At 36.1% G+C, this 128,387-nt stretch overlaps 37 protein-coding genes, 4 long non-coding RNA genes and 1 other non-coding gene across 47 annotated transcripts in view; 25 read left to right on the forward strand and 17 right to left on the reverse strand.

The window, feature by feature from the left end:
- LOC17878608 (translation initiation factor IF3-4, chloroplastic) overlaps positions 1–1,811 on the reverse strand; it is a 1,937-nt gene extending 126 nt beyond the window's left edge. The window contains exons 1-9 of the mRNA XM_006284194.2: positions 1,407–1,811; positions 1,288–1,327; positions 1,138–1,197; positions 989–1,041; positions 841–890; positions 697–730; positions 531–603; positions 337–429; positions 1–249 (exon numbers count right to left, since the gene is read on the reverse strand). The exon at positions 1–249 is cut by the window's left edge and continues 126 nt beyond it. Of these exons, the coding sequence (XP_006284256.1) occupies positions 82–249; positions 337–429; positions 531–603; positions 697–730; positions 841–890; positions 989–1,041; positions 1,138–1,197; positions 1,288–1,327; positions 1,407–1,696 (861 nt within the window). The 5' untranslated portion in view covers positions 1,697–1,811 and the 3' untranslated portion in view covers positions 1–81. The remainder of the gene's footprint in view (positions 250–336; positions 430–530; positions 604–696; positions 731–840; positions 891–988; positions 1,042–1,137; positions 1,198–1,287; positions 1,328–1,406) is intronic.
- A 309-nt stretch (positions 1,812–2,120) lies between these two features.
- On the forward strand, positions 2,121–6,256 carry LOC17879329 (eukaryotic translation initiation factor). Its single transcript, XM_023778785.1, has 10 exons — positions 2,121–2,218; positions 2,421–2,609; positions 3,058–3,129; positions 3,328–3,423; positions 3,566–3,709; positions 3,806–3,903; positions 4,001–4,088; positions 4,167–4,517; positions 4,605–4,847; positions 4,936–6,256. Exons 2-10 carry the CDS (start codon positions 2,472–2,474, stop codon positions 5,947–5,949), a joined length of 2,244 nt encoding a protein of 747 aa, XP_023634553.1. The 5' UTR covers positions 2,121–2,218; positions 2,421–2,471; the 3' UTR covers positions 5,950–6,256.
- On the forward strand, positions 2,841–2,947 carry LOC111829776. Its single transcript, XR_002833133.1, has one exon. It is a non-coding gene; the product is annotated as a small nucleolar RNA snoR103 (small nucleolar RNA).
- Positions 6,257–6,541: 285 nt separating the features above from the next.
- LOC17880654 lies at positions 6,542–7,098 on the forward strand. The gene has a single exon (XM_006284738.2). It carries the CDS (start codon positions 6,596–6,598, stop codon positions 6,890–6,892), a length of 297 nt encoding a protein of 98 aa, XP_006284800.2. The 5' UTR covers positions 6,542–6,595; the 3' UTR covers positions 6,893–7,098.
- Positions 7,099–7,997: 899 nt separating this feature from the next.
- Positions 7,998–8,374, forward strand: LOC17878605. The gene has a single exon (XM_006285821.2). The coding sequence runs from the start codon at positions 7,998–8,000 to the stop codon at positions 8,328–8,330; it is 333 nt and encodes a 110-aa protein (XP_006285883.1). The 3' UTR covers positions 8,331–8,374.
- Positions 8,375–8,918: 544 nt separating this feature from the next.
- Positions 8,919–9,551, reverse strand: LOC17878491 (eukaryotic translation initiation factor 3 subunit G-B). The gene is given in 3 exon segments (XM_006285294.2): positions 8,919–9,007; positions 9,010–9,396; positions 9,545–9,551. Coding segments are annotated over 3 exon segments (483 nt in total).
- A 1,985-nt stretch (positions 9,552–11,536) lies between these two features.
- Positions 11,537–12,274, reverse strand: LOC17878274 (UPF0057 membrane protein At4g30660). The gene is made up of 2 exons (XM_006282706.2): positions 12,105–12,274; positions 11,537–11,844 (listed from the first exon to the last, which is right to left on the reverse strand). Exons 1-2 carry the CDS (start codon positions 12,192–12,194, stop codon positions 11,710–11,712), a joined length of 225 nt encoding a protein of 74 aa, XP_006282768.1. The 5' UTR covers positions 12,195–12,274; the 3' UTR covers positions 11,537–11,709.
- A 503-nt stretch (positions 12,275–12,777) lies between these two features.
- Positions 12,778–13,390, reverse strand: LOC17880063 (UPF0057 membrane protein At4g30650). Its single transcript, XM_006282707.2, has 2 exons — positions 13,211–13,390; positions 12,778–13,112 (listed from the first exon to the last, which is right to left on the reverse strand). Exons 1-2 carry the CDS (start codon positions 13,298–13,300, stop codon positions 12,981–12,983), a joined length of 222 nt encoding a protein of 73 aa, XP_006282769.1. The 5' UTR covers positions 13,301–13,390; the 3' UTR covers positions 12,778–12,980.
- Positions 13,391–13,840: 450 nt separating this feature from the next.
- On the reverse strand, positions 13,841–15,348 carry LOC17880064 (putative F-box/LRR-repeat protein 19). The gene is made up of 2 exons (XM_006285945.2): positions 14,838–15,348; positions 13,841–14,618 (listed from the first exon to the last, which is right to left on the reverse strand). The coding sequence occupies exons 1-2, from the start codon at positions 15,200–15,202 to the stop codon at positions 14,078–14,080; spliced, it is 906 nt and encodes a 301-aa protein (XP_006286007.1). The 5' UTR covers positions 15,203–15,348; the 3' UTR covers positions 13,841–14,077.
- Positions 15,349–15,544: 196 nt separating this feature from the next.
- Positions 15,545–17,197, reverse strand: LOC17878051. The gene is made up of 4 exons (XM_006285658.2): positions 16,740–17,197; positions 16,493–16,563; positions 16,045–16,390; positions 15,545–15,938 (listed from the first exon to the last, which is right to left on the reverse strand). The coding sequence occupies exons 1-4, from the start codon at positions 16,794–16,796 to the stop codon at positions 15,744–15,746; spliced, it is 669 nt and encodes a 222-aa protein (XP_006285720.1). The 5' UTR covers positions 16,797–17,197; the 3' UTR covers positions 15,545–15,743.
- Positions 17,198–18,063: 866 nt separating this feature from the next.
- On the forward strand, positions 18,064–21,194 carry LOC17878868 (aspartate--tRNA ligase 2, cytoplasmic). The gene is made up of 10 exons (XM_023778723.1): positions 18,064–19,029; positions 19,109–19,219; positions 19,335–19,454; positions 19,568–19,858; positions 19,940–20,050; positions 20,142–20,195; positions 20,276–20,355; positions 20,462–20,577; positions 20,675–20,789; positions 20,891–21,194. The coding sequence occupies exons 1-10, from the start codon at positions 18,331–18,333 to the stop codon at positions 21,015–21,017; spliced, it is 1,824 nt and encodes a 607-aa protein (XP_023634491.1). The 5' UTR covers positions 18,064–18,330; the 3' UTR covers positions 21,018–21,194.
- Positions 21,195–21,258: 64 nt separating this feature from the next.
- Positions 21,259–22,972, forward strand: LOC17880703 (nucleoid-associated protein At4g30620, chloroplastic). Its single transcript, XM_006284528.2, has 7 exons — positions 21,259–21,382; positions 21,684–21,817; positions 21,953–22,053; positions 22,164–22,203; positions 22,440–22,511; positions 22,604–22,660; positions 22,755–22,972. The coding sequence occupies exons 1-7, from the start codon at positions 21,322–21,324 to the stop codon at positions 22,824–22,826; spliced, it is 537 nt and encodes a 178-aa protein (XP_006284590.2). The 5' UTR covers positions 21,259–21,321; the 3' UTR covers positions 22,827–22,972.
- Positions 22,911–27,142, reverse strand: LOC17878797 (serine carboxypeptidase 24). Its single transcript, XM_006285732.2, has 9 exons — positions 26,779–27,142; positions 25,000–25,107; positions 24,822–24,917; positions 24,628–24,720; positions 24,450–24,535; positions 23,946–24,358; positions 23,749–23,844; positions 23,393–23,498; positions 22,911–23,306 (listed from the first exon to the last, which is right to left on the reverse strand). Exons 1-9 carry the CDS (start codon positions 27,035–27,037, stop codon positions 23,160–23,162), a joined length of 1,404 nt encoding a protein of 467 aa, XP_006285794.1. The 5' UTR covers positions 27,038–27,142; the 3' UTR covers positions 22,911–23,159.
- On the forward strand, positions 23,191–23,783 carry LOC111829526. The gene is made up of 3 exons (XR_002832916.1): positions 23,191–23,282; positions 23,373–23,528; positions 23,694–23,783. It is a non-coding gene; the product is annotated as an uncharacterized LOC111829526 (long non-coding RNA).
- A 3,819-nt stretch (positions 27,143–30,961) lies between the features above and the next one.
- On the forward strand, positions 30,962–34,087 carry LOC17878373 (signal recognition particle receptor subunit alpha). 2 transcript variants are annotated; one of them, XM_006283268.2, is made up of 8 exons: positions 30,962–31,058; positions 31,403–32,414; positions 32,497–32,581; positions 32,664–32,759; positions 32,858–33,118; positions 33,224–33,469; positions 33,551–33,634; positions 33,729–33,854. In XM_006283268.2, the coding sequence occupies exons 2-8, from the start codon at positions 31,426–31,428 to the stop codon at positions 33,852–33,854; spliced, it is 1,887 nt and encodes a 628-aa protein (XP_006283330.1). In that variant the 5' UTR covers positions 30,962–31,058; positions 31,403–31,425. The 2 variants fall into 2 exon arrangements, with proteins under 2 accessions (XP_006283330.1, XP_023634146.1); XM_023778378.1 differs by lacking the exon at positions 30,962–31,058 and having other exon boundaries at positions 31,426–32,414; positions 33,729–34,087.
- A 1,058-nt stretch (positions 34,088–35,145) lies between these two features.
- LOC17878095 (early nodulin-like protein 3) lies at positions 35,146–36,414 on the forward strand. Its single transcript, XM_006285369.2, has 2 exons — positions 35,146–35,430; positions 35,767–36,414. Exons 1-2 carry the CDS (start codon positions 35,244–35,246, stop codon positions 36,141–36,143), a joined length of 564 nt encoding a protein of 187 aa, XP_006285431.1. The 5' UTR covers positions 35,146–35,243; the 3' UTR covers positions 36,144–36,414.
- An 837-nt stretch (positions 36,415–37,251) lies between these two features.
- LOC17877974 (1-acyl-sn-glycerol-3-phosphate acyltransferase 1, chloroplastic) lies at positions 37,252–39,512 on the forward strand. The gene is made up of 7 exons (XM_006283934.2): positions 37,252–37,377; positions 37,468–37,511; positions 37,801–37,873; positions 38,121–38,318; positions 38,432–38,838; positions 38,922–39,023; positions 39,116–39,512. Exons 1-7 carry the CDS (start codon positions 37,335–37,337, stop codon positions 39,329–39,331), a joined length of 1,083 nt encoding a protein of 360 aa, XP_006283996.1. The 5' UTR covers positions 37,252–37,334; the 3' UTR covers positions 39,332–39,512.
- An 83-nt stretch (positions 39,513–39,595) lies between these two features.
- Positions 39,596–41,248, forward strand: LOC17878862 (probable mannose-1-phosphate guanylyltransferase 3). The gene is made up of 5 exons (XM_006284022.2): positions 39,596–39,678; positions 39,807–39,918; positions 40,015–40,080; positions 40,167–40,406; positions 40,477–41,248. The coding sequence occupies exons 2-5, from the start codon at positions 39,808–39,810 to the stop codon at positions 41,116–41,118; spliced, it is 1,059 nt and encodes a 352-aa protein (XP_006284084.2). The 5' UTR covers positions 39,596–39,678; position 39,807; the 3' UTR covers positions 41,119–41,248.
- A 77-nt stretch (positions 41,249–41,325) lies between these two features.
- Positions 41,326–45,029, forward strand: LOC17877419 (putative cyclic nucleotide-gated ion channel 9). Of its 2 annotated transcripts, XM_006286114.2 has the most exons (7): positions 41,326–41,654; positions 42,100–42,195; positions 42,374–42,959; positions 43,062–43,274; positions 43,365–43,681; positions 43,780–44,128; positions 44,213–45,029. In XM_006286114.2, exons 2-7 carry the CDS (start codon positions 42,137–42,139, stop codon positions 44,888–44,890), a joined length of 2,202 nt encoding a protein of 733 aa, XP_006286176.1. In that variant the 5' UTR covers positions 41,326–41,654; positions 42,100–42,136; the 3' UTR covers positions 44,891–45,029. The 2 variants fall into 2 exon arrangements, with proteins under 2 accessions (XP_006286176.1, XP_023633926.1); XM_023778158.1 differs by lacking the exon at positions 41,326–41,654 and having other exon boundaries at positions 42,117–42,195; positions 42,355–42,959.
- LOC17878489 (gamma-glutamyl peptidase 3) lies at positions 44,992–46,571 on the reverse strand. Its single transcript, XM_006284351.2, has 3 exons — positions 46,107–46,571; positions 45,376–45,705; positions 44,992–45,234 (listed from the first exon to the last, which is right to left on the reverse strand). The coding sequence occupies exons 1-3, from the start codon at positions 46,428–46,430 to the stop codon at positions 45,139–45,141; spliced, it is 750 nt and encodes a 249-aa protein (XP_006284413.1). The 5' UTR covers positions 46,431–46,571; the 3' UTR covers positions 44,992–45,138.
- Positions 46,572–47,009: 438 nt separating this feature from the next.
- Positions 47,010–48,743, reverse strand: LOC17880012 (gamma-glutamyl peptidase 2). Its single transcript, XM_006284342.2, has 3 exons — positions 48,359–48,743; positions 47,381–47,710; positions 47,010–47,284 (listed from the first exon to the last, which is right to left on the reverse strand). Exons 1-3 carry the CDS (start codon positions 48,671–48,673, stop codon positions 47,174–47,176), a joined length of 756 nt encoding a protein of 251 aa, XP_006284404.1. The 5' UTR covers positions 48,674–48,743; the 3' UTR covers positions 47,010–47,173.
- Positions 48,744–50,698: 1,955 nt separating this feature from the next.
- Positions 50,699–52,473, reverse strand: LOC17878381 (gamma-glutamyl peptidase 1). Its single transcript, XM_006284356.2, has 3 exons — positions 52,079–52,473; positions 51,092–51,421; positions 50,699–51,000 (listed from the first exon to the last, which is right to left on the reverse strand). Exons 1-3 carry the CDS (start codon positions 52,388–52,390, stop codon positions 50,893–50,895), a joined length of 750 nt encoding a protein of 249 aa, XP_006284418.1. The 5' UTR covers positions 52,391–52,473; the 3' UTR covers positions 50,699–50,892.
- Positions 52,474–55,728: 3,255 nt separating this feature from the next.
- On the forward strand, positions 55,729–56,347 carry LOC111829645. Its single transcript, XR_002833024.1, has 2 exons — positions 55,729–55,916; positions 56,012–56,347. It is a non-coding gene; the product is annotated as an uncharacterized LOC111829645 (long non-coding RNA).
- A 2,870-nt stretch (positions 56,348–59,217) lies between these two features.
- LOC17879831 (probable LRR receptor-like serine/threonine-protein kinase At4g30520) lies at positions 59,218–62,876 on the forward strand. The gene is made up of 11 exons (XM_006282392.2): positions 59,218–59,857; positions 59,978–60,110; positions 60,234–60,305; positions 60,403–60,546; positions 60,655–60,726; positions 60,813–60,872; positions 60,958–61,058; positions 61,151–61,282; positions 61,360–61,704; positions 61,780–62,159; positions 62,252–62,876. The coding sequence occupies exons 1-11, from the start codon at positions 59,734–59,736 to the stop codon at positions 62,645–62,647; spliced, it is 1,959 nt and encodes a 652-aa protein (XP_006282454.1). The 5' UTR covers positions 59,218–59,733; the 3' UTR covers positions 62,648–62,876.
- A 421-nt stretch (positions 62,877–63,297) lies between these two features.
- LOC17877744 (autophagy-related protein 18b) lies at positions 63,298–65,837 on the forward strand. Its single transcript, XM_006283915.2, has 11 exons — positions 63,298–63,383; positions 63,516–63,589; positions 63,972–64,045; positions 64,120–64,229; positions 64,322–64,413; positions 64,495–64,607; positions 64,725–64,844; positions 64,918–65,063; positions 65,138–65,251; positions 65,346–65,414; positions 65,525–65,837. Exons 1-11 carry the CDS (start codon positions 63,325–63,327, stop codon positions 65,649–65,651), a joined length of 1,098 nt encoding a protein of 365 aa, XP_006283977.1. The 5' UTR covers positions 63,298–63,324; the 3' UTR covers positions 65,652–65,837.
- A 73-nt stretch (positions 65,838–65,910) lies between these two features.
- On the reverse strand, positions 65,911–66,745 carry LOC111829572. Its single transcript, XR_002832938.1, has 2 exons — positions 66,365–66,745; positions 65,911–66,259 (listed from the first exon to the last, which is right to left on the reverse strand). It is a non-coding gene; the product is annotated as an uncharacterized LOC111829572 (long non-coding RNA).
- A 1,201-nt stretch (positions 66,746–67,946) lies between these two features.
- On the forward strand, positions 67,947–71,301 carry LOC17878627 (AFG1-like ATPase). 4 transcript variants are annotated; one of them, XM_023778958.1, is made up of 15 exons: positions 67,954–68,243; positions 68,414–68,730; positions 68,818–68,897; positions 69,009–69,109; positions 69,206–69,328; positions 69,407–69,476; positions 69,577–69,663; positions 69,766–69,831; positions 69,914–70,006; positions 70,094–70,150; positions 70,241–70,372; positions 70,463–70,553; positions 70,637–70,725; positions 70,822–71,015; positions 71,107–71,301. In XM_023778958.1, exons 2-15 carry the CDS (start codon positions 68,478–68,480, stop codon positions 71,165–71,167), a joined length of 1,497 nt encoding a protein of 498 aa, XP_023634726.1. In that variant the 5' UTR covers positions 67,954–68,243; positions 68,414–68,477; the 3' UTR covers positions 71,168–71,301. The 4 variants fall into 4 exon arrangements, with proteins under 4 accessions (XP_023634727.1, XP_023634726.1, XP_023634724.1 ...); XM_023778956.1 differs by having other exon boundaries at positions 68,453–68,730; XM_023778957.1 differs by having other exon boundaries at positions 68,456–68,730.
- Positions 71,272–73,023, reverse strand: LOC17880226 (tetratricopeptide repeat protein 1). The gene is made up of 5 exons (XM_006284225.2): positions 72,642–73,023; positions 72,234–72,416; positions 72,002–72,128; positions 71,686–71,799; positions 71,272–71,563 (listed from the first exon to the last, which is right to left on the reverse strand). Exons 1-5 carry the CDS (start codon positions 72,933–72,935, stop codon positions 71,448–71,450), a joined length of 834 nt encoding a protein of 277 aa, XP_006284287.1. The 5' UTR covers positions 72,936–73,023; the 3' UTR covers positions 71,272–71,447.
- Positions 73,024–73,877: 854 nt separating this feature from the next.
- On the reverse strand, positions 73,878–76,355 carry LOC17880351 (cinnamoyl-CoA reductase-like SNL6). The gene is made up of 6 exons (XM_006282618.2): positions 76,132–76,355; positions 75,827–75,984; positions 75,522–75,710; positions 74,539–74,692; positions 74,259–74,451; positions 73,878–74,150 (listed from the first exon to the last, which is right to left on the reverse strand). The coding sequence occupies exons 1-6, from the start codon at positions 76,265–76,267 to the stop codon at positions 74,057–74,059; spliced, it is 924 nt and encodes a 307-aa protein (XP_006282680.1). The 5' UTR covers positions 76,268–76,355; the 3' UTR covers positions 73,878–74,056.
- A 4,361-nt stretch (positions 76,356–80,716) lies between these two features.
- Positions 80,717–81,544, forward strand: LOC17880661 (putative glycine-rich cell wall structural protein 1). Its single transcript, XM_006284597.2, has one exon. It carries the CDS (start codon positions 80,781–80,783, stop codon positions 81,264–81,266), a length of 486 nt encoding a protein of 161 aa, XP_006284659.1. The 5' UTR covers positions 80,717–80,780; the 3' UTR covers positions 81,267–81,544.
- A 1,652-nt stretch (positions 81,545–83,196) lies between these two features.
- On the forward strand, positions 83,197–83,731 carry LOC111829610 (counting factor 45-1). Its single transcript, XM_023779185.1, has one exon. It carries the CDS (start codon positions 83,266–83,268, stop codon positions 83,587–83,589), a length of 324 nt encoding a protein of 107 aa, XP_023634953.1. The 5' UTR covers positions 83,197–83,265; the 3' UTR covers positions 83,590–83,731.
- Positions 83,732–85,025: 1,294 nt separating this feature from the next.
- Positions 85,026–86,547, forward strand: LOC111829585. The gene is made up of 2 exons (XR_002832953.1): positions 85,026–85,735; positions 86,001–86,547. It is a non-coding gene; the product is annotated as an uncharacterized LOC111829585 (long non-coding RNA).
- Positions 86,548–88,543: 1,996 nt separating this feature from the next.
- Positions 88,544–90,071, forward strand: LOC17880135 (UDP-glucuronate 4-epimerase 1). The gene has a single exon (XM_006282554.2). The coding sequence runs from the start codon at positions 88,726–88,728 to the stop codon at positions 90,013–90,015; it is 1,290 nt and encodes a 429-aa protein (XP_006282616.1). The 5' UTR covers positions 88,544–88,725; the 3' UTR covers positions 90,016–90,071.
- Positions 90,072–91,989: 1,918 nt separating this feature from the next.
- LOC17879285 (tetraspanin-9) lies at positions 91,990–93,256 on the forward strand. The gene is made up of 2 exons (XM_006284962.2): positions 91,990–92,565; positions 92,840–93,256. The coding sequence occupies exons 1-2, from the start codon at positions 92,068–92,070 to the stop codon at positions 93,152–93,154; spliced, it is 813 nt and encodes a 270-aa protein (XP_006285024.1). The 5' UTR covers positions 91,990–92,067; the 3' UTR covers positions 93,155–93,256.
- A 38-nt stretch (positions 93,257–93,294) lies between these two features.
- LOC17880106 (WAT1-related protein At4g30420) lies at positions 93,295–95,136 on the reverse strand. Its single transcript, XM_006285107.2, has 7 exons — positions 94,911–95,136; positions 94,658–94,732; positions 94,452–94,568; positions 94,124–94,367; positions 93,864–94,022; positions 93,637–93,788; positions 93,295–93,547 (listed from the first exon to the last, which is right to left on the reverse strand). Exons 1-7 carry the CDS (start codon positions 95,087–95,089, stop codon positions 93,316–93,318), a joined length of 1,158 nt encoding a protein of 385 aa, XP_006285169.2. The 5' UTR covers positions 95,090–95,136; the 3' UTR covers positions 93,295–93,315.
- A 4,358-nt stretch (positions 95,137–99,494) lies between these two features.
- On the forward strand, positions 99,495–100,535 carry LOC17877888 (transcription factor IBH1-like 1). Its single transcript, XM_006284559.2, has 2 exons — positions 99,495–99,589; positions 99,801–100,535. The coding sequence occupies exon 2, from the start codon at positions 99,812–99,814 to the stop codon at positions 100,352–100,354; it is 543 nt and encodes a 180-aa protein (XP_006284621.1). The 5' UTR covers positions 99,495–99,589; positions 99,801–99,811; the 3' UTR covers positions 100,355–100,535.
- Positions 100,536–102,594: 2,059 nt separating this feature from the next.
- LOC17879844 (RING-H2 finger protein ATL13) lies at positions 102,595–104,421 on the reverse strand. Its single transcript, XM_006285418.2, has one exon. The coding sequence runs from the start codon at positions 104,161–104,163 to the stop codon at positions 102,736–102,738; it is 1,428 nt and encodes a 475-aa protein (XP_006285480.1). The 5' UTR covers positions 104,164–104,421; the 3' UTR covers positions 102,595–102,735.
- An 8,202-nt stretch (positions 104,422–112,623) lies between these two features.
- On the forward strand, positions 112,624–113,865 carry LOC17879090. Its single transcript, XM_006282418.2, has 3 exons — positions 112,624–112,932; positions 113,286–113,415; positions 113,500–113,865. Exons 1-3 carry the CDS (start codon positions 112,816–112,818, stop codon positions 113,538–113,540), a joined length of 288 nt encoding a protein of 95 aa, XP_006282480.1. The 5' UTR covers positions 112,624–112,815; the 3' UTR covers positions 113,541–113,865.
- Positions 113,866–113,984: 119 nt separating this feature from the next.
- On the reverse strand, positions 113,985–114,761 carry LOC17878611 (putative EG45-like domain containing protein 1). Its single transcript, XM_006284909.2, has 3 exons — positions 114,660–114,761; positions 114,232–114,505; positions 113,985–114,126 (listed from the first exon to the last, which is right to left on the reverse strand). The coding sequence occupies exons 1-3, from the start codon at positions 114,757–114,759 to the stop codon at positions 114,120–114,122; spliced, it is 381 nt and encodes a 126-aa protein (XP_006284971.2). The 5' UTR covers positions 114,760–114,761; the 3' UTR covers positions 113,985–114,119.
- A 1,359-nt stretch (positions 114,762–116,120) lies between these two features.
- LOC17877927 (RING-H2 finger protein ATL14) lies at positions 116,121–117,057 on the forward strand. Its single transcript, XM_006284564.2, has one exon. The coding sequence runs from the start codon at positions 116,276–116,278 to the stop codon at positions 116,813–116,815; it is 540 nt and encodes a 179-aa protein (XP_006284626.1). The 5' UTR covers positions 116,121–116,275; the 3' UTR covers positions 116,816–117,057.
- A 500-nt stretch (positions 117,058–117,557) lies between these two features.
- Positions 117,558–121,051, forward strand: LOC17879590 (cyclic nucleotide-gated ion channel 17). Its single transcript, XM_006286141.2, has 6 exons — positions 117,558–117,812; positions 118,122–118,893; positions 118,985–119,283; positions 119,397–119,508; positions 119,594–119,830; positions 120,088–121,051. The coding sequence occupies exons 1-6, from the start codon at positions 117,784–117,786 to the stop codon at positions 120,811–120,813; spliced, it is 2,175 nt and encodes a 724-aa protein (XP_006286203.1). The 5' UTR covers positions 117,558–117,783; the 3' UTR covers positions 120,814–121,051.
- Positions 121,052–124,566: 3,515 nt separating this feature from the next.
- On the reverse strand, positions 124,567–127,861 carry LOC17878962 (protein SMAX1-LIKE 2). The gene is made up of 3 exons (XM_006282489.2): positions 126,491–127,861; positions 126,154–126,403; positions 124,567–126,071 (listed from the first exon to the last, which is right to left on the reverse strand). Exons 1-3 carry the CDS (start codon positions 127,672–127,674, stop codon positions 124,737–124,739), a joined length of 2,769 nt encoding a protein of 922 aa, XP_006282551.1. The 5' UTR covers positions 127,675–127,861; the 3' UTR covers positions 124,567–124,736.
- Positions 127,862–128,387: the final 526 nt, after the last annotated feature.

Below are 128,387 nucleotides of genomic sequence, written 5' to 3' on the forward strand. Positions count from 1 at the left end.
TAACAGATATCATATCTCAGACATTTATTATGTCTAGCTCTCCAATCCTTGGTGATTAATTTGATATCAGACAATTGTGCATCATATATCTTGCGTTGTGGTTATACCTGCCGCTGAAACTTCATCATCCGCTGGCCTTTTCTTCTTTTTTGGGGGTGGTTCTTGCACTTTCCGAATAAGTTCCTTGTTTGGCACCAAGGTGATAAACAAATTTCTGTCCCGGAAGTTTTTGCTCTCCTCAGTTGCAAGCTGCAGGATGTTGACAAACACGATCCATAAGGTGTGAAATTCAATACCAAACTTCTATAAGAAAAGATTGTAGTGGACAATACAGACCTCTCCTATTTCAGTCTGAAATCGTCTAAGGAGCTCAATAGCAATATTTCTAAACTCGTTTTCCCGGCCTTTCATGTTCACAATCACTTTAACCTGAATGTTTTACAAGTCACAGCAGTAAAATGTAATCAGAATTGACAGAAATCGCCCATATATGTTCGGGTAGTAACACTGAAAAAGTAAATAGGAACAACCTTGTCACCATCTTGCAAGAATTTTCGAGCTGCTCTCATGCGTACAGAATAGTCATGCTGATCGATGTTATATCTACCGGAGAAACAAAAATCAGAAACCTTTTGAGAAGAAACAGGTCTAAACAAGTAATCACAACGACACAAACCAAAGAGAGACTCATCTTACCCCATTTTAAGCTCCTTCAAGTCCATGCGAGTAGCTGACATAAGAACAAGCTTCGGTTACAATCCATTCATGTAAATACCACACAGTAAGTAAGCTTATAGTTTTAACATTATCTCCAGTTAAGCAGAGAAGGGTGATCAATACTTTTTTTTTGCTGTTCCTTTTTCCTCTTTTGCTGTTCGTATCTGTATTTACTGATAATGAAACAAAAGGAAAAGAATCATTCTCCTTGAAAATTTCCTATACACAATCCATGAAAATGATACAGATAATCATTCTAAAGACAATTTACCTGTAATCCATCATTTTGACAACCGGAGGATCTGCATCCGGCGAAAGAATCACCTGAAAACCCAAATTCAGACAACGAGATACTCAGTAATAAAGCTCAAACAGATAAAGAAATATATAAGGTTTGAAAATATCAAAGGAAACACAAACCAGATCAAGCTCAGCTTCTTCAGCTCTTCGAACCGCTTCATCTTTTGAAACTACACCAATCTACATCATAACAAAGAAACATTTTTTTTCATTGATTCTGTTTTTGCTGAAATCAAAAGCTAACACTAAGAGGCACTTCAATTCAATTACCATGTTCTGCTGATCATCAATAAGCCTTACAGTGGCTGACCTACTCAATTGAGAATTATCAAACTCCATCAAAAACAATCACAACTTCAAACTCCATCAATCAAAGTTTCCAAAGTTACCTGATAGCTGAGATATCAAGCGCATCATCATCCTCTGATTGTTTTTGCCTACCTCTCCTATCTCCCGGAAATCTAGCACCTCCGCTGCCGCCACCACCGCCTCCGTAACGGCAGGTGATGACGGGGCAACGACGATGATAAGGGGAGTGAGAAACAATTGACAGTTCGGCTAGATAGAGTCTGACACCAAAGAGCTTAGACTTAACAGAGGACGGCCGATGATGCGTAGCCGTTTTGGTGACTCCGGCGAGAATGGCGTTGAGTCCGACGGTGCTGGTGATCCCAGTCATGGCGGCGCTTTCAGAGTCAGAGCCTCTCTACCAATCGGAGAGATCAGATTTAAAAAAGAAAAGAACAGAAGGAAAATAAATAAATAAATCATCTTATCCAGAATAACACCCCAGACTGTGAATTAGTTTATTGTTGATGGAGATTACCAAAAAAAAAAAGCTTATTGTTGATAGAGACATATGGACATGGTTCTGCTTCGGGTAAGCATAAAAATTAAAGTTTTTCGAGAATGTGAATGATAGTATTAGCAAAAACATAGTTTTATGCAAGTGAAAGTGCTACTAATAAAAGATGCACTAACCAAAGTTACATTACAACAACTTAATAATACAATTGTAATCAGTATTTTAATTAAAGAACAAAGGTTTAATGTTATTAAATCATGTTTTCCAAAATGGTTTAGCTTTATGGCCCAAACCCTAAAAAAATGGTTGGGGCATGCTAAAAAGAACAATAAAACAGCTTCAAAGCCTCTGCGCCGCGCTCTCTCTCTTTTCTCTCTTTCTCTCAAACTCTCTCAGGTAAGACTTCTTCTTCAATTTCCCTCCCAGATCAATACTTCTTCGCATTTCTTGACGTCATTGTTCTTTCTTTGTCCAGAGCTCTGTTTGCGTATTTGTTGCAACTTTACCATTTAGATTAGTTGTTATTCAATCTGTAATACTTGTTGCGTCGAGTTGATTGCTGTGACAGTGATTTAAGTAGGTCTTTTTGCTGTTTCAGAACCCACTCTGTTTCTATCCTTACTTATACCGTGAACGAAAGATTCGAGTGATGCAGCAAGGTGACTCGGTGTTGAGCTTGAGGCCTGGAGGTGGTCGTGGAGGAAACAGACTCTTTGCCCCACGCTCCACTTTATCTTCTTCCTCTGATCTTACCAATGGCGGAGACGCTCCTTCTTTTGCCGTTAAGGTATCAAAATCCTCTGTTTTTCTTTTGCTGTTGTTGTGTGTGTTGGTTTTTATTCTGTTATCACGTACTTATGAGTTAGCTGAGCTTGTAAATTTTGAGGGTCGGATTCGTTCTTGTGGTATTGAATTGGCTTTTCGATAAAGTTTGGATCTTTTAGTTGATTCTTATAGGTTAGAGTTGATATTTTTATGTCTAACATTATGCACTGTGTCCTAATTCTTGGTGGGGCGCTTAAGCAATGTGACCTTGCTGTAAATATGGACAAAAATCAATACTTGTAGGATTTTAGGTGGGCATTCTATTAGTTCTTGATGCTCACAAAGGACCTACATACATAAATGATACGTTTTACTGATTTGAGCTCACGCCTATAAAATCTCAACTTGTTTTTCAGCTGTCTCTTTGAATTTTGAGGTTGAAGTTTAATGACTTGTACTGTGTTTTGTAGAGAGGAGACTCGCGATTTGAGGGTCGTGAGCTTTTGAGGTTCACCCGAGAACAGCTGCTTCAGCTAAGAGAGGTAATTAATTACCTTTTCTGCATAGACTAGTCATGTTACGTTGGTTTCTATATTTTTTCTCAATGATAATAATTATGTGGTATGCATTGAATAAAATGTCTCACACTGGTTAGCATCCTTGAGGTCCAAGATGATATCTGATGTAGGTCAATGGTTATATACCCTTGAACTTAGTCATTTATCATGTTTATTGTGCAGGCGATCCAAGTCTCTGATGAAATCCTGAAACTCAGTCAGGAGATTTCATCTGATCTTTTTGGCGAAGAGGAGAGCTGGAGCCGTTCAGAAAGTAAGGTGAGTGGTTTCCTCTCCCCCCCCTGTTCCTCTGCTTTGCATTTTATTGTCTACCTTTGCCGAGAAACCAAGGACACTTGACTAAGTTATCATGTTACTAGCATCAGATTTTTATACCCCCCTTCTTGTTTGTTGTTTTCAGCCTGCAAATCCACTCCAGAATCGTTTCACGGAGCCTGACAACCGCGATTGGCACAGTCGTGCACCAGTTGCTTCCCCAAGTAAAGAAAGGTCAAGGGATGACCAACGTGAACCTAGAGATGCACATATTGGATCAAGTCAAGGAGTGAGTGTTGACTATTTTGATACTTTATTGCGACAATACTTAGTTTGCGTTTGTGTTGTTACGGCTTGTAACTAACGTAATAACTTACTGAAACAGTCTGGCCCTCCTCCTGCCCTGGTGAAGGCAGAAGTCCCATGGTCAGCTAGAAGAGGAACCTTATCAGAGAAGGACCAAGTCCTCAAGACCGTGAAAGGGTATTGTATTCTTCATGACTAATGAATGTTTGTCTTTTTGTTTGGGGTTATTTGCTTTACATAGTTGACTGATTCTTCTAATTCTACTCCTCTCTAGTATTCTGAACAAGCTGACTCCTGAGAAGTACGATCTCCTCAAAGGTCAATTAATTGACTCTGGAATCACTTCGGCAGATATTCTGAAGGTATTCCAAGTTCCGTGGGTATTCACTTGTTTGTAACTCTCTTTTCAGGGCCTTATTTTATCTTTTCTCTAAACTCAGGGAGTGATACAACTGATTTTTGAGAAGGCTGTACTGGAGCCCACATTTTGTCAAATGTACGCTCTTTTGTGTTGCGATATCAATGGAAAGCTTCCTTCGTTTCCATCGGAGGAAGCCGGAGGGAAAGAAATAACATTCAAAAGAGTGCTTCTGAATAATTGCCAAGAAGCATTTGAAGGTGCTGACATATTGAAGGAAGAAGTCAGACTGATGACTGATCCAGAGCAAGAAATGGAACGAAGGGACAAGGAAAGAATGGCAAAGCTGCGAACATTAGGAAATATCCGTTTAATTGGTGAACTTCTGAAGCAAAAGATGGTGCCCGAGAAGATAGTTCATCACATCGTTCAAGTATTATGACTTGCTCTTTACTTTGGTACCTTTAGTTTATTGCATGTAATACTGTAGAGCTCATGGAAAATTTGTTCCTGGTTACAGGAGCTTTTAGGACAAGACAAAAAAGCTTGCCCAGGGGAGGAAGATGTAGAAGCTCTCTGTCAATTTTTCATCACCATCGGGAAACAACTAGATGAGAGTACAAAATCACGGGGTATAAATGACATGTACTTCTCTCGTTTGAAGGAATTAGCAATGCATCCGATGCTTGCACCACGCATGAGATTTATGGTCCGTAATGTTATTGATCTGCGAGCTAACGAATGGGTACCAAGGCGTGAGGAGGTAGGAAGTTATCGTACCTGTTCTTTGTAATTACTTACAGAGTTACTTATCTGTGCTTACGTTTTGTTCTTGCTGTGTAAAATGGCAGATGAAAGCCAAGAAAATCACTGAGATTCACTCCGAGGCGGAAAAGAATCTTGGGTTGCGCCCCGGTGCCATGGCGAATATGAGATATAATAACAATCGTGGTGGTGCCGATGCTGGTGGAGCTGACATTCTTGGTTCTGGAAACCTCCTTGGACGTTCAGGTACTGGAGGAATGATGCCCGGCATGCCAGGCGCTAGGAAGATGCCGGGGATGCCTGTAACAGATGATGATGGTTGGGAGATGGCACGGTCCCGTTCCATGCCCAGAGGCAATAGGCAGAACCCACATCCCGCTGGGCGTGTTAAGTCTCCTGTTATCATTGACAAGTCACTGTCGTTTAATTCAAAGCTGCTACCTCAAGGTATTGGAGGTCTTATGAACGGTAGACCAAGTGCCCTTTTGCAAGGTAATGGCGCTGAATCGCCTAAACCTGTTCCTTCCCCAACCAGACCAACTGTGGAGAAGCCACAACCACAGCCACAGCCACAGGAGGTGGTTCCTCCTACGGCTACTAGCTTGAACACAGGAGAGCTCAGTAGAAAGACCAACTCGCTTTTGGAGGAATATTTCAATGTCCGTCTATTGGATGAGGCACTACAATGCGTAGAGGAACTGAAAACCCCGTCTTACCATCCTGAGCTAGTCAAGGAAGCTATCTCCCTCGGCTTGGAAAAGAACCCGCCGTGCGTGGAACCAGTGGCGAAACTCTTGGAACATCTGGTCTCTAAGAGTGTTCTAACTCCTAAAGACATAGGGAACGGTTGTCTGCTTTATGGGTGTATGCTTGATGACATTGGGATCGATCTGCCAAAAGCGCCAAACAACTTTGGGGAGATCCTTGGTGGTTTGGTTAATGCCAAAGCATCAGATTTTGAGTTGGTGAAAGAGATTCTAATGAAAATGGAAGACGAGTTGTTCAAGAAAGCAGTCTTGGAAGCTGTGTTAAGGAGTGTTAGCGAGTCTCTGCTGGCTGCACAGGCGGCAAAGGTTGAGGCTTGCCGTAGTTTGGTGTAGTTTGTGTGGTTTCTTTCATCTCGATAGATCAGCTTAAGACCCACGCTCCCAGGGAAAAACAGAAAAAAGCTACAGGTGAGATCTTTCTTAAAATCATTTATTGAAAAATGTTTAAGTATATCATACTTGTAATCGAGATTAGTTTCAATCTTGTTACTCTGTTTTGTTTTTTATTTGTGTTTAAAATTTTGGTGCGTTAGTTCATTTTTGATTTGGAATAGTTGAAGATGAGGGAACAGAAGGGAATATGTCAAATTGTACTCATTATATTGGCAATGAAAAGTTTAATTATCAAAGTATTTGTACTCATTATATTGGCAATGAAAAGTTCCTATTTCTTTTGTTTATGTTGAAAATCGAACAAAAGACGTGAGTTTGTGAGTTATATGATCATGGATCGTGGCGAAATGTCACTTGTGATAGTTAGGAGATTTTCACAAAAAAAGGAAAAAGAAAAGCACTCGTGAGCTGTCATCATCTCATCAATGCCTAGTGGTTGGATGATCTCGTGTTTTTTGGTTGTGTGCACGAAGTAGAGAGTGTAACACACTTTCCCAATGATTCTACAAATACACACACATAAGTCCAAGTTCAAAACACAAAATAAGTATTTCTTTTTTTGTTTCAACTGAGGCAGAAGAAAGGGATGAGGACTTGTTCTCTTCTTGGTTGGTTCTTGATCATCTCCCTATTGTTACTCTCTCAATCCCTCATAATCTCATGCGAAACTCATGGAAGCAAGATCACTCCTTTGAGTCGGAAACTAGTTGGACATGGAGAGAACGCGGAAGAGTCTCACGGTCTTCGAGTTTTTGTGAGGAAAAGCAAAAGCAAGAAGAAGAAGAAGGACAAATCATCAGCCACTCGAACTCTTCTCTCTAACCCATTTACCTATGTTTCTACTGCTGTGAGTTCCTTTGTTTTGGTGCTCGCCGCATTCTAATCTATTTCCAAGAATAGCTTGCGACTTGTATTTATTTTTCTACGTCAAATCAAATGGCTTGCGTGTTTGTTTGATCGACTTTGTGTGTTTGTTTGATCGACTTTGTGTTTGCAACTGATCGTTTTAAACTATTTGTATTCTTTTCCGGCAAAGCTTGAGTTTGTAACTCTCTTGAATGGCCAGTTGTCTAATATTTTGGTTCTGCACTTGTCTTTTTTATTTGTTTAATGAATAGTAACTTACTATCTTCAAGAATCGTGATTAACTAGGAGAAAGACAGTAGCAATTGCCAATGTTAAAAAAAAAATGATAATCTTTCTTTAAATTTATAGTTTTCAGTATCTGTTAATCACAAGCTAATGAGAACGAACATTTGTTAAAATTATTTGACACAAATATCATTCCTTTTCGGTTCCACCTTGCGAGTTTGATGTTGTTGATGTCCTCCTTGGCCTTGTAATGTTTAAGTTGTGAGCATCAACTTAAAAATTGTGGAAGTTTTATAAACTAGGTGTGTTTTTCTTTTTTTTTAAATTAGATTAGATACTGATGCGAGATGAATAGAAAAAAAAAAAAACAATTTACTTTGATATGAAAGCTTTATTTTAATAGAAAGCTAAATTAACCTTGTGAGAGAATACTCTTAAGAAATTGACACAATGATAAATTGATAATGGTCTAAGACAATGTTATTCGTTTGGCACACAAATTACATGCATGAGAGATGTTCCATTAACATAAATTCAGGTTACAATTGATACTAACATTTGGGTATGTATTATGTTACGGCATTAGGCTTACATGATTCAAAGCCTTAGTATAATATAGAAAAATACCCCATTGTTTTATTAGATTTTGGACTCTCGGAAACTTTCCTTTGCTGCTGGCAAAAACAATTTAAAAAAAAAAAAAAACGAGATGAACTGTTCTTTGCTATTGAAGTATATATTATAGTTAAATACAATATATTAAAGACACGACTCAAAGAAGAAGTCACTCGTTTTGAAGCGATATAAAGTACTAATTCTTCTTTTGAACACATATATCTGATTTTATTTTTTTTCTCCAATTTGTTTGGATCAAATACATATAAATATATACACAAATGAGAACTTCAATGGCTTTTACTTCTTCATTCATTATATTGCTATTGTTACTCTCTCAGCCTTTGCTAATTTCATCTGAAAATCAAGAAAGCATACCCCAAGTACTGACCTCTTGGGGACGAAGGCTTGCACAACACGCTGACTCTATTCGAGTTTTCAATAGGAAAGTTCGTGTTGGTGGTGGTGGTCGTCGTACTCACCGTCGTGTCCCTAGTGGTGGTCATGGTGTCGGTGGATCGTCGTCGGATACTAGTCGACCTTCTCTCTCGATCGCATTGCGATTTGGTTCCACGGTCTTGAGCTCTATTCTGTTGATATTATTCGCCTCCTAGTTTCTACATTCTTCTATTGTGTCTTTCTATTCTTTAATGTGTATCTTGCGATTGCGAACCTCTTTTTTCTTGTGTGTATTAATTTGATCATATTGGTGTTGTTAATTCTAGTGATCGTGTGACATGATTTGAATGAGAACATATATTAATCTGTGTGAATAATGTAGATTTTGTTATTGTAATCGAATGCTAATAAATCATTTGAGATTTCTCCAATAAATTGTTGATAGCGTGATAATTTAAGAAAACCTTTGTTCATCACATGCATGATTTTGACATTGTAATCTTTAGGTATAGTTGGAATCAGCTTGTAAGCTAATTCTTCATATATTAAAAGTTTAGTATATTCTTTTACGGTGGTAATTATATATGCCACGGGAAGAAATAAATAAAATTTTAAAATCAAATTTTCAACCTATATATCACCAATTCACCACCATGTTATTGATTGTTATCTTACCAAAATAAAATAAAATCACATCATGTTATTTGTGATATAGAGAGGTATCAAATAAAGATGAGTCAAGCTTTTTACCCAAAAAAACTGATTAGGGATAAATATATATAGCTAGGGAACTAACTGCATATCTAGTTTGTGGGTCTAGGAGTAGCCCATTCGACACTAAGTATGAGATTATCATAACCATAACCATTCAATGTATTGATTGCTCTCTGGCATCTTCTCTGCTCACAAAGTTGACAAAACCAAAGCCTCTGCTTGTTCCAGTCTTCTTGTCCAAGGCCACATGGACTCGACTCACATCACCAAATGAACGGAACAAATCCATCAAATCAGGTTCACGAGTGTCTTCAGACAGGTTGTTCACACGTACAGAGTTCTCGTCGTTCCTTCTCCTCATGCTTGGTGGGACATAAGTAGCAACCGTGTCTGTGCCAGCTGGTGCGGCCCACTTAGATGCTTCTGCTTGATCTGTTGAGAAATGAGTGTTCCCAGGGCATCTCGCTGTCCAGTGCACACCTTTCTTGCCGCATCTCCTACAGATCATCAGCATCGCACCGGGTTTACCTATCTCTTGCGATGCCTTCGTTTCTTCAGGTCTGGTACCTAAAATATCAAACCAAAATAAATTAATGAGTATGTAAAACTTCAAAATAGAGAGGTTACTTACAAAAAAAAAAAAAAAAAAAAAAAACTAATCCATGATTTTGAACTAATTTTTGGTTTTTGGTTTTGCAAAAACTAGTTAGTTAACCATTCATGATTTTAATAAAAGTAGATTTACGTGGGATTTTTGTTAAAATCATTTTAAGCCCAAGCAAAAACTAAAAATTAAAATTATAAATACCTTAAAAACGTTTTTTTGATAAATAATTATATTTAAAATCCAAAAACTAAATAAACTACCATTCAAGATTTTGTAAAAACTAAAATCTATAACTAAAATTAAAAACTAAAAAAATCAAAAACCAAAAGCTAAAAATCAAAAACCAAAAACTAAAACCCATTTAGAAACTGCAAAATGGCCTTAATCATACAAATTCATTACAAGATCTAATTTTTAATTACACCATTTCAACATTTTTCTCTTTACGAGATTTTCTCTCCGTTCTCTTTTGTTTGTCTTAAACATAAGGCACAACTAATTCTGTCCTATAGTCCACGAGAAGCAAAAAGAATAACATGTAGACGAGATTTTACTTTTAACTTCTAAATTTCTAATGGAACACAAGTGAATGATTGAGTTTTCCAGAACAAATGAGATATAGTATATTGCTCAACGTACATGTTCCTCCCCTTTCGAAACCAAAACAGAATCAATTCTTTTCCATGCTTGGAGTGGAAGAAGAATCAAAGAAACATTTTGTTATTATCATCTCCATTGATTGGAGAAGATATGAAAAGTGAAAGAAACATGTCATGTGTGGGAATCAAATCTTACCCGACAATGGCTGTTTTTGCTACCTTTATTCCCATCAGGTTCTTCAATTTTTGTTCTGTTTCTGAGTTGTAATCTTCTACCTTGGTTCTTTCTCTCTGTCTTTTGTGCAATCCCGCACAAGCAAAAAAAAAAAAGCTCTTTCTGAGAGAGACAGTCCTATATATTCAGATACTCAGTGGCTAACTTACTGATCATTTCCATACAATATCGAAATAATCAATATTCTCCAGCATAAGCTTCCGTAATCATCTGCCATGAAGAGATACAATCGCGTATTGTTGCTCATTATTAGCATCTGCTTCATTACCTTTGCTTTTGCTGAAGAACTTCAATGCTGTTCAGACAAAACAGTCTACGCGGTCCAAAAAGGCAATTAGCTGGTTCAATGTTTGTTAAACAACTTGAAAAGCTATGCCATACATATAAACTCTTCTTTTGTTTTGGTTGCAGAGAGACCTGTCGTCAGAGTAACTGATACCAAGAGAGCTCAGGAAATTTCGCAGACAAGCAGGGCAAGAGGTGTTTATGGAGGTGATATGATCAGACCTAAAGGAAAGAAGAACAGTTCCGTGGCCTCCATGACCAAATCTACTTTACTTGCACTATTTCATGTTACAACTGCAACTCTGGTCCATCTTTTCTTGTACTAATATTTAACATCCTAAATGTAAGATCTGAATGTCTATTAGATATAAATGTTTTCGATTCCAAAATGCAGAGATTGGAACTTAAAGACAACTTGGATTTGTTCTATTCAAATCTAACTTCTAAGTAATAAAAGGTGAATAGTAGGAACAGAACATGTTTAGAGAGGAATCAGAAACAGCTCACTAAAATTACATTACCTAGTAAGTAGTAAAATTCCTTCTTGCTGAATCAGTCGGTAACTCGATTATAATTCCGCTGTCTGAAACCGATCTATTCATATAAAACCCTGTCATTTTAAAGGAAAGATAAGACCCGGGAGATTAAACTCTGGCATCTTGATCTCTTCCACAAACATAAACCTCAAGGTACAAAGCAAATTTCGATGTTTCATGAGGTAGAAGGATATTTTAGTATGATCGTTTTAGGAGACCTTGCAAAGTAATCCAAAGCTATAGTTTCTAACAAAACCCCAATCGACGATACTTTAAAGACAAACATACAAAAGTCACTTCGAGTATAAGACTAGAGAAGCAGAGAGGGACTCATTGAGTCAATGATTCTTAGAGATAACATATTGTATTATCAACACAGCTACAAGCATTCAACATTTCAAGTTAGGGTTACTATTTTCCTAACTTGATAACAGAAGCCAACAAGTATATATAATGTTTACCTTCAATCTTGCATTACCCCAAAAGGATCACCAATTTTTTTGTTATATAATATAACACAAGACAAAAGTTATAAAATCTTTCAATACATGAGTAAACTGCAAAAGCAACTTATTGGTACAACAACACTCAAAGCAACAGTTTCAAGAAACATCAAGCTCAAGCAGAGTAGAGAGGGCGTCTGTATTCATCAAAGTACTCTTCACGGTTCTGAAACACAATCACGTAAATCGCGTAAATTATCCCCGGGAGGTATCCTAAGATAGTCAGCACCAAGCAAATCAAGAACTCCACCTGCAACAAATCACACATTTTTAAAAACAAATCAAAATTTCTTCAATCCCTTAGCGTGTATATAAAATAACATTTTCAGTAAACCACCATATCAAATAGAAATTGATCCAATAATATTTTTCAGTAAACCACCATATCAAATAGAAATTGATCCAATCATTACTCAAGTTATAATCCAAGTTTATAGGAAAATCACCAAATTCTAACAAGATTCACTTATCACTAATTCACTATACAAATGGAGGAGTTAGAGAACTTACAGTGCAGCAGCCCTTCCTGAGGCAAACTCCGAGAGGCGGAAGAAGGACGGCGATTAAGATCTCGCACAGAATCTCACAGTTGCTCGGCATTTTTTTCAGAGATGAGAGAGAGATGAAGAAGAAGCTTTGAAGATGAGTTTCTGATTTTTGTAATGGAGAAGAAGAAGACTTAACACAAGAGACGAAACACTGAGACTTGCTGTCACATAGTACCAAGTGAGATAAAGCCACGTTTTTTTTTTTTTCTTACCGCTACGAAGTCAACTACGAAATCTGCACCGTTCACAAATTTTCGGTAATTAAATCGTACGGTCTCAAATTACATATCGTGAATCACTTTCTTCGAACACGCACGTTATGGTGCAACTCAACACACCAGATTATTTTTAGATATTTTTATTAGTCTCTGACTCGTCCATGTGACTAAATTGGGCCTAGTAAGGCCTGTCTATTCAATTAACGCGGGACCGTAAGCTTAATTATCAAACGATGCCGTATGTATATTATGTCACAACCACTTATTACCCAATTATTTTCTCCACCATAATATATATGTTAAAATCATCATACAAAATGAGACTAATAACTACAGTATATGAATTCAACCTAAGAATGAACACCTCAAAATGCTTCCTCATTTCAGAAAGTTAAAACTCCGGCAATACAACAAATCTTGGCAAAGAATCTGATACATTAGCACTTAGCTCACGAGCAGAGTTAGTAACCTGGTTATCAGAGAATAGATAGCCAAATGTGTCAACAAAACATAATATTCTCAAAGTCTTCCATACAGAAAATTGCAAAGCAACTTATTGGGGTACATGATAAGTAAAAAGTTACAACAACATATTGATACAAGTAATGAACCAAAAGAGATCAAGGTGAGTTGAGTGGAGCTCCGAGTTCATGATTGCCTTCACGGTTTTGAAACACGATTACGTAAATTGCATAAATGATCCCTGGGATGTATCCTAAGATAGTCAGCACCAAGCAAATCAAGAACTCCAACTGCAAAACAAAGAATCATAAGTCAAAACTGTTCAAAAGTAAAGTTCAAGATTCAAGATTCCAAGAAGTTAGATTGAGGATCTTGGAAGAGAACTTACAGTGCAACAGCCACGCTTGAGGCAAACACCAAGAGGTGGAAGAAGGACCGCTATTAAGATCTCGCAGAAAACTTCCATGTTGCTCGCCATTTTTTCGGAGAGATGAGAAGAAGAAGAAACTCGAATGTGATATTGAAATGAAGTAGTGGAGAAGAGCGAACACTACAAGTACTGTCGGTACAGAGATCCAATTAAGAGCAATCCACGGCTTTTATTTTTGGCGCTATGAAGTCAACTACGAGATCTTCACCGTTCATATATCGGTAATTAAATCGTACGGCTTACGTTACATGCCGACATCATGTATTAAAATTAATATTACTTTACCTTGCCCCCACTTCCTTAGATATTTTCTTCTCAACTTAACACACCAGATCACTTTTGGAGGACTCTTGACTCGCCCCCTATTAAGGTTAAAGGACCACTTGACTATACGTGGGCTTATGAAAGGCCTGTCTTCAGTTGAATCTGGGACCGGACTGGGTTTAGAACATCGTCGTACCAATATTAAGACACTGAAATTAGTCGGTGCTGGTGTTGCTTAGATGGCAAGCTATAAAGCTCCCGAATATGCAAACAGAAGTTAGTATTCTTCTGCGAATAAGTATATTTTGCTTCATGTGGCTTCAATTGACACTAAAATTCAGACTTTAGGCAAAGAGGAACATAAATGTTATGTAATACAAATGTAATTTAACACTGTACATAGAAAAGAGGAAGGGGTTTCACACTGTAGATAAATAAGAGGAAGGGGCTTCACACTGTTTTGATAATTCAAACATAGATAGATATGAACAAAGTGAATATGTCACAGAGGAAGTGGAGCTTTAGCTTTTTAAATGCGTGTCTGATAAACCCATCACCAATTCATTGATCTCTCGGATTTCCGGGTATTGACATGCGTAGAATAGCCATAGGGAAGTTGAAATGAGGCTTATTGATCTCCCTCAAACGAATCAAGCTCGAGGTGCACGCGGTTATCTGTTCGCTTCCCAAGGATATACACCCGTATAAGTCCATGTACTCTAGATCCTGGCAACTTTCACAAACCGAGGCAAGACCTTGAGCAGTCAACGTGGAGTATCGAATCTCCAGGTGCTTGAGCTGAGGCATGTGTCTCGCAATGATCTCCGCCTCCGCATTCCCGTATCTAGGAAATCTAGCCAGATAGTCGAGTGGCGCGATAACTGTAGGCATGTGGGGATTAAGCCTCGGATATTGATTCCGTTTAAGAGTCTTTAGATTCTGGCAGTTCCTCCCCAACATCGTCAGAGACTCGTGAGATATACCATACGAGTAGCTTATATCAAGTTCTTTAAGGTTTCGACAGTTGGAGGCTATATTCATCATTGATGCATCTGTAACATTTGGGCAGCTCTTTATCCAAAGCACCTCAAGTTTAGGGCATCTTCAAATGAAAAACCAATGATAAGTACAAGAATAATGAGCTAAGAGAACACTTTGATTGAGTAATAACATCATCATTTAAAACGTAATTTGACAAAAAAAAAAAAAATATATCTCAAATGTTAATTTTATTCTATAATCTATGACCTCCATTTCATTCATTCCATCAAACTCCTGGGATCAACTTCCAAGGAATCAAGCAAAGCAAGTTGATGCGTACCTCTCAGCGGCGTAGGATAGAGAGCGATCAGTACAGTGCCTGACCCGAATCTCTGTGAGACCACCTTCGCTCCGATCAACAACAGTTTGCAAAAAGGAATCAACTTTATCCTCGAATTCGGGAGTCCACCAGTTGATTGACTCAGGGTACGACAGAAACCGATCTTCGAGATCGAAGGTCGTGTTGAGTGACGGATCATAGCATGCGCTCATCCAGCTCTTGCTGACTAGCATCGGTCCGATCCATCTTTGTTCCTGGCTCAGCCGTGAGAAGATGTCGAGAAGACATTCCCGAGTCATCTCAGACCAGTCAGGGAAGAGTCCTGAACCCATCTCCACCTTTCCTTTCCTATCGTTGACTTCCATTTGATCGAAGAATGTTTCGTCGTTTGAGTGTGTGGAGTGAATAGACTTCAAAATATTTAGACTTTATGAGTCAATGGAAACAAAAATGTCGAGACTTTTTTTAACTCCTACAAAACAGAGCTTTTCTTTTTCTTTTATCAAAGAAAGAAAACAGAGATTTTCAATCTTAGCTTTTGTTTTCTTTAATCGTCATCAGTAACCTTTCCAGTTTTTGATATCCGATCGAATCAATGAGCTTTCAAGTTTATATGGCTCCGTCGGTTAGGTGTTTCAGCCGAATGTTTCCGCTCTCCTTTCTTCGATGAAAAGAAATAAGTATAAGCAGACAAAAAACACATGGGATTCTGTAATCATCAAACTGGGATTGAAGGATAATGTTGTCACTTATGACAAGAGTTATGCAAATGTTTTCCTCTGGAAGTAGTGACTTTCTAAGTCATCAAATCAAACCTTCTATCTATATATACTTGTAAAGCAGCATATGTGCATATTGGGTCATACCATTATCTCAAATCTCAATCCTACATACATACTAAGAACCTTAAACACTTAAAGCCACTGGATCTTGCCATGACACCTTCCTCTTCACACCTCTATTTAACTTTTTCTCCACATCTCCGCAGATCGGTAACTGTCTCTTGTCATGTAGATCACTGATTCTGTTACCAAGCATTGCATTCTTCATTGCTCCCGCAACCATATGTTGACCATTAGCTTCCGGCTCCTCTTCTTCTCTCTACAACCAAAATGCAAAGCCCACAAATAACACTCGTTAAGTTGTCAAGACTCTTAACAAACGAAAGACCCTAAAATAACAAGAGTTGTTTGGCCAATGGCTATACCGAGATCTGGTTTAGGTCGAAGCCTGGGACTTTGTTGGGCACAGAAGTGTTTCCCTCTCCGTTAAGGTCAGGAAGTGCAACGGAATTTGTCAAAATATCGTTGTCTCTGCTCCTTTTAAGCTTCTTTTCCAAGTCACAACTTGCATTATTACCAAATGCTTCCTTCTCATTGCAAATTAGACTGTTCTGTTTCACAGACGCTCTCACACCAGAGTGTTTCTTCTTTCTTTGGCCACTTGGTTTACTAGGGACCTCTGAACCCCCTGGTTCTGACAATCTCAAAACCTCCGAAGATGTTTCAAGAGTTTGGTCTGGCTTCAAGTGTTCATATCTACGTCTCAAGAACCTATAGTTTCATCAAAACATTCAATAAGCCAAAGAAGAAGCTTGAATCATGTTAATTATGCAGTAAAGACGTAAATTCACATGAAGATGAGAGAGATCATACCTAACTTCTGCTTTGAGAGTCGATCGTTTTTGTTTCAACATCTCCAATTTCCTTCTTTTAACTTCCAAGTCCTGAGAGAACAACAACAACAACCAGGAGAAGCAAATTTCAAAACTTTAAAATCAAACCAAACAATTCCCAAACGCAAATTCATGACAAAACATCAGATCACCCAAATCAGCAGACCAAAACATAAAATAAAACCCAGAAATTTTAATTTGAAAACCCTAGGGAAAAAATCAATTACCTTTTTCAATCTGATCATGGGATCGGAAGCAGAGGAGACGAAATTATCCTCTTTCATGGTGAAAATTTGAGAATCGCAGATTCAAAAGGTCACACCACGAGAAAGAGGAAAGAGAGAGAGAAGAGAAGAAGGAAGAGAAGAAGGCAAAGGGATTAGGTTTAATGGTGGGAGTCTTAAGTCCTTGTATGAAACTCTCTCTGACCAAAGACTTAAAAAACCCCAAAGAAGCCACCACATAATTGATTGATTTTGGGTAATGCCCATTACAACCAAATTGATGATATTGAAAAACCTTTTTAAATTTTGGATTTTCCTCTTTTCTTTTCTTTTCTTTTGGTGTAAGAAGTCTATGAGACAGACCAGACAAGCAACAGAAGAGTGGTGATCAAGATGGAAAAGAGAAGAAAGATATGAGGAAAAAAAATCATATTTTTATTTCTTCTTTTTTACTTTTCTTTCTATATGTGCCCCCCTTTTGGTAGTTGCAGAAGGGCAAATGAAATGCTGACCAAATTTAAACAAAATAAAGGTTCTTCCTTTTTTTTTTCTTATGTATTGTGTTTATGATTAGGTTCATGTCTTTTGTGAGGGTGGGTTTGATAATTGGTAGAGATTTGAATTAAAAAAAAGCCACAAATGGGTTACAGAAGAGATAAAAGAGTTAATAATATGGTTGGATATGTTTGTATGTGAAAATTTTATCTAAAGAGAAAGCAAATAAAAAGGAGTTGGGTTTTTAAAGACAACCAGTGAAACAGGAGAAGAAGAAAACTATGGAGATTTATATGAGAGATGATGATTGGTCTGGTGGTGTCTATAAAAAAATGTGTGTATATATATATATTTATTTTTTATATTATAATGTATATGTGTGTATTTTTGTGTGATGCAGATAGATTTTCACACGCTTGTCTCATCTCTATTTTTTGAATGACCATTATAGCCTTCTATTCAACTAAACTCAACCCTCTACACCAAACTAGGGCGTCTGAAAAAGCTAACCGATTTTGAAGAAATTTTTTAATCATATATATATATATATTTTTTAATTATGTTGTTCACTTTATTAAAAATGTATTTTCTGGTTTGATTCAAGCTTATCTTCAATTGAACTGATTCGATTTCGTTTGTAATTTTATACGTTTACTAGATAAAATTAAAACTTATTGATTAATTACAAGTTTTACATGTTTTATGAAAGTAGTACCAGTTGTTTGTTAAAATTATTTATTTGTGTACAATTATTTCCTTAAGCTTTTTCTAGTAACAAATCCTAAATTTTAAAAAGGGATTTATAAGTTTTAAACGATAGGAGTAACCTAAATTTAGTAGCAAATTTCCATATTTAATTTAACTGAATGATAAATAGGAAAATAAACTTGAATAATGGAAATTTAGGAAAGGGAACCTTAAAAAGTTACACGTCACCAACCTAACCGAATACAAGTTTAAAAGGGTTTGAAGCTCTGTTTCGCTCCAACTTCCCCCACAAATTCTAATCTTTGCTCATTGACAACGATCTTGATTCTAATCTTTGCACCGCAAAACCCTAAAGCTAAAAGAAAACCATTGGCGAGTACGTATCTCTGAGATGGAGGAGGAGAGACCCTCGATGTTGCCGTTTAGCACAAGTTTTGATCCCTCGAATCCATTAGAGAGTCTGGAGAAACTCGTTGAATTTATTGGGAAAAATAGTAATTTTCTGATCAAAAACAAGGCGGAGAAGGACATCACCACCGCTGTTACAGCCGCCATCGCCAAGGAGAGGCTGAGGAGAACAGAGAAGGAGAGTGTCATCATGACTTCGAAGTCAGAAACTCAGCCTGAGGAATCTAAAGAGAAGATCAGCAAGAAAGCAGCAAAGAAAGAAGCCGCCAAGCTAGAGAAGTTGCGCCGCCGGCAGGAAAAAGAAGAAGAAACCCGTAAGACAGCTTCAATGTCTGTCGAAGATGAAGATGACGAGTACTCCAGTAACTACGGCAACGTGAATCTTAGCGAGTTACCTGATCCGAAAGCCAGAAAGTGGAGAGAGGCTGTTGAAGGAAAGGAGTGGACTGATGTTAGTGATTTAGTGGGAGAGATGGTTGGATCAGAGGTTCTAATCAGAGGCCGAGTGCACACGAGTCGCTTATTCTTTGTGTACTTGAGGCAAAGTGGATCCACGGTGCAGTGCGTGGCCAAACAAAAAAACATGATTAGATTTCTCAAGCAGCTGAGTAATGAATCAATTGTTGATGTTATTGGTGTTGTCTCTCTCCCCAAGGATCCTGTGACCGTAGCCACACAGCAGGTTAATTGCTTTCTTTTTTCTTCTCCTCACAATTCCTGTGTCATAAAAAGACATTAACTAAGTGTTGTTGTTGTTGCAGGTTGAAATTCATGTGAGAAAAGTGTACTGCCTCAGCAGATCCTTGCCACAATTACCACTTATTGTGGAGGATGCTGCCAGAAGTGAAACGGATATGCATTACTTTAAAAAGGTAGAATCATGTTTTAAGATTTGTTGGAATATGTACTACAACATAGGGTATGCATTGCTAATGTTTCTATGGTCTGTTCATAAGAGTTACGTTGTTGTTTCCATGATTATTACAGGATGGCACACCAGCTGTACGTGCTCGTATCCTTCAAGACACACGTTTGAATAATAGGGTGCTTGACCTCCGAACACCAGCTAATCAAGCCATCTTCTCCTTAACGTGCCGATTCAAATATGTAAGCTCTTGATCACTGCTAAAGAATTTGCCATGTTACTAAGATATATATATATATACATCATACAAATCTCCTATGCTGCTTTGCTGAACAAACTAATAATTGTATTGTAGACGTTCGCGGAGCTCCTAGTATCCGAGGATTTTATAGATATCAACACACCGAGACTTATAGGTGGTACAAGTGAAGGAGGTTGTGCTGTATTTAGCTTTGATTACAAAGGCCAGCCTGCTTGTCTGGCTCAGTCTCCTCAGCTACATAAGCAGATGGCAGTATGTGGTGATTTTCAACGCGTCTTTGTGATAGGTCCTGTTTTCAGGGCAGAAGATTCGTTCAGTCATAGACACCTGTGTGAATTCACTGGTGTTGATGTAGAGATGGTGATTCGAAAAGACTATACTGAGGCAAGTTTGTGCTGTTACAAATATAATTTCCTCTCAAGTACCTTATATGCTAATATATATGTGTTTTCTTTGTTTATGCAGTTAATGGACCTGGTGGAGCGCTTATTTCTGCCTACATTCACTAAGATAAACGACATGTTCTCAAAGGAACTGGAAGCTATCAATAAGCAATATCCATTTGAACCTTTGAAGGTAACAATGCAGTATATGAGCAAAGGAAGAATATAAACTGAGTTTTGTTTTCATATCTTATTGATTCCTGATAATTGGCACTAAATTGCAGTTTCTACCGAAAACACTTTTGCTAACCTATGAAGAAGGGATTCAAATGCTTAAGGTATGACTCGACTTTATGATGCTTAAGGAGTTATTCGAATGGACTATCAATAAAATTTGGGACTCCTAATGTGTTGACAGGAAGCTGGTAAGGAGGTTGATCCTTTTGGAGATTTAAACGCAGACTCTGAGAGAAAACTTGGCCAGCTCATTCGGGAAAAGTAATCCACAACTTATTCATATATATATTCCCTAGTTCACAAGATGTGATGCTTAAAGTTGTAATTTGAAATTGCATGCAAACATTCAATATTGTCAAAACTGCAGATATAACACAGACTTTTACATACTGCACCGCTTTCCTCTAGCAGTTAGGCCATTCTACACCATGCCATGTGAAGACGATCCTCGTTACAGCAAATCCTTTGATGTCTTTTTGAGAGGTAACTGAGTTTGAGTTTTATGATTTCTTTTGTAATTTATGTTTCTTCCCACCAATTATGCTTACTAACACTCTTTGATACTGAGTTTGTCATATAGGCGAGGAGATCATATCAGGAGGCCAACGTATCCATGACCCAGAATTGTTGGAGAAACGTGCAAGAGAATGTGGCATTGATGTCAAGACACTATCCACATACATCGATTCATTCAGGTAAAATACAAACCTGACCAGTTTTTTGGATCCTAGAAATTGGTCATCATATCTAAGCAACATGCATGGCTACAATAATAAAATAATGTTTTCACATGCAGGTACGGTGCACCTCCACATGGTGGATTCGGAATGGGGCTGGAGCGAGTGGTCATGCTCTTCTGTGGACTGGACAACATCCGTAAAACATCCCTCTTCCCTCGTGACCCTCATAGGCTTGCACCTTAATTATAAGAGTTTTTATTCATTCTGTAGGATTTGTTATTCATAAATAGAAAAACCAAAGTTAGGGATTTTTGTGGATATCTCTTGAACCTCTCCATTGTAATTGGTTCAACCATTGTTCTACATCTCCTTTGGGTTTTTTCACATAAGCAAATAAAATTCAAAGCCCACTTAAATAAACTCATCAATCAAAGGTTCTTTAAGCAATATTGACGTGGCCTTATTGGTTATAAAACAAAATAATCTCGTTCTTTTTTCTTTTTTTTTTTGTCTTGTCGAGACTAGTCCTTTCTCTCTCAGCAGAACAATGGCTTCGACGGCTACGACTACTGATTTTTTCAAACCTCTCCCCTCTCCTTTCTCCAATGGTTAGTTTCTCTGTGCATCACTCTCTGACTCTCTCTCTCTCTGGGGTAATTTCCATAGGGTATGCGACTGAGTTTGTGTGAATTTAAGTGTATACTTTTTGGTTTATGCCTTGTTACTCTCTCTTGGGTTTCATCTGGGTTTGAAAAGCTTTCGAATTCAGATTTCAATTTATGAATTTTGGAGAAGAACAAGTGTGATTACCTTAGGATCTTGTCTCAGTTACATATATCTTAGATTCGTATAGTTTTTGATCATCTTCGTCTCTGAGTTTATTTTTATTTCCCGGGATTGCAAATTCAGGTAACGCGGCTCAAACAAGTAGTAGACATAGCGTGGTATGGTTAAATCGGAAGAACACTGGTTACAGGTCTCTTCGTGTTAATGGATTGTTCGGAGGTGGGAAGAAGGACAATAAAGAGGATGGCCAATCAAAGGTACATCATGTTTCTATTTTTCATGTTCATTTACTCTGTTAGATTCTGTCTTGTTTTTTTGTCTCCGCAACATTATTAAGTTTTACCTTAGAGTTTGATGAGGTTTCTTATTGCTTTATTGTATTTTTGTCTTAGGCAGGAATTCTTGGTAATATGCAAAATCTGTATGAGACTGTGAAGAAAGCTCAGATGGTCGTTCAAGTAGAAGCTGTTCGAGTGCAGAAGGAGCTAGCTGTGTATGTCCTCGCATTACCCTAACCATTTTTCATTACTAAACTTTTTAGTTTCTTCTTCTGTCTTTCTGAGTTTCATGCCTGCTTTTATCCTCTCATTTTTAATTCTCCAGTGCTGAATTTGATGGTTACTGTAAAGGCGAGCTTGTTAAGGTATTACAGACTCTGTTTTCTGTCCTAATTTACTAATAGATCAACTACACACTATGTCAGCTATTCCTCTCTTATCAAATCAAATCAATGAGTCTCTCGTTCATTATATGATGGAATGTGGATCTCTGCTGTCTGATTCCTTACATTAATGGATAATTACACAAGGATGCTAACTTTTAGTTTGTTCTTCGATCTCCTATGTGTTTAAGTGACCAAAAATTTTGAAATTGTATCAGGTGACATTATCAGGTAACCAGCAACCAATTCGCACTGATATCACTGATGCAGCAATGGAATTAGGTTCCGAAGTGAGTAACCTTCATTCACTTAAATTTTTGTTTCACTTGCTCCTACGTAGGAATGATCTCAGCTTCTCATGTTTCATGTTTTCCTTTGGCAGAAATTATCACTACTGGTCACGGAAGCATTCAAGGACGCACATGCAAAGAGTGTATTGGTAAAGACTTCACATACCATATTTTTACAATACAAATATAAGTAATCCATTCACTTTCATCTCTTGACTATATAGAACCTTTTGGATTTCACAGGCTATGAAAGAGAGAATGAGTGATCTTGCGCAGAGTTTAGGGATGCCACCGGGCCTTGATGGATTAAAGTAACAAAACTTGAATCTTTTTGTGATTTCACTCAACTTCCAGGTATGAGAAGTCCAGTTTTGGTTTTGTATATCAGGCACACAAAAAAAAAAAAGCTCTGTTCTGATAAATTAAAGAGAGATATTTGAACCTTTGTACTTCTTTGAATATCAACAATTACTCAAATGCTCTCAAATCGTTTTGTTGTTTCCAAATTTTGGAAATGAATCGAGCTTTTAACGGAAAAATAGGAAATAGAAGAAATCCGAGTTTACTCGGAATAGGTTCCTAATCTGGTTGCCAAATTGTGCCTCTGGGGACATTTTCTCTTACTCTATGTTTAGGTTACTGAAGTAACTAATAAGATTTTGGAAGCTCTTTTCCGGCCAAGAATGATCTAAAAAGAACAAGGGCACGCTTCGGTTCGAATAGTGGCACCTCGTGGCCCGCCCCTCTTACTGTTGCAAAGGTCAATCCCTGGTAAACCTCTGTCCATCCTCCCACCTATCACCACCGATAAACATCACCACCTTATATATAATACATATCCATGTGCATATATAAATGCAGTATGTGTATGTATATCAAACCTGGTTATCAGAGTACCAAGGATACCAACGAGTTTTCACCGGGAGATTGAGATGGCTCAGGGAAAACCGGGTGGCGGTCACTGGAACCACCGAATCTGTATCACCGCTGCATATGACAGTACAATCCACAAATTTGGTTAGTAGCCAAAATACCGAGTCTGAGTTTTGCTAGGTTCATTACAACTAGACCTTAGATGAATTGGCCCATTTTAAGCTAGACCCTGATTTATTAGTACATATCTGTTAGATTACATCCTGATGTGGCCCTATGGTATATATGTTGATCCACGGTTAAAACCAGGTTATAGGGGATCCGCTGATGTGACTATACCAAGCTGCATTGAACCATAGTTTACCTGAAAATCCAGATCCTCATACCAGACGCTGCAAGTTCCTTGTATATGGGCAACATTGTCTTGTCAGAATCTTTCCATTTCTTGATCAGAATATCACTGCACCAACCCAAACAAGAAACCATTTGCTTTCAGGATCAGTCTTTTGTGGCAAATCATCATTACACAGTCGTGGTTAAGTGGTGAAGCGAGCTGTTTACCTGCAAGCTGTCCATTTATAGCGAATTCCAGTGACATTAGCGTGCATAGCTCTCTGAACATCGCGACGGTTGAAATACTTCTCTGCGTAACTCTCAGTACAAGGATCGTACCCAGACACTAACCGTCTACGCAAGAGTGTGTTCTTCATCCGTACAAAGAAACCAGTATTGTTCTTCTTTTGTAATGCAGCCACGCACATTGGGGTGTAAATGCTGTACTGATCAATGTCACCAAACTCGTGGTTCATGGCATAGTTAACCGCGGTGTCGCAATCGTCGGAAACTTTCTCCACCGTGAAGTTGCAGTATTTGAGAATTGACTTGTAGGTTTTGTCGGAGATGATTGCGTGAGTCCACCAGTAGGTTACAGTTCCGATGCTGTCGTACTGATTGTCCGTAACCGCGTTTCCCACCTAGAGATAATAAAGGATGGTACTCATTTGCTAATTACGAAAGGGGACATATAGTTTTGATTAGAGCTAGGCTGACCCTATTTGTTCTTACCATGAATCCTTTGAGATTGATGATAGGTTTGGAGAAAGCTTTGTTGTAGTCATGGATCTTTTTGGCTAGCTGAGGAACATAATGCCCTGTCGACAATATATATTAACAAATATTAATCATTGAGTTGATTCTTAAAACTGCAAACTTAAACCCAATCATTTTGCTAAAGTTAACGTACCAGCGTAGCTTTCACCAGCGATGTAAAAGTCTCTGTATTTGTATTGGGGGAATTTCGATAACCATTTGATAAGAAATATCAAGTTGTCTTGAGCTGTGATTAGGAATATAATCAGAACCATGAATCAATTTTCTCAAGAGAACATAAAGTGTATATAAGCTCATGATGCGGTGAATAACTAGTTATATAAGAACCTGTTCGTTCATCGCCTGAATCATTAAGATCAGAGCTTGTGTTTGTGTAGGAATATCCAACTCCGGCCGGTGATTCCAAAAACAGAAGGTTTGCGTCTGTGTTATTTGTCCACGTTTAAGTTTAATCAAATCGATATCAGAACGTTATATTTTGTAAAACGTGTGATTATTTGGTTACCTCTGTTCCAAGCGAACTTGTTAAGGTAGAGATTAGAACCGGTTTTGTTGATACGGAACGGTCCAATCTCCTCTGAAGCTCCATAAGCAATCGACGAACATCCCGGTCCTGTTAATTACAATTTTCTTAATCAAATTTTGATCCAAACAATTAACATTGGAGTTTTTATTTGGTCCAATATGAATGTAACCCGAATTATGATGACATCTTTTGCACATGCCCCGACTTTCTCACTAGGAATGATTAAATTGAATAAAAATAGCTAAAGACCAAGATACAAAGAATATTTGATGATGTTTTTTTATATATATTTCTGGACCAGAAAAAGTGATTAATAGCAACAACAACAAAAAAAAAGTGTGAAAAATATCACGCGCGGGCGTGTGTGTGTATAACTAACTAGAATCATCATTTTTATCCATCAACTTGTGACATCCATGAATACGCATGCCTCCATTGATCTATAATAGTATACCACAATAACAATTTGGCCATTTTCTTATGTTTTTTCTTTTCCGATAAGCAACAAGGTCAACTTTCAAATACATACTCCAAAAGAATACTCAATTAATTAGAAAAAAGTAGTAAGCTTTTTGGTGATGTATTTGTATGTTTTGTTTTTGGATCCAACCCAATTATTAAAGGCAGCATAAAAGGTTATGTCACCTTTTTGTCATGCTTTGTTACAGAAGCTAATGAAGAGACAGAAGAACAAAGAACAAGTTGACACCATCAAAAGTGACCTGAGAACTCTCAGTATTTAATCATTTCACACAAGAAAATAAATCTGGATCATTTTAATAGCACCAAACAAAAAATAGAGACTAACCTTTCTCAGGCTAATCATGCTTTTTGAAAATATGATTCATAAGTATATATATCCATTATAAGTCTATTAGCCTAACCATAATAGTAATAAACAGAAGGCTGGGGCTTCGCGAGGTCCCATCACTCCCATGTATGAGTTACATTTAATGTCTGATGGCTACAATAGTATGTATGTTATTCCTAGTCGCCATGGATGTTTAGGTCCAAGACGACATATGATACTAAAAGCTTTTTGTGGCACTGGCATGGATGGATCAAGGCCAGGGGCATCACACATTGCCTTTATGGTGAGGCTAACTATATGATATATTCCAATGGGAGATAAGGGCATTTACTACAATGCGCTCAAGTACTAGTATTGGGTAGAAGTAGTAGATTGCACAGAGTACAAAATCCCAAGCTCGTGGAGGACTTATATATAGTAACTTAATGGTGTTGCATAGTAAAAGACAATTAATATAAAACTGCAAGAGTTTTTTTTTTTTTTTTTTAAAGGTGAGTGCATGTTCCATTAATGAGGAGCAGATGGGGTGGTTGATATGCTATTTTGGTTTGATATTGATTTGTTTTTATCCAAAATAACGATTTTTTACCAATACATAATTACATATGCACAAATTAGTAGTTGCTAATAGTTTATCTTATTGCATTGTTTAGGGACTAAGTTTTTGTTTGTTTCATCCCTCTCTCTCTCTCTCTTTGACCCTTTTAACTGTCTTCTTGTCCAAAAGAAATTGGACTGAACTTATCATATACTATTTAACATATGGGTCATTTGTTTGGTTTCGGCTATTTTTCTTTCAGCTTTAGAAAATGGTTAATCTACCTTGTCTTTTAGTTTAGTTTGGTTTTAGTTGTGGTATGATTGCAATTTATGTATAGATTAACTCATATAACTACTCATAGCCAGAAATAAACTAGAGACCTACACTCACAAAGAAGAAAACTGACCTCCATTGAGCCAAAGAAGAAGGGGTTTGGTGTGGGGAGAAAGAGAAGATGACTCAGTCAGCCAGTAGAAGAGAGCACGACCGTGAGACTCGTTAACATTGACATACCCTGAGTATTGCGAGAATGCGACTTTTGGCTGCCCTGGAAGTGCTTTGATTCTATCCTTCTCTTGCTCTCTTGAACTTGAAGAAGTAGATGATGAAAATGTAGTCGATACAAGAGCTACAAGAAGAAGGAAAATGATATGTGTTCTTGCCATTTCGTGTGCTCTCACACTTTCTCTAACCTTTTTTCTGCAATGGGTTTATTTTTTCTTGGTTTTTCTGTGTGTGTTAGCTCATAGAGTATGTGGAGATGTACGTTTGTATTTATGTATGTATATATATATGGGTGTGTGAATGTAGAGAGATGTATGGATTGATGGATGGGGTTTTGGAGGTTCTTATTTAATGTGTGTTTGCTGTGTTACTACATAATGTGCAGGTTGGCCAGCTGTGAGTGGACCTTTCTCATTCTCTCTCTATGGTAATGCGTATTTATTGGCATATATATGTATGTAATGTATGTTGAAGTATATTCACGAGCTTCTAATTTACACAGCCAATATAGCTAGCTAGGGACTATTCACGAGTTTGTCTACAACACCTCACATTTACTAATTTTGGATGAAAACTCAATGCCATATCATATATATATGTAGATGATTGAGCTTATACTATTTGTTTGTTGTATTTGCTTCTCTCACATAGAAATGGTGTCACCACAAATGCAATGAAAGTGAAAAGGTCACTATTTCGGCTCCGAAAACACACAAGAATTTCTGTAATGGGTTTGAATCAGTTTACAAATTAGTATAACAAAAAGTAAGTAATTATATTTTGTCAACTTATTAATCACGTAATACTCTAATCGCCTATTATATTAAACCATCTTTTATGCATAGTTTGCATTAACCACACTATTTACTCTACAAAGATTGTTCAGATTTATATTAACCACACACTATTTACTCTGCAAAGATTGTTCAGATTTATAAAGTGTTACAAAAAGATTTTGGTGTAATGTGTGCTACATTGCCAAACTTTGAAGGCAAATTTGGATCTTGAATCAGAAGGAGATGTGATTTTAGAATCGGAAGCAAATTAAAGCCATAGATGTAGCATATTCTATTGTCTTAATTATATCATCCTCTCGTACGTGCATGATAATGTTATGTTTCTTATAATATTAACATGGTAATGTGATTAGGCGTAATCGGTACGTAATCATTTCTATCCATAGTCACACATTTCTCTCAGTATTATTAACTTTTAGGTGATATTTTTGGAATCATTTGACTGTCTTGATATCTCCATAAATGCTGATTGGTGATCAACTAGGTGACATTAAGTCAAAAACTCTGTAGCACGTTTGTTCGTGAGTGACTGAATGATACATCAAACCAAAAGAAAAAACAAAACCAAATTAAATAAACTGCGTATATAAAAATTATATTGTAAGGACAAAGAAAAGATAGAAAGAAAGATGTACTTACCACAAGATAAACCAAAGAAACAAACAAACGAAAATGGGACACGATGTGGAATAATCATAATGACTTTTGTATTATGTTGTAAGAACGAAGAAGAAGACACTTCACCAGTTCACCGTTGTAAAACCTTCATAGCTTTTGTCATTTTCATAATTTTGAGAGTTTTCTTCGACTTTTGGTAAACACAAGTTGTCAAAGATCACTTGTCCACCCGACCAGTTAAACTTGATTATTAAAATAATCAAATCTTCTTAGAAACATATAAAAGTAGCAAAACGTATTTATGGTTCACCATCTACTACATTAACACTAGGAAGAGACTATTAATAACAGTACTACCATTGCAAAGACTTTCAAACAATCAAATCTTCTTAGAAACATATAAAAGTAGCAAAACGTATTTATGTTTCACCATCTACTATATTAACACTAGGAAGAGACTATTAGTAACAGTACTACCATTGCAAAGACTTTCAATTGCGTAGCGTCGTAAGAAATGATAGGTCCAAATCGGTGCCCAAAAAGCTGGTACACCATGTCGGATAGATATATATAAATATATTTTTCAGAAGCATGATAACACTTTTGGTATTTTTTTTTGCTTATGCTTGAGGATATTTGCATTCGATTGATGATATATATAACTTTAGATTGCCATTGTTTGCAAATGCTTTTTAAAAAGTGAAATTTTGATGTTAGTGAATTGAAGGTAAATCTAAAAAAGAATCAGATAAATTATTATGCAAAACGAATGTGAATATTTTTGCTTTAGTAACGGGAAAATTGTTTATATAATGTTATCAACTATTTAATATTTATGTATATATAATGTCTCTTTGTGATTTGGTCGGTTTCGAACGAATCCGTAATTTTTTTACATCGAGTTAAAAGAATATATATAATGAACGTTATAGAGGAAGATTATGTTAAAACATACTATAGCTTTATGGGGATCATAGTAGGTTTGTAGTCTTGTTTCTCTCTAAACGAGGTTCAAACTCGGAGACGATAACTTCTTTGATATGCATTTACAATTATCGATGAACATATAAGTTTGATAATGTTACAAGTCACACCGCATATGGGGATTGAGACCTCAATGTATTCCTAACAACAAGTAGACCTTTTAACCATCGAAGTCAAACACAATAACACAGAGAATTGGCGTAATGGTCGGCAGATCCGAAGGAATTGCGATCATAAATGGTTGAATTTTAATGCAACATGCACGATCTATTCGTTTGGGGATTTGATGCTTATTCATGTTAGAAAACACATTGGGTTTATACTTAATTTATAGCAACAGTGGATTTAAAGAAAGCATGTAATGTAATAGGCATGGCTTAAATAGGGTTATACATACTAGATCAAGATCATACGGGTAGATTGTGCAAGTAATTATATTGCAACTATATGGACCCAAGCAGCTTCGATGCTTAAGTTGCTACATCCTCATATATAAAGTAGTAACCCCATGCCAAGTTGATATGTATCCTCTGACTGATCCTCATGATACTGAGTAAATAAACTAATAACCATCGCCATGATTATATATTTATATTTGCATTTTGTCTCTATGCATCAACCCATTCTGACTATAGTATTTATACAAAAAAAAAAAGAAAAAAAAAATCAGAAGCTTATATTTCCCTTTTTTTTTTTTTAAGTCCAATGGTCGATATAAAATTACGGAAACATTCGTAGTTAGGTTTTGACAAAATATTAGTCGGATAAGGCCTATTGGGCTTTTAGAAGAATTGTTTTTACAGATAAGCTATACAAAGAGGAAACATTAAAACGCAGCGTTTGTTTAAGCTGCCGCGTTGGAATATCTATAGCGTGTCGTTGGTCAATGGGACATCAATAAATCATACTATTCACCGACCATGGCGCCACCACCACCAGCCACCAGCTTCCTCGAAACCACTTTCGTTTATTAATTTCTTTTTTTTTCACAACGTTTATTATTATTTCTTTTCAATTTTACATGCAATAAACTTCTATAAATTAATAAATTTTGCTGGTTTAAAATCTGACTGATGTACAATTAACAAAATTTGATTAAAAAATAAAATAATTTCTTTTTGATTTCCATATAAAATATAGTCATAATAGTATCATAAATTTTATATATAGTTGTAAATTTTTCTAAAACACTAAAGTAAAAATTAAAATAATTAAATTTTTTTGTAAACTTTTCAATTCATATTTTAAAAAACTTTTTAAAAATTAAAATAACACTATGAATTAATAATTTTTAAAATAATAAATAGTAATATATAAATAAATTTAATAAACTATAAATTATTAAAATACTATGATTCCAACATTATTAATTTACACAAATTTTATTGTATACCAAAAATTTAAATTGTTTTTTCTTTGTCATGCTATATTCAGATTTGCCTATTTTTTACACACAAATAAATAAATAAATAATATTTGAAAAGGAAACAAATCTCAAATAGAAATAGGAGAAATAAAATATCTACGGACCCTTGACCAATTATAATTTTATTTTCTTTTTAATTTGAGGAAGTATAAGATAATTTATTCCTAATCCTTATAGGAGATTCATAGAGAATCATAATTTTCACTCTTTTTTTGGTGTTTTTTTGTTTTTTTCCCCTCTCTCTCTCTCTATATATATATATATTATATAATCTATCTCGCCGGTGTAAAGTTTTAGTTTTTTTATTTCTTATTGTTCAATCGAGAAATTGTATCGAGAAACGACAGGAACCAAGAGGTCTGAATCCCTCTCCTCCTCCTTGAACTCTACGATTTATATCTTCTCCGTGTTATTGTTGTCGGCTTTTGAATTGTCGGATTGAAACTCAAGATCCGTGTTCTGTTTTGTTTCCTTTCTGCTTCAATACGATTTATGTCTTATTTGGTTGCTTTCTCTCTAGGATTTGTTATCTGCGTTTCCTGATCTGTCAAATTTGATTGCTTCGTTAGCTAATTCTGCCACGATTTCTCTCAATCTCTTATGCTCATAGGTGGATTTAGATTTTGATTGGACGAATTGTGTGTTGATTCAAGGGTTATCTTTAGGAATTGATTTTGAAAGATCTTATTTTTGAATTTCAGGGTTGCGAAATTGAAGATCGAAGATGTTAGAGCAGCTTTTGATCTTTACCCGAGGAGGATTAATCCTTTGGACATGCAAAGAGCTTGGCAATGCTTTGAAAGGTTCACCCATCGACACTTTGATCCGATCCTGTCTCCTTGAGGAACGATCTGGTGACGTTTCATTTAATCATGAGGCCTACACCCTCAAGTGGACGTTTCACAATGACCTTGGGCTTGTCTTCGTCGCTGTTTATCAGCGGATTCTCCACTTGCTTTATGTGGATGATTTGCTTTCTATGGTCAAGCAAAGCTTCTCTGAGATCTATGATCCTAAGCGGATGGCTTATGATGACTTCGATGAGACTTTTAGGCAGCTTAGGAAGGAAGCTGAAGCTCGGGCTGAGGAATTGAGGAAGACTAAGCAAGTGGGGAAGCCTGTGACCAGTGTTAAGAAGCAAGGGCAGGTCTTGAAAGCTGGGCTTGAAGGAGGGAACAAAAGGATTGGTGAAGCTGCTTCCAAGAAAGACGATGGAGATGGTAATAAAGCCAAAGTCAGTAACTTGACTAATGGTCATTCCAAGGAGAATCAGCAATTGGAAAATGATTCTCAGGAGACTGATCTTGCTAACGGGAAAGAAAACACGAGTTCTAATGTTGCTGTTGATTTAAGCAAACTTCAGAAACTAAGAAGTAAAGGAGTAAGAGGTAGAGGTGTAAGGAAAGCTGACAGTATAGGTAATAAGAGTTCCAAGCTTGCTGCTGCGGAACCAGCCAAAAAGGCGACAAAGAAAAACAGGGTTTGGGATGATGCGGCTCCCAAACAATCGAGACTGGACTTCACAGATTCAGTCGATGAAAATGGGAACAACGATCATGTCGATGTTGTGGCTGCTGACCAAGGAGAAAGTATGATGGACAAGGAAGAGGTTTTCAGCAGTGATAGTGAAAGTGATGATGATGAGGAACCAGGAAGTGATGAGAAGCCTGCTGAGGCAAAGAAAAAAGGATGGTTTTCTTCCGTTTTTCAGAGGTTAGCATTTCTCTTTTTGAATGTGTTGCTGAGTTATATATAATCCAATCTTATTAACATATGTATTGTGATTTGTGTTTAGTATTACTGGGAAGGCGAATCTTGAAAAGACAGACCTTGGACCGGCGTTGAAAGCATTGAAGGAACGTCTCATGACCAAGAATGTGGTATGTGTCTAAACAGTGCTTTTTTTGTTTGGTTGTTGGAATTCTTATGTGTCTTACTTGATATTGGGCATTTTATTTGCAGGCTGAAGAGATTGCTGAGAAGCTTTGTGAATCAGTGGAAGCTAGTCTTGAAGGAAAGAAGTTGTCATCGTTCACTAGGATCTCTTCAACTGTTCAGGTTTTGTGTTTTGTCCTTGTAGCTCTTAACTGAATCTAGGAAACATTTCACTCTGCAATTTGAAGATGGCTTAATTGTGGTGAAACATATGGTTGCAGGCAGCGATGGAGGATGCTCTGGTTCGTATATTGACTCCAAGACGTTCCATTGACATATTGAGAGATGTCAATGCTGCCAAAGAACAGAGGAGACCTTATGTGGTTGTGTTTGTTGGAGTCAATGGTGTTGGGAAATCCACCAATCTGGCCAAAGTGGCGTATTGGCTTCAGCAGCATAAGGTCAGTGTAATGATGGCTGCTTGTGACACATTCCGTGCTGGAGCTGTTGAGCAGTTAAGGACTCATGCTCGCAGGTTACAGGTAATTAATTATATTTATCTGTGTGTTTAATGCCCAAATAATTGTGTGATTAAAATGGTATTGCTAACTCTGGATTTCAATTGGTGGTGGAATTTTTGGCAACAGATACCGATATATGAAAAGGGCTATGCAAAGGATCCAGCAGCAGTTGCTAAAGAAGCCATAAAGGTAGCAACTGACAATGGATCCGATGTTGTTCTTGTTGACACAGCTGGTCGGATGCAGGATAATGAACCTTTGATGAGAGCACTCTCAAATCTCATTAACGGTAATCAGCCAGACTTGGTCTTGTTTGTTGGTGAAGCCCTTGTTGGAAACGATGCAGTAGACCAGCTCTCAAAGTTTAATCAGGTTTGGTTTCTTACCCGCATTAGACTCCTGTTAGGTGTTTCATTGAGCCTTATTGACGATGCTTTTTTTCTTAAATTTCAGAAACTTTCGGATCTCTCCACTTCTGGGAATCCAAGACTGATAGATGGAATCTTACTGACGAAGTTCGATACCATTGATGACAAGGTACAGTGAAAAAAGATTGATACATGTATTTTGTGTTTGGTTGTATCATATAAAAATAAAAGTAAACAGGGGTGTTTTGGGATTTGATGTGTAGGTTGGAGCAGCTTTATCGATGGTTTACATATCAGGATCACCGGTTATGTTCGTGGGTTGTGGCCAGTCTTACACTGACCTGAAGAAGCTTAATGTCAAAGCCATAGTGAAGACACTTCTCAAGTGATCTCCTCTTCATCATCATCATCACCACCATCATTCACTATCATTATCATCATTACCATAATGAATCAATGTCTTAATCCATCATACTGTTGTTTTTTGGTTTTTGATTTGAAAACGGTTTCTCTTTGGATATGAATGTTGTTGTCTTTCTTAAAACACTCGCAAGACTTTATTTTCGTTGGAGTCGCAAAAATTCCCATCCCATGACTTTTTTATATGAACTATGTTGCAACTTTTGTTTTGAACTCAAAAGACTAATAATCATGTCAAATCGTGCATCTTGTTTCTAATTCTCTCTGAGAAATTGAATCTAACACTAATAAATGAAAGAAGACGTTTAATTTTCTCTTGTTTGGTGTCTTTCAAAATATAACTCTCAAACAAGATTATTAAAGTTATTGCTTTTAGCAAAAGAAAAATGTAACTGGTACTCGTTGGTACGTTATGACACATAGAAACAAAACAAAAAAAAAAACACTTGCGTTTGCGTATTTAAAATGAAACGTATGTTAGTGGGTAAATCTTGCCATCTTAATTACCAACTTTTATTACGGACCAGCTGAAATAGCCATTAAAAATGTTTTGTTCTCCAGTTCCACCACAACGGCTCGTGACCCATCAAATCATATATCCCGAACATTTTTCATACCTAGGCGTGTGCATCGTTTTTGCTTGACATAAATAAATTACTCTAGTAACATAGGTGAGAGGGAAACGTACGCTTTTAAGATTATGTAAATTAGATTCGACACAATTTCAAATTTTATAAATTCGTCAATAAATCTAATTTCATAATGAAGTTTTACTTTTGTTTCTTTTAGAAAAATTAAAGAAAAGAAAACCTATAACAGAAACACTTGTAATAAATCTACTAAATTAATCTACTAAAAAAAAAAAATCTACTAAATTAATAAACTACCAAAAAAAAGTTAGAATATCTTATAACAATCTATGTATAGTTCTGTGATAAATTTATTTAGATTTAAACAATTATATTTTTTCTTAACAAAATCTATATTTGGTCTAGACAACTCATCGAAATTTATTACGAAGTCAAACAAAATATTTGTTCTCGTTTCTAAATTCATTAAAGTATCTTCTGGAACATTTTGTTTTGTAATAAAAATAAAATAAAAAGTGAGTGAAAACGGACATTCATTTATTTAGCAAATCAGAGAGAGATTACTACACACTAGCTATGATACTCGGTTCGGATATGCCAAACCTAGCTCCAAACCACACATATGAAGGCTATATAAACAGCATCCACCATCTCCTATTCTCTTCACCTATTAGTGAAAAACAAGATACAAAACGAGTGACAAACTCAAACCAAACAAAAGAAGGAGATTTTTGCAGTTTGTAGTAAGCCAAAAAAGAAAACAAAACAATGGGAATCATAGTTCCAGTTCTGACCCTTGTTTTCCTCTTGTTTGCTAAAGTGAGCCATGGTGCAACCAACCCGAGGGTGATTCTGGTCGGCGGATCCGTGGGATCGTGGAAGGTTCCTGATTCTCCCAACAACACTCTCAACCACTGGGCTGAGAACAATCGTTTCAAAGTTGGCGACTTCCTCGGTACGTACTATCCACATATTCCTCTCTAGCTCTTTTAATTCATTTATATTTCCGATAATACTTATATACTTACATGTATGCTTTGATTCTTATGTGATCCCAATGCTTTCATCACACAAAGCTTATCATACCAATTACCAAATCGTGGATTATATTACCTAATCATGCAAGATTATTGTCAAAAACTGAAACAAATGTTCATAAACAAAAGTTTTTATATTTATTTGTTTTCGTTTCATATTGTTTATTATATATTATAGGGTTTTAATTAACGTTTAACATATATATATATATATATATATATATATATATATAAATTTGTGCATGTGGACATAGTGTGGAAGTACGACATGAAGGTAGATTCAGTACTACAAGTGACGAAAGAAGATTACGATAGCTGTAACACAGCAAAGCCCTTGAAGCAATACAATGATGGAGTCACAAAGGTTGAGCTTGACAAATCTGGCCCTTACTTCTTCATCAGTGGTGCTCCTGGCAACTGCGCAAAAGGCGAAAAGATTACTCTTGTTGTTTTGTCTGAACGCAAATCCGGTGGTGGTGGCGCTGGCGCTCCGAAGGCTTCTCCTGCTAGTCCTACGGCTCAAACTCCAGTCTCAGCCCCTGCCCCAGCCCATAACGCTGCTTATGGATTGAAGGTTGGCAACGGTTGGTTCTTGATCACCGCAGTTGTGATTGGTTTGGCTATGGCATAATTAGAGGATTCGCTCGAGAGAGAATGAGGTTTTTTAATTACTGAGTTCTTCCAACTTTTAGCAAAATTTAGTTTAATTTTTCAAGATTTTTGATTCCTTAGTTTTCATCATCATAAAAAGATCTCTCTTTCTGGTTTGCGTTTAAGTGTTTGGGATATTCAGTTATTCACTATCAAAAACTTTTTTGTTCTTGCGATTCTGTATTTTCAATTCTTTAATTTCCATATATAAACATATCGTCAGTCAATAAATACGAGATTTGTTGACTCGATAATTAATACAAAGAGATTTTGACCACACAATATATATTAATGATTTAATGGGGTTAGGATACATTTTAGAAAGTACTAGTATATTCTATGTACCAAATTAAATGGCGTTGTGAAATGTGGTAATTAAAGCAAAGCTAATCTTGTCTCTCGAAAGGAAAAGAGAATACCTCTCAATCTCATGCTACGACGTTATTCAAATTACATTTTGATTTTTGAGATTAGTTTGTCTATGATTTTGTTGCTAATTAACGCCAATGCCGTTATGGTAATAAATTATCTCTACTTATTTTTATTTTTTTTAATGATTTCAAAACTGATATGAGAACATTGAGAAGGAACGCATACGTATATTAATATATATATATATATATATATATCTCTTTGACTTGAACTAACTTGTCATCTAAAAGCCGTACAATATTAAATTCTTGACACATACGTAAAAGTAGTAAATATAATACGAGAGTTTTGTTCAGAAATTAAAATTTTGGTTGATAAAGATTTTCATAAATCTCTACGGTTAAATTCATTAAAATTTAATTTATGAAACAATATTAATACAATAAAATGTCACAAAAAAAAAAAGTTAACATGCCAATGCTAAGGTTGATGATGAGTGTTTTTTGTCTGCTTTAATCCAAAATTATCAAGAATTCACACTTTATGGGCCATTGTTCTATAACTTAAAAAGGCCTCGTTAATTTTATACTAAGGCCTGCACGTTCGAAAACGGCATGCAGTGTTATATCACAAACGGTAAAAGTGCAATCCGCCGCATTTCAGAGAAATACGACAGACAGTTGATGTTTAGAAATTGAAAACAGTAGAGCAACGAAACCTCTGAGATAAGCCCGAAGAGATGATGATGACACGGATTACATGAGCAAATCTCACGCATGTTTTTGCTCGAGATTCCGCCATGGATGTCGCTTCTGCTCGGAGCATCTCTTCACACCCTCCATGTATGCTTCTTCTTCAATTTTCAGCTTATCTCTGGACACTGTAACTTCTGTTTCTTCTGTATAACTTGTTTTTCTTAATCATGTTCTCAGTTTATGGAAACCCGATTTGTTCATCACAGTCATCCTTGATTCGGGTAACGTTTTCGTCTTCTTTTTTTTGGGTTCTTTACTGTTTTTGTATTTGATTCGTATTTAGTTTCTGAGAAGATGATGTAAAGTGAAAAGTATAATTTGAAAAGGAAGCTTAATTGTTAACTTGGTGATGTTTTTGAAGTCAACTACCAAGTTTGTTCTCTTCATTTTTAAATCTGAACATTAAATTGAAATAACTCTGCTTTTGGATAAGTTGGATTTAGCTGAACAATGAACATTAAGATATCTTCAAAGTGTTCTTAGTTCTGTGAAATTGTTTTGGAGATGCAGATTTCGAGGGATAAAGTATGTTGCTTTGGTCGTATTTCGAATGGTATGGTGAGCTTTAGTACTTCCCCTCATGGTAAGGCAACCAAAATGATTATTATATATCTGCTGCACTCTCTTCAGTTTGGAAACTATAGTTTTTATTCTTGATGTGGTTCTCTTACTGATATCAATTCAATCACTCTTTGTTATATATGAACACTTGTGGATTCTATATACTACTTACTCATTTTGGTTTTGAGTCACTTATTCAACTATTTATTTTGACGTGAGATGGATCTCTTAAATCATTACTTGCTTTCCTTTCCGTGTTTCTTCTTTAGCTGTTCCGGGTGGAAAATCATTGGGCCAAGCAAGGGGTAAAGGCGTGCAATGGTGTACCCGCTCTTTAAGATGGGGTCCTTACAGGTTTCATGATAAGAAATCACATTCATCAAGTGAATTGGCAAGAACTATCACTGTGAGATCAGATCTTTTACTTTCAGGAGCTGCAACCCCTGAATCTTCTTATCCGGAACCAGGTTTTTTTTTTGGCTAAACCTTTGTGAACATGTTTTTGTCTGTTTTGCTGGATTACAACTTTGTTTCTATCTCTATACACAATTCTTCTTTTTCTTTCAACTTTGAAGTGCAGAGATTAAGTTGAGCTCAAGACTGAGAGGGATATGCTTTTGTGTTGTTGCTGGCATTTCTGCCATTTTTCTCATTGTCCTGATGATAGTTGGTCACCCGTTTGTCCTTCTATTCGATCGCTATAGGAGAAAATTCCATCACTTCATCGCTAAAATCTGGGCTTCCATAAGCGTTTATCCGTTTTACAAAATCAACATCGAGGGTTTGGAGAATCTGCCATCATCAGATACTGCTGCTGTATATGTTTCAAACCACCAAAGTTTTCTGGATATCTACACACTTCTCAGTCTTGGAAAAAGCTTTAAGTTCATCAGCAAAACAGGGATATTCGTAATTCCCATTATCGGTTGGGCCATGTCCATGATGGGTGTTGTTCCCTTGAAGCGGATGGATACAAGAAGCCAATTGGTACGTTACTCTTTGTTTCTCCCACAATTTTCAAGTGTTTGTTTTTAAGCAGATGGACTCTTTAACTCTTGTGCAATTTATAGGATTGCTTAAAACGTTGCATGGAACTCCTAAAGAAGGGAGCATCAGTATTTTTCTTCCCAGAAGGAACACGGAGTAAGGATGGTCGGTTAGGTCCTTTCAAGGTAAACGCAATCTCAAGACTCTTTATCAGATTTTGGTATGTGTGTTAGCTAGCACATCATAGTAACATAAAGAGAGGCTTGTGATATTACAGAAAGGCGCATTTACAGTGGCTGCAAAGACAGGAGTTCCAGTAGTACCAATAACGCTAATGGGAACAGGCAAAATCATGCCAACAGGTAGTGAAGGAATACTGAACCATGGGAGTGTCAGAGTGATCATCCATAAGCCAATACATGGAAGCAAAGCGGATGTTCTTTGCAACGAGGCCAGAAGCAAGATTGCAGAATCTATGGATCTCTTAAGCTGAGGAAGAATGAGAAGCTATAAATTTTACATGTGGAAAAGAAGATAAATATGTTGAGATTTTGTTTACTCAAAATTCTGATTCCCCCTTAATGATAACTAAATTAAATGAAAAATGTCATTTTTTGGTTGAAGTTTTATTCAGATTTTGGTATAATATTTAAAAATTCCAGATTTTGTTTCTAGTTTACTCCGGTTTATAATTATATTGAAGTATCTCTCGTGGGGAGGTTAGGCTTGAATATACGTATCAGTTGCTTGGCCGCATTGTAACGTCTCACAGGAAGGAAACAGGGTGATTCCAATTAAAATCCTCGAAGACAGTTTCCTTCCAGATTCCAAAATTTCCATGTGAGTTTCTCATTTGGATCTCTTCGTAGAACGCTTTGTGTGTACGTGTGTTGACTGTTGAGAGAGTTTGAAGTAATGTACTAAAATAGTTTGTGTAGAATGATCATTTGATGAGTATGTATGTGTAGAATGAAGGCTCTTATTCTCGTTGGAGGATTCGGAACCAGATTGAGGCCACTTACCTTCAGCATGCCTAAACCACTTGTTGACTTTGGGAACAAACCCATGATTTTGCATCAGGTAGGTAGTAGCTTCTTTTTTTTGTGTGTATCTGCTTCCTCGGTCCTGCCAGCTCAAGTTTTCGCAGTTTCATTCCTCATTATGATGCATTCGCAGATTGAAGCTCTAAAAGCTGCTGGAGTGAGTGAAGTTGTATTAGCTATCAATCAGCAACAGCCAGAGGTAACGTACAATATTCGCCCTTAATTGATTATCCCGTGTACGGTGTAACTATTCATACTCATTGCGTTTTGTTATTTTTTTCTCAGCTCATGTTGAATTTTGTGAAAGAGTATGAGAAGAAGCTAGAGATTAAGATTACATTTTCCCAAGAAACTGAACCGCTTGGGACTGCAGGGCCTCTCGCTCTGGCTCGGGATAAGCTCCTCGATGAGTCAGGCCAACCCTTTTTTGTACTAAACAGCGATGTTATCTGCGAATACCCGTTGCTCGAGATGATCGAATTTCACAAGACTAACTGCGCTGAAGCTTCAATTATGGTGACCAAGGTAATGAAAATAAGAGCATTTTCTGAAGCTGAATCATTAATTTGTTAATAACATTTTTGACTATTAACAGGTTGATGATCCTTCTAAGTATGGTGTGGTGGTTACAGAGGAAGCTACATCAAGAGTTGAAAGTTTTGTAGAGAAACCGAATCATTTTGTTGGGAACAAGATTAACGCTGGGATATACCTCCTGAACCCATCTGTTCTCGAGAGGATAGAGCTGAGACGAACTTCGATAGAAAAAGAGATATTCCCTAAGATAGCCTCAGAGAAGAAGCTTTACGCGATGGTGCTACCTGGTTTTTGGATGGACATTGGCCAGCCGAAAGATTACATAACCGGGCAAAGAATGTACCTTAATTCCTTAAGAGAGAAATCTTCGCAGGAACTGGTCACAGGGGACGACAACATAATCGGGAATGTTGTCGTGGATGAGAGCGCGGCTATAGGAGAAGGCTGCTTGATAGGACCAGATGTGGTGATTGGTCCTGGATGCGTGATTGATTCAGGTGTAAGATTGTTTGGTTGTACTGTAATGCGCGGTGTTCGGATCAAAGAACATGCGTGCATCTCTAATAGTATAGTGGGGTGGGATTCAACCGTTGGTAAGTGGGCTCGGGTTGTTAACGTAACAGTTCTTGGCAATGATGTTCATGTCGCCGATGCAGAGGTTTACAACAGCGGTGCTGTTATCGAAGAGCAAGGTCTGTGAAATTGGAGACGAGCTCTAGTAGATTCTTACAATATAAAACATTGATTTGATTAGTAGGAATACTCAAAAACAATATTAATATTTAGGGATCCATCCTTAAAGCAAAGTTTAATTATACAGGTTTTTGATATTTGTCGTTCATAAAAAATTAAGAGACATTCTTATAAGAGAGAGAGAAAAATGTCAGAGTTAATAATTGATAAGGGGATGTGCGCCTTTGTTTTATTATCACCAAACTGAGATTTTATTAATTAAAGATAAGACTATAGTTTTTGGTGTAATTTAGATTATAAGAGTGAGAGACGTGACGGCAGAAAGGGTGGGTGGACCCGACCCGGACGGCACGGAGACACTTTCAGTTTTCTTTCTTCTCCAAAACAATATATTTCTTTTCTTTTCAATGTCTGTATGAAACGACTTCGTCTCCTCCCACCATTTCTCACTTTCTTCTTCTTCTTCTTCTACACCCATCTCGTCTCCGGCTGATTCGACTTGTAACTTCTTTCTACCGTCTTTCTCATTCTTGTTCTTCAACGGTATGTCCTTACATTCCCTTTCAATTTTCTTTGCCTATCATTGTGTTGTGGAATGATCTTCATTTTGTACTTCTCAATTGCTGTATAATGGTTGACATTTTTTTCTCTCTTTTGAGATTCTGCCGTTTTGATGCTGGAACTGTCTCCTTTGAAGTATTTATTAGTTCTTCTTTTTTTCTTTAGTAGCCTTTTTGTGTATGTTTTTGATTTAAGGGATAAAAGGTGTTTCCTTTTCAAGTTTTGAATTCCCCACAGGTCAACGACTATGGATGGAATGTTCTTAAACCCATTAACGGAATTTGATTTTTGAGAAACAAAGATCGCATTTTTTTTGGTGCTTCAGTTCTGTCGGTTTTTATATTGATTTTTTTTTTGGAGTTTGGTTGCTTGAAATGATTTTGATCATAATTTTGTTTATTACATTTTCTTATGTGTGGAGAAACAGGTTTGGGATTCATGAGTTTGAGTCACAAGGATAAAGCATGATAAAAAAAGCAGTGAAATCACAAGTTATCAGTGGCCAACTCGAGAAGTTTGTAAGGTAAAACTCTATGTATTTGAATGATTCTCATTATTGTGTCTAGTTGATCAAAGTCTTGTTCTGGCCCGAGATAAACATCTCTACCATGTTGCTAACATTTTAGCAAAAAAAAAGTCCATTCCTTTGACTTCAGGTTTGAAAATAAAAGGATATCTTTAGTTTATTTTGTTTTTCACAGGTTGGATAGTATGGATTCTAGGTACTCCCAGACCTCTGATTCAGGTCTAAACAGATGCACACTCAATTTACAAGGACCAACACGTGGTTCTGCTCAGGGCCACAATGCATCTTCTGGTTCCTTTAAGAAAGGTTTTAGGAGAGGGTCTAAAGGTCTTTGGTCTCTAGGAAGATCAATTGGTTTGGGGGTTTCACGAGCTGTTTTTCCAGAAGATCTCAAAGTGTCTGAGAAGAAGATATTTGATCCTCAGGACAAGTTTCTTTTGCTCTGCAACAAGCTGTTTGTTACTTCCTGCATTCTCGCTGTGTCTGTGGATCCTCTCTTCTTGTATCTTCCATTCGTTAAGGATAATGAGAAATGTATCGGCATAGACCGGAGATTAGCTGTCATAGCAACGACGCTGCGGACAGTAACCGATGCGTTTTATCTTTTTCACATGGCTCTTCGGTTTAGAACTGCTTTTGTTGCCCCTTCTTCCCGTGTTTTTGGCCGAGGCGAACTTGTGATTGACCCTGCACAGATAGCTAAGCGGTATTTGCAGCAGTATTTCATCATTGATTTTCTCTCTGTGCTTCCACTTCCACAGGTAATAACACAAATGCTCTCCAGTCTTCTCTTCTTTTATCATTGTTTTTTTTGCTTTCAAACGTTGATGGCTACAATATGTTATTTATTTGAGTTTTTACAGATTGTAGTTTGGCGATTTCTTCACATTTCTAAAGGTCCAAGTGTGCTGGCAACAAAGAGGGCTCTGCGATCTATCATTTTAGTTCAATATATTCCGAGGTTCATTCGGTTGTATCCTTTGAGCTCAGAGTTAAAGAGAACAGCAGGTGTTTTTGCTGAAACTGCTTGGGCTGGTGCTGCGTATTACTTGCTACTCTACATGCTCGCAAGTCATGTCAGTACTTACTATTTTTGGTACCTTCTCCTCTGATATCATCCAAAAATCCATCCATAACTCTCTTGTTTTTCACTTATATTTTATCAGATTGTTGGGGCAATATGGTATTTATTAGCCTTAGAACGCTATAATGGATGCTGGAGCAGGGCTTGCGGTATTAGCCAGAACAACTGTACCAGAAACTTCCTGTTTTGTGGTAATGAAGATATGCCTGGTTATGCAGCTTGGAGTACCATCAAAGATTCTGTTCTTCAAATAAATTGTCCAGTTAATACAACTGATGGTGATAATCCTCCTTTTGATTTTGGAATATACTTAAGAGCCCTGTCCTCTGGCATTGTCTCATCTAAGAGCTTTGTCTCTAAGTACTTCTTCTGTTTATGGTGGGGACTTAAGAATCTCAGGTATGTAATGCTAAAAGCATTCGTCTTTTCTAAAAGTGTCATGTCATTGTAATAACAACTCTCTGTTGCATCATTAACCTCATTGATGTCAAATGCAGCACTCTTGGTCAAGGGCTTGAAACCAGTACATACCCTGGAGAGGTTATTTTCTCCATAACACTTGCCATTGCTGGACTTCTTCTCTTTGCTCTTCTCATCGGAAACATGCAGACTTATCTTCAATCCCTTACAATCCGACTTGAAGAAATGAGAGTGAAAAGACGTGATTCAGAACAGTGGATGCACCATCGAATGCTTCCACCGGAATTGCGTGAACGGGTCAGACGATATGACCAGTACAAATGGTTGGAAACACGCGGAGTTGATGAAGAAAATTTGGTTCAGAACCTCCCAAAGGACCTGAGAAGAGATATCAAACGCCATCTCTGTCTGGCTTTGGTTCGGAGGGTAAGTTGAATCTTATTTTAAAGGCCTTTTTCTAATCTTGATTTATAACTAAAATCATCTTGTTTTTTTTTTTTTAATGGAAAGGTTCCTCTGTTTGAGAATATGGATGAGAGGCTACTGGATGCAATCTGTGAGCGGTTGAAGCCATGTCTGTACACGGAGAAGTCTTATTTGGTTCGGGAAGGAGACCCAGTCAACGAGATGCTCTTCATTATCCGTGGTCGGCTTGAGAGTGTGACTACCGATGGTGGGAGAAGCGGCTTCTTCAACCGCAGTTTGCTTAAAGAAGGAGATTTCTGTGGGGAAGAGCTTTTGACATGGGCACTTGATCCCAAATCCGGTTCCAACCTACCGTCATCTACCAGAACCGCAAAGGCACTAACTGAAGTAGAAGCTTTCGCTTTGATAGCTGATGAGCTCAAATTTGTGGCTAGCCAGTTTAGGAGACTACACAGCAGGCAAGTTCAGCACACATTTAGATTTTACTCACAACAATGGAGGACTTGGGCTGCTATTTTCATACAAGCCGCATGGCGACGATACGTAAAGAAGAAGAAACTTGAGCAACTCAGGAAAGAAGAAGAAGAAGAAGAAGGAGAAGGATCGGTTACTAGCATCAGGGCTACGTTCCTGGCGTCAAAGTTTGCTGCAAATGCACTTCGTAAAGTCCACAAGAACCGTATTGAAGCAAAGGCTACTAAAGAACTTGTGAAATATCAGAAGCCTTCAGAGCCTGATTTCTCCGCTGATGATCCTTGTTGACCAAATTGACAAAACGTCCTAATGTCTATTAACGCTTATAAGTTATAACCTGTATAACTCAGATTGAATTTTATTGTTTGATTTGTGCTGCAACATTAAGATAAAGAAGAAGGTGCTAATATAAATGGTTGTTTGTGAATGTGATTGTTTAATGCGTTTCTTTCTGTTTGATGAAGAGAAAATACAAATGATATGGCAGAATAATCAAAGATATGACATAGTTTGGTAGCAAACTAAACTTGCTCAGATCAACCTTTAAGAAAGGTTTTGCAGAGCTTCTGCCATTGATTCCTATCTGGTTGTGCAGTATCCATCGTACTCTTTGCCTTATCCGCAAACTCTTGCTGAAAAAGCAAACAAACAGAAAGATGGATCACATTGCAATACTGATAAGTTTGATAAAGTTAACAACATTGAGGACATAGACACATCCCAAATGTTAATCTAGCACACAATAGAGATAATCATAGAGAAGAAGAACAAACCTCCACAAGCTTCATATTAAGGACACGGTCAACGATCTCAAACAGAATCTCTTTGTTATACTCGGGATGACCTTGGATGCAGAGCAAGTGGTCTCCAATTGAAAACATCTCGACCTGGCATATCTCAGAAGAGGCAAGAACTGTAGCAGACTCAGGGAGCTCCAACACTTCGTCCTGATGACATTTTATAATGGCTAAAGATGCTGGGACCTCATCCCCAAAGTAACTGCGTAGCTTTTCGTTGTCTTTGGCTATGCTTATGCTTCTAAGTCCCATGTCTGCGCCTTTACGAGCCCTTCCTATTTTCCCACCTTTGACTCTAGTAATTATCTGTCCACAACAACAGAAAGAGATTCATAACAAAGAATCATTTATCTAGAAACACTCTCTGAATCAACAAAACCACGAATTCAAATTGTAGCACACAACAACAGTAGTTGAAGAATAATTTCTTTATGCCAATGTTGAAGAAGATAATTTACAATTTTCAGCAATCTAAGCATTTGACTCTAATTCCACTATTTTGACCCACAAATGAAAGCTAAATCTGATTCAATATGCTAAATATAACGTAAGAAGACTACGATCAGCTTATCACGTCCAAAAATGTAAACCATAAACACACACATTCTTCTAAAACCCTAAAAATCCAACCGATCAGATCCAAAATCAGGAACAGTGAAAACACAAGAAACCCAAAAAAAAAAAAAAAAAAAATCGAAAAAAGAAACCTGGTGGCCGAAACAGATGCCGAGAATCTTCTTCTTCATCTCATCAAGCTTCTGACAAACCTCGCAAAGCTTAATAATCCAATCGGCGTCTGCGAAAGCATCGTGTGGACTACCACTGATAACGAAACCATCGTACTTGTCTAAATCCTTCTCATCGGGAAAGTCTCCATCGATGACTCGGAACAGATCCCATTGCTCACCTTCCTCGCCGAAAGTAGAAACGAAGACATTGAAGTAACCACCGTAAGTCTTCTTCACGAACTCGGAGTCGCTCGTCGAGAGAAACAGAGCAAACCTCTTCTTCTTCTGCTCCACCATCACCATCTTTCTGCTCCTTCTTCTTCAGAGATCAACGGATGATGGAGGAGACGAGAGATTTGGGGGAAACGGGAAATGTTAGAGACGAGGCGACAGAGAACACGATCATACACGCCAGGTGAGATTTTTTTGGGTTTTTTTTTTTTGGGTTAAATAAGGAAAAAACATAAAGTCAAAATAACGGTGAATAGAGAAAACATGAGGTTGTAATAGCTGTCTGTATAACATAAAGATAAACAACTCCACCTCATTATCTAATTCTAGTATCACACATTTGGTCATCAGGAATTCAGGATTATGCATTAATCAATGACATTAGTGTTTGTTAGGGTATCATTCATTTTTTTTTTGTTACAAAAATAATTTTTCTTTATTTGTAGTTTTGTACTTTTCCCACTAATTATTGATGCTTAGATTTTTTTTTTTTTTTCTCTCTTTATAAGTGCGTGTTGCCAAAAACAAACAAAAGAATCGTAATCACGGCCACTTTTTTCCTTCTAGTTTGGGATAAAGCTGACCACATAAATATTGTGGCATTGCATTACTTCATTATATTATTATCGTTGAAATATCTATCCAACAAGTTGATTTATTATTTTCCAAAACACTCCGATTTGCTTAATAATTAACCACTTTTTTTTTTCTTATACGTAATTTATTCAAAGTATAGATATATGTTACATTATGTGATCACCACATGTGATCACCATACCATATAATGGAATTAGACCATATAATGTAGAGTATTTTTAAACCAAGTGGCTTCGTCCTTTCAGGAAATTCTTGCAAAGAATGTGCAAACGCCTCGTGTCTGGTTCGATCTTTTCTATCGTACGCTTAGCTTTCTCCAAATATTCCTCCTACCAATTTTTAGTTATACATATGTTAATACAATATATATGATCCGATCCTAAAGGATTAAAACCAATTGAAGGTAACATTTTAGCTAGACGAACCTCGATATATTTGATCTTGTGGACACGATCAATGATCTCCAAGAGAATCTCCTTGTTGTACTCAGGATGGCCTTGAACGCAAAGCAAGTGATCTTCCACAGAGAATATCTCGACGTTACACTTGTCCGAGTATCCAATGACTTTGGCCGACTCGGGAGGCTCAAGTACTTCGTCCCGGTGACATTCTATGATCAACAAAGACTCGGGAACTTCTTCACCAAAGTAACCACCAGGTTCCATCATATCTTGAACGATGTTTATCTTACGAAGCCCCATGTCTGGTCCTCTTAGAGCCCTTCCCACTTTTCCACCTCTCACTCTACATATTATCTAAATCCCAAGCAAATGAAAACGTAAGATATATAAGTTTAGAGGGTTGTTTATAACTATGCCTAGATGAAACTAATTCAAGCAGCCTTTAACCAAAAAAAAAAAACTAATTCAAGCAGCCACCATAATCGTTTTTCTTTATCCAAATATCTTTTGTTATACATATCATTTAATTCTCTCAGAAAAATCATTTTTTCTTTCTGGATATAAGCTATAATAAAATAAAAAATATATTTTATTATATAGTTTGACTCTTCCCAGTTTTTTTTTTGTTTTGTAGTTAATCTTTTCCAGTTTCACAGTAGATAGAGGATGTTATATAACATTTTCACTTTTTAAAATATGATTCCCCACTAGAACTTTGACAAAAAAATTAACTAATAATAAAATATAAAATAAAACCGTGCACTAGAATTTCAACATTTTAAATTAACTACTTTGGATAATTAAAAACTAGATTCATCTAGTCTGGCACTAGTCTACAACATATACTATAGAATTAAGTAGCAAGTTAGGCAAACCAGCAGTATTCATGTACATTCTTCATATTTTGAGCAGGAGAGTTTAAAGATATGTGATACTTAGGCAGTGTTTTAAAGAATAGAAGAAATGACAATATTCGAGATGATAATGATAATAATATCAAACCTGGTGGCCAAAGCAAATGCCAAGAATTTTCTTCTTCATCGCATCAATTTTTTTGCAAACAGAGCAAAGCTCGATGATCCAATCCTCTTGTGCGAAAGCGTCATGTAAACTCCCGCTAAGGACGAATCCGTCGTACTTGTCAAGATCGTCGTCGCGGGGAAACTCGCCATCGATCACACGGAAAAGATCCCATTGCTCTCCTTCGTCTCCGAAAGCCGACACGAATACGTTGAAGTAGCCTCCGTACATCTCCTTCACGAACTTGGAATCTGGCGTGGCCTGAAACAGAGCGTATCGTCTTACCTGCTTCACCATTTTGAAGAGAGAAAGGAAGAGTGAGAGAGAGAGAGAGAAAGAGAGAGTGATAAAGATGTTATTGATGATCGATGAGAGGATTGAGACATGTGTAGTTACGTTGGGGCATTTTTATAGGAGACTAAAGAGTAAGGAGGTATACACTTTCGGTTTGGTCCACAAGAACCGGTTTTTGGTTTGGTCTATTGACCAAAATCAGTTCTGAATTTTTGGATTCGAAATGTTGTAAGCGTATGCTTCCAATGATGGAAGTGAGATGCATTTTTTTTTTTTTATATTGAGCCATATACATAAAGAGGGAAACTGGTATAACAATACTTAACCGGTAAACCCTAATTTGAGCCATATACAATTTAGTATTGTTATACCAGTAGTATGTGATTGATTTGTTCGTTTTCATCTCAATTCCTCACGTGTTTCTCGCGTATTTTGGCATTGATTCTATATATGTGATAATGTGAATCATAAATCATAACCCTATCATTGATGATAGCGTCACATCCTCACACATATCACGACTAGATTGGGAAGGCATATATTATATATAGTAGGTGTTGAGTGTTGCATGGTAGATTTATTATACTAAAAGAATGTATATATACTTTTTTATGTGAATGAAAAGCTTAAATCTCACCTAATATAAGAAATATATATCTCATGCATTGCTTTAGTTTCTTTAATTTTTCTTTCTCTCTTCTTCTATTCGTGCGTGGATCGTTGTTTGAGCTTTCGGCAATTGAAAGAACAAGACTACGAAAAATCACGTGTAAAAGAAATAATGGATCACCGACTATAATATAAAAACCAAAATGAAGGGGAAGAGCGGGTCGGGGCACTGGGGCATAGTAAATAATGACTTGTGGTCCTCAGAACAGTGTTTTGGTCCTTAAAGATTTTTGGATTCACACAACCACACTCAGCTTTATCTTACACAAAATGGTTTGATTCTATATATATTCTTCACGTGCATAATAATAATAATAAATTGGTATTGAATAGCCTTGGATATAATTAATTATAAAAATATTAAAAAATATTAAAAAAAAAACAATATTGAATAGAGATTGTTCGTCTCCATATATCAATAATTATTCATTTCAAACAGTGTTTGAATATAAACACACTATTTGAATTATAAAGACACTGTTTGAGATGAATTATTGATATCTGGATCGGAGAGGAGAAGATAGATTGATAAAACACGAGATTCATGGCCATGCAGATATCTCGCTGGGCGGAGACAAGTCCGGAGGGGTTCGAGAGCATGCATCTCGTTATATCTCTGTCGGATCTCCTTAGTCGTCATATGGGCCTCATGGCAAATAACACACATATACCTCAGTTCATTATACAGTCGAGAAGAAATTTCGTTCTAAAATCCTGTTTTGGTACTGGTGTATTGTATAAGATTACACTCTTCAGAATTATTACCGAAGAGATTACAACTCTACGAGAGCATAAATGAAGAATCAAATGAATTCTTATAACAAAATGCAATATTTAAGATATAACAAAACTTGGATAGAATCTTTTTTTTTTTTTAATTATGCTCTCTATAACATAAAAGTGTTTAAAGGCAATTAATCAAACCACGTTACTACAACAAAACTGTCCCACCAAATTAAGAAGAACAATGCAGAAGGATAAAACAGTGCTCGTATGGTAAGATTTGTGTGGTCTATACATAAGACAATAACACAATCACAAAACTGTACCAGATAACAACAGATAACGATGTTACTATACTACTGAGCTAGCACTAGTGCAGTAGTGCTAGTGGCGTAATGTCGTGAGCATGGGACTATGACATTTTTTAAAAAGAGTATGGGTATTTTCAACTGTAGGTTTAATCATACCTATGGATGATTTCGCAACAAATCAAATTATCAATAGAAGAATTTTTTATTTTCTGTAAATAGAAGACTTCTGAAAATAAAAGCTTTTTTAAAATCGATTGACTCAAAATAGAGGTTTCTTTAACCATATATCTTAATTCCATTTAACAAATAAGCGTATTATTTATGGTTTTAAATAACTTAGTTTCTTTATTAATTTATTATTATGGGTAGTATAACACACAAATATGTTATGCTGGAGTTTAATAGGATTATACATTGACATGAATAAAGCAACAAGTAATATTAAATCAATACATGTCGTCCCAGTAGTATATGACAAGAGAGCCAAATAGATCATAATCTGGGAGTGATATTAGTTAGTTAGTCGGATACTCTGCCTTTGAGGAAGTTCTTGCATATCTTCTCCCAAAGCTTCCTGTCTGCTCCCCTCTTCTCCATCGTTGCCTTTGCCGCATCCGCAAAATCTTGCTGCATATTTAGTTTACCACAATTTCTTAGAATATACAGTATTTTAATTCGATTCGGTGACTATTGTAAGCCAGAGAGAAATAAAACAAACCTTGACGTAGCCTAGACCAAGAACACGATCGACAATCTCGAAGAGAATCTCTTTGTTATACTCAGGATGTCCTTGAATGCAGAACAAATGATCCTCGATAGAGAACATCTCCACCTCGTAGTTGTCGGAGTAGCCAAGCACTTTAGCAGTTTCAGGCAGCACCAAGACTTCGTCCTGGTGGCATTTGATGATCGCCATTGTCTCAGGAACCTCGTCTCCGAAGTAACTTAATGGTGTAATCGCATCCTTGACGATTGTTATGTCTCCAAGTTTTAGTTCTGGTCCCTTCCTTGCGCGTCCTACTGTTCCTCCCCTTACTCTGGCTATGATCTAAACGGAGAATCGTAATTAGGAACGATATTATTTAATCAACATCATCCACAATGCCAACACTAACACCACCCGCAACTTAAAACCACATTGTCTTGTCAGTTGGAAGATTTTTTTAATCTTAATCAATCGAATACATTAATACCAAATGTGATACATTAATCTTTTAATATTTTGAGCCTTAACCTAATTGCTGTTGTTATACTTGTTGGGTACTCCACTAGTTCAGCAAAAAATAATCAAGAAGTGTGATTTATTACTTTGTTCATTACTTCGTTTCATATTTTCACGGAAATGGCCCATTAAATCATTCATATATTGAAATTTGGTTACCTAAACGAGCATTCACTAGATAGTATTATGCAAAAATGGGTTCAATTTAGATTTAGAAACTTAGAACTAACAAAAATCATAAAATAAAAACAGGGGATGTTTATATAATTATAGTATACCTAGTAAATTCACTAATAAAAAATGATTCACTAGAGAAACCATCAATTATATTATACCTAGTCAAACGTATACCTAGTCATGAAATAAAAACAGGGGAGGTTTATATATATATAATTTTATTTTTTTTGTCATCAGGGGAGGTTTATATGATACCTAGTCAAACTTAGATGACAAAATAAAAATCAAGAAAATAGAGAAAAGAACCTGGTGGCCAAAGCAGATGCCAAGAATTTTCTTCTTCATCTCGTCGATCTTCTTGACAATATCGCAGAGCTTAAGGATCCAATCACAGTTCTCAAAAGCGTCGTGAGAGCTTCCGCTGATAACAAAGCCATCGTACTTGTCGAGATCTTTCTCATCGGGAAACTCACCGCTGACGACCCTAAAGGAGTCCCACTGCTCTCCTTCGTCTCCGAACGTTGACACGAACACGTTGTGGTATCCCCCGTACGCTTTCTTGACGAACTCTGAGTCCAAAGTCGCAAGAAACAGAGCGTATCTTTTCTGCTCCACCATTTTTTTTTGCCGGCGAAATGAATTATTAATTTTATCACACAAGAGAGTTTTGATTAGGTGAGAGAAAGGAGAGATAGCAGTGGAGGAGAAACACGTACGTGTATGGTTTGTATTTATATAAAAGATTTGTATTTTGGTCGACCTGACCTACCTACTGGTTTTTCGTTTTTATTTCCCCACGTTTTATGTAATAGTTTTGTAATTTTATTGTACCGTAACAATCATCTTCTTCCTTTTTTTATATATATTCAGAAATAAAATTAGATAGGCAATTAAAATTTTAGTAGTGGGCAACCGTTGTTGACCATTTCGCCGATTGACATAGTTCGAGCATGTGGCATTTCTATAGCATTATTACGTACATGGGCCGATATCGACAACCAATAAACACAAAACTATGGAATTGTTACTTCAAGTTATATATTACACTGGATCGATCACATCTGCCAAAAGCAATTAAAATGACGCGCATTTAGTTAGTTAACACGTATCTCTACTTAACAACTTTAAACTTGTTTTAAATGCTCTAAACTTTTCTTTAATAATAGTATAAAATCCAGAGATGTTAATTTTGCTGTGGCCAGCTGAGAATTCTAACACACCATGTGACTATTATAATACTACAATTTTGAATTTTTTGAATTTATTCATTTTATAGTATTAGTTTATTGCAGCTTCTTCTAATTATACATGATATCACATCTACATCTTCTAAGATCGTATCTCACTGGGGGGAAAGAAAACATACTTGTGTATATATGTAAGAGACTAATTAGTAGACGTGTTAATCTTTAAAAAGATAGAAATCTAATTAGTTAAATTTCTAAAACTAAAGAAGAAAAGTTACCAAAATTTCCCTGAAGTCTACAGTCTAAAAGTCTAACTAAGCATTAAGACAAACATATCATGCATGCTTTTATTAGTCATGACTTTTCTTGACTTACATGCGGAGACTTGCAACTTTTGGGACCTAATACAGATATACCAGATTTTTTCTTGAAATTTTACCCTTTTTTTTTTGTTGCACTGTTTTGACTGAAAATTAAGTATCAAAGCTAAGGAAAAATTAATGTATCAATTACACTTTTGGTTTCTTTTTTTCCAGTATCATCTATTGACCAAAACCATTATCTTAGTGTCACATATGACTATAGTGTATATCAGTATATTTCTCCGCCGTTCCAAGAAGGGTTCTCATTTGGTCAAAGTCCAAGTATAGCGTTGTATAAAGAATCACTGAGGTCAAACAAACTACAAAGATGAAATTCGGATATAGTCCCCCATTAAACTTGTCCGGTTACGTACAAATATATCAAACTGTTGTAAAATATAACATTACGTGATTTAGTCGTCTACGTACACTTATCCACAGTGTCTTTTAGGTAAAAGCGAAGAACATTTGCTAACTGGCCAATATTGTAGACTTGTGGGCTTCGAACGGTTGACAAACATCGGGCTTAAAAGTCGTCAATCAGGGATAAGGTAAACAAAGTGGCCCTACTAATGGCCCAATAAAAAATAATCTGCCAAACCCTAAAAACACAACATTTGTTTAGTTGGTTCGTGTCTGAAGATTGCAGGGATATAACCCTAAAAATGGCAAAATCTGTAACTAAAGTACGTAATCCGAGACCGATTCTTCAGTCAATACTATCCATGGAGGCCATTCATGGTATATTTTTTCGTATACTTCAATTCTGGATTTTGCTGTATTAATCCTGAATGCTTGCTTTGCATGTGTCCCATATATAAGCCCTCTTGACAACATCGGTCTCACTGAGCAGCATTTCTTTGTATCTTCTCTCGATTTCTCCGACCAAAAAATGGCGTCCTCCGGTCACTTTTGACGATGATTGTTCCATATCTTGTCTATCTCCGAGTTTGGGAAATCCCAACTCGATTCTTCTTTCTTTCAACTTGATATATAGTGTTTCACTCTTTTTGATTGGTTTCTCCTTTCCAAATCAATGGACAGGTTCAGTCTCTTGTTGGTTCAACTTCTTCACTCACACCATGTAGGCTTCGAATTGTTTTCGGACTTATGAAACAAAACCTACAAAAATATTTGGTTTTAAAGAAACGAAAAAGCCAATTTAAAGAGATGAAGAAGCTGACGTTTCCTCAGACATAGTTATGTTTCATTCGCAAGTAACTCCTTTTTTTTTCTTTTTTCTTTTTTGCCTTTGATATGTCATTTCATCACAAGTCATTTGCTAGCTTTCAAGTTTCAACATATCTCTCTACTCTTTTAGCCTCTACTTACCATCGCCGTACACGTGTCACACTTATATGCGATGTTTCTCTTCTGCAGCCATGAATCAACCACACCTTCTTCTACTACCAATTATTTTCAATATCGGTTCGGTTTAACTAGATTAGCGTGTCTTCTTTTGTGATGTATTATCAATTTATCATGCGTGTCTGTCTATTAAAAATAGTGATTAGTGAATATGAAAATATGTAATGGCGTTTATTGGTGGTCGTCTCGATGATATCGAACCTCGATTAGGGAGCACATGTTTTTGGTTAAGCTTTATAATTAATTGTTAGCCTGCCTACCTACAATAATAGTAGTATTTTGACAAAAGAAACTTTACTGAAGTATTATTATGTTACTGTATGATATTCATACACAAGTGTTAAACTAAGATATACGCATATGTATCTTTTTATTTGTCGTCAAACAGAAAGATACACATATCATGTTTTAATGTTTGTGATTAAACTAACATATCAAAAGAAATTAGCTATCAGTTAACTAATCGTATGTAATAACTACCACCGGTTCAGTAAAACTAATTCGGAATGAATGCAAACCGGATTTAAACCAACATCTATTATCAAAGCACTTACTATTTACTAATACAAGTTTGAGTATTTTTATGAACACCGACAGAGTGGTGTTTAGTATGTAATACACTTACACGCGTGATATATATATACTACCGAATCATTAGGGTAAACGTTAAATTGATCGTTTGTTTAATGTTACCCAATTCATAACTAAGTATAATGTTATTTGTAACAAAAATAAACACATTGATGAAATAACCTGATAAATAAGTATATTACTAATAACGTACTTTTCGAGAATTATTCAAAACCAAAGGTAAATAAAAAATCAAATGTGAAATGTACCTCTTTTTGGGAATGCATCACTTGAGACTTGTTGACACATGTTGATTGGTTGCAGCAAAACTGCCGAATTTTTTTAAAAATGGCTCTTAAATACTAAAAAGTTTGAAAGTAAATTACCAAAAAAGAAAAGAAGAAGTTTATTTACTAAATTAGAAATATTATGACAGTCGTATTTAGTGGCCAAACAGAGAGCTTGCTTTAGAGGGAGAGAGAGAGAGAAGGTAAGTTATACACAAAAGGAGGCTTCTCTCAGACGAAACGAATAAAGAAAAGCTGAGAAGAATCCATAAAAGGTGACAAAAGCAAGAAGGAGAAGCAAAGCATGTTTCCTTATCTTGTCTTCTGATTCACTCACTATTCTTCTTCTTCCTCATCATCATGATCATTAGTATTCCACCAAAACCCACTCGTCTCCTCTCTTTTCTCACATTGTTAGTGTTCTTCTTTACATCTGATCTAATTTTCTTCCTCTTTGTTTGGTAGAAGAAAAGAATGGAGGGTACTTATCAGTATTCTGCAACAAAGGTGATGAGGGTCTCAAGAAGGGCATTTTCGTTAGAGAAGAAGAATCATTAGTTCCATAACTCTTTTGTGTCGTTGATGATCAGATTCATTTCTTTATGTTTTTTTAAAAGTTTTAATCCTCTTATTAAACCGATAAAAAAATTGTGTGACCAGGTCGGGAAGTAGTAGTAGTGATATTGGCGGAATGGCTCAATCTCCTTGTCACATTTATCACTTTCTCTGTTTCTCTTTTAACATTTTAGAATTGTATGATCTTATACTTAATTCTTAACTACATTACTTGTTTTGCCTTTTTATGATTCTTTCATTAACTACAAATTTCACCCATTTCTTTAAAATTTTAACCAAAAACATGTTATGATTTTCTCGATTTGTCACTTTCTAAGAAATTATGATTGTGTATATAGATTTGTGATGCTGCCTGCAGTTGATAATGATACTGCATGTCTGTGTTTTGTTGACGACACAACAGAGGAAAAAGAACAGAGAGAGAGAGAGAGAGATATGTCTTTGGTTCTAGATTTCTATTTCTCTCGGTAAATGTGCCTTTCATATAATCGGATAGCTTTTCTTTTCTTTTCTTTTCCTTTTCATGATAGATGAAGGAATTTTTTTACCGTTGTGTAAATTATTCACGTACATTAGTCAATGGTTGCTAATTAAAATCCTACTGCATGCAAGAAGAAGAAAAAATGAATGATCCTACTGCTAGTTCAAAATCAACGTTAAGCCTAATTTGCCTAAACATTTTGCTATATGTGTGAATTGTGATAATAGTTTTGATTATCAATTTACTAATATTACTAATTTAGGTTTAGTGGTACAATCAATATTCTTGGGAAATGAGGGGTCTAGTTGTGGGGTTTTCTAGTGTCCTCCTCGATGCGGCAAAACAAAATGTCACATCACATGGGTCTTCGTGTATCAACCATTTACTTGTCAAACAGATGTAATTTACACATTGAAATTTCCACATAAACAAATAGCTCTCTATCTCAGAGGCAGATGATAAATTTCATTATGCATGTGATGCCCTTGACTACTTCGTTAGATCGATCTCATACAATAACAAAGGAACATGTACAATATAGCATGAACAACAAACCTAGCTGTTGATAGATAGTTATAATGGTTAGATGACAAAAAAAAAAAAAAGATAGTTATAATGGTTCTTTGTCAACAAAATTGCATTGGGTTTGGACAAACTTACTTGGAAATATCACACATTCACACCTGAAGCATATGAAATAGACAGGGAACAAGAAAGAGCTTTGACAAACAATAATGGTGCAAGGAGAAGTCTTTTTAAATATGGGCTCAAAGTTTTTGGCCTTTTGGGCCTATAATCCATATGAGTCTCTATTCTTATTTCGTGGCCTTTTTGGCCTTTTTGATATTATATGTTTAATCTTTGAAAAGAACTGTAGAGAAAATGTAAAAAGAGGATTATAGAACGTGGAAGAATCAGGTGGACACCATATTGGGAAATCGCAAACGAATAAAACGCACTCCGACGAAGATTTGCTCTTTATGTTTTTCTTCTTATTTTTTAACTTCCAATTTTTTTTTTTTACTTACTCCATTTAATTTGTGTTTTTAATATGATAATGACTTCAAATTCCACTAATTAAATAGATAATGATTGAGGATGACTCAGGCTCCATTTGCTAGATTGCACAACTAGCTATACTGTTCTGCTACATATTGATCTACTACTACTAGTCCACAAACACAAAGCATCCCCCTTGTAACAGAGATAAAAAAAAAAAAAAAGTAAAACAATATTATAAAGACTTCAATGGAATATAGAAAGCATCTCATAATTTAATTGGTGCAATTTATGCATATTAGAATATGGTCCCGGCCGGGGATTTTTTATAAAGCTAAAATAAAAATGATGAAACAAACATTACTACTAATGCGGTGCAGAGCAAATTATTGGGAAGATGATTCTACTACTTTGATACTTTTCCTTCAATCTTTATGAAAATTCTAATTTACCTTATGCTTTAACACATTAATGTAAGAATATAATTTTGAAACAGTGGTGTTAAAAAAACGCATTATAAATGTTGGATTTGTCCCATCATCCAATCTTCTCCACTTTTAGTGAAAGTCACGAAATTTTCATCAAGTCTTTTAGAAATTCGGTTTTTGATTGTTATAGGCAGCGAGCGAGTTAGCGACATGATAAAATCTAATTGTGATGTTAAATGAATAATTTGTGATTTCTTTCTAAGAACTTTGAAAGTTGATAGGGAATAATATGTATGTATTGAAACAAGTACATAAGATGCAGCATGCATGCATGATGTAATGGGGTGTCCATTGATAATGTGTGACAGGAATAAAATAAACAAGGTAATTGGTTGCAAAGCATCTTGCTGCTTACCTCATCTTGCTCTTCCCAATTCGGCATTTTTGGCCACCTCTCTTTATAATTACTTCGTTAGGGTATGTTGAAAACAAAGGAAAAGATAGTAAGTAAGTAGTAACGTTCCTAAACCAAATTTTTAATTATTTTGGTCTTTCTTATGAACAACGGGTTTGAGTGCATCGTTACGCACGATGCAAATGGGCAACATGCATGATTGAATATTTATTAGTATTATTACATCTTAACAAAAAAAACTTTAAATTATCTTCTAGTAGCATTTTTACCAAAAACTATATCAGAAAAAAACATACATTCGAAACGTGGGGGTCATGAATGTTATTGCAGTAAAGTAAAAGACGTGATTGAAAAGAGAAAAAGTAATAAAATAAGAAAAGAAAGAAAAAAAGACAAAGAATGTAATTATTAGATCGTTCGATTAAATTACGAATACGAAAGTAGTAGAGGAGGAAAGAGTTGAGCAAAAAAGAAATAGAAGGACAAAAGAGGAAAGAAAACAAAAGTATAGGGGCTTATCATAAATAATGTAACATCAGTCACACAGCCTCATCAGGCAAGTGTGGATTCTCCTATTTCACGCTTTTTCTTACGTGTTGTTGCCCGTATCGGTATCACTCACTATCTCATGTTGGTGTTGCGTTTTGACGTTTTCATACAATAATTTCTATATAATGCGAATCATTAAATTTCAAATCTTTGGTAGGGAGACACCAAATGCCCAAATTAAAAATCTTGTTTCATATAAGATGGAAAAAGACAAGAAAAAAATATGGAAAGAGGATGAAGCGTATTTTAGTGTGCACCAGTCCTCTAGCCTGTCACTGGTAGTCCTAGTACATTACATCAATTTCATTAAGATGAAGAAAAAAAAAGACAAGAGACAAGAGAGAAAGAGAGAGAGAGTCGAGTAGACCAGTATCCACTATCCCGGGCCGGGTCTGACAGTCCGTATCAGCTTCCCCTGATTCTCTCTCTCAACTCTTTCTCTCTCTCCCTCATTTAAACGTTTTCATCTCAACCTTTTCTAAGCAACAACAAACTCATCATCTCCTGTGAGAGAGACTGTTTTTAGAGAAGAAGAAGAAGAAGAAAGAAGGGAAGTAAAGAAAGACTTGTTTGATAGACCCGAGATTTCTTCTTCTTTTTTGTAGTTATTTGCTTTTGCTTTCTCTTCTTTTTCTAGTGTGCTTGTGTTCTGTGGTCACTACCCCGAAAATAAAGTAATGCTGTCTCCCTTCTCTTCAAAAATTAATATTGTTTACTCCTCGTTAGCTAAAAGCTTTCCATGGTAGTAACAAAGAAGAAGACGACGATGATGACGATTCAGCTTCATCTCTTCTACTTCTTCTTCTTGTTTCTCTGTTTCTTCTCTACTCTTACTCTCTCTTCTGAACCCAGAAACCCTGAAGGTAATATAAAAAAAAACGTTACAACAACTAAAACTGCTTCTTTTATCCTTCCGTTACTTTAAAAATTGCATCTTTTTTTTTAACTCTTATAACAAAAGTCTGATTATTCCTGCTACTCAGTTGAGGCGTTGATAAGCATAAAGAACGGTTTGCATGATCCTCATGGAGCTTTGAACAACTGGGATGAATTTTCAGTTGATCCTTGTAGTTGGGCTATGATCACTTGCTCCTCCGACAACCTCGTCATTGGACTGTGAGCTCCCTCTCTCTCTCTTTTTTTGTTTTTTATCCTTCGATTTTGTTTTCTGCTTTCTACAGTTCATTAATGGCGACAATTTCTCTCTCTCTCTCCCTCTGTCTGTCTCACCAATCGTAGAGGAGCGCCGAGCCAGTCTCTCTCGGGAAGTTTATCTGCGTCTATCGGAAATCTCACTAATCTCCGACAAGTGTAAGAAGACTACGACATCCTCGGATCTTCCTCCCTCTTGTTTCCTAATATTATAAGGTTTTTGTCTTTTCCTAATTTGTTTCTTCTTATAAAATAGGTTATTGCAGAATAACAATATCTCCGGCAAAATCCCACCGGAGCTCGGTTTCTTACCCAAATTACAAACCTTGGATCTTTCCAACAACGATTTCTCCGGCGACATCCCTGTTTCCGTCGAGCAGCTTAGCAGCCTCCAATATCTGTGAGCTTCTTCTTCTTCAATCTTGTTCACTATGTAGTGATGTTTTTTTTTCGTTTTTCATATCAGTTCATTAATCATCTTACCTCGTACGAATTGAATTTCAAATAGGAGACTCAACAACAACTCTCTGTCTGGGCCCTTCCCTGCTTCTTTGTCTCAAATTCCTCACCTCTCCTTCTTGTGAGTATACAAATTTTGTCTTTATATCTTGTGAAGAATTGTTTTGTTGTTTTTTGTCTGAATTTTGAACATTTTTGAAATTTCAGGGACTTGTCTTACAACAATCTCAGTGGTCCTGTTCCTAAATTCCCAGCCAGGACTTTCAAGTATAAACCTTTAAGTTTCAAAATTTAAACTGTTTTCACATATTCTTTTATTTGAGTCAGTACTAAGCCTTTCTGTTGAATGTAGTGTTGCTGGTAATCCTTTGATTTGTAGAAGTAGCCCACCTGAGATTTGTTCTGGATCAATCAGTACAAGTCCTCTTTCTGTTTCGTTGAGCTCATCATCAGGTAAAACTCACTTTCTTGCATTGTCTTTTTCTTGAATTTTCCCATTGTAATGGTGTTTTAGTTAATCAATTTGGTTACTTGATTGTGTGTAGGACGCAGGTCTAATCGACTGGCCATAGCGCTTAGTGTAAGCCTTGGCTCTGTTGTTATACTAATACTTGCTCTCGGATCCTTTTGTTGGTATCGAAAGAAACAAAGAAGGCTACTGATCCTTAACTTAAATGGTCAGTCAATTGGAGCTTGTTGTCTATACAACTTTGATTCAGGAAGATGTTAAGTCTTTAGTTTTTGCCTTTTCCAGATAAGCCAGAGGAAGGGCTTCAAGGACTTGGGAATCTAAGAAGTTTCACATTTAGAGAACTCCATGCTTGTACAGATGGTTTCAGTTCCAAGAATATTCTCGGTGCTGGAGGATTCGGCAATGTGTACAGAGGAAAGCTTGGAGACGGGACAATGGTGGCAGTGAAACGGTTGAAGGATATCAATGGAACCTCAGGGGATTCACAGTTTCGTATGGAGCTAGAGATGATTAGCTTAGCTGTTCATAAGAATCTGCTTCGGCTAATTGGCTATTGTGCAACTTCTGGTGAAAGGCTTCTTGTATACCCCTACATGCCTAATGGAAGCGTCGCCTTTAAGCTTAAATGTTAGTATTACTCCTGAACTGTTGGTCCAAATCTTCATCTTCAATGATTTTAACCAATCTTGTTAACTGTTGAAGCTAAACCGGCATTGGACTGGAACATGAGGAAGAGGATAGCCATTGGTGCAGCGAGAGGATTGTTGTATCTACATGAGCAGTGTGATCCCAAGATCATTCACAGAGATGTAAAGGCAGCTAATATTCTGTTAGACGAGTGCTTTGAAGCTGTTGTTGGTGACTTTGGACTTGCGAAGCTCCTTAACCATGCGGATTCTCATGTCACAACCGCGGTTCGTGGCACGGTTGGCCACATTGCACCCGAATATCTATCCACCGGTCAGTCTTCTGAGAAAACTGATGTGTTTGGGTTCGGTATACTCTTGCTTGAGCTCATAACCGGATTGAGAGCTCTTGAGTTTGGTAAAACCGTTAGCCAGAAAGGAGCTATGCTTGAATGGGTAAGCAATGAGACTCGGAATCACATTTTGTTGAGTACTTTATAAGATCAACCAAATTAACATTTTCTCCACGTGCTGTAACTTTGGTTTAGGTGAGGAAATTGCACGAAGAGATGAAAGTAGAGGAACTGGTGGACCGAGAACTTGGGACTAACTACGATAAGATTGAGGTTGGAGAGATGTTGCAAGTGGCTTTGCTCTGCACACAGTATCTGCCGGCTCATCGTCCAAAGATGTCTGAAGTGGTTCTGATGCTTGAAGGCGATGGTTTAGCCGAGAGATGGGCAGCTTCGCATAACCATTCACATTTCTACCATGCCAATATCTCTTTCAAGACAATATCTTCACTGTCTACTACTTCTGTCTCAAGGCTTGACGCACATTGCAATGATCCAACTTACCAAATGTTTGGATCTTCGGCTTTCGAGGATGACGATGATCATCAGCCTTTAGATTCGTTCGCGATGGAACTATCCGGTCCAAGATAACACAGTGAAAGAAAGAAAGAAAGAAAGAAGAAAGACAGATATCATTTTTCGACATACAATGGATCAAACCATTTGAAAAAGCTCTACACTTTTATAATATAGACATGTACATGGTGGTGAATTGATGAAAAAATTTCTCTACAGTTTGAGATTCTGTGGTGGGTTTTTTTATGTTGATGTATATATTAACTTTGGTAAGGTATTTTAATGTGAGTTTTTTGTTTGATTTTTGGGTTGATGATGAAAAGCAGAGTTACTTTGCTTCAACAACATTTTGATGGCAAAGGAAGAAACTATGAGACTGATTTGTTTGACTCTTCTTTTGACCAGAATCTGATTTGCTCTCTCTCTCTTCTCTCACACTCAAAATCGCATCAACAGTTCTGAGAATTTTATCATAAGCTGCTTTGTGGTCCTCTTAAGCTTAATGTGTTGTGACTTTTGTGTTTTGTCCAACTTTGACTCTCATGTGTCGTTTTCAATTTTCTTATCACAAACCAACAAAATCTTATCTCACTCAACAACGAAACGACACCGTTTTGGGACACAAATAGAATAAGAAGAAACGACAACGGTTTGGGAAGAAGTGCCGAAAACAGAACATATATATAAAGTAGAAAAACATAAAAAACAAGAGCTGCATAGACGAAAGAGACTTCTTTTACAATTTTGGAGACATGGCGAATCAGTCCTCTCCTTCTCCCATCTATTGTGTTTCTTTCAATCAAGATAATAGGTGTGAATTCGATTCTCTTAGTAGATTTCCCAGGAAATTTTGTTCCTTTTAATTCTTCTTTTCTCAGATAACGTAACTCAAAAGCTGCCCTTTTGTTGTTGTTGTTGTTTGTTGGCTGTTCGATTATCGCAGTGGTTTTGCGATAAGTTGGAAAGATTCCTTCAAAATATTCGATTCCGCTACGGGCAGACTTTGCTATGAACGAGGCAAGTTTCTAACATTATCCACTTAGATTCTCTGTTCGTTTTGGTTCTGCAGTTTCTGGGTTCTGATCTGATTATTTGTTGTCCATGTCATTAAATATGAATCTGTGTGTGTTTATAATTTATGGGTTTGAAAGGAAACTAGGGTTAGATGAATCGAAATCTTAAGTATATGATCTGATATTGAAGACAACTTCCTGTAATGCAGGCGTTATACACTCAGTAATGCTGTAAATTTTTAGATTGGATAGTGTTTGAATATTGAAACCTGGTAAAAAAAGCTAATGCAATTGACTTTAAGATGATCCTAGACTTGTTTCAAGCTCCAATATTTTTATGAAACTATGTATTGAAGTTGTTTGCCTTTTTATTTGTTTGTTGTTAGCTGCTGGGGCTTTTGTTATTGTTGAGATGTTGTATAGCTCAGATCTGCTTGCCATTGTTGGAGCTGGTGAACAGGTTTGTTCTTTTTGAAACAATTTTTCGATAAATCGGATTTGATCTTGTTTGATTAAGGAAAATTTCATGTATAGGCTTCTCTATCCCCACGGCGTCTTTGTTTGTTCAAGACCACAACGGGTTCACCTCTTAGGGAATTGAACTTTTTAACTTCTATACTCGCTGTCCGTATGAACAAGAAAAGGTTTGTTACCAAACTTATGACTTCTGGTAGTTTTTTTTTTTTGTTTTGTCTTTGGAGATTGAATTCATGGTTTTGTGATTGATTCGTATCAGACTTGTTGTTGTGCTGCTAGAGAAAACATTCGTTTACGACATAAATACTCTTGTCATGCTTGATACTATCGACACCGTGCCTAATCCAAAAGGTAGCTCATAAAGTTTCCTTCATCAAATTGTAACCTTAGGAGTTCATTGTAAACATGAAAACAGTGTCTATCTTTGATCAGGTCTATCTGCCTTCTCACCATGTCTTGAAGCCTGCTACTTAGCTGTTCCAGCTAGTGTGACGAAAGGATCTGTTCTGGTTTATAACGTCATGGATTTGCAGTCTCACAGTGAGGTTTACTAGATGCTTCACCTAATTTTGGAATACAAATTTTTGACTTTAGAGTTACATACTGAACCCAATTATATCTAACTAGATGTTATTATTTCTCTGTTTTTAAATCGAGGACAGATAGATGCACATCGTTCTCCATTGGCTGCGATTGCACTCTCTTCGAATGGAATGTACATTGCTACAGCATCTGAGCAAGGAACTCTGATCCGAGTCCATCTTGTTTCGGAAGCAACTAAGGTAGGTAGCTGCTCTTATAATACATCACCATTTCATTTTTCTACGTATTCTTAATTGTTTTTTTTTTTTGCAGTCATTTAGTTTCAGGAGAGGAACATACCCATCTACTATATATTCACTGTCTTTTGGACCATCTACAGAGCTTCCGGATATATTAATTGCAACGAGTTCTTCAGGCTCGATTCATGCCTTCTCTTTAAGGTTGGCCTTAAACCAAAGGTGGGGATTAAGAATCAGAATCTTACTTCCCTTACACATTTGTGAGATTTCTAACAGTTTCAGAATTTTCTCAGAAGCAAAAGGTCTACCAGCTTTCTTGGTTCGGTTCTTCCGGACAGCGTGAGTGATGCACTAGATCCAGCTCATCATCATGTGCTTCAAAACGCAGTTTCTTCTGGAATTAGAAGGTGAAAGGCTTTTCATTTGAAGGGCTGCTAACTAATGATATATCAGGCTATAGAACCCGGAAGGCTTATTGTATGTTGCTTGTTTGTATTACAGTTATGCAGTGATTAGGAAGATAGACAAACTTGAAGGAACATCATCTCCATCACAGTTTAAATCTCTTAGGTAAGATTTTAGGATAACCCCATCTTGAGTCCACGGTTAGACAGACAAGTTTTCGAACAGAACTATATCACAAAAGCTTGACAATCTTTTGTGTTTCTCGTCCTTTTCAGAGCAACGGTATCGGTGATTACCTATAATGGGTATTTTCAGGAGTACACGCTAAGTATCAATTACAAGAATGAATCTTTGTGGACACTGGACCGTGAATTCAATCTCTTCTCCATAACCACCAGGTGAACTTAACCCAATACCAAACATATGAAAGTATATGGCAGCTTTTTTGTATATAATAATTTGTACTTTGGGTTCATTAAGAATCGTTTATAGTCTTTATGTTCGTTTGTTCTTAAGGTTCTTCCGTGTATGTATTTTAATCTTGATTGTGTTAAAGAAATGAAATTCAGAATAGTCTCTCTTGAGCTTCCCAACTTTTTCCCTCTATAGTTACTGTCAACGGTCTTAACTATAAAGCTTAGACGAATAGGCAAAAGCTATGAATTTGAATTTTTAAGTGGTCTAATTTGTCGGTCTTATGGCTAACAAAAAACACCATAATACAGCAAAAATCCAGAGAACAAAAGTCTATATCTTCAGAGAATTCACTGTATCCTACTCAAAACTATTAGTCTACTTCATCTTAACACATCCATTTAAGTCAAAATAGAGTAAAGACAGCTACATCCGTACAACAGTTACATGCAAAGTCAGGAGTAATTACCCATTGATCTGCAATTTGTATGTTTTGAAGAGACTCATCGTGATTTTGTCTTGACGACTTGCCCTCTAGAAACCTTTCTCTCCATCTTCTCCCTCTCTTTGCGAGTCTTCTCATCCTCTACACCTCCCTAGGTTCAGTCACAGAGACAAAACACAGTTCATTTTAATGCTCATGTCTTATTTACCCTTGTTCAAATCACTTTGAGAGTATTCAAAGCCAAGTGATTGATTACCTCTGCAAACACATATTGCCAAGAAAAACAAAATCAATCCTCGAATTCATCGAAACAAAAAATCATCTGATGTTGACCTAAAATTGAAACTTTAAAGTCTTAAAAGATCAAATTCAGCTGTTTTGTAGTTCCAGTGTGATCCAAGTAACGTATATAACGAAATCAAAGGATTAAGAATGAGAGGAATGAGGGAAAAGATGAAGTAGCACGTTGCAAACGATCATTATAATACGGAGCCTAGCCATGTGTCTATTATTCTCATCCTTACGCTTCTTTGCTCCTTGATTCGCCATTTACAAAAAAAAAGAAGAGAGAAATATCAATAGAGACGAGGAAGTTTAGTTTTTCAATTTCTGTATTTCATTTTGCTCTGACTCTAACCTTTTCTTCACAAACGGTGTTTTGAGACAAAACATTTAGTAGGACTACGTTTGTTTAAGCCAATCAGGTTCGGACGCATGTACATTCTTTGTCGTCTTTCTCAATTACTTGTTTCACGCAGGATATGTTTTGTTGGCTGCGTCTGCGTGTTGTGATTACAACGCTTTTCTTTGGATTTAGACAAAGATTCTGAATATGGGCTTTAAACTCTTTTATTAGTTGTTCTGGCCCATTATTATATGAAAAATCCACATCTTTTTAATTTTGTCGTCATTGTAGCAAAAAAAAACAAAAACGTATGTATAAAAGAAAAGGGTAGCAATATGCCGAAACGGTGTTGGTCAGAAAAAGACATGTATGTTTGTTTTACAATATGTAAGGACTGACGTGGACACGTGGGAGCATGGACAATGCAACCAAGTCAGTCACCATTAAGGTCCATTTTTTTTAATTGTTTCCAACTACTCTACTCATTGAGATCAAATCATTTAAGTTTCTGTAAATCCCGAATCCAAAAGTGTTTAAGCAATATGTTGACGAAACTAAACTCTTTTGGATAGAATGTTGAAAATAGTGGATCAAATAAGGACCAAGATGATGCCTCAGCCCTTCAAATTGACAGACATTTGCTGAGTCGTCCACCACAATGCGGTAAGCTAACGCAACATCGAGAAGCTTCCGTTTTGAATATTCTACTTTTTCTTTTTCTTTTGCGACAGAATATTCTTCTATTTTTTTATAATGATTTATTATTATAAAACTTCTAATTTGGATTGTAGCTATCAAGTAGGGTAGTTTAGGGTTGTGTTTAGCCTTTAGGATTAAGAATTTTAGAAGATATTGGTTTTTTTTTCCTTAAGTAAAATTTTGAGAGAAAAACAAAATATAAAAATATAAAAATATCCAGACATTGCTTTTTTAAAAGAATAAAAATAGTCAACTGTCTTAAAAAAGGAGGAAATCCCAAAGTAAATTGATCCTCTCATGACCTGGGAAAACAACTATGCAAATCAATATTAACAATTGTAATTAGAGAGTTTCAAACACATTCTGTTTTGGTTTTAAAAAGATCCAAAATTGTATCAAAACACACGTGTCCTAGTCAATAAAAGAAGAACTCAGTTAATCACGTCTCTCTCTCTCTCTCTTTCAAGAAGGAGCTTAACAACAGTTTAAAGTTTAAACCTTTCTTCTTTATCTTCCTTATTTTTGGGTTTATCTCTCTCTTATCCTGATATTATCATCCATTACATAAACATCAAACCTTTTTATAACTTTTCAATAATTCTTTTCACCATTCACGTTTCCCCTCTTGTGCCCAATTCTTATCTGAATCAGATTTCTCATATATTAATTCAAAGGTTTCGTTTTTTTTTTGTGACTTGGGTTTTGTTTTACTCTGTATCCGAATCGCAAAGTTTTCCTCTTTTCCTGGGGGAACAAATCCTTACACAATTCTGCTTTCTGAGGGGAATTTGAAGCTGTTCTAAGTTATAAGGTGAGTCCTCATCAATATTGTAACTGTAATTGAGCGTTACGTCACATGTAGAGAGGCTTATTATATATAAAAGGGACATACATATACTACAAGTCTACACCTGCAATAATGCAATTCATATATGAAGTTTTAGCCTTTAAATACTTTTATCCTCTGTTTTGAAATTGTAGCCATTCTAGCTGATTCTTCTTCTTCTACTACTTCTTCAGCAGACTGGATTTGGATTGATCGTAGATGAGACCATTCATTAGATCATCATCTCTCTGTAGGATTAGATGGGCTCTTAGGAACAATCAAGAACGCAGTGTCTCATCTTTCAACTCCAAAAGCCGCAGACTTTTGATCGGTGTCAGTCAAAATCAAGCTCTGGTGAATACAACAAACACTGATCATTCAAGTTTGTGTTCGAGGTTGAGTATCTTGAGAGGTTTATCAGCTGAAGCAGTTGAAGCAGCTGATGCTGCTACTACTAGGCTCACCGTCTCAGGTTTTTTTGTTTCTCTTTTCTGTCTAATTCGATTCATCACAGAGTTGGTGTTTTTTATGGTTTACTGATTTTGTTGAATGATGGCAGATGTGAATAGAACAGGTCCGCTTGTTGAGTATGAGAGAAGAATCAGTGATGGTGAACTCATGACTGGTGATATCTGCCAAGTATGATAAAAATAACAATCACTCTTGTTTCCTCTCATTGAAGCTTTGGCCAATAAGATTAAATGAGATTCATGTTACTTGAGGCTTAAGGTTGTGTTTGAAATACTGCAGATTAGTGCATTGAGAGAGCTTCAGAGACTTCATGATGAGCTTGTGGAATCAGTAGATACATGTCGTTTGGATCGGTACAATACTTCTGATAAATTCTCAAGGTGATTCTTCTGTTTGCTTACTTTTGTGCCTTTTTCTTCTCTATTTCGGATTGAGAACTTAAGTTTCAAACAAATCTGTGTTTTTGTGTGATACAGAAGCCGTTGGTTTTGGTCTCGGCTCATGCCACAGTCTTCATACTCACCTGTCAATGGATTATATCTTTATGGAGGTGTAGGCACAGGAAAAACTATGTTGATGGACTTATTCTTTGATCAATTGTAAGTTTGTATGATCAAATCTTTTATCTTTTTTCTATCGAGCATTGCGGTTTCATGATAGTTCTCTTGTTTCTTTAGGCCTTGTACTTGGAAGAAGCAGAGGATACATTTCCATGATTTCATGTTGAGTGTTCATAGCCGCTTGCAAGTATGGATCATTGAGTTCCCATTGTTTCTCTATTGAGTTTAGTAGGAAAGCTTTGGCCTTTTGAGATACCTCGTTTGATTTCGGGTCATGATGTTTGCAGAAGCACAAGGGTTTATCAGATCCACTTGAAGTTGTTGCCCAAGAGATAGCTCATGATGCAATCTTGCTATGTCTAGATGAGTTCATGGTATACACTTGTTACACATATTATCTTCTTGAAAGTGATCGTCTTTGGATCAACCCATCCTAAGTTTTGGAATTTTTTTGGCTACTGTTTCTGTTAGTACAGGTAACTGATGTTGCAGATGCTCTGATACTTAACCGACTCTTTGGACATCTCTTCAGCAATGGCGTTGTAAGTGTGATTTTTACCTGCAACCATCTCTACTTTTATGGGTTAAACTGACTTTAGTCTATGTTTGTGTGATAAAATATAGATTCTTGTTGCTACATCGAACCGTAATCCTGATAAACTCTATGAAGGAGGACTCCAGAGAGATCTCTTCCTACCTTTCATTTCCTCATTGAAGGTAATCTAGTTCACTTCCATTAATCCATTTTCAGTCTCTTTTTTTTTGTTTCCAAATCAAAGACTGCATCAATATTCTATTTTGTAGGAACGGTGTGTGGTTCATGAGATTGGCTCATCTGTTGATTACCGGAAACTAACTTCGGTACTGCTCTTAAATCCCCTTAAACACTCCCTATACTGTCTTCAGTGTAAAGCAGAGTTCAATAACTAGCATATTTCTTCACTTGTGCAGGCTGAGCAAGGATTCTATTTCATTGGTAAAGATCTTTCGACCCTTTTGAAACAGAAGTTCCAAGAACTGATTGGAGACAATGTTATTGCACGTCCACAGGAAGTAGAAGTGGTGATGGGAAGAAAATTACAGGTGCAGTTAATGCCAATCTTTGTGTAATTTCCAACACTTATGTTGTCTGTATATAAGGTCTTCATCAGACCAATGCTGCTTCATGAACAGGTTCCCTTAGGTGCCAATGGATGTGCATACTTTCCTTTTGAAGAGTTATGTGATCGACCTCTTGGAGCCGCGGATTACTTCGGATTGTTCAGTAAGTTACTCAGGCTTTGACTCTCTCTTTCATATGAGAATCTCGTCTCAAAACGGTTCTTCTTCTTCTCCCTGATGTTGCAGAGAAGTTTCATACTCTTGCATTGGAAGGAATTCCTGTGTTTGGGCTTCATAACCGGACTGCTGCATATAGATTTGTCACGCTAGTCGATGTATGCAAATACCTGGTTCCATCTCTTCAATTTTTAGTTATCCAAGATGACACAACCAAACTATTCATCAAATCTGACAATGGTTTAGATTCGCAGGTGATGTATGAGAACAGAGCCAGGTTGTCGTGTACAGCAGAAGCAAGTCCTCAAGAACTCTTGGAGAAGATTGTAACAATCTCAGAGGCAAAATCTATGGCTCCACGAACATCATCGAGATCAAGAAAGAACGATGTTACTGAGCTCTGCGTGGATAACGAATTAGGTTTTGCAAAAGACAGAACCATCAGTAGGTAAGATAAAAACAGACTTTGTGATTAACAACAACTAATCTACTAGTTTCATTGGATTTTTGCTCATCAAACGGTTTTGTTTATTGTGTAGATTAACAGAAATGAACAGCAAAGAGTACTTGGAGCAACATGCCATATCACAGAATCTGTAATACTCATACAAAACCCTTCATGGTTTACATGAAATTCAATTGAATCCTATAAGAACTTCTTGTATTTTCTGTGTCACACCAACATATTGATAAGAACCATGAAAAAAATTGAAATTTATCTTATTGTTGTAACATTAAATTTTGAATTTACAGCTATATTAAATCCAAATCTTTTCAGTACCAATGCATCAAGAACAATAACACATTGTAATACTAACCAGATTGTTGCTAAACATTAAGTGGTAGAAGCAAAACATCAAGACCACTACGATATTAATGACTAGTTTTGGAAAGAAAGAGAGTAGGAGCCAGTGTTGGGATCTTTAACAGCCTTGAAGTTGTCCACACTCATCCCAAATCGACCCAAGATCGAATTTCCCATCTCCTTCAGCTTAGCTACAAACACAAATATATTCGGATCAATGATCAGCTAGAAAACGATGGATATTTGACCACAAGGAATCACTTAAGATGCTAGAAGATCTTCAATAATATGATGAAATACTTCCGAAACTTACTTATAGCCTCTTCTTTCATTTTTTCTCGCTTCTCAGCAGCAAGTGGTTCAAGCCGTCGTATCCCTTTCCTAGCATGGTCATTTGAAGGATCAAGTTCTAAGATCTTCTTCAGGTCTGCATATGAGAAGACAGAGAGACTCAGTGTGAGATCTTCCAATAAACCTGATCTGCGACCAGAAAGTATCTATCCTGTAACAAGTACCAGAAACTAACCTAGGACTCCTCGCTAATTTTTCTAATAAATTGGTTCAAAGAGTAAACCTCAAGGGGAAAGACGGCTATTGCTTGCATATAAGGTCAAAACTAATGAACTCACCCGTGACAGCATCTTCAAAGTGTTCAAGCTTCTCATTTGCTTCTGCCCTTCGAACCAAGGCCTTAGTGTAGGTAGGGTTTAGCTCTAATGCTTTTGTGCACTCCTTGATCGTTTCTTCATATTTACCCTGAAAAACATTTCAGAGAAAGCTTGAGTACCATACATAACTCTACTCATCTTCAAAAGAACAAGAAGTAATCAAATAAACATTGTGACCGCTCAAAGGACATACCAATTTGAGGAAACATACACCTCTGTTTAAATGGCATATGGATCGAAGCTCTATAGACTCAGGAAACTCCTGAACAAGCTCTAAAGCAAAAGCATACTTTGACAATGCCTCTTCATAAATGCCATTAACGAACAATTTATTTCCTTCCACTTTAGCTTCATTTGCTTCTGCCATAGCTTTCTCCTTCAACCCAAACCAAACAAAAAGACAGATTCTCAATATCTGTCAACACTCTTCAAAGAATTTATCTACTAATTTCATCCAAAGGTTCAAACTTTCACAGGAAACTGAAGCTTCGTCACTAGGTACACTGGTACAGTTATAATGAGAAATAGCTAATGAATTCATAAACCCAGAATTAGTCAAAGCCCTAAAAAATAAATGTAACTCATTTCAATGAAGATTCACCTGGTTTGATCCGTCGTCGGTTATGGCTTCTCGTTCACTCATTAGCTCAACCTGTTCTTCCTTCTTCTCAGAGTGTCGTGGGTCTTCCTGACTAGTGACGGCGTCGTTTTCGGTACCATCTTCCTCTCCTTCTTCGTCGCTGATGTCACGTTCGCTGGCAGTCTCGAATCCGTCGGAATCATCTCCGTCGACTTGTTTGGTCTCCGTGGGTTGCGGTGAGGATGACGACGATGGCTTTGGTTCGTTTTTGATGAGAATCTCATCCTCACTCTCACTTGATTTGATCAGAACCATCTTCACTCTAGGGTTTCTTCGAGAGTTCGCACTAAGATTTCAACGCGAGTTATCTTCGATCGTCGATCTAGAGCTTTCTTAAGAAATCTAAATCGAAGCAGAAGAAGAAAAGGTTCAGAAGAAAGATGTTGTGGCTAAACGGCGCCGTCTTTTGTTTACTTGGTATATCAGGCCTCGTATTAGCCCATCTACCATCTTAAATGGGCCAAACCAAGCTAGAAGTACACAATCAGTGTTATTTTAAAAAAGAAAAAGAAAGACAATGTACATAATTTTCTACAAATTGAAGAAATTTTCATGCTAATCTAAGATGAACAAATCGCATAACCATTAGTACAAATACTCGAACACAACAGTTTACTTTGTTCTCGTTTTTGCCAATAACCTATAATTTGGTGTTTTTAGTATTCCATTTCACATTTGTTTTCAGGTAAAAAAATATGTATCAATTTAAGAGATTTGCAATTCTATATATATACATCACATGCACCACTTGATGATTCCGTAACAAAGTAATGATTTTCTCACAAGATATTTGCATATGAAAATAAATCATGATTCAACGATTTTATCGTCAACTAGGAGTATCTTATCGAAATTTTAAGAGTATTTTTATCATTTATTTGTATATTTAGAACCTCTGGCATGCTATAGTTTTTTAGTTTTTGTGGTGATCTAAACAAAAATTAATAATTATCATGGTTACTTGGTTAGCATAACTCATTTGCTAACAATACATAATTTTGAGTAAAAGAGTATATATATATTGCACATATAATATCACAAACTTTCACGGAAAGCATTCTCTAGTATTATTGCACAATTATAGGAAACATCGCTTTAAAAGGTTCGTATACGTACGTGACAACTCTCCAAGCACTTTAAAAAATATATATATGTTTAACAAAAATATAGAAAGCATTCATATTGTGCCCCCAACAAAATTAAAAAGAACTGCTCATATATATATATTAACTATAAAACGAGACGAAATGTAAATTTTCATTCTTCTGATAGTTCACGAGCAACAAATGCTACTATGAGAAGATCAATATACAAATTACAACCTTTCTTTTTTTGTATAATGTCTTCATTTTCAATTTAAATCATAAAATATTTCTTTAACATGCAGAGCCAGCTTCTACCAGCTTGCTTAATTTATTGTTCCTTAATCTTTCTTCGTAAACTTCACTTCCGTGCATCTCATTCTCATACCTAAACGACATATATACATTTATAGTATTAGGCTAATTAAAATTGCATATATAATAAACCAATATTAAATCAACAACTCAAATAAAGCGAAACAATAATAAATTATACCTCGGTGGCATAGGTATCAAAGGAGACAAACTCTCCACAAGCTTGAGAGCTTCTTCTTCTGTGTTGACGATTTGGTTGAAGCAGAAATATCGACCGCAAGCCGAAACATCCTCGAATGCTTTAATATGAACATCCGCTAAAAACTTAACGTCTACGTACGCCAACACACCATTCTCATACATTTGTGCAGCTCCTGTTAACCACAAAAATATAATACCATTTCATCAAATTCAAATCTCGAGTGCATGTATGTTGTTACATTTATGGAATTTCATCGTACCTTTGAGGTAGGACATGGTAGGCCTAGCGTTGTGTTGTGCGACGAATGGTCCGACGATGAGACCAGGGTTGATAGAGACCATGTTGAGCCTACGGTCCATGGCTAATGCCCAAGCTGCTTTCTCTGACAACATCTTTGCCAATGCATGCCACAACTACATCCACGTATAAATTGTACGCACGTGAGTTTGAGAGCTTGTACGTATGAAAAGTGAATAGTAACAAAAATAAAGAGAGGTGTAATAAATTCCTAAAAGTAGCAGCAACAAGAAAAAAAAAAGGTAAAGGAATAGTCTTCGAATTGAAGTCGATGACATACAGCTAAGCTATACACGTTAATGTTGTCCCCGAATCATTTGTTGCATAAGTTAGCTAAGTTCATTTATGATGATCATTAATTTTTTTATTTTATTTTGGTAAACATGGCACCGTCTAATCCAATTGATATAATCATAACAAGCTACTAATAAATCATCTGAATCTAAGATATATATATGCCCTTTAAATTTCCCAAAGGCAAACTATAATCGAATCAAGAGGTTTGTACAATGTATTTACATATGAGTCATAGAAAATGAATATATTCAATTAATCTGACCCCTTAACGAATTTTCTATGTCGCCCAACTAAATGATTCGAGATAGTGTGATAATACATTTGATGAAGACTTATCCTTTGACTATTTAAAAAAAATATACCACAAAATAATTCCTTATATTTTAAATAGTATTTCAAAACTCTTTATTTTTGTATAGTACTGGCTTCCTTCTAGTATATAATATGAGCTATCTACAATAAATAAGATGTCAGAAAATAATAAGTTATTCCAATCCAGCCTATGAACTTTAAATTAATGGGTCCAAATTTATTCACGAAGATTTCACTTAAAACAAATAACGATTAATACTTAATCACCCAAAATTCATAAGATAATAATGAAAAAATACTAAATGATAGATAGATTAAGGAAAGAAAAAAGGAAACCTTTTTGTTGCGACAGAAGTCTTGATCACTCCAACACTTCTCATCAACATCCTTTTGAGTTCCAATGTTGTCTCTCCAAATCGAAGCAGTTAACGAAGAAGAGAACACAATCTTCTCTATGCTCTCTGTTCTTCCACATGCTTCCACCACATTGATCGCTCCTCTCACCTCCAAATCCACCTCCTTCTCCTATATGATTTGATGAATAATGATTGATTAATTAACACTAAATCTCAATCTTAAAAATCTAAAACTGAGAATCTAAAAACAAGACAGAAACGATGATTTTAATGGAGTCACTTTACATCGTATCCTTCAGGGCTATCTAAGCAGCAGAAGACAACGTTACATGTCTTGAGAGAGACAAGTATGCTTTGATAATCCAACACATCAACATCGTACACCACTAATCTCTCTTCTGTTGTTTCCATCTCTCTGACTATCTCCTCAATTTCACTATCCCCTGGATCACCCAAAACAAAAAAGATCGAATCAAGAACCAACAAAGACCTCTTGGTATTCCTCAAAATCATCGGCAAGAAACGAATACCATTTTGCCTCGAAATCATTCGAAAACAAAGTATAAAGAGTAAAGAGAGATCAGAGATACCGTTTCTACGAATAGCTGCGTGAACAGAGTATCCTCTGCTAAGCAATTTCTTGAGAATCCAGAAACCAACGTACGTGGAAGCATCAAGAACGCAGCAACAAGAAGAAGAAGAAGAAGTGGACTTGTCGTGATCCATTTTGTGTGTTTTGCTTTCTGATTAGTGATTAAAGGAGTTAAAACGAAAGCGTGTGTATAAAAGTATGTGAAGGAAGAAGAAGGTTACAAGTAGGAAGAGAGGAGAGGCAAAGTATTAATAGGAGAAAGTTGGGTGATCTATTTTTCTGTTGCACGTTCCCAGCTACTCATCTTTTATTATACCTCTCATCTCATCGTATTTATTGTTTTACACCTAAGTATTTAATTTGTATTATTTCTTAATTAATTTCTTATTTATTCACCTCTCTTAACCAATCTTAATTTAATAGCTTGGTTATCCAATATCCCACAAGTCGATCCCTTATTGGTTTTTGTTTACGTGTTGTCGATTTTTGGAACGTGTGTCTTCTTTCAGAAACACTCCAAAATTAGTATAACCAGCTAATATCAAATTCCAAATTTTCTTATTTTGTTTCTTACTACTAGTGAATAGTACAAATATCTCTACATACATTTTTTCTGATTTAAATGTTTTCTCTGACATCTGTCAATTCTAGAAATAATTATAAACTATATAATGATTGTATTAACAAAAATAACAATTATAAGATGATTTTATTCGAACAATTATGATTATAATAAAATATGAAAGTATAGGATTCGTAGATTATTAAATATAATGTTCATATACAAACTTGAATTCTAAGGAATGGGTTTAGATTCTATGAAATCAAAATTAATTTACAATAATCAACAAATTTTAAATATATATATTTATTTATTTATTTCTTTTAGACAAAGACAAATTTTAATTATATATGGTACATAAAAGGCATATGAAGACTAAGAAAAATAATTAAAATAGTGGAGAAATGAATTAATAAAAATGCTTTTTGTATTTGCTAGAAAATAACTAATTAATTATATCAACAAAAATCTATGCTACACAGTACACACTACATTACCCAAACTGTACACAAAAACTTACAAAGATATTTTTGGTAACAAATCCAAGCTAATTTAGAAATTCCTTTAGCTTGTACAAATAATACCAGAAACTAAAAAAAAAAATCAAAATGTGATATGCGTCGTCATATTGTATACCACGATCTAGATATGTCAACAAAATCTCATCGAACAATAATTAAAAAAATTAAGTGATGGTAAATTGTGAATTTCAGTTCAAAAATAATTAAACCAGTACAATATTAATAAAACTGCTGAAAACTCTCCTGATGTTGTTAGATATGAGCATATTATTATAATAAGAAAATCCGAATATAAAAATGAAAGTTGGAATTAGAAAGATGTTGTTAGGTTTGAGAATGCCAGAATGGAACAAACTTGAGTCACATAAGCAAAACTCACACACAAAGGTAGCTTCTAAGTAGATAACTATAAATTTAAAGATTGTTAAAAGAAAATAACAACAACAAAGACGAGAATGAATAAATAATAAAGAAGCAAAACAGCGAAAGGGCCCTGGACGTAAAGTAGTTAGCAGTTAGTAGGTAGAGATTGTGGTGGGATGAGAATTTACGTGGGCAAGTTTCACCACAAGCCTGTCACACACAACAACCAAGCTAGTCTACCCAACGTTCTCTAAACTCTTATATTTGTGCTTTATAATCATCTTTTAGTAGGTAATTTACTCCAAAAATGTGTTCCACATACACAAACTGCGTAAATTAACGAAAAGTTTTGATCGTAGCTAGGAAGATCTAAAGATAACGTAAAATACTATGGAGACAATTTTATTGATTGGTACGTGTTTTAATGTGAATGAACTTATTAGTTACAAAATTAGGTTACATACATGATCTATGTTAGGTCTAGATAACATCTACGGTCACTCCAATAGTGAGTGATGATTGAGTAATGCGGGCGGCTTTATATAATTATAAATGTGCATTTAATTCAGCAAGTTTGCAAACAAGTTGTTTTTATTTTCTCTGTATGGGTTTAGTTTAGCCATTCGGTTGCGAAGTTGGGATTGAGCTGTGTTTGATTATTCTGGTTCTTAAATGTTTATGACATACAATACAAAATGATTCAACCATTTTGATTTGATATTTCTTTTATTGATGATGATGAGAGAAGAAAACGATTCAATACTTATTTGGCCCCTGCTGAATTTATTTCTTTTCTAGGTCAACCTCTGTTTTATTTTTTTTTATCAATAAGACTAAAACTAAAGAAAAAAAAAAAAAAAAAACTTTTGTGTGGCTGACGATGGACGAAACATGGAACCTAGGGGACCAAACCTGCGTGTCAACGTGGAACTGGAAAAGTGAAAAGGGATGAGAAGACACGTGTCATATGTTTCAGATGTTTTCGTATTTTTGCCCCACAGCACAGATGATGAACACTGCGTGTCGCTCTGAACAAAGAAAATACTTTGCGTGAAAAAACTCAAAACTGGTTAACGCTCGGCTCATCATATACATTATTACCAATCAATTTCAATGCTCAATGAAATAATGAATGAACTAAAGTAACTATGAGCCACGTGTTTATTAACAAGGATCATATATATAATTTAATAAAGTGTTTGGACTTTGGATTCCTTCTTTTGAGTTCAGTAAAGTTTACTTGCGTCGCTCACCTAATTCGATTAAATAATAACCCCTCTCATATAAGAATACAAATATAAAATAGCTAGATTGATTTTTGAGGATAATTATGACAATACTAGTCAATGGTTAACTAATTATATATATATAGTTGCATATCATAATATGAAAGTGACTTCGAAGTGAGGGGTTTACTTTGAAGACTAAGAGATTATAAGACATACGACGACATCTTTCTGGTTATGTGCGTAGCTGGAGGGTTTCATAGATATCGCTTTGAATGGGATGCTAAATAGTTAAGTGAACGTACTTGTTGAGTTTTAGATAATATTTTAGAAGAAGATTGAGAAAGTCGTACAAGTCCTGATAAGTGACCAAGAGACTCGCCAATAAGGTAAGAAAGTTGTTTAAGCAACAAAATCCTTTGATCGAGTAAATATCTCTTGCAAAATATATTATTGTGTACCAAACTGGTTTAAGGCTTTGGTTAACAATATACCAAACTATGTCTATTGCCGTGTTTTTGTTTCAACATTACAAAATCCTCGTTTTTGTTTCAACATTATTCAGCCCAAATTTCTTTGGGTCAAGTCCATTAATGACTCTCTTTTTATGATTCGAGTCTTTCACGGTACAGAGAATTTTAAGTAATTAATTGACTACAAAGTTTAATTGCGATTTTACATGGCATAAAGGTGGATTTCACAAGTTTCGTATATTTCTAAACCGTAGAGACATTGAAAATCCCAAAAGGTTGTGTAATGTATGTATTTGGGAGGTCAGAGCAAAAGAAGATGAAAAACCGATTTGTCGTATAAGAAGAGATAACAGACCTGTATTGGTGTTTTGATTAGGTAAAATAAACTCGAAGTAGTTATATAAAAGAAAAAGCTTAATTAGTATAATATAGTATATATCTATATATATATATATATATATCATGTATATTTTATGTAAGTTTTAAGATATAGGATGTTTAAGATATTTTCTTTTGTTTCATTATATCAAAAATATAATTTTTAATGCAAATTCAGTATTCAATATTCAATACAATAATATTGATATTCTATAGTATTTTCTGCGACTGATTGAATCTCTTAAAATTACAATGTTAATAATATTATGAAAAATGACTTTTAATATACGTGCTTTTTCTTACTAATATGCTGAAAATAAATAGTCATATATCTGTAAAATATATCTTACAAAAAACAGTAGTTCAAGTTATATCTTATAAATGAAATGTTATATAAAGCCTATTTTAGAAAAAAAAAAAAAAACTACCAAAATAACTCTAAAAAAAATAAAATTAGATGCATGAAACCGAGCTACGAAAAAGAGAGAGATAGTGGATCAGACACAGAAGGACTGTTCATTGCAACGTTGTACATTTTTGCATCCACATATCTATTTTCGTGCGGAAAATCAATCATTACACGTTTACCATTTTCTTCTTGATCTCTATCTTCGTCTTGTATGTAAAACAATACTAGAGTGTGAGGACGGCAAAATGAAGTTTCTAGTTGAAACAGTAAGAACACAAAAAGTATTATCCTCGTTGTCAAACAAACAAAAAAGTTTATCCTTGTAATTAGACTTTGACATTGTAGTTGCGATAGGTCCATGTTTATAAAATAATAATATCCTATTTTAAGTTGGTCAAACGTATTGCAAGCTTATATGTCTCTTATATACTAGAACCTTCAGTTTTTGAATATTTTTTAATGTTAATAGTTAATCTATATTTATATGTCACTACGCGAATGTTTTAATACATATCCATAAGTATGCATAATCAATACTACCATTATGAGATGGACTCAACTTTTGACTTGTAGGATTTTCACTACCATATTAATTAATATGCCCTGGAACGCCTATAAATACACTCAACATATTGTATCATATTCATCAAGAACACTGCAAAAGCACTCTAAATTAGGGGGGAAATAAACATTACCATACAAACAAAAAATAACTATGTCTCTGAGTAACTCATCATCACTTATTCTAATAACTTTGATATTGGCCACATCTGTCCTAGTCTCCGAGAGCCGGGTCGCAAGAAAAGACTTGGGTTTGGACCTTGGCGGGATAGGTGCTGGTCTTGGTATTGGTATAGGCATCGGTGGAGGAGGATCCGGATCCGGTGCTGGTGCCGGATCTGGCTCTGGAGGAGGTGGGTCAAGCTCGTCTTCCTCATCTAGCTCGAGCAGTTCTTCGAGCTCCGGTGGTGGTGGTGGTGATGCGGGATCCGAAGCAGGATCATACGCCGGATCACGTGCCGGGTCTGGTTCGGGAGGACGTTCCGGGTCAGGCCGTGGAAAAGGAAATGGAGGAGGAGGGGGTCACGGTGGAGGAGGAGGAGGAGGAGGGGGTACAGGTGGAGGAGGTGGATCCGGTAACGGAGGAGGGTACGGTGAAGGCGGTGGATATGGTGGAGGATACGGGGGTGGCGAAGACTGAACGAAGAATATCGCATGCATGCAATATTACATCTGTTCAATATTGTGTTTTATACGTAATTATATTATGTTATTGGTATGAAAAAAATAAAGTGCTAGAAAAGTAAATTTTCTAAAAGTGGGTGGGTAAAGGAGATGGAAAAGGATTCTTATTATGTGCTTGGTTAAATTATGTACTCTTCCTTCTTGGCGTTGTAGATGTTTTACTTTTGTACTATAAGTTGTAATTTCCCAATTTGATAGTTGAAAAAAATAAATGTCACGTATTTGGATTTCCCAGTTTGTTTGTAAATTAAACATGTGAAAGAGCAAACACGATTTCGGATTCGTCGTTCAGCTGAACATACAACAAAGACATCAACCAAACAAAAGCCTTTTCCCCTTTAAAAAAAAAAATATAAAAAAAAAGACATCAACCAAACAAAGTTGATATCATTAACAGTTTAACACAATTCAGCTCCGTTTTTATTCTTTTTTCTTGAGCACCAATTTGCATTTTTTTTTTTAAATGTCATGTATCACGTTCAATTCATATATATATACAAAGAAACCAATCAGTAATATACATAATTTAGATATGTATTATCTGCGTACGAAGTGATAACTTAAGACAACTTTTTTTAAGTTGGGTTTAAAGTTTAAACTCAAGCATAAGATTTAGTAGTCGTTTACAGTTAATGGATTTAACTAAGCAAACGTGTTTGTATTGGCTTATATTATATGTTATATATCAATATCCATATATATTGAAAAATGAAATTTTAAGACTAGGACTCAATTTTAGATCCAAAGAATTAATCAGTGTGATCGTTATCATAATTAAAATTATAACATATACAAACTTACAATTAGTTGAAAGTTAAACCAATGATTCGAATAACCGTACGTGTGTATTTTACACAACATTTCTAAAATTTTAAAAACTAAACATGGATTTGAAAAGAAAAAAGAAGAAAAAAGACAAGAATATAATTATGTTTAAACTTATCAATAAGTATTGGTGTCAGTAAAATTGTGCAAGTACGTGACAGCTTCTCTTAAGGAAAAAAAAACGAATTCAATGACTTTTATATTCTACACGAGGATTGAACATTATGGGTCATTCTCATTCGTAGCAATAAAAACATAACCAAATGTGAACGTATAGTTTCGATCTTTCTCGAACAATGATTTAAGCACGTGTCATAGGTTGTATAAATAATTCATAGTGGAACCATAGATTAGTGACCATACATTATATGAGTGATTGGTTTCAGCGTGCATAATCCACTACCACGCTCCCACTCAATTTAGTGGACCGTCGACTCTGGTGGGTTTGGTAGCAGCATAAAGATAATGCACACATCACCTGCATCCACATTTTAAAAATATGCACTTGCGAGTTCTATTGCCTTGAAATTTTCGAGTAGAATTAAACTAAAGTGAGTTAATAATGCTCTTATTATGCATGCAGCATGCATTTTGGATAAAATCATTATACGACCTCTGATAGCTGATTTGCGGGTTTGGTGTAAAACTGTGATATATAATGACGTAGTGAAACCTCCATTATTGTCACTAAAAAGATTTTCTTACTTCTTCATCTGTTGTTCTAAACTTTTAATAAACCTTGCGAATCAAGATATTTAAAAAAAAAAGAAGATATATTATTTTACATAATTTGTAATTCATCACACCTCGGAATTCAACTTAATTCATATATATTTGCATATTCGTGATCAAAACGTATACTTAAGTAATAGATAGAAGTTAAACATGTTTAACTAGTATTCGTGGTTCTTTAATTAATGTAAGTATGAGTAAACTATAGCAAAACGGATTTGTATATGATATTGTTAGGTTAATTTATATTTGGTGATATACACGTAAAGGCTTACACACTATCCCAAAGCTTCTATAAATACACGAACATGTCATTCTCTTGTGCATCTAATTAATCAATTTACACTATAAACTCAAACATATCGGTTGGCAAGTCTTTACAGACGAAGATTTCCAAAATGGCTAGGACTCAAGGTCTATTTCTTCTTGGTTTATTAGTTATCTCAAGTTTGGTTATGTTAACCGAGAGCCGAGTCGCAAGAAAAGATTTGGGGCTTGACCTAGGTGGTATTGGAATCGGTTTAGGCGTTGGATTGGGGATTGGTCTTGGCGGCGGATCGGGATCCGGTGCTGGTGCAGGTTCTGGATCAGGTTCGGGTTCAAGATCATCATCTAGCTCTAGCTCGTCATCAAGTTCGAGTTCTAATGGTTCAGGTGGCTCAGCTGGTTCATCTGCTGGTTCATTTGCTGGATCCAGAGCTGGATCAGGATCTGGTAACTAAACTATAAAATGCAATAAATTTCCTACTTAAAGTGTGACACTATAAGGTATTAATGTTTTATGTTGTTGGTTTGTCGTAAGTAATATCGCATGTCCTAAGGAAAGGGATGAATAAATTGTCGCCATAAGTGATGTTTGTTTGAGTGTGTCCTAGCTTTTAATTAGCTAGTCATGTATTTCACCCAAAACAAAATTCTTCCTTAGCCGGCCGTAGAATCTCGTTAGATTTGGATCAGAGCATGTGCAAATCCATCGTACATTGGTAATTATAATTTAAGAATAATCTTCAAATAAGAAAACAACTTTCTAAAGATTTTATAAAAATAAAACTAGTGAGCCATATATATACGTGACCATGCAGATTATAGTAACTGGATGAATATACGAACAGATTTTGATATCAAATACGAACTGAGATAATCATATATTGCTGAACACTCAAATTAAAGGTGTTTTCAAATAGAATCCATTGTTGGCTCGTTTACGAAAGAGAGTATCATGTTTTTGTTGAAAAGTTTGGACTTCTTCTTTACAATCAAAAAGGAGGATTTTGTTTTATTTAATTTTTGTGAATTTGCTATCTACATTGAATAAAACTTTATATTTAATCGAGTTAGTGCACCCAATGATGATCGTATATGTATTACACCAAACTGGTAAACATCTGTTACTCGAAGGCTTTACACCAAACAGGCAATCTCAGTGTAATTTGGCCTCACTAGGTACATCATCTTGTTCCGCAAAACCTAACCCAATGATTGAAGTGTTAAAAACTATCCTAATGTTTGGTATTATTAAACTCAAAATATTCATATAATAAATGAAGCAATGCATATAGGACTTAAGCACTACTGGTAGCTTGAAGACAAAGATACAAACAATGCTATTGTATTTACATGTACTAATTATATAGACGTGATGGACCCTAATTGTTCACTCCCATTTAAATATAGAAAAATATAATTTGTAAGTCAAGCAAGATCTCTCGCAAATCATTTCTTTCCCAAAAATACAATTTGAGTCTGGAAACAAAGAATCTTTCTGAATAAACAAGGGAAAAAATGTTAAAAAGGAAAAACAAAAATGAAATAATAGCTAGAGTCATCATTTCATTTACAGAGTAAAACTCGATTTTATCAACTTAATTCACGCGTTTGTAACATAATCTCTTACCCGAAACATACATACTACAATATCTTTTTTTCCTACCAATATACTATGAGATAGGAATCTGTCTTAGACCAACATTATAGGGCAGATCTTAGTAGATCTTAAGGTTTATTTGGGTTTTAATTAAATCATAAATACACAAAACTGAGGAAGAATCGATCTTGTATAAGATCGAAAAGGAGGTATAAGAAGCGCAAACGTGTCAGCGTCTGATTGGTTATACTAATAAATATATAAGCTAAAAAAAATCATTTATCATAATTTTTCTTCTTTTTTCTTTCTCTCTCTCTCGTTCGCAAAAGAAGAAGCAGAAGCGATTTGGGCGATTCATGTAATTCGGTATGAATCCGCCGGAATCAATCATCTTCGGCCGTCGTCCCGTCATCCTGAAGAACTCCAGCGATCCTTCGCCATCCTTCTTCTTCCTTTACTCCGTTACGTCTCCTTTTTCACATAGTTCGCTCTTTGTTGATCTTTCGATTTCATGCTTAGTTAGGGTTTGTACTAGTCTTAGGGTTTTGAGTTACTTTACTTGTCCGATTCACACACAAAGAAAAGCTTGACTTTTTTGCGGTTATTGTGTTTCGTTGATCTTGTATAACTTGGCTGTTCTGTTTGATTCAGTACTTGAATGCTACTAAATTTAGACGATTTGGTTTATAGAGTGTGTTGGAGAGGGTTGCAGTGATTTGGATTTTGATGAGGTTTGTTTTGTAGTGTTGTGGCCTCTGTTGGCTTTTGAGAAGAAGCATCTCATTAATTGCATTGTTCTATCCATCTTCACTCTCTCCATTTCCTTCTCTGTGGGGATTTGCTGCTCTCTTTCCAAAGTTATGGATAGATACAGAGATATCATGCATACTTGGTCTGCTTCTAGTGTTGGAGTGCTGATAAAATACATATTGTCTCAGATCCACTTGCCGCTTGTTGCCTTGGATTGTTCTCTGTTTGAAATAATAAACCAACATTGGATAATGGTATTGCATCTAGATCTTTGTTTCTGATGTAGCCTTGGTGTGTTCTGACTTCTGAGTACTGTTCTCAAGATCATAATAGTTGAAATATGGTGAATCATGGAAAAGAGTAACATGGCATGAGATGATTCTTGCTTTTATCAAGAAACTTGTAAAGTTGGCTCTGTTTCTATAACTAGAGTTGCACACTTGCACCATTTACTACAAAAGAACAATGTGATCTGATTAATGGTTAGAATCTAATTCTATACTCTCTTGTGAAAAGCAGGGAGGATTGTTATGGAGGCTGCAATTCTCACAGCTGCGATGGTCTTTGGGCTAACGATCTACACCTTCTGGGCAGTAAAGAGAGGTCATGATTTCTTCTTTCTCGGACCATTCCTCTTTGGTGCACTCCTCATTAACCGATGAAACAGATGCAGCTATTCCACCCTCTAGGGAAGCTATCATAGATGATATTCAGCGGATTAGCTTCAATCGTGTTCTGCGGATACATCATCTATGATACGAACCAGCTGATCAAGAAACTCAACTACAACGAGTATATCCATGCTGCCATTCGTCTCTACATGGACGTCATCAATCTCCTCTGCATCATGAGCAACGGCCAGTGACATGTGATTCATCTTGTCTAGTGGTGTCCTTAATAGCCTACTAATTCTAGACGTAGATTTATTGAATATTAAGAAGACAATATAGATGTATCGTGACTTGTGAGTGTTTATTGCTTAACAATACCAAACATTTTTCACAAGCAGATTAGTATAGCATGTGATAAAAGATCCTCAATGATATAGAATATATTTGTTTTCTAAGTCTGGTTAATAGATATATTTCAACAGTAATATATATCTATTACTTCCAACTTTATATTTTTTATACAAAATAACACAAACAACAACAACAAAAATTAATAATATTAAGTTTAAAATCAAGTTTAAAAATATTGTACTTTATCTTATAATTTATATCTTATGTATGTTTTCAAATTCTAAATTTGCAATAATTATAAGATTTTCATAAATTACAAATTACAAATTTATTTAATTTTTTAAAAAATTATTATTTTCTAAGATACCCAACTTAAGATCCTACCTATAATCACATCACAAAACTAAAAACAAAATTAAAACTCTTAAACTCTACTTTTTAAAATTTAATACTAAATTTATGCTAAGATACCCTAATTAAAATGCTACCTATAATGATGCTCTTATATTCAAATAATGATATACCGTAATAAAATATTAGGAATAATATTTTCTTTAAAAAAAGAGGAATACTATCAAGAAAACAAAAAATAAGGAAAAGCACCGTCCAAAGTTACTTACTGTGTATCACCGGTATTATACGCCTATACGGTCTGACGAAAGACGAAAGCCTTCCCGATAGTTCCGGTTTCCGGTGAGCGGTGACCCATCCCTTGTCTTATCTATGGTGAAACCGCGACTTGGGGAAGCGGTAATTGTTTTATAGATGATGATGGATTCGTAGAAACGGCACGCAGTTTTCTTTTATAAAACATGTCAGTCATTCTCTCATCGCTTTCCCAAAACAGCCAATGGTGAATGCTGTGGTCCGCACGTCCTCCTCCTCCTCCACATTATCCTGTTTCAATATTACTTTTATTATTATTTTATTTTATCATCCCAAGCAAACTAAAACACTCTTAGCTTAATTACTAGTAAAAAACGATTACACATTTATACTATTAAATATACTTAACACGTCTTTCTACTGAACTTGACCAAGTGCGGACCAGTCGACAAAATCATACAAAGATATCACTACTATAATTTAGTAATTTACTTCACTAATCAAAGTAATAACAAATCAGCATATCTTTTTATCTTCTTATTGCTATCTGAATTTATTCGAACCCCACACTGCTCTAAATGTATACATCATACATCATACTCACAAGAATTACAACTTATTCATAGAAAATTGTAAATGCCACCGATTATATTTTTTCTTTTTGCTTTTTTTTTTTCTATGCTATGTGAATGTAGTTTGAAGATAAATATACACACTTTTTATTTTGTTATCCACGGACCAAGCCTTGCGATACGGACTCTGTTTTATAAGAGCCATCCTTTATAAAAAAAAAAAAGGAACACACCACAGCCGCGATGACATCACCTAGGCAATCAGCATGTGGTCTTTATGAAGAAGTTTAGACAAAATTAGTTGTAAGTCGGTCGCACGTTCTTGTTTACAAATTTTGTAATCAAACTTTAATCAGAGATAACCATGTGTGTTAAATTGTTGAATGAGTTAAATGCTAGTATTATTCGACGCTTTCACATTTATGTATCATTTTTAATCTTTTTCAAATTGTGTATAGAGAATACAAAATTTTACCAATCGTAACAAAAAGAATACATATAAAGAAAATATAAATGCTAACTAAATACAGTAGTAGTATGGTCAAGTGAATCAGATCACAAGGTCGTTTGTCTTTATTTCTTTTCTCTCCATTCATACATTCAATTTTGGTGCTTGATAGTTGTTTTTGTTAAATACCTCCGTGAATTGCGGTAAATTGGTGAAATAAAGATTACGGTGCATTTAGCATTTATCCACTTTTTTAATAATAATTAATTAGTAGTATGACCATTTTTTTTTTCCTTTCTGTAAACAAAATAATTAGGATTTTTTTTTTTAATATTGTAAAGAAAAAAGAAATGGTTTTGTTAGGAAAGAAAAAAGAAATGACAATCTGGCAATCAAAATAACGCGTCTCCTTGTCCCCTAACCCCAACCTGTATATATACTTCTCCGTCTCTTCCTCTTCTCCTTAGCAGATGCTTTTTGTTTAACCAACAAAAAAAAAAAAAAAAAAATTAAAAATCTGCATCTGCCTTCTTCTTTCTTCTTCTTCTATATCTGTTTTACCCCTAATTGTTTCGATACATTTTTGTTAGGAAGAGAAAAAAAAAAAAAAAAAATTTGTTAAAGAAGAAGAAGGGTAAAGGTTTCATTTGTTGATTATGCCTTCAATAGAAGATGAGCTGTTTCCGTCAACGCCGGGTAAATTCAAAATTGACCGGTCTAACCGTCAGCTCCACCGTTGTTTCGCTTCGACGAGCACCATGTTCCTCTGGGCTCTCTTCCTCATCGCTCTCACCGCTTCTTACTTGAGTTTCCAGAGCTTCGTCGATTCCGGCAGCCGCTACCTTACCGCTTCCTGGGGAGGCATCCAGTGGGAGAAACAGGTTCGCACCTCCGCTCAGATCCATCGCTCCGGCGGTATCTCCGTCCTCGTTACCGGCGCTACCGGTTTCGTCGGCAGCCACGTTTCTCTCGCGCTCAGGAAACGAGGCGACGGCGTCGTTGGACTTGATAATTTCAACAATTACTACGATCCTTCGCTGAAACGCGCCCGCAGATCTCTCTTGTCGTCCAGAGGGATCTTCGTCGTCGAAGGAGATCTCAACGACGCCAAGCTCTTGGCCAAGCTCTTCGATGTCGTTGCTTTCACTCACGTTATGCATCTCGCTGCTCAGGCCGGAGTTAGGTACGCTTTGGAGAATCCTCAATCCTATGTTCACAGCAACATCGCCGGACTTGTCAATCTCCTCGAGATTTGCAAAGCGGCGAACCCTCAGCCGGCGATTGTCTGGGCCTCGTCGAGCTCCGTCTACGGCCTCAACGAGAAAGTTCCGTTCTCCGAGTCAGACCGTACAGATCAACCGGCGAGTCTCTACGCCGCAACTAAAAAAGCCGGCGAAGAAATCACCCACACTTACAACCACATTTACGGTCTTGCCATTACCGGTTTGAGATTCTTCACGGTTTACGGACCCTGGGGTAGACCGGACATGGCTTACTTCTCGTTCACCAGAAACATACTACAAGGTAAACCGATCACAATATACCGGGGGAAAAACCGGGTCGATCTAGCCCGGGATTTCACATACATCGACGATATAGTTAGAGGCTGCTTAGGATCTCTGGATTCGTCGGGTAAGAGCACCGGGTCGGGTGGGAAAAAACGTGGAACAGCGCCGTACCGGATCTTCAACCTGGGAAACACGTCACCGGTGACGGTGCCGATCCTGGTGGATATATTGGAGAAGCATCTGAAGGTGAAGGCGAAGAGGAACTTCGTGGAGATGCCAGGAAACGGCGACGTACCGTTCACACATGCGAATATAAGCTCAGCCCGAAACGAATTCGGGTATAAACCGACAACCGATTTGGAAACCGGGTTGAAGAAGTTCGTTAGATGGTATCTTTCTTATTACGGATACAATACTAAAGCCAAGCTTGTACATTAACCGTGACATTATTATTATTATTATTAATTTTTAATGAATTTTTTGTTTCTTCTTCATACTTTAATCTTCTACATTAGCATTATTATGTGATTCGTTCTTTAGGATAACTTTCTGATGAAATTTTTCAAAAAATATTCGTTTCTCTTGAGACAAGAAAAGAAAAAAGAACAACACCGTATCATTCATTATTAGTGTTAATCGTGATTGTTAATACAAGTAGTAATTTGCTGTAACAAATGAGTAGGAATATATATATATATATATATATATATATATATATGTATACTATCTCTCGACAGCTGGGGAGAGTGTGACAGCAGAGGAAAGTTTAATATATATGGAAGTGGTGACTGGTGAGTGGGGACTGCGACGACGAGACTTGATAGATATTATAAAAAGGTGTACGGTGACCGTTGGATCCGCTGAGGAATTTAATTGAAGGAGTCGTAATCTAACGGTCCAGCTGTGATGTACTCAATGCCACGTTATCTTCTCCACCGACAGTACAGAGTACTTACTAATCTTAATGCTCTCCACTAATTATTATCATTTTGTGTTTAAGCAAAGAGAGGAAAGGCTGTAGAAGTTTCCTTTTCCATAATATATTAGAAGTATCATTTTTCTCAATACGTGAAATTTGTATTTTTTTTTAATTTTTTTTTCTTAAAGATTACGGATGATAGAAGAATATGCATAACTCTAGAAACTAGTCATCATATTTATATGACATTCTTTTACATGTCTACTATCCAAAACCAAAGATTAAAATTTTCCTTAAAGTAAATCTTTCGTGTGTGTATGTGTTTTTTGTTCTTTGCCCACCCGCCAATCACATTTTTGTCCATCAAATGGTGGTTCAATGTGTTGAAAACAAGTACATATAACATAATTTAAGAATGATACAAACTTTTTTTGTAATATTTGGTTGTTAGAAAAGCCAAAACAGATACATAAAGTTGTCAAATGTTAATTTAAAAAAAAAAAAACTTATCACGGGATGTAATATTTGTGTTACCTTTTCTGAACCGAGGAAAGTAAGCCCGTTCGGTTTGGTTTAGAAAAGCCAAAATAGCTTGGGTCTATTCTTGGGTCTAAAATCTAGATGAGATGTGTAGATAGTTAATAGAAAACCAGTACTGTAGTTGTATTGAAGATTGTTTTTGGGGTTTTTGCATTGCTATATTTTAGTTGCTATTTATATATATATTCTTGTATTGTTAAGTTTTGGTTCTTTGAATTTTGAGTTTATGGATATAGAAGAAGCAGAGAGGATGTTTTGGTAATACATTTGTCATAGTAGGGACTACGGTCACGTTGTTTACGTTCGTTTTTTTAATGGGTCTCTCTATGATATTTTTCTGTAACATATATCCAACTTGTATACGTATTATATTCTATGTTTCTCAGTATATGAAGATCAAGATTGTACCAAAAGCTCAAGCATCTCTTGACGTGTCTATAGTTGGGAATGGGATTATAGTGTAACACGTCGCATATATATTTTTCTATAATCACAATGTTTCGAATCACTTGCAAAAAGGAAATACGTGTGGAGAACACGCGACAACGATCAGCTCATTTCACACGTTAAGTTTATGTATGGTATGTGACACAATGTCGATGATACCCACTCAAACGAATTTGCGGAGATTGTGATCATCGAAAAAATCAAAAGGAAAGAGATCCGTAAGAACAAATAACTTAAGATTTTTGTATCAATTAAAAATCTGTAAATCCTTAAAACTAAATTACTCCGATCGTTCAAGCGCGTGAGAGTTACTGAGATATTCCTTAAAAGGTATATTACTCAAAACTCAAAACGTTTTGAAACTGATACATCCTCTGACGAAGAAGAGACAATTAGTAGTACTCGTCGTGTAATCATATAAGGTAATAACGAGACTTCTTTGCACACATCTCTTCATCTTCCACTACGCGTTTCACTTTCATTGCTTTATAAATCCGAGGTCGCCCTTCTTAATCTAATCACACACAGATCCCTTAATTTCTATAGGTTTCTCCAAATCTTTCGACTCTTCTTCAATCATCACCATGGTACGTTTTACCAACACCCTCGTAGGAATACTCAACTTCTTCGTCTTCCTCTTCTCGATCCCGATACTCGCATCCGGGATCATGCTCAGCGTTGAAGGCTCGACGCAATGCGAGCGGTTCCTCGACAAACCCATGATTGCACTCGGCGCATTCCTCATGATAGTCTCAATCGCTGGAGTCGTGGGATCTTGCTGCAGAGTGACGTGGCTCCTCTGGTTCTATCTCTTTGTGATGTTCTTCTTGATCATCATTGTGCTCTGTTTCACCGTCTTTGCCTTTGTTGTCACTAGTAAAGGATCCGGCGAAACTATCCCCGGAAAGGCTTATAAAGAGTACAGGCTTGAGGCTTACTCTGATTGGTTGCAGAAGCGTGTGAACAACGCTAAACATTGGAACACCATCAGCAGCTGTCTCTACGAGACCAAATTGTGTGCTAACTTCCCTGTTCGTGAGCCTGATTCTGCTTTCTTCAAAGAACATCTCACTTCTCTTGAGGTAACCAGTTTTGAAACTCCTTTAGTCCAAATTATTTAGAGGTTGAGAAACCAAAAGCTAGATTTCAAGGGCTGGCTCAAAGGTTGTCTTTTTTAGGGTTTTGGTCTGATCCTTTTCGTATACATCACCATTTTCTACACAATTGACGATCCCGTGACAATATCATTTTTCTTACTAAATTACAAATTATGAGTCTAAAAGATTTGATGGCTAGTGTTTTCAAGCCTGACCTTTTTCGTTTGGATGATGAGTTTATTGTTTGTTTTGTTTACAGTCTGGTTGCTGCAAGCCTTCTAATGACTGTAACTTCTTCTACATAAGCCCAACGACTTGGAACAAAACGTCAGGAACACATCAAAACTCAGACTGTCAACTTTGGGACAACCAGAAGGAGAAGCTATGCTACAATTGCCAAGCCTGCAAGGCCGGTTTTCTAGACAGCCTCAACAGCTCATGGAAAAGGACTGCCACTGTCAACATTGTCTCTCTTATAATCCTCATTGTAGTCTACGGTTTGGGATGTTGCGCCTTCCGAAACAACAAGCGAGAAGAGAGTTATGCCCGTTCCTGTGGCTTTAACCATCCTTGATTTCTCCCTGTCTGTTTTTCTCTTCTAATTTGCGCTAGGCGTATGTTACTCTTGTTTTAAGCTTGACTTTGATTTTTTCATTAATAAATCATATTACGTACGTTTATTAGAGCAAAACAGCTTTCAAAATTTAAGAAACAGAAGAATGGAAGAATCTTGAATTAGTTTAGTTGTTGATGTGTTTGAATTTCTTCTATTGAGTTGTGTTTGGACAGAAGAGGATTCTTCAGGTCTCTGTTACAGATTGTTTTGTTTGAAGAATCTTCGATATGAATCTTCACTTCTGATTTCTGATCATTTTCTCTGATCTGTTCTTGATTCATCATGACATCTTTTGCTTTGCCCCAGAGAACTGTGTATAGTCCCATTATCACCCCTAATCCTCCGATTAGGCTATTCCAAAAGATCAAGAAGATAAAACAGATTATGTTTATGGATTGTAGTTATCTTAAGTTTTCCTTATAGAGTATTAAGTCTCTTACCTTCCAGTGTATATCTCTTCTTGAAAGAACAGAGCAGCCAAGATTGTGACAATGACTGTACAAAGAGGGTTAAAAAGTGCAGAGAACACAGGACCTCTCTTTGATATAGCCCAAGCTTGGACAGTAAATGAAAGTGCCGACGCCCCAATTCCCTTTCAAAGGCATGTCATGATTAGATATCTTTGGATTTAATAAACAAATAACAGAGAAATGTTGTATGTGCGTACTGCATAGAGACATGTGGCAAACTCGGAGTAGGAATGAAGAATCCAGGCGTTTGAATCCTTCTCCAGGAAGAAAGTGACGACCGCACATTGTATTGTTCCGAATAAACACATCCATGCTGATAAAGAGAGGTTATCCGGGTAGTAGGTAGAGATCGGTACCTAGGGTTTTGTTGAAACAAAAGTTGACTTTCCTTCTAAGACAAGAAACTTTACCAAAAACCACAAGTGTGATGATCTTTGATTTGTTTAATAAAGTGTACCTGAAGAATAAGCCAAAAGGACCAGCAAAGAGTGCTAGAGAACAAGAACAAACAACCAATCAACCACATGTTCTGGTCTTTAAGAATATTTCCCAATACCGATTTAGCAAGTGGTAAAGCTGATTCTGAGTTGAGAATCTTTGGTCCACGAAGCAGAGTCATGGAAACGGCTCCTACTACACAGAGAATTGTCCCTGCAATCTTGGCTAAGCTTCTTATATCCCGGAGATTCAGTTTCTCGTATCTAAAGATCATAAATAATTAGTACCACACATCAATCTTGTTTTCACAATTTCCATATGTAAGTGTAGACTATATGCATATATACCCGGCGAGAAATGAGATGAGGAAGGTGATTGCAGGAATGATGTTACCAACGGCACTTCCCATGGACGATGAAGTTAAATAAAGACCTTCAAGGTACAGATTTTGATTTACTGTAATGCTGCAAACAAATAATAAGAATAAGTCCAAATTCATCTAACTGGAGTTCCTAATAAGTAATAAAATTAAAATTTGTACATATACACTTACCCTATAAGCGAGACCAAAAATATTAAAGAAAAGCTCCTTAGATCCAAAGATGATATAGCTATCTCTGATTTTCTCCTATCACATATGTCAAAAGTTAGAAATCAACAATGTATATGTGAATCAATACTCAAAATACAAATTCACATTGTCATTTTATTAGGAGATATAGATAAAGGTGATTTTGAAGAAAGTAAAACTTAAAAATTCACATTTCCATTTAGAAGAGAGGGATGAATAATTCAATTAAAATTACCTTGAAAAGTAAAGAAATGGGAAGATGAAAATGGTTGCAAAGGCTTGCCTATAGAGGATAAAAACGCGAGGGCTTAATCCATTAACCAAAGTAGCTCTTCCAAAAAGAGTCACTCCTGCATAACACAGTTGGATCATCGTCATTGCCATTTCTGGCTTGTACTCCTCCATCTTCCCCATCTCTTCTCTCTCTCTGTCTCTGATCTCCTCGTGAATCTTACTTTTGCTCTCAGTGTTCTCTATATATTTTCATGTTATGTGTATCGCTGTTTATATTGCTAGGAAGATGTTGTCAATTAATTGTGCAAACTATATATTAAACATCATCATCCAATAGTTAATCATATATGCTTAGCGAATAATGTTATATTCGGTTGGCCAATACGTACTTCTTTGTCATATTGTGGTTTTGAATATTCATTTGGTTAAATTTTGGTCGAAGTTGGATGTACTCGACTCGACGTCGTCTCATCTTATTGTTTTGGGAGAGAACAAGTCCTTTACGAAATCAATGAATCTCTACATTTCACTTTGTTTTAATACCACTAGCATCCGTGATTTGTTAATCAAAACCATTGGCTACTTGAAACTGTCTACATCATTCAAGTAAACTACAGTTACTTTTTTGCTAATGTAAATTTTAATAACATGGCACATTTGTTAATGATTATATCTGTAGGCACCATTTAAAACCTTATAGTTTTCCTGTATAGTGGATTCTAGTACAAGAGATCTGATCATCTTAACATGAAAGCTCTTCCCCACACTTGGTCTTAGTGCAGACGAGTGAGTCCATGAGTGATGACTAGGTTCTTGTTTTTTTAATCGTATTTTTGTTTGATCAATCGAATTATTAATACTTGTACCAAAGTGCAGGCACTTATATAATATTATCGATCTAATGAGAATATCTGTTTCTATACACAGATCTAGAAGATGAACTAAAAATAACATTGAAATGCAATCGTAAGGATACCCCAACTGGCCCTCAATTAATATTCTTCTTAAACTTCGTTTTGTTAAATTTGGTGAAATCTATTAACAGTGACATTAATTAATATCATTTTATACTTAAAAAACAATGGCATGATTTAAGGAACACAGTGCCTCTTTGTCGAGGGTTCCTGCAAATGATAAATATTTAGATGCTAAAAGACCTTCTTCTGCTCTTGATCCTTTGTATCATACTTTACCTACAGACATGTCCTTCCTCTTAAGTAACTAACTATGAATAGCTCCACTACAAAGAAGGATGTAGATATAATCATATAATGCATGTTTTTTTGGGCCTAAATATGTATTTTGTTGGGATTCTTAAAGCATGAAGGAATTTGAAGCATAAAGGCAGTTCAAAATAAAGTCTCGTCTTTATGGTATCAAATGTCTTATAGCCTATACCAACCTTAACGAGAGGAACTTCCCATGTGGGAAACACCCACTAGCTCCTCCAATAGCAGCAACTAGCACAATTTTTAATCACAATTCGTTGTAAATTTTGTTTTCATAATATGAAGTCGAATCTTCTTTTAACATGTTTTACAATGCTTACTTTTATGGTTGTTTCGTTAGCCTGTTAACATTGTAAACATTCATATGTTTCAAATCATAATGTCGTATAGATATATTATGTACCCAAACGCAGTACATAGATACAGTACAATGACGTTTCTATTCTTAAGGCTTCTTAATAAAGTCGCCAGTCTTCACTCTTAAGACTTTGATTAAGTAAGCTTTTCAAACTTCTCTCGTAAACAACTACTTTGAACTTATTAAGAGTAATTAGAGAGGGAGAATTTTTCACTTTTGTCCTTGGAAGAGTACGGAAGAAGCCACTATCTAATCTCTCCCTTGATTTAAGGGGACAAACATATCATTATAAAGGAGATTATGTTTGTTGATTTTAGATAATACCCAAAAGTATTATACAATTAAAATAAAACAGTTACTTTAATTGACTTTTTCGGGCTGTATCGGTCGTAGACTCGTAGAGATATAGTAGATACCATGAATGAAAGATGAAAAGCTAATCACCACCTCACTATTCCGTCGGTTCTACCTTTTTAATAACTTCAAATTATTTCACATGCCCTACCTATATAGACTATAGTATACATTTATCTAATTAAGACAATGCGTTATATGAACATGATAAGAATGGAGGTCAATATAAAGTTTGAATGTAAAAAAATAGTAATTAATTATGGTAACATTAAACGATAGCTAACTATTTTCGTTTCAGATCCTATATCGTTTGTTAATATATAATTAAACATGGAATTTTAACAAACACATATGCATGGGAACTTGATTTCGTCCAAGAACTAAAACTCTAGCATTGAACAAATTATGAATTCAACGTTGATCTTTTGATTTTGTCGGATTCTTCCATATCTATTTCACCATGATGAGTGATGAAACGATTAGCCACGCCACCAATGATCTCAAACATTATTTATATACTTTAGTTACATCTGTCTACAGTACCCAACGATAAATAATTATCCGGCAATGTCAAGTACGAGATATCTCTGTGTAAATCAGTACCATTGGTGTTTTTAGATTCATTACACTACTTAACTTGATTGTACACCGATCGATCCTCAGATACTGGAGAAATTTATCAACTACTATTTTGACAACTCGACCTTGTCAGTAAATCTAAATTTTCATGTGTTATAATGAACTTGAAGCATGATCACAGCCGTCCCTCCGAGAGACAAGAAGCAAGGACCACCGTTGAAACCACTCTATTTGGTAAAAATAAAAAAGAACCAAAGAGGTCCCTCGTTCCTGTTGGACAAGGGTCCCTCCACGTGTGCACATGCTTGCTTCGGTGGACGCGTGCGTGTATTAGAAGAGCGTTCCCCCTCGTAACGACGTCGTTCAGAATACGAATACGGATGTTTTAATGAAGGCACAAAACAAAAACATTATAGAGAGAGAGAGATGGTGACGAGGACATGAGAGATGGTGGGCGTGTAGAGTTCGGAGAATGATTGTTTGAGATTCCCGTAATTTACGGAGATCCATTGGTCTCTCTTCACACACCAGACGATCCATGTTCGATGTATTTTGTTGGTGGAATAACAAATCTTTTTAATATCAAAAACTATTTCTCTTCTTTACCTATAAGACTATATATTTATAGGACATCAATTTCTACATATATGATATATTCATGTACATCATTATCATCCATATGTTATATTTATGCACATCTATCAATATCATTGTTTCGTTTTCTGGATTTAAATGTTCATTATTTTTGTTTCTTTTTGTCGTCAATTATTATTGTTTCTTTTCTTTTCTCGAAACCAGCCTTTCCCAAAGTTTGCGGATCGCCACGTTTTGACCACTACAACAATTGATGTTATCTGTTGTACCTGTTTGTTAAAAGTTATGGTAACAGTCATTGTGGTCACTATGCCTTTCATTTTTGATACGTAGTTGTGAATGTATCACTGTTAGTATGACCCCAAAAAAAACAAAAAAAAAAAGATAAAAATAATTCACAGTATAAACCACGGGTGAGCAGTTAAAGGAATAATAAAATTCTCAAATTTTATTTTTATGTATGTAATGTAGATATCATTGATCAATAATTGGTGGGGAAGATATATAATATTGATCGGTATAATTAAAAACTAAAATCATTAAATTCTACTATTATCATTTGCATATAGAGAATTCACAACCATGACGTCCAACGCACTTACAACCGTCAGAACTCAGAACCAGCTATAGAATCTACTGAAGTTAGTTAACAAAAGTTATAAATAAACATACATTAATGCGTTAGTTACTAGTTTTGTAACATTATATATTTTTGCACGTTTTATTTGATAATCTTTTGGTTATGAATTGATGGAAGGACCTAAATAACCATTTATAAATAGACTATTCAATCAGTCAATCAACAACATTGGAGAACCATTATAACTTTAATACTTAACGTTCTTTAACATTTAAATTCTCAACATTTGAAATAAACTACTTTTTTTGCTTTTGTGTTGTAATTAAGTAACGACACCAATTCAAAGATAATCTAGATTATTTTCGCGTGCTTATATAGAGACTTTTATTTGCCTGGAGCTCATATATGTCGTGACAGCGCTGACTGATAAGGTTGTCAGACAGAGATTATATGTTAGATGAACATACATTGACATATATATACACGATACGAGATACTTACATTGGTCACATGAGTGTGAAAAAAGAAAAGAACAAAACCCCAAATGTAAGTTTACGCAGTTGACAAAAGAAACATACCCGTAAAAACGTTACATATACACATGATGATCCACATATATAGATGCAAAAACTTAAAAACATCAAAAACGTAATATCATCATCATATATCATCACAAATTTTCGGCGGAAACAAATAATAATGGACAAAAGTTTCCTAAATTATAGGGGTAATAACAAAAGGGTACGTGGGCCAGAGAAAGCATGTGCATGCATGTGCTTGTTCTATCTTCCTATTGCCCCCACCATTTTCCCTCTCCTTTTGAAACAATTATAATGGACCCTTTCCCCTTCTCCCTTACCTCTCTGTCTCTCTCTCTCTCTCTCTTTCTATCTCATTCGTCGAATTCACGAACTCGTGAGGTGACCGCAGATTTGTTCTTACCAATCTTTGACGACACTTGAAGAAAAAACAATTTCTTTTAAAAGGTATGTGTTCATGTCTCTTTTGGTTATGGTAAGGAACCCTAAACGGAATATATATAGCCGGTTTTGATTATGATATGATGTTTGTATGTATATTACATTTACATGTGTCTCTAATTTGATGCACAAAGCCATCATGAGACTTGATTTATTTTTATTAGTGTAGAATTATATATTCACAGTTTTGAGTTTTTTTTTTCTTCTACTTTATTAGGAATTCATAGGATGCAGCCAACGAGCTCGATGAATGAAGAATTCTTAAAAAAATGGCAAATGGGACTCCAAATTGTTCGTCCTTCGATAGACAACACGAGCGTCTCCGAGAGAAAGAAAGCAATAAAGCTCTCTGCAGATATTGCAATGGCGTCTCTAAGAAAAGGAACGACTTGTTGGAGCCGAGCCCTAATCCAGAAAACCGCCACCGAGGACAATTTCCTCGTACGTCAGATGCTCTCTGGCATCAAAGAGGAAGCATTAATCAACAAGAGGTTGCCTAAGAAGGTTGTGTGCCATAGGAAGATCGTGAGACGAAGCAAGAAGATCTTGAGGAGGAAAACAAAATCAGCATGTGAAGAGGCCGCAGCAAAAGCTAAGAAGCTCGTCAAGAGACGGACTCAAGGGTTAAGAAACGTTGTCCCCGGTGGAGACTTAATGAGCAATGACGTATTGTTGCTACAAGAAACGTTAGACTACATTATGTCTCTTCAAACGCAAGTGAATGTTATGAGAAGTATTGTTGATGCTGCCGAGGCCGGAACTGAGCAGTAAATTGTTTTTATTTTTTTAACAGAGATTATTTGTGAAAACATGATGATCATCTTGGTCGGACCATTGTTGGTTAAGTTGGGACCGTATATGAGTCCGATATTGCAATTTTCATACGAGGATGGAGAGATCTTATAGTAAAGCCATTTTTGTACATAAAGGAATTTATACGACGCTTATAGAATGTTTCTGGCTACTTAATGGTGGTTTTGATTGAAGCATTTGCTAGCTATTTTGTTTCCGATGGTTATAATTGTCGTTCTGTTGCATTTAATTTTGGCTACTGTTGTAGAGGTTTAATATGTCTGCTTCGATTGCTTTTCTTGGCAAGTTTTGTTGTCCGAAAGAAAAAAAGACAACTGTCTGTTAATATTATAATAGGTATACGATATGTTGGGGATGATACATCATATTCATATACAATACATATATAGAATACGTAAAAATATCTGGTTCAGTTTTATTAGTTAATATATAACTCAGTACACATAAAGTGGAATAACTTAAATATGTTTTGATGTAACACATTAAATCAGAGTCCAACTCTGCAATAAGAAATGTTATTTAGCTCATATGCGTTGTCCAAACTAGAAATATATTCGACTCTTTTTCTATTTTGTTAAGACTTTTTTAGAAAGGATAGTATAACTATAAACCGAACAAACAACAAGTTTCCACATATGTAAAAAGAAATGAAAAAAGTCTTCTTTTTATATATTTACTGATATGGACTATTAGGCCCAGCCCAGTTAGTCATTAGTTGGACCCTTAAATGGGCTGTTAATAGTTGTGGGCTATTGTTAATCAGTCCGATGTAAACTAAAAAGAGGCGGATGAAAGAGGGAGACAACACGGCGTTGCGTTTTTCCCATTACGCCGATCGTCACTGCTTGTCGTTTTATTGTGCTTAAAACGACATGTGGTCTTATCTTTCTTTTTTTTTTGCTATGAGACATGTTGCTTATCTTTTGAAGTGTCTTGAGGAATTGTGAGTTCTCTGACTTATGTGACTTTCTTTTCGGTAGTAATCGTTCTGGAGTAAGGAAATGATCAAGTATTAGATAGATAATTAACGACTGACTTTTAATTTTACTTTTTATAGGTTAGTCAAACATTATCACAAAGTTGTCTCAAACATAAACCGAATGTTAAGTATGTTATAAGAGAAATCAAATTATAATTTTCATAGGCTTATGCTAATGCAATTCTAGCATATGGTCCAAACACGGGACAAGAACCAAGAATAACTTTCACAAAAACATGTATATCCACTAAATTAGAAAGATATGCAATTCGAGCATAAGGTTTTTGCTTACTTTTTACTAGTATATCTTATCTTTAAGACTTTTACATTTTATATACTTACTCTTCTTCTTCTTCGTCAAAATTGGGACGAATTAATTTGCACATAAGCCAATGTTTTAACGTTAAAAAAAATCATATTTATGTTGTCACGCAATAAAGACTAAGTGACTAGTGGGCATATATATAACCCCAACTGCTTCCATGCCCCTTATTAATTCACCAATTAATGCAAAAAAAGCTTTAGCCATTCGACATTAAAACATCAATACGTATAGACACACACATACAAAACATACATATATACAGTATAACACATCGCACAAGAATCAAAGATGTGTCTCTCTTTTTGTCTTATGAGCAATTGCCTCAATTCAATGCAACTGTCTTACCACCACACCCACTTCTTATCTAATGTTTCACAAGAAAGAAAATAAACTAAAGAGAAAAAATCATTCCTTCAAGATTCTTAGAATATTGGTTGGTTTCTCAAATGTAAACCATATGAATAATTGTTACATTGTTGAACTGTAAATCCATATTAATCATATATAAAATTATATAGTTAACAGTTTCTACTGAACAAAACTAGTATGGATGGCCAACTTTAGTCTGAATGTTTTTAACCTAACTACATCAAAGTCAGAATGTAATACGAAGAAATCTGACTACAAGAAGATAATTATCACAAATTTGAATGGTAAAAACCGTTTTAAATAGTCACGTAAGATATATTACGATTTCTTCAATTAGCTTTCACATGAAGGAATCATACAAATTGGTTTGTATCTTTGGCAAAAATCTATTTGCTATCTTTAAATTACTCATTCTTTACATCTAAATTTAGTCGTTTTCTGGTTGGATAGATAGCTTACATCGACTATTAATTGTAGAGGTAAGGACTGAAAAAGATTTGCCAAAAAGCATATGATACACCAAAATGTTTTCAATCTGTTGTCTAAAAATATATATTTCAACACCACGTTTCTACAATGATTCATCTGTTTTGCACTTATGAAAACTAACACAAAGAAACAATTGATAAGTAAACTAAATTTGTAAAAAGTAAAAAGATATAGAAACTAGACATTAGATGTGGAAGAAGAATGAACAACCTTGTTTTGTCTCCCTGCTAGCCAAAGCATAGTTCTCCTAGCAAAAGATGGTGTTTTTGTCTCCAAAGATTCCGAGTTTTCGCCCTTTTGATTATCTTCTTCGCAACCGCTATCGATCTTCGTATCGGGAGGATTTCGCTGATTCGATAACCCGAATGAGAATGCTCTTCCGGAAGACGAAGAAACCAATGAGCTATCTTCTTTTCCTTGAACTTTACTATGCTTCTCCTTCTTCCCTCTTAACCAAATCTTTGAAACCGAGAAGCTCTCTCTTTCTACTACATTCTTCTCGGTCCCTTCTTCCGCAATTCTCATCGATCCGCTCCCATTGAATTTCAATCTCCCTGTTGGATCAAACCCGCATTCAGACATAGCGGTCCTGTGACCGGGCAAGCGACTGTTCTTGCTTGATGGTTTCTTGGTAGAAACATGAACCTTAAGAGCCGTTTCTTCATCCATTATATACTCATATGATCCCATTGAAAAACACCTCCTTTCATCTAAAGTGCTACTATTACCAATATTGTTGTTGCTGTTACTGCCTTCACCGATATCTATATTCCTAAATTTCCCAAGCTTAACTGCAAAAGGAACAACCTTTCCAACCGAACCACCCAATTCACCATCCGGGTACTGATCTCCACGACCCGAGTCAACCCGGGTTGATCCAAGACCATTGTTTCCGACAAAACCAAGATGAGAATTGGAATGTGAATGAGCATTAGGCACATCATTATCATCATTCGCAGCCACACAAGCTGCACCGTCTCTGTCTCCTCCAATCTCTCTAGAGCTATGATCACTCGCAGACTCAAGAACGAGGAGGAAAGAAGAACGAGGATCTTGGTGAGAAGAGAGATCAGAGAGGAGACTAGATCTGCACAAGGGACAAGTTGAGTGAGAGAGAAGCCAAGTATCGATACAATCCATGTGAAAGGCGTGGCTGCATTTAGGCAAAAGCCTGAGCTTGTCCTCTGTTTCGAACTCACAGAGGCAAACCGCACAATCAAAAGGGTAGTTCTTGAGGCCGATTATGGACTTGTAATGAAAAACAGGTAACGTGTCGATGAAGGATTGGTCAACTCCAGAATCATGGAGGTGAAAAAGCTGTTGAAGCTGGCCTTGAAGAGCAGTGACGTTATCGAAGTAATCTTCTCTGTCTCTACTCGTTGGTGTGAGGAGGAACCTGACTAAGAGATGAAGGAGACCAGAGATGAAGAAGATGATTGAGAGGATTATGATTATCAAGAGAATGCTCGGACTGATTTTGCTGTTCAGATCGAAGTTTGCGCTGGATCGGAGAGATAACGTTGGTTCTTGCGGCGGTGGTCGTGGAAGTGATGAAGGAGAGAGGAAGTCCTGAGTCGTTTTGATTTCCGAGAAAACCCACTTCATATTTTCCCGAGAAAGTTTCAAGGGGTTGAGAGAGAGAAGGGAAAATTAACAGGAAGACTCAAGCTTTGTTGTTGTTGGTTTCAGACATGGAAGTCTCAAGAGAGAGAGAGAGAGATAGAGAACTTTGCTCTGTTTTTTTTTTGTTTCAAGAAGATTTGGTTTGGAAGAAGAAAGAGATAGAGAGAGTGATGAATATGAGAATTACAGGTTGGACCATTGATGATGACAGAAGAGAAATTTTCATTTAAGATATCAACAGTTACACCAAGAAAGGGTGTGCTTCTTGAATCTTGCAGGTCTTTACGAAATTATTATATATATGTTAAAAATAAATGGAATTGGATCTGATTAGAAACCTCAAGACATGCAAAGTCAATCAAAGATTTTAATTTTAAACGACGAAACAAATCAGAGAATGAGTAAATTTAATTAATTAATCGTTATTTTCCGTGAATAAAAATATTGTGATCTCACCAAATCCCATGCTCCCCTCATTTAAATCAACAAGACAAAGAACACCACCACCTCTACCTCACAATCCACAAGATTTTTTTTTTTTTGGTGAGATCACAATCCACAAGATTAGAAAAATACTACTACTTATTAACTTCATGGATAATATCAAATAATATCGTATTTATTGTGTATACTAAATTCGTATTTTCATAAAATAATACTTCATCATTTGTCTGCAGACACAAAATAATCAGATTAAAAAAAAAAAGATTAAGAAAATATCTCATGAAAAGAACATGACTCCTAATTTTGAGCTAGACAACCAAATCCCAAACTAATAATTAATTTCCATTCCAAGATGTTCTTATTGATTTGTTATGCATTCAATTTCTTTGTCTTTCTTTTCGTTGTATAAATATTTTATACATTTTCCCCCTGTTTTCCTGTTATGGTCTTATTTAATTAATTGTAGGGTTCACAAATAATAATAGACGAGAAGAAAATAGTATTTTTTTTTTTTTTTTTTGCAAATAGAAAATAAATGTAACTTATAGCTGAATGACGACGAGCCATCAACTTCTTTAAACCAATAAAATTATAAAAACGTCGGTAGCTGTTAGTATCCAAAATGTAACTACACATAAAAATGTGTATTGAGGTCGTGGATGTAACAATTTTGACACATGAGTGTATTTACAAACACATTTGGAAACTGAAAGATGTGGAAACTGATACATAGGATAGGACAAGAGGAGGACACGAATGCGAGAAACAGCAGAAGCAAGCAGAGAGCTACTCTCTGTGTTTCTCGAGATTTTGTGGGTACCACTCTTTTTAAGTCAAACCAGAAGACACCACCTTTTTATTGTTATTTTATTTTATTTAGAACTTATAGGTTTACACACAAAAAAACCTATTTTCACTTTTGATTACACGAAACTCTCTCAAAAGGCTGTGCTTCTTTACTATTTAGAAGTCTAGATATATACAATCAGTTGGGCAGTGGATCAACTTTTTTGATTGTTCTGAAAAAAAGAGAGAAAACAAGAAATCAGAAGGTTCGATTCCTTTTCATATTATGATCACTCTGGAGGCGAATTCTTCTGATTAATTTTATCATTCTGTAAAAGAATTTACCATACAAAAGGTCTATAGAAAAAGGTATTCTTCTCTATATATATATATATATATATATATACACAATGTTTGTAAATGTTAGACTGTAAAAAGTTTGGGTGCTCAATGCTTTGGCTGTAGTTGGAAAGTCCACTCACTTTTTTACGGAAATCTCCATAACCTACACGTTTCTACCTAATTGTTTAAATATTTCTATGTATTTTCATAACTTTTAAGAAATTTGCAGGAGGAAAACATGTATAAAAAGTTTACTTTCCAGAAGAAACAAGGGTTTATATATACTATATATTGAAGATGTATTATGCATGTATATAGTCGATGTGTATAGATTTTAGTTTTCCATGTTTTTCTTAAGGAATCACCTGCTCCCTTTGACTAATAAAACCGAGTTACTAACATAACAATTAACAACTACATGAAATGTTGTTTTTAATTGTATCCATGTCAAATTATCATAGATATTACATATAAGTTAAGTAAAGGAAACAATGATATGTACACCTTTCTCATGTTTGGAAACTTATATATAAATACATGAAATAATTTTAAAATATCTGATCGATACCATCAGTAACAAATTAGATTTACTTTGCAGAACAGATATAGATAACGAGTTTTTTTCAGCTAAATAATTTTGGCACTTTGAGCAACGTTTTTCTTGCAAGGCAGGTTCGCAAAATCCAACATGTTTGACTTTAGTATATGTATGCTTTTCTACCTTTTCCCTCAAAAGTAAAGGAATAAATTAAAATTTGATGAATACATGTTGGATAATTCCAGTAACTTGAGGAACAAGTTAAGGAGATCACAAACAAGATTTAGATAAGGGGTAGCTTATTTAGATAAGGCTTTGTGTGTTGTTATCCTAATCCAAATAGAACAAGGAGTTGTCTTGTTTCTATATAAATACAAGGGCCTATGAAGAGATGTTTCATAGAGCTTGAGAAAGAGATTTAGTTTTTGAGAAGTTTTCTAAATCTAATAATAAGAAAGGTGTTCTTATATTCAAGTTCTTTTCACTTTGAATTGGTATCAGAGCAAGGTTCTCTCTTTGATCAAGAAGGAGACTTGATCACAAAGCTTTGTCACCAAGCATGGGAGACAACAATCCGCAACCACGCACCAAGGACCTTAGCTCACCATCGATTCATTGTCCAATGTTAACGGCAACGAACTACACGGTTTGGGCAATGAGGATGAAGGTGTTACTTCGAGTCAGCGAAGTATGGGAAACAATAGAACCCGGTTCCGAGGACGTTAAGAAGAACGATGTGGCAACCGCTCTATTGTTTCAATCGATCCCTGAGACTTTGATCTTACAAATCGGAGATCAAAACTCGGCAAAGAACATGTGGGAAGCCGTGAAGTCTCTTCACCAAGGCGCAGACCGTGTGAAAGAAGCAAGGCTCCAGACTCTCAAGGCAGAACTCGATCGACTACACATGGGAGATGCTGAATCAGTAGACGAGTTTGCAGGAAAGCTGTCAGGCCTTGCTGCTCAATCTGCAGCACTAGGAGAAACCCTTGATGAAGCAAAACTAGTAAAACAGTTTTTAGCAGGACTTCCAGAACGGTACATTCACATTGTCGCTTCCCTTGAGCAAGTTCTTAACTTAAACACAACAGGCTTTGAAGACATAGTAGGAAGAATCAAAGCTTATGAAGAACGAGTTACAAAGGCGACCAGAAGTGGTGACGATCAAGGTAAACTGATGTTTACAAACACATCTAACAATCGTGGAGGCCATGGCGGCTCTCGAGGAGGATCTAGGGGCAGAGGAAGAGGTGGAAGAGGCGGTAGAGGCAGTGGTCGAGGGAGATCTAATGGCCAAAACCAAAACCAAGGAGAGGAAACCACAGAGAATCCAAAACCTAAGAAAGATCTATCCAAAATAATTTGTTGGAGATGTGATAAACCGGGACATTATGCAAGCAACTGTCCCAACAAACAAACACAACATCAACAAGCCAACCTAAACGAGACACATGAGGATGATGCTCTTTATGTTCACGAGGTGGTGTTCTTGAATGAAGAAAAAGTGTTCCCAAAATTGTATGATACCAACAACAAAAGTATTTGGTATCTAGACAATGGTGCGAGCAATCACATGACGGGCAACAAGGAGTTCTTCACGAGCATTGATGAAACCATCACGGGGAGAGTCAAGTTTGGTGATGGTTCGTTTGTTAACATTGTGGGGAAAGGTTCTATAATTTTTGTAGGTAAAACGGGTGAGAGGAGATCACTCAAGGAGATTTACTACATACCCGACCTCATGCATAATATCATAAGTCTTGGACAAGCAACCGAGAATGGGTGTGAAGTAAACATGAAAGGTGATATTTTGACACTAAAAGATCCAGTTGGAAGGCTTCTTGTACAAGTCACAAGATCTGCAAACCGACTTTACAAAGCTCCAATGGAGATTGGATATTCTAAGTGTTTACTTTCACAAGATGATGACATCACGGAAACTTGGCATGCAAGATTGGGGCATGTTAGTGTTGGTGTTATGAACAATATGGTGAAGAAGGAGATGGTTGTTGGGATGCCACAAACAACACATGAGAAGAGTGTGTGCAGCGCTTGCTTGGCCGGGAAGCAAATTCGAAATTCTTTCCCGACTAAAGCAACTTACCGTGCGGCTCAAGCTTTGGAGTTAGTACACGGTGATTTGTGTGGACCAATTTCACCACCTACACCATCAAGTAATCGGTATGTGTTTGTCTTGATTGATGACTTTTCAAGGTATATGTGGACGAGGTTATTAAGGGAGAAGAGCGAGGCTTTCGATCGGTTCAAAAGTTTTAAGGAGATGGTAGAGAAGAGAACCGGACTGAAGCTTAAAACCTTTCGCACCGATAGAGGGGGTGAGTTCACCTCGACTGAGTTTAATACGTTTTGCGACGAGAACGGTATTATAAGGCATCTAACGGCACCATATACACCACAACAAAATGGTGTGGTAGAGAGGAGAAACCGCACACTTATGGAGATGACAAGAAGCTTGCTTAAGGCTATGAAGATTCCGAATGATATGTGGGGAGAAGCCGTACGTCATTCAACATATCTCATAAATCGAGTTCCAACAAAAGCTTTGCAAGGTCAGACCCCATATGAATGCTTCACATTCAAGAAACCAAACATTGAGCATTTAAGAGTGTTTGGATGTGTAGCATATGCAAAGATCACGGGACCACATCTTAAGAAGTTAGATGATAGGTCGAGAACGGTGATTAATCTCGGAACGGAACCGGGTTCGAAAGCTTATAGGCTTTACGATCCAATTACTAAGAAGGTCTTTGTGAGTAGAGACGTGGTGTTTGATGAGAAAAAGGCTTGGGATTGGTCAGCTTCTAAAACACAAACCGAAGGTGAACCGGGGAGATTTAAATTAACGTATAGAGGTGATATAGAAGATGGTGCTGGATACAATGATGATGACGTGGAAGAACAAGTTGTTGATGAGAATCACGTTCCAGATCATGAGCCTATACACCACGATGAAGACGTTGAAGAAGAGAACGTAGAAGTGGAAGCTGAAAATCAACCTATAACGACAAGATCTGGTCGTGTCATTACAAAGCCAAGGTATCTCAACGACTACGTTTTACTAGCTGATCTTGAAAGTGAAAAACTCTTACTCACGGTAGATGGAGAACCAGAGAGTCTTATGGAGGCTATGAGTCTAAGAGAATGGGTAGAAGCAATGGAAGTTGAGTTGGATTCTATCGCAAGAAACAAGACATGGGAGTTGGTTGAGAAGCCGGTTGGTGTTAAACCCATAGGAGTGAAGTGGGTTTATAAAGTCAAGAGGCATGCGGATGGTTCAGTGAATAAGTATAAAGCAAGACTTGTGGCAAAAGGCTATGTTCAACAAAAGGGTATAGATTTCGATGAAGTCTTTGCACCCGTAGCTCGAATTGAAACCATAAGGTTACTCATAGCTATTGCAGCAACAAGCGGCTGGGAGATACATCACTTGGACGTCAAGACAGCTTTCTTGAATGGAGAGTTGAATGAGCTGGTTTACGTTTCTCAACCCGAAGGTTTTGTTAAGAAAGGCAAAGAGAATCAAGTATACAAGCTCTACAAAGCATTGTATGGGCTACGACAAGCTCCGAGAGCTTGGAATGTGAAACTTGATCGTGTTCTAAAGGAGATGGGCTTTAAGAAGTGTAAGAAAGAACCATCGGTTTATCTTAAAAGAAACAAGGAGAGTTTCTTAATTGTGGCAATTTACGTTGATGACTTGTTTGTGACGGGTACTTCACGAGGAGTCATTGAACAATTCAAGAAGGATATGTCAAAGCAATTTGAGATGTCAGATCTTGGAAAGCTAACTTACTATCTTGGTATAGAAGTAATTCAAGGGGCTGATGGAATTCAAATAAAACAAGAAGGTTATGCTCGAGGAATACTTGAAGATACGAAGATGGAGGAGAGTAACTTGGCTCTTGTGCCAATGGAGCCTAGTACCGTGATCTCAAAGGGTGAGAACGAAGCTGAGATTGATGCCACACGATACCAAAGAACCATAGGCTGCTTAAGGTACCTCATTCATACAAGACCAGACATGGCGTTTGTTGTAGGTGTTCTAAGTCGATACATGCAAAGTCCAAGAGCATCACATGGGCAAGCGCTTAAGCATGTTCTGAGGTATGTGAGAGGAACCACTAACTTTGGGCTAATCTTTAAGAGAGATGGGTCAAGGAAGGTTGTTGGTTATAGTGATAGTAGCCACAAAGCTGACATTGATGACGGTAGAAGCACGGGTGGACATATGTTTTATTTCGGCTCGTCGCTTATAACATGGACATCTCACAAGCTCTCGTCTGTCGCATTATCATCGTGTGAAGCGGAATTCATGGCGGCAACGGAAGCAGCGAAGCAAGCTATATGGCTTAAAGAGTTGTTAAGTGAAGTCTTGAGTTTAGATGAGAAGATCTTGCTGAGGATTGACAACAAGTCAGCCATTGCACTCACTAAGAATCCGGTATTTCATGGAAGGAGTAAGCATATACTCTTGAGATATCATTTTATTCGTGAGTGTGTTGAGAATGAGCAAGTGGATGTAGAACATGTACCCGGTGAGGAGCAGAAGGCAGATATCCTTACTAAACCGTTAGCAAGAGTGAAGTTCAAGGAAATGAGAGAACTAATCGGAGTTCAAGCGATCAAGTCCCCCGGAGTTCAAGTTGGAATTAAGGGGGTGAATGTTGGATAATTCCAGTAACTTGAGGAACAAGTTAAGGAGATCACAAACAAGATTTAGATAAGGGGTAGCTTATTTAGATAAGGCTTTGTGTGTTGTTATCCTAATCCAAATAGAACAAGGAGTTGTCTTGTTTCTATATAAATACAAGGGCCTATGAAGAGATGTTTCATAGAGCTTGAGAAAGAGATTTAGTTTTTGAGAAGTTTTCTAAATCTAATAATAAGAAAGGTGTTCTTATATTCAAGTTCTTTTCACTTTGAATACAATCATCCCGTAATGATGCAGTTTATCTGCTAAAGAACATTATTGTATTGATTTTGCTTTTCCTGCTAACAACTTTTAAACCCAAAGTAGCTATTAGCTAGGTGTGGAAATTTTGAACTGAGGCAAGCCACATCTTGGCCGATAGTCAATCCCCATCAATACGTATTGTTAGGTTGTACGATATGGTTTTATTACCTATGTTATTGTCTCATCACATCTTGTCTAATAGTATTAAAGATATGTCATATCCCAAGGTTCTTATTAAGAGGTGATTTAAACTGCAGGTTTCTTTGATTTTTTGTTTTTTATATAAATCAGAAAGCATATACAAAAAAAGAGAAGAAAAGAAAATACAAGATTAGTATACGCAAACATTAAATCATAAAAGATATTTTAGTAACAACTGTGAGGCGATAGACCCATGGTTGATGACTGATGAGCCAATCAGCGAAAAAACATAACTAATAAAACTGGTTATACAAGATTAGACAAAAACACAGATCAGGTTGTTTAGAACGATAGGTTAAATACTTAATGTGAAAACAATAAGAAACATCTTAGGGGTTGGGATCAATATATAGTGTGAATTTAAGTTAAAACTCCCACGATCTTGTAACAACTAATTTGTCATTACATGGTTTTAATCTTTTAAAAGTTTCCACGTAAATTTGAATCTAAGAGATTAGTCAAATTGTTTGAAATGTTACGTTCTCCATTCGACACATTTCCTCACGAAAACAATATTAAAATGTAGTAACAAATACACACTTATAAAGAGGAAAAAGAATCCCCCATGTGCATATGTGTGTTATACAGATAACCATTTATTGCTTTGCCAATAAATTTCAGACCCTTTTGCTTAACTGTCCATCTGTATAAAATCTATATAATAAAATATTTAAAGTATCATAGTATGGTCTCCTAAGCAAAACCATCCGCATACGGCATACTTGGTACGTATCGTTCAAATGAAGGCTTGCAAATTAATTCACCTAAGCTTTTGTTTTCTGTTATTTCGTTAGTTCAAATCAATGATATAGTAGCTAGCTGATTTATGGTACGTGTGACTGACACACTATAGTTTTATTCTGTATGCTCCGACAATATCATATGTTGTGTCATCAATTCCAACCACGTATCTTTTGTTAGCTCAACTCCATAGTTGTCACAGCAATTATATTGCATGCTTTCACAAAAATTATTCAAAAGCCTCATATCCATGTTAGTGGGCTTCATAGTGCATCTTAACAAAACATATATTAGAAAATGTTTAGTAGGCTTTCTAATAACTCCGGCCCAACGTTATTATTGAGTATCGGTAACCAAACGCTGTGTTTTGCGTTTACTGTAGACAAACGCGAAAAAAAGAAGCAAGATTGGTCCTTTTTTTTGCTTCTCTGGAAACGTCTCTGAACAAGACCTTGACCTCTGTTTTATAGATTTCGATCCTAGCGACGATAAGAAGGCGGTGGATTCAAATACAAATAGCCCAATAGAATTCAAAGACGGGAGCTTTGAAGCAATTGTTTCGTTTAATTCAATTCTTTATAACGACAATTACTCTCAGATTGTTTGAATGAGAAACCCTCCTCCGTCTTTGCTGTCCCTCACCGTCAACGCCGCCGTGTTAAACCTCTCCCGCATCAACGATATCTCCCATCTGCCTGATCACATCATCCTTGACCTCTTCGCGGTAAATACTTTGATTTCGATCCTTCTTTTTCTATTACTTGGTTTGGTTCTGGTTCTGGGGTTTTCGATTTTAGTGTTAAGTTGGAATTTGTAGGTTATATCTTCCTTTGATTCTGAGAATTTCTTAGTGAAAGTGTAGAGCTTTAGAGCTTAGGGTTCCAAAATTGTAGTATACTGTATGCTTTTTGAGGGATTGTTTTTTTTTTTTTTTGTGTGTTATTGATGATATCTCTTATCTGTTCTTAAATCACTGGTTGGTTTAGGGGATTGATTTGATTGTTTTTTTCTTTGCTTCATTACTATGGTTGATACTGTTTTTTAATTTGATTCTCTTGCTGTGTTTGTGATGTAAAGAGGACACTGAAAGCTGGGAAATTGAATGAGAGAGTTCTGAGACTCTTTATGGCATCTGGAAACGAAGAGGTTCTTTCTATTATCGACGCCCTCAAAATCAAAATCAGTGTTTCCCCGATCCTTCCTACTCGTAAGTTTTAGTGTTTCTCTTTTCCCCTTTTCATATTTACATGTGCTCTTGAAGCATTGTTATCTAACTTTCCACATTCTGCAGGATGTCATGAAAAGTTTAGATTGAACGGGACGAGGCGTTAGGTGAAAGGTGAATGATTATCGCGCGATGAGCGAGTTTGGAAACTTGGTCTGATGTGTTAAAAGGTTAGTTCCTGATTGCAGTTTTCGGATAATATAGGCAGACACAAACAATCTGGACAACTGCAGAGATACTTTGTCAGATTGAGGTCTTTTTTATTCTTCTCTTTGTGTGTAAATATATTAAACGAAAGGGGTCAAATTATAATATAAGCTTCTTTGTTTTTCCCTATGAAATTTTATGCAATCATGTAAGCTTTTTGTTTGCTGCAGAGCTCTGTTATAGGCTTCTAATTTTTATAGTTTGGTTATCTGTTGTCCAAGTCAATATCTCCTGTTCTTACTCATAGAAAGATTGGCATAAGTTAGCTAGGATTAGGTGTTTTTGATGTTTTGTCCGATTAGTTTGGGATGCAGTAAGCAATGAACATGTTTTGTCAAAATAAATAAAACAATTTCCAAATTTTATTCATATTTTGAAGTGCTATTACAAACTCATGAGTCATTATGACAGTACAATTTCTATTAGGACATTTTTCTAGACCTAGACAAGTATTTTCGTCGAGAGAGCTTCATCAACGTTTAGACCCTGAAATACAAATAAACAATCTCATTAATAAAACGTTGGATACGAACTTCTATATGGTTAAAAAATATATACAAGTGAGTGATAAAGATTAGGAGAAATAATTACGGAATATAATCAATGTTAATAATCCCAGCGACAGGATTAGCGATCTGAGCAAAAGCTTCTCGTGAAAGATCGATGGTGGAAGCACAGCCACTGGGACAATGGTCGACGATTGTGACCGTCACGGATTTTCCGGTGCAAGGGTGAGGCACGGGGTTGCGAGGTCCTGTGCATTTCACTCTGAACTTTTTACCACAAACTCGACCATTGTCCCATAATGTATCACTCGCTGCAGCTATCATCACTCCCTCTTGCTTACCTCCGTAACATGCCGATGCTATCAAACATAAAGTAAAAGACTAGTGATCAAAAATATTTCGCTACAGTTAGATATCAAAATGTATAGATAAATTTGCTGTTAAATCATATGTATTAGATTTATAAATTTTGGGTAGTCAAAGAAAAAATAGAATGGAAAATAGTATTCTTACGAGTGTAACTCGTATAGAATGTTCCAATTCCAGGAGTTGCATATGCTATAGAGAAGAGAAAAAGAAGAACCGTTGTAAAAACAACAATATTTTTACTCATGATGGTACGTGTTTATTTTTTTTTTCTTTTTTTTTTCTTTAAAGGGAAGAAGACAAACTTAATAACAAGAGTGTTTATATCTGAAATACAACATATCTATTCATATATATATGATATGTATCATTTGACTAACTCTAAATATGGCATGTAATTTAATTGCTTGCCATTGTAATTTCTTTGACTGTTCCCCATTTTTGAACATGGTTTGGAAACATAATTCAAAAATTTTAATTGTAAAATTTAATCTCTACTTATCTATGTTGACTAAAGATTTGGAAACATAATTATAAATTTTAATTGTAAAATTTAATCTCTACTTATCTATGTTGACTGAAGGTATGGAAACATAATTATTATCCGCATGTGATGACAAATTTATAGTCAAGGACTCAAGACACCAGAAAACTGAGCATGGACGTGTTAATAGACAGACGGACAGTCGTCGATAAAAATTGCAAGTTGCAACCTATAAGCCGGTCAGAAGGCGAAGGCAAGAGTTAAACCAAATTAAGCCGAAGATAACCGGATCAAAATCGCAAAGTGAACCGGAAAGAATGAGATAATATAAAAAAAATGTTGCAAAAGAATTGGATGAATCTGAAATCAGAAAGAAAAGGGTATGGTGGTGAGTGACATAAGGAGGAATGGAGTTACCGAGGAAGCTGCCCTTTGTCGGGTTGTCCCTATCACCTCCCCACTCGGCATTACCAGATAGGAAGCTCAGATTTAATTATTGGATCCCCAAAACCAAAACTGAACCCTCTCCTTTTTTTTAATAATCGGAAAATATGATCTTCACCAATACTTTTATCCCTTCAATGTATTACTAGTCTGTCTGGTTTCGCCCTTTGTTTTCTTTCTCCTCTGGTTTTCTTAAACCATGTATTATATTAGTAGTCTATGATTAAATTTAGTAAGAAATATTTTATTTGCATCCATATTGTTTTCAAGAACGTGTCTACGTTTGTGTTTATATTAGCGCTGATTACTCGCAGAAGTGAACAGAACTCTTTAGCATGAGTTTTTCGTTTAGCCCACCATAAACTAAGCATTTGAGCCAACGGAGAGATTTGTATTATTTTACATTACTAGTACTTAAACAATATGACCATATTATACTATAATGTGGATGTGACGATCAAAACAAGATTAACAATAACTGAAATTCCAATTTTTATTATTAAAATATGAAAAATAAGGTGTATAAAAGAGACTTTGCATCACGATAGTCACGAGTTAATGAAGGAGATTAAGGACAAAACCTAGTTTTTTAAAAGGTTATCGTCGAACTCATATATTATAGAAAAATTGTCCGAATATTCGAGCATATAAATATAAATTCCACATAACCTCCTCTTCTATTCTATCAGACCAAAACCCTTTCTTTGAATCCCATAAATCAAAATTCTCGATCTTCAAATTCCATAAAAATCTCTCCTTTAGTTGTTCCCTTAAACAGATCAAGAGTTTGATTCGTGAAAGAGAAGATTTTTAATCTCCGCCTCAATCGAGTCCGATGTCGATACGTATTATTCCATACGATGGCTCAATCTCCGGCGAGCCATCTCCGTCTCCGGCGCCACCGAAGGCGAACACGAAGAATCTACCAACGAAGATTCTCTCCAACTTCCTTGTAGGTCTAATCATGATCCCTCTAGCTGTAACCGCTTTCCTCTTTATCATCACGTCTCTTGGCTTCACCTTCTTCTTCGCTTTCTACTGGTTTCTTCACCGGAACTACCGCCACCGTCTCCGTCGCCATCGCCGTCACGAATACTCAGACGGGTTGTCTCCGAGATGCGTGAAGAGGCTTCCCCAGTTCAAGTTTTGTGAGCCTGCAGAGTACGGAAGCGACGATTGTGTAGTTTGTATCGATGGATTCAGACAAGGACAGTGGTGCCGTAAGCTGCCTCGTTGCGGACATGTGTTTCACCGCAAGTGTGTGGATTTGTGGTTGATGAAGGTCCCTACTTGTCCGATTTGTAGGGATAGAGTTTACAGATTTGATGAAGGAAGAAGATGGAGACCAGAAGATGAAATTGTTTTCAGTCAGTGAAGAAGTTAGTTTTCTTAGTAGATTTGTAAGTGTGTTTAGTTTGTTTTTGGTACCTTCATGATCTTGTTAGCAGCAATTTTGGGGTTTCCATCAATAATCATGTACAGTGGCTTTTTTTTGTTTACACAGCTTCACAATTGAAGCTTTGTTTCTTCAATGTTTGGATTAGATCCAGAAAACGAATAATGAGTTTCTGTAGAGTTCAGCATAGTTTGAAGTCTGAATCATGCCAATTGCTTTTACACTCTGTTTTTAACTTTTTACAGAGTTTGAATTTCTACTTTTGGCAAAGTTTAGATCTTTTCTGATTAGATTGAGTCTGTTGAATAACATGAAACACAGTTGAAATACAAATATTATTGTTGTCAATTTTGTCACTAACATGTTGCTTATGGTACCTAAACCTTAATGATATTCTCATAATTCAGTTGTGGTTAATCATAAATGTTTCTGCTTCAGTTTTGTTTTCTGATTGGAATGTGAAACTGTGTGTGATTCAGTCAGCTAAGTGATTGTGATTGGATCTGACTCTACCTTTAAAAAAGTGTTTTGTGTAACGTAACAATGTAGGATTGTCTAATTTAGTTAAATATTGTAAAACTTGTACTAATGACTTTGATTAACTAAAATTATGACACAAATAGTCAAATGTGTTTGACTTCTTGTCTTATCTCCGATGGCTCAAACTCAAATATTCCCAAAAGAAACAAATATCCTTCCGATTTGCTTTTTCTTAAAGGTGAAATAATAAGGCAAATAAGATACGCTCTCTGACTCACCCGTGACTCAGTATAATTCCCCCTCGTTCAACCCTCTCCGGAGGAGTTAAACAAAACCACCATCTTTCTCAGATTTACAGAGAGAGAGTGAGAGTGTCAAAGAAATGGTTTTTATAATCTTCAGCTCCTAATTTTGATTTGTCTAGATCAAAAAAGAGTTTACAGGAGCTCGAGCTTGAGCTTCTTCTAATGGAGTTAAGAAAGGACAAGCTTCTTATGTAAGTTTCTTTTTTCTTCCTTTCTCTCATCTTCAGTTTCTAATTTTTCCGTTAGATTTACGTTCCTTGTCCTATTAGGCTATTAGCTCTCCTTAAAGTCGTGAAATTTGATTGCCCAGAAATAAAAATCAAGACTTTACTTTAGATTTGTCTCTTTGTTGAGTAATACAAGTTGAGTTCAGTTAGATCAAAGCTCAAGTTCTGATTTTGGGTACTGGGTTATTACTTAATCTCTATTTAGGGTTCAGATTGCAGATTCGAGTTGTGTATTGCTTAGTTTTTGCTTCTTCTTTTTTTTTGGCTTTGCAGGTTTTATTCAGAGGGGAAAGAAAGCAAAGAAGCTATGTGGTCAGTGAATGATCCAATGAGCAAATCTTACAAGCTCTCTTTGCCATCTGCACTAAGGCCTGATAATCTCTTACCTGGAAATAGACTTAGATACACTGATGCTTCTAAAGTTAGCAGCAACAAGTTCAAATCTTCCAAAGTCTCATGGTACAAGACGATTCTTGATCCAGGAAGTGAGATTGTCTTGAAATGGAATTGGGTGTTTATTGTCTCGTGTATGGTTGCTCTCTTCATCGATCCGTTATATTTCTTCGTGCCAGCCATTGGAGGAGATAAAAATTATCCCTGTGCAAGGACTGATACGAGTCTAAGCATCCTTGTTACCTTCTGCAGGACAATTGCGGATCTTTTCTACTTGCTGCACATTTTTATTAAGTTTAGGACCGGTTTCATTGCGCCCAATTCAAGTACTAGAGTGTTTGGTAGAGGTGAGCTTGTGATGGATCCCAAGGCAATTGCTTGGAGGTATCTCAAGTCTGACTTCATCATTGATCTCATCGCGACTTTACCACTTCCTCAGATAGTTATCTGGTTTGTTATATCAACCACGAAAAGTTACCGGTTTGATCATAACAACAATGCCATTGCTTTGATTGTGCTCCTCCAATACATCCCTAGATTCTATCTTATAATTCCGTTAAGTTCTCAAATCGTGAAAGCGACTGGAGTGGTGACAAAGACTGCTTGGGCTGGAGCTGCTTATAATCTTTTGCTATACATGCTAGCTAGTCATGTATGAAGTCCTCTCCATTATCTCTCAATATTTCATTTGAGATACTATGACTACAATTGACAAAATAACAAGGCTGTTTTTGTTTGAGCAGGTGCTAGGTGCAGCATGGTATATATTATCAGTTGATAGATATACATCATGCTGGAAATCAAGATGCAACATGGAAAATGGCCTAGGCAGCTGTCAGCTGTATTACTTGGACTGTGATTCAATGTATGACGACCAACAGATGAATTGGGCAAATGTCACAAAAGTATTTAAACTCTGTGATGCACGTAATGGCGAGTTCGAGTATGGGATATTCGGGAACGCAATCACAAAAAAAGTTGTGTCTTCAAACTTTTTTGAGAGATATTTCTACTGTTTGTGGTGGGGATTGCAACAGCTAAGGTAATTACAGAGATTATCACAGTTTAGCCTCTAATATCAATTATGAATTATTACTCACCTTTTTTTATCACAAGTTCTAAAATCTGATGGCCTTTTCCCGTATCATTTCCTAGTTCTTATGGACAGAATTTGTCCACGACCATGTTCATGGGCGAAACCACATTTGCTGTTCTCATTGCAATCTTTGGTCTTGTCCTCTTTGCCCATCTCATTGGGAATATGCAGGTATGATTTCTGCATTAGGATAAGTTTTATAGAAGCCTCTGCTTTAGTTCTTATGTTTCTTGGGTTTTTGTCTTTTGTCTATTAGACATATCTGCAATCTTTGACCGTACGGCTTGAGGAATGGAGGTTGAAGAAGAGAGACACAGAGGAATGGATGAGACATCGTCAACTTCCTGAAGAATTGAGAAAACGTGTTAGGGGATATGAGCAGTATAAGTGGCTTGCAACAAGGGGAGTTGATGAAGAGGTTCTCCTGCAAAGTTTACCCACTGATCTTCGCCGTGATATTCAACGCCACCTATGTTTAGATCTTGTTCGAAGAGTAAGTATTTCCATTAATTTGTTCATGCAACAAATGGTTCAACTTTTTATAGAATTATCCAAAAGAGACATGTTTGGCTAACAACAATCTTTATTGTTTCTAGAACAAGTTGAATATCAAAAATCCGTTTGTATTAGGATTTTAGTAGGTGTTCAATCTGGAGTTTGATTCAGTTTTAATTTGGGATTTGTGATTCTCCAGTTGTAGTGCTTGCTGTGATAATCTCTCTCAGTAATGCTTATCTCTGAATCATGCAGGTCCCATTTTTCTCTCAAATGGATGATCAGTTGCTTGATGCGATATGTGAGCGCCTGGTTTCTTCTCTATGTACCGAAGGGACTTACCTTGTGCGTGAAGGGGACATGATTTCAGAGATGCTCTTCATCATCAGAGGTAGACTCGAGAGTTCCACGACCAATGGAGGCAGAACGGGTTTCTTCAACTCGATAATACTAAGACCTGGAGATTTCTGTGGGGAAGAGCTTCTTTCTTGGGCTTTGCTTCCAAAATCAACCTTGAATTTACCGTCTTCGACAAGAACAGTTAGGACTTTAGTTGAAGTCGAAGCATTCGCTCTTCGAGCCGAAGATTTGAAGTTTGTTGCAAATCAGTTTAGACGGTTACACAGCAAGAAGCTTCAACATACTTTCAGATTCTACTCTCACCATTGGAGGACTTGGGCTGCTTGCTTCATACAAGCCGCTTGGCGCAGGTACAAGAGAAGAGTTATGGAAAATAATCTCACTGTGATTGAATCAATGGAAAACGAAGAAGGAGAAGAAGTAGATGAAGAAGAAAAAGAAGAAGAAGAGTTTGTTGAGCAGAGTCCTAGAACAAAGATGAACATTGGAGTTATGGTTTTGGCTTCCCGTTTTGCAGCTAATACAAGACGTGGTGTTGCAGCTCAGAGAGTTAAGGATGTCGAATTGCCTCGGTTTAAGAAACCCGAAGAGCCTGATTTCTCGGCTGAGCCAGATGATTGACTGATTCATAACCAAAAGAAGCTGACTTTTTTCACTGGAGATTTGAATGACAAGAACATTACAGACTAAGTTCCCTGGTCATTTGGAAGATATAAAAACAAAAAAACTTAAGACGGGTTTTGGTTTTGTACACTTCAAACATCTTCTGTAATATATAAGCTTGGAAGATTAATTTGTTGTATGATTATAAAACTCGTTATAGAATTCTCTGAATGTAAAGATGAGGAAGTCGAAGTTAGATTATGTACAAACCAAAGTCAAAAGACTCGAAACTTATGCTACCAGCCTACCACACCATAAAATTAAAGCAGCTCCCTACAATTTCATGGATCCAACCAGGAAAAAAGGATGTGTAAGCCCACTCGTGTAAGGCCAATATATGTCGTGGTTACTTACTTAGCGCTGAGAAATACAAATTTGAAAGGAAAAGGAAATGTTACTGTCTTGAGTATGTTTTGCATATTAATATTGACACGAAACTCTTTTTTATAAAAAACAATAAAGGAAGATAGACTAATAGACATAAGATGATACAAATGATGAGTTTGGTCCATGGGAAAAAGTTAGAATGTTTACTTGCTTTCTCTATTGACCGGGATGTCGGATCAAATCATAATATATATATATAACAGGATCACATACATATTGGTGTGTTCTTGTCCGAATGGCCACAGGGTTGGCTTAATGTAATCATGGATTCTGAGCAGTAGATTTAAAAAGTCTTGATATTAATTAATACTCATACTGAAAAAATTCTCTAGAAATTTCGAGTACCATGAAAACATTGGTTTTCAATATTAACATTTAGTATTTCAAATCTCTTATTAATATTTGAATAATCTTTTACAAACATCGAGATTATGCACATTTCAATTGAATAAGTTGATTATTTCGACATCTCGATGCAGTTGTTAAAAGTAATCTATACACTACAAAAACAGACATGCATGCATATATGGTAAGAGATGCCAAGGTAGTTGTACCTTATAGTGTGTAGTTGCTCATTACATAAGTTAAGTTCATGACCCCTTTACAAAAAGCTAAAATTCAACATTAGGTTTCAATCATGTAAGGTTGAGATCTGCGACCCCTTTTAGTTATAATTTAATCCATACTTATTCTATTCGTAAATCATTATCTTCACAAACTTTTCATGGCTATAATTAAAACAATTAAAGAGAAAAGACTAGAAAAATATACTTATTAAATAAGAAAAACATGTCTTTGAGTAAAGTTGCAGCATTTGTAGCATTATTTTATTTTCCACTTGAAGACTATTCAATTACACTCTCACATTGGTGTTATTATGAGTTTCTTTTTGTCACTTCAAGATCAAGTATTGGCATGGTGCATGATGAATCTTTCTGTGAAATAAATCGAATCTAATTTAATATTTAAGAAGTTTCAACTACTGCAGTGTCTGCTGCTGCCTTAAATCTTGCTTTACTTTTGGCTGATGATATACTTAACTAAGAAAAATACTTAAATAAGAAGTGATGAGACATAATGCAAATCCACCAAAAAGATAGAGAAAGACCATGATCAGGTCCATATATATATAAGTAAATAATTGAATGATATAAAGGCATGTTTTGGTTTGTCTTCTCCTTGTTCTAGTGCTTCTCTTTGGCACAAAATCCTTTTTATTCAAAATAGTATTATAGTATATCCTCTTAATTATTTGTTGTCAATAATTAGGTTATGACCTTGCTTTATTTCAAACAAGTCCATATTTTTAATACTCGGATATGCTATAAGTTTATGTATAAACTGTAAAGTAACTATACCACACAACTTCAGCCTTATCTTCCACTCATAAACATTACTATATTAATGTACTGTAATATCTCAAAAGACTACGTAAAAGAAAAGAAAAAAACAGGCAGTTTTGGAGGCTTTGTCTTCAAGTGTCTAGCAAGGAACCAAAGTTATCTGACTTATAAAAAAGTGTATTTCGTGTTGAAGATCGATTTTTCAAATTTTCATCAATAAGATGTGATTCCTACAACAATATTGATAATTGAATTTTAAAGTATTAGTCAGGATTTTGATAAATAATAATAAATCCAATATATAGAAATATATGTACAAGGCATATGGACCATGTGAAATCACTAGGCATGCATGTAGTAGTTAAGTGGTAGATATAGAGATTAATGTCCAAAGAGAATGTGACTACTCCTCCTTTCATATTAGCTAGACTGAAAAAAAATGGTATAAAAAAAGTAGTTCGTGATTACATATGATTGAAGTGGATGTACCGATACCGAATGTAATTTTAAAATGAGATCTAGCAGTCCTAAGTTGAATATGAAAAAACTATGGCGTCATGTAGTTTTAGATCACTAGACCAAAGTGTCGTAGTCGTTTCTTGTTATGATCATACGTTTATAGTTAGGTTTAAATTTATTATTCGGTGGTTGACCGGTTTGTAGGTTGAGGAGGGCTTTGAATCAAATGGTCATAGTAAATGATAAATTCAAAGTATGACCCCCCAAGAGCACGCACAAAAGAACCGATCACTACATGTGGTCCGATCGCTTTTTAGTTTGAATTTTGGAACACGTTTTGGTCAAACCGGTTTGGTAGTTTTCAACTTCTGTTCTTAACTAGCATAACTCTAATATCGCGTATTGACCAAAGTGACAAGCCAAGACGACTAAAATAAAACTCAAACGTCAAGTTGTTAATGAAGATCCTAATTTAAACTCTTGAACTATATATATAAAAAAAAGGAGTTGAAATGTATATGTCAATACACTATTCAAGATCCTATATCACTGGACAAAAAAATAAATTGGTAGATGCAGATAATGTAGATCAATATAAAACGTGTCTAAATGTACATGAGATTCTTATCATATTTTTGTTGATTTATATTTTAAAAGAGAGGAAAATATACATTATATTAAAACCTAAATTCTAAAAAAAACTACGATGGTTCAGAGAATATGAGCTGTTGACTCAAAAAAGAAGAGAGGAGAATATAGATGTGCAATGAGATTAGAATATTTCATGTTTAAAAATTTATAAGAACAAACCCATGTCCAAATTTTGTTGTATATAAATCATAAATGTAAAGAAAGATACGAATAAAGTGATTAGAAACATCATATAGTGGAACAGCTCCACCGGAAACTATACAAAATATCGAATATAGAAACCTGCACGAGGTTCCTTGAATTGTCTATCAGGTATTAAAACATTACATTACAAAAAAAAAAAAATCATTTGCAATTATCCTAGTTTTATTATCATCAATAGTCACTACTTTGGTTTAGCATGAATATTTCGAATGAGTTTTTAAACCATTAGCTAAAACAATTCCAATAAAATGTCATACTATAAATGAATAACAAAAGCTATGAGTTATTATATCGTATAAATATTTTTTTTGATAAACATTAATATTATGGTCCATGGGAGTGGTTGGATTTGCTGCTTTCATTCTAAAAAGGTGAAAATAAAGACAAACCACATACTACTAGCCGAACCCACCTAATATATTTTTTAAAAGTACAACTTTCTACTGAAATTAATGTCTCCTGAATATTACAAATTTTTAATTATATATTGTATACTTTTTTCATAAAATTCGATCTGCTTAAGAGACTATGTAATAATATTCCACAAAACTCCAAGAACAAACATACGAAAGACTAATCAAATATATTACCTTTGAATTAATAAAAATATCCACTATGTCTCCAATTAAATCTCTATTCTTAATTAATTTTGTGAATTTCTTAGCCGTTGATTTTTAACACTTCTTTTTTTTTTTACTGTTTAAATGTTTACCGAACTCTTCCTCACCCCGCCAAAAGACGGTTCGGAGACATCATAATATTTACATCTTTACCCATACCAATTCTCATAATTACGAATCTATTCTTTCACCGGAAATAAAACCAAAAAAAAAAAAATCAAACGATCACCGTTCTGATACTACTAGGAAGATAGCCTCCGGAGATTCTATCATTCAAATCATCTTCAAGCTCAATCCTAATCACTGTATCTTCCGACGATGAAACTCTTGATTTCACGCTAGTCAAGCTAGAACCCATTGCTTCTTCAACCCATTCTTCTAAGCTGATCTTACTTAGCCAAATCGCACCAGCGATTCTCTCTAAAGCATCATCTTCAATCTCCACTGTTAAGCCATCCGCGGGACCGTTAGAGAAACGTTTCTTTAAAGATTCCGCCGTCCTGTTCTTGATCGAATCAAAATCTACCGGTCTAAAGAGTATAGCATCGTCTGCTAAAGCCACTAGCTTCTGAACAAGGTTGCCATTATCTTCTTGATCGTGCTCGACCGTTACATCGCTTGATGAATCGAATTCGGCTGCCTCGTTTAAGTCAAAACAGATCTCTTTCCTCTGCTTTGTTTGGTTATCTTCGCTATGTAGCCAGTTTGGTTTTCGCTTTCGGGTTTTACTGCTGTTGCAAACAGAGAGCCTTAACTGCCATCCTTTGCTCACTTGAGACTCTAGTCTTGTTTCATCGATAGGAGTAACGTTTCCCGATGAACCAAATGATGAATTTGCGGTAAGGATTATAATGACATTCTCTAGACTAACCTCGCGCCCATAAGAATCGCAGATTCGTCCTCGTTCCATCGCTAGCTTCACGTTGTTACGTAGCAATATATCCGCTTCATCGATGTCTTCCAAAACAATAACCGCAAAAGGATTTCTTCTCACCTCTTCCGCAAATCTATCCAAGGCTGTTTTACCACGGAGGTTTGAGCCATCATCAGTCCTAGAACCAGAACCAAGGCTGATGGTTATCGGTTGGCTCCCCAAGACAAGATCTGACAACGCAGATGCCATTTTGCTTTTCCCGGCTCTGTCTGGACCTGTAAATATCAACCATATATCTCCTTTCGATTTCCCGTTTCCGTGTTTACATTCTGTAATCGCTGCTGCTACAGAAGACGCTGCATCATGCTGCCACCATACGCTCTTGGCTAAGCCTTTTAGTAGCTTCTTGAATAAATCGATATCAAAGGAATCTCCTAGCATTCCAAAACATGCTTCTCGGGTCTTCTTCTCCGGTGAGGATAAAACTCTGTTAGGCCGTCCAAGAACCAAATCTGTCCCGACCGGACTCCCCGGTGGAGTAATGTCCGATCTTGAGTTTAGTTTCATCATAGGCAACGTAGAAGGAGTTGTTCTTTCAGATAGAGACTGATTCGAATGTAAACGCAAACACAAGTCGTTCCATTTCTTCTGCAACTCCACAATTTGTTGATCTTTCGTCTACATAAATCAAAAACTCAACATTCAGTTCTCAAATTCTCATTTCTTAATATATTGGAAATGACTTTATCAAATTACTTACCAGTTTCTTGTCACCATCATCGTTAGCTTTAGCGTTCTGCAGCCACTGTGGCAAAACCGACCGGTTATTTCCGGTTAAATCTTTTTCCACCTTAGCAACGTCGTTTTCATAACTCTGTAGACACCGAGAGCAACAGCTCATTTTACCCATCGGAATCTGAAAGCTTCTCGTCGGAGATATCGACTCAATTGAAATAGTGTTATTGGTTAATAACATAGCGTTGTTACTATTGTTGTTATTGCTTCCAAGCCTGATCATAACAAAAACATCAAAAATTAGAAAAATTGAAACTTTGTCAAAATTCAAAACTTCAAATTGAATAAAGAACAGAACCCACCTTGGGAACATCGCCGGAAGAGACGATCTTGCGGCGATCGGCATAGCTTGAAGATCCCAATCATTCTCCATTGATGGATAATAAACTTGACAACGTAGATAAGTCTCACAAGTTGCCGTACCAATCAAACATAACCTTCCTTTGTATCTCTCCAAAAGCTGCCTCATCTCCGTTACAGCTCCGCCATTCGCCGCCGGATGTACCACTAACCATTTCAAATCGCCGAGATCAAGAACAACACCGCCACCACCGATCCGTGTCTCCACTAAACCGGAGATTTCGCAAAACCTCGTCGCCAATTGTGAAACTAACTCCTTCTCTAAACGGATCACTTGAAAATCACGAAGAGGTCCGTCGGAGAACTCGCCGTTCTCGATCTTTTCGAGAATCTCTTTCACCAGAATTTGAGGCTCTGAGTCTCCGACGAGAACCGGGTTACGTTTCCGGGTTCGGATCATAATCTCAATGACCCGTTTCGCTTCATCAGTCCTCTGTATCATCATCCCACTTTGCATCCCAACGCCGTGTTGTTGTAACCGGGGATTAAGATAAAGATTCCGGTTAACCGGAGCCGGTACGGAACGATAACCAAACCCAATTGCAGACGTGTTTAAAATCCCGGGTGAGCCGGTCTGTCTCGAACTAGAAACAGAGTTACCGATCAACGACTGTTCGATGGCTGATTTCACGGCGGGGCTAGAGAAGCTCGCTTCACGCATGACCCGACTCACACTCGGGTCATCGAGAATCGATATAATAAGCTGCTCAAGCTCAACTTTAACGGCTAAAAGAGGTTGCTGCTGTTGCTCAGGACAGCCACGTCGTTGATGAGCCTGAGCGCGTTTTAAAGCGGCGGTCAAAGCGTTAGAAAGAAGCGGTTCCTGCGTTTGCGAGGGAGAGGAAGAAGACGACGAAGTAGTGGTTGTTGTGGTAGGGAGACGTTCGAGGGCGACGCTGAAACAGAGCTCAAGGGCTCGACACTGGAGCGGGTGAGAAGAGTTGGGATGAGATTTGATACAAGCTTGTCGGAGATAACCAGAGGAAGAAGATAAGAGAGTAGCCGCCACGTGGAGCGGCGTCGTGTGGCCATGGTTACGTCGTGACGCTTCGGCAATCGACTGGTTTAGAACAGTCGCTGCTTCCGGCGTCAGAGTTTGCTGTATTGTAACCAAATCTGCTCTCATCTCCAAAAACTTTTCTCAGTTTTTTTTGTTTTTTGTTTTGGGGGTTACTTCAACTTTGTTTAAAACTTATAAAGAAGAAACCTTTGCATAAAGAACTTTTAGGACCGGCCAAGAAGATATTAAAACTTTTAAAAGGGTCACGAAAAAAATGCAAGAGAGAAAAGAAAGAAAAAGTTGTTTATAAGAAAAAAAAAACAGAGTAAAAAAGAAAGAAAGAGAGAGAGAAAGGATCAAACACAAAAGAAGGCTTTTTAGAGGAAAAACAAAAGGCTGATCAAAAACAGAAAGGTAAAAATGGGAAGGCTTTGGTTTTGAATATTGCAGAGTGTGAGCGCGTGGCTGATATAAAAGTTAGGAAGAAAAAAGGAAAAGATTGGATCATTTGGCTTCTCTTCTTCACAAACAACAACTTCTCCTCCTTATTATTGTTTTTATTTTATATATAAAGCTTTTTCAAAGTCTATCTCTATTTCGAAATTTATTCGACGCCAAAAAAATACGAAATCACCCTTTTTGTGTCTGCGACTATGTAATATAGTAGTAGTGGGACAAATGCCTCAAAGTCATTAACATGGCTACTTTCTTACTAATTAACATCCAATTACAATTTGTAAATGTTTTGAGACACAGATTAAAATATCTGTTTTTTTCATACACACTCAAATTAAAAATACCAAGATAGGTCTAAAAAGGAACGAGTCCGATGCTCTGTT

The sequence above is a fragment of the Capsella rubella genome, unplaced genomic scaffold (genome assembly GCF_000375325.1).
Source record: "Capsella rubella cultivar Monte Gargano unplaced genomic scaffold, Caprub1_0 scaffold_7, whole genome shotgun sequence".
Lineage (NCBI taxonomy): Eukaryota > Viridiplantae > Streptophyta > Magnoliopsida > Brassicales > Brassicaceae > Capsella > Capsella rubella.

What these genes read in the sequence shown, in the direction of transcription:
- LOC17880135 (XM_006282554.2), top strand. Translation starts at nt 88,726, where the DNA reads ATGCCTTCAATAGAAGATGAGCTGTTTCCGTCAACGCCGGGTAAATTC.
- LOC17878611 (XM_006284909.2), bottom strand. Translation starts at nt 114,759, where the DNA reads ATGAGTAAAAATATTGTTGTTTTTACAACGGTTCTTCTTTTTCTCTTC. An exon ending in ATTCTATACGAGTTACACTC is followed by an intron (nt 114,506 to 114,659) that starts GTAAGAATACTA and finishes TATGTTTGATAG; the next exon opens with CATCGGCATGTTACGGAGGT.
- LOC17880661 (XM_006284597.2), top strand. Translation starts at nt 80,781, where the DNA reads ATGTCTCTGAGTAACTCATCATCACTTATTCTAATAACTTTGATATTG.
- LOC17878095 (XM_006285369.2), top strand. Translation starts at nt 35,244, where the DNA reads ATGGGAATCATAGTTCCAGTTCTGACCCTTGTTTTCCTCTTGTTTGCT. An exon ending in CAAAGTTGGCGACTTCCTCG is followed by an intron (nt 35,431 to 35,766) that starts GTACGTACTATC and finishes ATGTGGACATAG; the next exon opens with TGTGGAAGTACGACATGAAG.
- LOC17880012 (XM_006284342.2), bottom strand. Translation starts at nt 48,673, where the DNA reads ATGGTGAAGCAGGTAAGACGATACGCTCTGTTTCAGGCCACGCCAGAT. An exon ending in GCATTTGCTTTGGCCACCAG is followed by an intron (nt 47,711 to 48,358) that starts GTTTGATATTAT and finishes CTTGGGATTTAG; the next exon opens with ATAATATGTAGAGTGAGAGG. An exon ending in ACAAGATCAAATATATCGAG is followed by an intron (nt 47,285 to 47,380) that starts GTTCGTCTAGCT and finishes AAAAATTGGTAG; the next exon opens with GAGGAATATTTGGAGAAAGC.
- LOC17878274 (XM_006282706.2), bottom strand. Translation starts at nt 12,194, where the DNA reads ATGCCGAGCAACTGTGAGATTCTGTGCGAGATCTTAATCGCCGTCCTT. An exon ending in TCAGGAAGGGCTGCTGCACT is followed by an intron (nt 11,845 to 12,104) that starts GTAAGTTCTCTA and finishes GATTTGTTGCAG; the next exon opens with GTGGAGTTCTTGATTTGCTT.
- LOC17880064 (XM_006285945.2), bottom strand. Translation starts at nt 15,202, where the DNA reads ATGGAAGTCAACGATAGGAAAGGAAAGGTGGAGATGGGTTCAGGACTC. An exon ending in CTATCCTACGCCGCTGAGAG is followed by an intron (nt 14,619 to 14,837) that starts GTACGCATCAAC and finishes TTTCATTTGAAG; the next exon opens with ATGCCCTAAACTTGAGGTGC.
- LOC17878962 (XM_006282489.2), bottom strand. Translation starts at nt 127,674, where the DNA reads ATGAGAGCAGATTTGGTTACAATACAGCAAACTCTGACGCCGGAAGCA. An exon ending in CTTCCGGCGATGTTCCCAAG is followed by an intron (nt 126,404 to 126,490) that starts GTGGGTTCTGTT and finishes TGTTATGATCAG; the next exon opens with GCTTGGAAGCAATAACAACA. An exon ending in ATGATGGTGACAAGAAACTG is followed by an intron (nt 126,072 to 126,153) that starts GTAAGTAATTTG and finishes TGATTTATGTAG; the next exon opens with ACGAAAGATCAACAAATTGT.
- LOC17880106 (XM_006285107.2), bottom strand. Translation starts at nt 95,089, where the DNA reads ATGGGGAAGATGGAGGAGTACAAGCCAGAAATGGCAATGACGATGATC. An exon ending in TTGCCACATGTCTCTATGCA is followed by an intron (nt 93,789 to 93,863) that starts GTACGCACATAC and finishes TGCCTTTGAAAG; the next exon opens with GGAATTGGGGCGTCGGCACT. An exon ending in GAAGAGATATACACTGGAAG is followed by an intron (nt 93,548 to 93,636) that starts GTAAGAGACTTA and finishes CTTTTGGAATAG; the next exon opens with CCTAATCGGAGGATTAGGGG.
- LOC17878797 (XM_006285732.2), bottom strand. Translation starts at nt 27,037, where the DNA reads ATGGCAAGAACACATATCATTTTCCTTCTTCTTGTAGCTCTTGTATCG. An exon ending in CGCTGGTGAAAGCTACGCTG is followed by an intron (nt 24,536 to 24,627) that starts GTACGTTAACTT and finishes TATTGTCGACAG; the next exon opens with GGCATTATGTTCCTCAGCTA. An exon ending in TCAATCTCAAAGGATTCATG is followed by an intron (nt 24,359 to 24,449) that starts GTAAGAACAAAT and finishes TATTATCTCTAG; the next exon opens with GTGGGAAACGCGGTTACGGA.
- LOC17878489 (XM_006284351.2), bottom strand. Translation starts at nt 46,430, where the DNA reads ATGGTGATGGTGGAGCAGAAGAAGAAGAGGTTTGCTCTGTTTCTCTCG. An exon ending in GCATCTGTTTCGGCCACCAG is followed by an intron (nt 45,706 to 46,106) that starts GTTTCTTTTTTC and finishes TGTTGTGGACAG; the next exon opens with ATAATTACTAGAGTCAAAGG. An exon ending in TTAATATGAAGCTTGTGGAG is followed by an intron (nt 45,235 to 45,375) that starts GTTTGTTCTTCT and finishes TTGCTTTTTCAG; the next exon opens with CAAGAGTTTGCGGATAAGGC.
- LOC17878605 (XM_006285821.2), top strand. Translation starts at nt 7,998, where the DNA reads ATGAGAACTTCAATGGCTTTTACTTCTTCATTCATTATATTGCTATTG.
- LOC17880351 (XM_006282618.2), bottom strand. Translation starts at nt 76,267, where the DNA reads ATGGATCACGACAAGTCCACTTCTTCTTCTTCTTCTTGTTGCTGCGTT. An exon ending in CGCAGCTATTCGTAGAAACG is followed by an intron (nt 75,985 to 76,131) that starts GTATCTCTGATC and finishes TGGGTGATCCAG; the next exon opens with GGGATAGTGAAATTGAGGAG. An exon ending in ACTTCTGTCGCAACAAAAAG is followed by an intron (nt 74,693 to 75,521) that starts GTTTCCTTTTTT and finishes ACGTGGATGTAG; the next exon opens with TTGTGGCATGCATTGGCAAA.
- LOC17879844 (XM_006285418.2), bottom strand. Translation starts at nt 104,163, where the DNA reads ATGAAGTGGGTTTTCTCGGAAATCAAAACGACTCAGGACTTCCTCTCT.
- LOC17878051 (XM_006285658.2), bottom strand. Translation starts at nt 16,796, where the DNA reads ATGAAAGAGGATAATTTCGTCTCCTCTGCTTCCGATCCCATGATCAGA. An exon ending in CCATGATCAGATTGAAAAAG is followed by an intron (nt 16,564 to 16,739) that starts GTAATTGATTTT and finishes TTGTTCTCTCAG; the next exon opens with GACTTGGAAGTTAAAAGAAG. An exon ending in TCGACCTAAACCAGATCTCG is followed by an intron (nt 15,939 to 16,044) that starts GTATAGCCATTG and finishes TTTTGGTTGTAG; the next exon opens with AGAGAAGAAGAGGAGCCGGA.
- LOC17879329 (XM_023778785.1), top strand. Translation starts at nt 2,472, where the DNA reads ATGCAGCAAGGTGACTCGGTGTTGAGCTTGAGGCCTGGAGGTGGTCGT. An exon ending in CTCCTTCTTTTGCCGTTAAG is followed by an intron (nt 2,610 to 3,057) that starts GTATCAAAATCC and finishes TGTGTTTTGTAG; the next exon opens with AGAGGAGACTCGCGATTTGA. An exon ending in GTCCTCAAGACCGTGAAAGG is followed by an intron (nt 3,904 to 4,000) that starts GTATTGTATTCT and finishes ACTCCTCTCTAG; the next exon opens with TATTCTGAACAAGCTGACTC.
- LOC17880063 (XM_006282707.2), bottom strand. Translation starts at nt 13,300, where the DNA reads ATGGCGAGCAACATGGAAGTTTTCTGCGAGATCTTAATAGCGGTCCTT. An exon ending in TCAAGCGTGGCTGTTGCACT is followed by an intron (nt 13,113 to 13,210) that starts GTAAGTTCTCTT and finishes TTTGTTTTGCAG; the next exon opens with TTGGAGTTCTTGATTTGCTT.
- LOC17877974 (XM_006283934.2), top strand. Translation starts at nt 37,335, where the DNA reads ATGGATGTCGCTTCTGCTCGGAGCATCTCTTCACACCCTCCAT. An exon ending in CTTTAGTACTTCCCCTCATG is followed by an intron (nt 37,874 to 38,120) that starts GTAAGGCAACCA and finishes TTTCTTCTTTAG; the next exon opens with CTGTTCCGGGTGGAAAATCA. An exon ending in ATCTTCTTATCCGGAACCAG is followed by an intron (nt 38,319 to 38,431) that starts GTTTTTTTTTTG and finishes TTTGAAGTGCAG; the next exon opens with AGATTAAGTTGAGCTCAAGA.
- LOC17879090 (XM_006282418.2), top strand. Translation starts at nt 112,816, where the DNA reads ATGAGAAACCCTCCTCCGTCTTTGCTGTCCCTCACCGTCAACGCCGCC. An exon ending in TCATCCTTGACCTCTTCGCG is followed by an intron (nt 112,933 to 113,285) that starts GTAAATACTTTG and finishes TGTGATGTAAAG; the next exon opens with AGGACACTGAAAGCTGGGAA. An exon ending in TTCCCCGATCCTTCCTACTC is followed by an intron (nt 113,416 to 113,499) that starts GTAAGTTTTAGT and finishes CACATTCTGCAG; the next exon opens with GATGTCATGAAAAGTTTAGA.
- LOC17879590 (XM_006286141.2), top strand. Translation starts at nt 117,784, where the DNA reads ATGGAGTTAAGAAAGGACAAGCTTCTTAT. An exon ending in AGAAAGGACAAGCTTCTTAT is followed by an intron (nt 117,813 to 118,121) that starts GTAAGTTTCTTT and finishes TTGGCTTTGCAG; the next exon opens with GTTTTATTCAGAGGGGAAAG. An exon ending in TATACATGCTAGCTAGTCAT is followed by an intron (nt 118,894 to 118,984) that starts GTATGAAGTCCT and finishes TTGTTTGAGCAG; the next exon opens with GTGCTAGGTGCAGCATGGTA.
- LOC17878627 (XM_023778958.1), top strand. Translation starts at nt 68,478, where the DNA reads ATGAGACCATTCATTAGATCATCATCTCTCTGTAGGATTAGATGGGCT. An exon ending in ACTTCTGATAAATTCTCAAG is followed by an intron (nt 69,110 to 69,205) that starts GTGATTCTTCTG and finishes TGTGTGATACAG; the next exon opens with AAGCCGTTGGTTTTGGTCTC. An exon ending in GATTTGTCACGCTAGTCGAT is followed by an intron (nt 70,726 to 70,821) that starts GTATGCAAATAC and finishes TTAGATTCGCAG; the next exon opens with GTGATGTATGAGAACAGAGC.
- LOC17877888 (XM_006284559.2), top strand. Translation starts at nt 99,812, where the DNA reads ATGCAGCCAACGAGCTCGATGAATGAAGAATTCTTAAAAAAATGGCAA.
- LOC17880703 (XM_006284528.2), top strand. Translation starts at nt 21,322, where the DNA reads ATGGCTTCGACGGCTACGACTACTGATTTTTTCAAACCTCTCCCCTCT. An exon ending in CCCCTCTCCTTTCTCCAATG is followed by an intron (nt 21,383 to 21,683) that starts GTTAGTTTCTCT and finishes TTGCAAATTCAG; the next exon opens with GTAACGCGGCTCAAACAAGT. An exon ending in AAGAGGATGGCCAATCAAAG is followed by an intron (nt 21,818 to 21,952) that starts GTACATCATGTT and finishes TTTTTGTCTTAG; the next exon opens with GCAGGAATTCTTGGTAATAT.
- LOC17877419 (XM_006286114.2), top strand. Translation starts at nt 42,137, where the DNA reads ATGATAAAAAAAGCAGTGAAATCACAAGTTATCAGTGGCCAACTCGAG. An exon ending in CAACTCGAGAAGTTTGTAAG is followed by an intron (nt 42,196 to 42,373) that starts GTAAAACTCTAT and finishes TGTTTTTCACAG; the next exon opens with GTTGGATAGTATGGATTCTA. An exon ending in TGGGGACTTAAGAATCTCAG is followed by an intron (nt 43,682 to 43,779) that starts GTATGTAATGCT and finishes TGTCAAATGCAG; the next exon opens with CACTCTTGGTCAAGGGCTTG.
- LOC17878373 (XM_006283268.2), top strand. Translation starts at nt 31,426, where the DNA reads ATGTTAGAGCAGCTTTTGATCTTTACCCGAGGAGGATTAATCCTTTGG. An exon ending in AGCTCTCAAAGTTTAATCAG is followed by an intron (nt 33,470 to 33,550) that starts GTTTGGTTTCTT and finishes CTTAAATTTCAG; the next exon opens with AAACTTTCGGATCTCTCCAC. An exon ending in TCGATACCATTGATGACAAG is followed by an intron (nt 33,635 to 33,728) that starts GTACAGTGAAAA and finishes TTTGATGTGTAG; the next exon opens with GTTGGAGCAGCTTTATCGAT.
- LOC17879285 (XM_006284962.2), top strand. Translation starts at nt 92,068, where the DNA reads ATGGTACGTTTTACCAACACCCTCGTAGGAATACTCAACTTCTTCGTC. An exon ending in AACATCTCACTTCTCTTGAG is followed by an intron (nt 92,566 to 92,839) that starts GTAACCAGTTTT and finishes TTTTGTTTACAG; the next exon opens with TCTGGTTGCTGCAAGCCTTC.
- LOC17880226 (XM_006284225.2), bottom strand. Translation starts at nt 72,935, where the DNA reads ATGGTTCTGATCAAATCAAGTGAGAGTGAGGATGAGATTCTCATCAAA. An exon ending in CCGACGACGGATCAAACCAG is followed by an intron (nt 72,417 to 72,641) that starts GTGAATCTTCAT and finishes TTTGGGTTGAAG; the next exon opens with GAGAAAGCTATGGCAGAAGC. An exon ending in AATGAAAGAAGAGGCTATAA is followed by an intron (nt 71,564 to 71,685) that starts GTAAGTTTCGGA and finishes TTGTGTTTGTAG; the next exon opens with CTAAGCTGAAGGAGATGGGA.
- LOC17878868 (XM_023778723.1), top strand. Translation starts at nt 18,331, where the DNA reads ATGGAGGAGGAGAGACCCTCGATGTTGCCGTTTAGCACAAGTTTTGAT. An exon ending in AAGGGATTCAAATGCTTAAG is followed by an intron (nt 20,196 to 20,275) that starts GTATGACTCGAC and finishes ATGTGTTGACAG; the next exon opens with GAAGCTGGTAAGGAGGTTGA. An exon ending in ACATACATCGATTCATTCAG is followed by an intron (nt 20,790 to 20,890) that starts GTAAAATACAAA and finishes TTTCACATGCAG; the next exon opens with GTACGGTGCACCTCCACATG.
- LOC111829610 (XM_023779185.1), top strand. Translation starts at nt 83,266, where the DNA reads ATGGCTAGGACTCAAGGTCTATTTCTTCTTGGTTTATTAGTTATCTCA.
- LOC17879831 (XM_006282392.2), top strand. Translation starts at nt 59,734, where the DNA reads ATGGTAGTAACAAAGAAGAAGACGACGATGATGACGATTCAGCTTCAT. An exon ending in CTCACTAATCTCCGACAAGT is followed by an intron (nt 60,306 to 60,402) that starts GTAAGAAGACTA and finishes CTTATAAAATAG; the next exon opens with GTTATTGCAGAATAACAATA. An exon ending in AAGGAGCTATGCTTGAATGG is followed by an intron (nt 62,160 to 62,251) that starts GTAAGCAATGAG and finishes ACTTTGGTTTAG; the next exon opens with GTGAGGAAATTGCACGAAGA.
- LOC17880654 (XM_006284738.2), top strand. Translation starts at nt 6,596, where the DNA reads ATGAGGACTTGTTCTCTTCTTGGTTGGTTCTTGATCATCTCCCTATTG.
- LOC17877744 (XM_006283915.2), top strand. Translation starts at nt 63,325, where the DNA reads ATGGCGAATCAGTCCTCTCCTTCTCCCATCTATTGTGTTTCTTTCAAT. An exon ending in CAGACTTTGCTATGAACGAG is followed by an intron (nt 63,590 to 63,971) that starts GCAAGTTTCTAA and finishes GTTTGTTGTTAG; the next exon opens with CTGCTGGGGCTTTTGTTATT. An exon ending in TCACAGTTTAAATCTCTTAG is followed by an intron (nt 65,415 to 65,524) that starts GTAAGATTTTAG and finishes CGTCCTTTTCAG; the next exon opens with AGCAACGGTATCGGTGATTA.
- LOC17878381 (XM_006284356.2), bottom strand. Translation starts at nt 52,390, where the DNA reads ATGGTGGAGCAGAAAAGATACGCTCTGTTTCTTGCGACTTTGGACTCA. An exon ending in GCATCTGCTTTGGCCACCAG is followed by an intron (nt 51,422 to 52,078) that starts GTTCTTTTCTCT and finishes TTCTCCGTTTAG; the next exon opens with ATCATAGCCAGAGTAAGGGG. An exon ending in TTGGTCTAGGCTACGTCAAG is followed by an intron (nt 51,001 to 51,091) that starts GTTTGTTTTATT and finishes CTAAATATGCAG; the next exon opens with CAAGATTTTGCGGATGCGGC.
- LOC17877927 (XM_006284564.2), top strand. Translation starts at nt 116,276, where the DNA reads ATGTCGATACGTATTATTCCATACGATGGCTCAATCTCCGGCGAGCCA.
- LOC17878862 (XM_006284022.2), top strand. Translation starts at nt 39,808, where the DNA reads ATGAAGGCTCTTATTCTCGTTGGAGGATTCGGAACCAGATTGAGGCCA. An exon ending in AACCCATGATTTTGCATCAG is followed by an intron (nt 39,919 to 40,014) that starts GTAGGTAGTAGC and finishes ATGCATTCGCAG; the next exon opens with ATTGAAGCTCTAAAAGCTGC. An exon ending in CTTCAATTATGGTGACCAAG is followed by an intron (nt 40,407 to 40,476) that starts GTAATGAAAATA and finishes GACTATTAACAG; the next exon opens with GTTGATGATCCTTCTAAGTA.